At 43.4% G+C, this 143,858-nt stretch overlaps 5 protein-coding genes across 9 annotated transcripts; 1 reads left to right on the forward strand and 4 right to left on the reverse strand.

Moving 5' to 3' along the window:
- Nucleotides 1-13,189: 13,189 nt before the first annotated feature.
- On the reverse strand, nucleotides 13,190-23,425 carry LOC136645093 (protein-lysine methyltransferase METTL21E-like). The gene is made up of 4 exons (XM_066621344.1): nucleotides 23,353-23,425; nucleotides 17,963-18,120; nucleotides 15,232-15,349; nucleotides 13,190-13,611 (listed from the first exon to the last, which is right to left on the reverse strand). The coding sequence occupies exons 1-4, from the start codon at nucleotides 23,423-23,425 to the stop codon at nucleotides 13,190-13,192; spliced, it is 771 nt and encodes a 256-aa protein (XP_066477441.1).
- A 6,432-nt stretch (nucleotides 23,426-29,857) lies between these two features.
- On the reverse strand, nucleotides 29,858-56,818 carry ERCC5 (ERCC excision repair 5, endonuclease). The gene is made up of 15 exons (XM_066620247.1): nucleotides 56,705-56,818; nucleotides 55,347-55,522; nucleotides 54,414-54,529; nucleotides 54,195-54,287; nucleotides 54,003-54,063; nucleotides 52,352-52,495; nucleotides 50,952-51,159; nucleotides 47,505-48,459; nucleotides 45,012-45,270; nucleotides 44,255-44,374; nucleotides 42,332-42,545; nucleotides 40,125-40,269; nucleotides 33,353-33,553; nucleotides 32,327-32,411; nucleotides 29,858-30,693 (listed from the first exon to the last, which is right to left on the reverse strand). Exons 1-15 carry the CDS (start codon nucleotides 56,790-56,792, stop codon nucleotides 30,136-30,138), a joined length of 3,423 nt encoding a protein of 1,140 aa, XP_066476344.1. The 5' UTR covers nucleotides 56,793-56,818; the 3' UTR covers nucleotides 29,858-30,135.
- A 7,476-nt stretch (nucleotides 56,819-64,294) lies between these two features.
- Nucleotides 64,295-82,542, reverse strand: BIVM (basic, immunoglobulin-like variable motif containing). 4 transcript variants are annotated; one of them, XM_066620243.1, is made up of 10 exons: nucleotides 82,334-82,542; nucleotides 78,349-78,946; nucleotides 76,132-76,258; nucleotides 74,598-74,693; nucleotides 74,351-74,455; nucleotides 73,290-73,384; nucleotides 71,653-71,785; nucleotides 70,463-70,546; nucleotides 67,480-67,576; nucleotides 64,295-65,643 (listed from the first exon to the last, which is right to left on the reverse strand). In XM_066620243.1, the coding sequence occupies exons 2-10, from the start codon at nucleotides 78,827-78,829 to the stop codon at nucleotides 65,350-65,352; spliced, it is 1,512 nt and encodes a 503-aa protein (XP_066476340.1). In that variant the 5' UTR covers nucleotides 78,830-78,946; nucleotides 82,334-82,542; the 3' UTR covers nucleotides 64,295-65,349. The 4 variants fall into 4 exon arrangements, with proteins under 4 accessions (XP_066476340.1, XP_066476343.1, XP_066476342.1 ...); XM_066620246.1 differs by lacking the exon at nucleotides 82,334-82,542 and adding an exon at nucleotides 82,037-82,327; XM_066620245.1 differs by lacking the exon at nucleotides 82,334-82,542 and adding an exon at nucleotides 82,002-82,327.
- Nucleotides 82,543-85,756: 3,214 nt separating this feature from the next.
- POGLUT2 (protein O-glucosyltransferase 2) lies at nucleotides 85,757-101,959 on the forward strand. Of its 2 annotated transcripts, XM_066620086.1 has the most exons (10): nucleotides 85,757-86,321; nucleotides 87,286-87,491; nucleotides 89,404-89,609; nucleotides 92,216-92,293; nucleotides 95,991-96,163; nucleotides 96,589-96,826; nucleotides 97,431-97,640; nucleotides 99,094-99,183; nucleotides 100,053-100,157; nucleotides 101,691-101,959. In XM_066620086.1, the coding sequence occupies exons 1-10, from the start codon at nucleotides 86,137-86,139 to the stop codon at nucleotides 101,706-101,708; spliced, it is 1,509 nt and encodes a 502-aa protein (XP_066476183.1). In that variant the 5' UTR covers nucleotides 85,757-86,136; the 3' UTR covers nucleotides 101,709-101,959. The 2 variants fall into 2 exon arrangements, with proteins under 2 accessions (XP_066476183.1, XP_066476184.1); XM_066620087.1 differs by lacking the exon at nucleotides 97,431-97,640.
- A 2,623-nt stretch (nucleotides 101,960-104,582) lies between these two features.
- TEX30 (testis expressed 30) lies at nucleotides 104,583-110,683 on the reverse strand. Its single transcript, XM_066622173.1, has 5 exons — nucleotides 110,646-110,683; nucleotides 109,815-110,045; nucleotides 109,097-109,148; nucleotides 107,771-107,973; nucleotides 104,583-104,866 (listed from the first exon to the last, which is right to left on the reverse strand). The coding sequence occupies exons 1-5, from the start codon at nucleotides 110,661-110,663 to the stop codon at nucleotides 104,705-104,707; spliced, it is 666 nt and encodes a 221-aa protein (XP_066478270.1). The 5' UTR covers nucleotides 110,664-110,683; the 3' UTR covers nucleotides 104,583-104,704.
- Between the last annotated feature and the right edge of the window lie 33,175 nt (nucleotides 110,684-143,858).

The following is a 143,858-nucleotide window of genomic DNA, read 5'->3' on the forward strand; positions in this document are numbered from 1 at the left end:
TTACAGCACAATCCTAGAAAAGTCTACTTGGAAGAACGTCCTGTTGTACTCATTGAGGTTTACTCCCAGGAAAATGTGTAAAGGATTGCAGCCTAGGATGGAAAAGTGGGTTTTCTCTTATCCTAGACATTATGGATCATCCAAGAGGGTTTTTGTTTTTTGCTGTTGTTACCAAGGAAATTGTGTGAAGGGAATGACTTCATGACTAAGTTACCACAATATTCCTGAGAGAGTCTCCCCCTTTGAGTTCATCAACTCCTCTTATCTACAAAAGCCACTAAAGGGAGCAAAGTTCAAGAGAATCAATGATGACTCTGAGCACCGCAATGTGCAATAAAGCACTCCTGAGTGCTACCGTTTACTGGAATTTAGAAGGTCATCCCAAGAACCGCTCAAGGCCTAAGCACTTAAGTGGAGGCAATCCCTTTGATGGCACACCCAGAAACTTTTAAGAACTGTGTCAACCTGTACCACTTGCATGACATTATGGTTCTGTATTACCCTACTAGGTCTTGAAGCAGGAACATGACATAGGGCTGGGATCAGGGATGAAGTGCAAAGAGAGCTTGTGGGGGCTGCTCTGGGTCTTCTCCTGCAGCAGGAATTGTGATGTCATCAGGAGCTTTGAAAGTTATTTTCCAATGAACTTAACTGAAAAGACGACTTGGCGTCAGCAGAAGACCTAGTGTTATCAATTACTATCTATCTAGGCCAGCAGCCTGTTGTGTTCAGGAAAAGTCACCCAGGTGTGGCGCTTTTCATTCCGCACCGCAGCTGCCTTTCTCCTCGCCCAATCATCCCCCGGCCTTGGGCCAGGCAGTCACTTCTAATGCCTGTCACCCTAGATGCATCTGCACTCCAACTTCCCAGGAGCAGCAGCTGTCTGGCGTGAGTCTGGGGGATAATCAGGTGAGAAGAAAGACGGCTGTGGCACAAAACAAAAAGTGCCGTGCTTGGACAGCTTTTCCCAAACTCAAGATCTGACCATCAGGCCAGGGTTTAAGGTCCCTGATCTCTTTTACCAAGGCTGGTTGAGAGACAGTACAGCGTTCATTTTACATAAAGAGCGCAATCCTAACCCATTTTCCCGCATTGACATAAGGGCAATGCAACTTCGAGGTAAAGGAACAAACATTGCCGTACCTTGAGGAGGCCTCCATAACTGCCCCCCCAACTGCAAGATGCAGCACATGCCCCACTGGCACAGCTATGCCAGTGCTGGAAAGTTGGTTAGGATTGCGCCCTAAGGCTGAAATCCTATGCTGATTTATCTGGGAGTAACTCCCGCTTGTAAAACTTTCAAGTGTAATTCAGGCAATACTGGAGGGAGAATTCAGCACCATCTAGGAGTCAGCAGCTGGTGGCTCTTAGGCCAAATGTGGCCTCTGAAGGTCGCTATTGATTCCCTCAGTTACCAACCTAAGAGGGAAAGAGGAATATAGAGAATGATCCCTGTGGCGACAGGACATTAGCAGGCCATGGAGGGTGGAGCCTAATGGAGAGTGGCAGAATCTCCCTTCTCAAAGTGTCTCTCCTTGTTGACCAGGGCTTAGGTTCTAAACTGTGGTAGCTGCTGGTTACATTTTGTATTTACCATCACATTTTCATATTCATTATCACATCATAAAAAGTACTATTAATCAGTAACATTTATACTGATGGGATGGCATGACATGATTGCCTGGCATTCTGTTATGTTCACACATCAACAAATGCCAATACAAATAAGGGTGTGTAACCAGATTCAAGCAAAAGGTTGGCAGATTCTCCAGCACAGTGTAATGCTTCTCTACACTTCATCTATGGAATAAACCAAATTTTCAAGACCTTCTTGTACCATGCAACATCGATGATGGTGCTTCTTTTTACAAAGGAATTTCCAAATGTTTACATGAGCATTTCAGGAGTCAAGCGGGGCCTGTAAGGGACAGGCTATTTCCTGTTTCTTCGGCCCTTTAATAGTCTGACTGCTGTGCTTTATTTGTCCCACCAGTCAGTTTCAAAAGACTCCTACACAGAAAATGTGTCATTCCACCTAAATAATACCTCGCAGGCAGCTCAACCCTTTGAACAGGTAGGGAGCCTATTTCTGTAGGCTTTGCAGTACAGGGTATTTGGAAGGAAGAGAGGGGAGAAACCCTCCTATCAGATCAGTGGAAATAGAAGACAGCGTGGGCCATTTGGAAAGAGGCAGAGAGACAAAGCCCTTGTGTGTCATCACTTTGCTTTTCACAGGACAGCAAAAACCGCTCATGAAACCAAAGGGAGGGAAATTGCCCCATGGAGATTTTGAAGAAAAACCCTTGCGTTTAGTCACCCAACAAGTGAAGCAGCTGTTGATGTTAAGATCATTAATGTCTGCGATTATATGAAATGCAGATGGGGAGGTGGAAAAAATCAAGATTCCAGCAGCAAATCTCCAAGGCTGACCCTACCTATTAGAGCAAGAACACAACAGAATTCTTTTAACCTGTGTGAACCATGTTACGCTGTGTTAAAGCCCTCCGTGTGTGCGCCCAATCTATGATAGGATTGGGCCAAAAATGGGCCAAACAACCTTGGTCCTTCCTTTTCCAGTGATGGTCCTCTTTCATCGTTGGAGAGTACTATCAGGGTTTGATGAATTTTGCCCTCCTTTTTTGCCTGCCAAAGGGTTTGTTTGTTTGTTTTTTTAAAAGGTCTTGACCAAGAGATCCAGCATTAGCATGAGGTAAATTGATAACTTGCATAGGGGCATAAGTTAACATCTAGGCCACTGTCTTTCACAATTCAATATTTTTTCCATATTTCAATTTTTAGGAATTTGGTTTTAAATTATTCCAACCCTCTCCAAGAGTTTGGGATGAAGTAAGCAACATCTTTAAATGTAGTACTGAAATAGGAATAAGTGCAGGAGAAAGTGTACCCCTCATTTTCTCTGATTAGTAAATTTCAAGTTGATTTTGTGTGTTATAGTTTTAATGGGGTGCAGCTACAAAGCCATGATCAGCTCCTGTTCTTCAAACTTCACCACTACACTGCTGGTTAAGACTGAACCATACTCCATGGACTGATATTTTGCAGGTGCTCTTTCAGCTTGTAAGTTAAAAACAATGATCTGTATTCCAAGAGCACTTGTGAAACACTTTAAATAAGAAGCATGATAGACCTACGGGAAATTCAGAATTTAACAAGATGAATCACTCTTCTCAAAATGCTCCATTTCCAATAGGAAGAGCCATTGTGAAGACTATTTGAAGGAAGAAAAAACAAAAACAAAAAATTGCCTGAACAATGTATGGTTGACTCAAAGATTTTTAAAGGATTTTTAAAGATCCTTTACTCAACCCTTACTGACTAATTTCAGTGAAAGATCTGCAGCAGAAGCAAATTTAGCCCCAAGTATAGCCGCATTACTTGCAAAAGGAAGTGCCTAATAAATAAATTTTTATGTCCTCAAAATATGATGATGGCCATTGGCCTTGATGGCTTCAAATAGGCCAATTTTATCTACCTATCTATTTAAAAGATGCAGATCCTGCCTTTCCCATCTTGCAAGGGAAGTGCTGTAACACTATCGCAACAATAGAAGAATTCATGGAAGATGTTTCTCAGTGGCTACAATTCATGAAGGCTCCATGCTATATCCAGTTTCAGAGGTAAGAGGCTTCTGTCTGAATAACTGTTGTTTAAAAACAGAAGAAGAAGATGGGTATTTGCTTCCATGTCCTGCTTGTGGACTTCCCAGAGACATTGGATTCGTCATGGTGGGACACAAGATGCAGGACTAGATAGGTCTTTCAGTTGATCCAGCAGAGCTCCTTTTTTTATATTCTTTCTTATAAATGAATGGGTGAGCATTGACTTAAACAGGAGAAGATAAAAAGAAGTGCATTCAACAAAATTATTGAGTTGGAGCCAAAGATCATCCCACTTCCACTATGCAGTGGTCATCTGGGATAGAGACAAGATTTGCTCTATTTCAATCATGTGTCAAACTGAAGATCTGTTACTATCTCCCCCCCCCCCCAAAAAAAAAAATGATTTCCACTAACTTCTATGAATAAAAGTAAATACAATCCACCATAATAATAGAAACTTGACTACAATACGTATAAAGATGCCTTGTTAGACTAGCATGCTTAACCCATTTCTGCCCAGGTCAGAGGTGTACACATTTGATCCCTGTTGCATATATGCAATGTTGGGCAGAAATGGTTTATAATCAATTTTAGGAATAAGAGGCTTAAGATAGGCCCCCACATATACATAGGCACACATATTGTACTTCATCAATTGGAAAGTGCTTGTTATAGATGAGGATCACAATATCAGTATGTCAAACTTGATAAGGAAATCACTTATGTATTTTATAAACAGATGTTTACACTAACGTCATCAGCTATTAAACCAGAAATTATGAAATTTCTAAAATTAAAATGCTATAGCTGGATCAGTTGGATAATGAGAAACTGATTGCCTCAATTATCACCTAGGGAGTGAGTACGGTTGTACAGAAAGGTATAATTGAGCTGATAGTTCTCAAATAGAATATTTTATAGTACCTGGGGAGAATGGTGGTGAATACATAATGATCTAGCCCCAGAATTGATAAGGTGCACAGTCATACTGGGGTAGCCTCTAGCAGAATGCATTAGGGAGAGAAGAACATTCTGAGTGAGAACTTCTGCCCCATCTCATTAATTAATTGTGTTTCACAAAGTCTTGTCAGTTACTTTGGAAAGGTCAGGTTGATTTCCTGCTTGGCTGATTCACTGAAGGTAAGACCTGTAAAAGATCTAATTTAACACAGCAAGCAAATAGATTACGCATCCTATATGTGGTAATTTCTGGCCATACCCAGTGCTTTCCAGGAAACCTCCCCCCACAATTAAATTTATGAGGACGACCACCGGTTTTATGCCATTTCTATCTTCTCCTGCCTCTGGCCATTCTAAAGTGTAGTTATGCAACTCTGTCTTCTAGGTAAGTAGCTGACACTTAACCTTCATTCACAGAACAATGGCCTGCCTGCCTCCTGCAGACTGCAGAGTGGTGTTTCAAAGGATGTCATTGCAGGCAAGGAGTCACATGTGATAGTGCAGGGGATGTGAAAACCCTGTTGCATGAGAACCAATCCATGTGCTCATCAGAGTCCTGGCAGAATTTTAATCTGAGTCCATACATATTCCTTGTATCCGCAATTTTCAATCACTGTTCCACGGCACATTAGCGTGCCACAAATAATCTGTAGGTGTGTCGGGGAGTCTGGAGGAGGGTCATTTATTGGTACGGCTATTCGGGGATGTGAGCCACCAGCAGCAGCACAGCGTGCCTTGTCAGTCGTCAAAAAACGGATGGTGTGCCTTGACAAGTTTAGCATCTTGCCAGTGTGCCTTGAGATGAAAAAGGATGAAAATCGCTGCCTTAAATGAATGTATTCAGAATCTGCGGCAAAAATATTAACAATGTTCACATTAGATCATTTACTCTACCTTTTGCCTTAGAAGCGTTGGTGGCAAGGTGAAGAGATCAGTCCAAAGTGAACAGATCAGACCAAATTCATAGTGGCTAGAGTCTAGTTCACATGGACAAGGTGGTAAAACCAATTCTGGATTGTACCACTTCAAATCACTGCAGGGGGAAAGAGTGACGAAATGCCCTTTCAGGTTTATTTTTAAAAAAACAATTCCTGTGCATAGAAAACAAAGTGTCAGGGAAAGGAGTTCTAACCTGGACTTCTGCCCTGTATGTTAATTTCAACAGTTTCACAATCTCATCTGTGTTTGGTATGAACTAAACCGAAGGCTGCAATCCCTGAAGCAAGCTCCACAGAACACATCCAGACAGCTCCCTTATCCCCGATAAGGAAACCGTTTAAATGGGGGAATGGTTCTCCCCCCCACCCTGATAAGGAAACTGTTTAAATGGGGGAACGCTATATAGGTAATGGGCCCCTGCCCCCATTACATGTACCTTTTGTCATGTAGTAGTGCTTGCAGCATGGGTGCTTCTTGCTTAACTTTCTTCTTTAAGTGAAGAACCAAATGTGCAGGCAATCATCCTGCACACTACAAAGAGACCTCTCCTGCTTCCTGTTAGCTGCCTTCCATCACGGCAATAATTTCCACATCAGGCACTGGGGGGTGACATCAGGAGTCACAGCCCCCCGGGTGCCAGAAGGGGCCAGCTACACCAGTGAGACAATGGAAATCAGACAGAAGATTGCAATAGTCATGGATGCAAACCAGAGTTTTTGTTACAGGGAAGAGAGGAACTAAGCAGAAGCAACTGGACTTGAACATGGACTGAACTGGGGGTGGGAAGCAAAAGAGTGAATGAAATCAGACAGTCAAGACTTCATGCCTGTTTCAAGGGGTGGATGGGCAATATTAGAAATGGATAAGGACTATATATAGGGTTTTTTTTTAACCCATTTCTACCCAGTCCACAGGTGTACACATTTGATCCCTGCTGCATATATACAACATTAGGCAGAAATGGCTTAAAGAAGGAACTACTGAAAAAGGTCTAGAATTGTCATAATGAAACAGAAATGAAGCTATAAGAAAAGGTCACCTGCTGCCGGGAGGAACAGAGTCACTCAATGACCTGAGCTGGCTCCTCCAACCACCCAAACTCTGCTATCCATACTGTATTGTGCCACAAGCAGAGAACAACTGCTGGGTGAGAAGGTGCTTTAAGAGCAAAGAAGTCACACAATGACTCAAGCATGCCAACTGTTTTAAAGGAGTTGCCATCTGCATGTTATAATCAGCAACTGCAGGGCTGAGGACATGAGCACTGAATGCAAATTGTCCCAATCATGCACTTTAAAAAAATCTGACGTGACTCAGGTTTTTAACCTCACAGAACCCAGTACCTTAGTGAATCTTCTCCTGATCATTCAAATCAGTATGGGAAAAACGTGGCCTCTCTCTGTGTGTGTGTGTGTGTGTGTGTGTGTGTGTGTGTATTTCCACGCGCGTACACACACATCTATCTGATCTTTTGAAACTGTTTGGCCCATGGAATGGAACTTTGCAATGATTATGGACACAGAAAGCTTTATTTGAACTTTGCTGCAGGCAATGCTTTCCTACTGAAGCTGCCAGAATGTCTTCTGTTTGGTTTAAATTACAGTGGATGACATCAGCCTCCTTGCTTGCTGTCCTGTGACTCTCTCTTACAAAATGCCCTCCAACGTTTGTTCCACAATAAAGGGGACTTGTTCAGGTTTAAAGATAAGGTTAGTGAACCATAATTGCCCCACTGTGTGTCATCAACCCTTCAAAACTAAGTTCAAGAAGCTGCAGCATACAAAATGGCAGGCCAGGGGCTATGTCCTCTTAAACCCTATTGGGGCATTCAGTCTGCCTGGACAATATACCCACAAGGCCCATCCCAGCACTAACATGCTCCATAGCTCTGCCTCTTTGCCTTTCCCTGGTCACAGTGTCTATCCTAAGAGGCAAATGGTGCCCCCAGGAAGAGATACTCCTCTTGATGTAGAATGCTGGGCTAGGGCTCAAAAAAGAGCTGTGATTTGTCAGGGGTAGGTACTTCAGTCTGCGTCAGTCTTAATACATTCTGGTTGGCAACCTTCAGTCTCGAAAGACTATGGTATAAGCCTACAGCACCCGGTATTCCATTCTGGAACCCTAGCAAAGGCAGACAGTGAAAGGCTTAAGACTGGAAATTGCTCCAGCTTCTCATAACCCGTATATTCACAGTAACTTGAGAGAACTTTAACGCTGCTTAAAATAATCCCTCATGACAATTCCACATTACTTTAGATCATATTGTTGCCTGCTGCATTTGTTCCTTTCAGTTTTCATCGTTCTTATCCCTACTGATGTCTCTCCAGAACTCAGTTTTTTAAAAATGTTGTTGACAAAATAAATGGTCAATTGTTTTGGGAAAGAGCTCTACTGACTCCTAGTGGAGACTCCTGATCAGGACAAGCCTCTTGATTGATTAGAGAAGCTCTTTTTAGAGCGGTAACCAAACCCTGATCATTATCTAAGTGTGACATACTGGATGGGAACCAGAGACAGGAGATGCATCCATGGTATCTTGGATTTACATCAAAGCTGAAATGTTAGCTGCATTATCTCCAGACGAGAGAGACCTGACTTTAAAGCACTCGTTATGGAGCTGCTCCTCTAGCAGGTATATCTTAATTAAAATACAACTGACAATGCACCTGTCTATAAATCTTCTTAATAAAATTCATTCATGGGAAGGAAGTGGGGAAGGGTCACCACTTTCATTCCCCTCCATCAGAACTGGGAGCATTCTTTTTCAGCTGTTAGTCTTATTCAAGACTATGCATTTTGTCATTGGGACAGCATTAAATCAGAAGAGTTTGAGAAAGTTTGTGTAAGCAGATTAAGGGGGGGGGGGACACAAAAACATCAAGTAGTGCATGATCTATGGGGAAGTGGAGCTGAGGTCAAGATTCCGGCTGCTAACTGTTCCATGGCTAGAGGATGCTGATCCCCCTGGGAGAATATCCTCTTTCATTCTGCCCCACTTCTAAGGGAAGCCTGGTATATCACAGCCTTTTGTCTTCTAATCTTTTCCTGATCATTAAATGTATCCCCCATCCTGTATTCATGTACCTTCCAGAGACTCCCCCCCCTTTTCTGTTCCCCAAACAGGGAATGGCCAAGACAGGCCCAACATATTTTGCTATGTTTTTTTTCCATAAATATGTATATTACAAGATCTCTTGCAGAACCAAAACAGCTACCAGGCATAGCAAAAACAGATGCAATATTCCAATCAACATTTACAACTAGGCTTTCCTGCCAACATTTTTACTGGGCACTGCTCCTGTGCTTTTAATGGCAGCTTGATCTGTGAATATTAGTGCCTCAGATATTAGGACTCCAGTATGTTTCTCTCTGAGCTGTGGGAAAAAAAAAATTTTCTTCGGCTCAGGCTGTGGTTAAAGGCAAAGAGGCTAGGTTTTTTGTTTGCTTGCTTGCTTTCTGATCTATTGGCAACCCGAATTGCAAGAGATCCTGGGACATATTACACAGCTTGCATGCAGTTTCATTGCTGACCCTAACACATTGCCACTGCAGGCAACTCTTTCTAGTCTGCAGTTGGGTTGGTTCTGTGAATTGCACAAGGCAGGAATTGGTGGGGGAGGGGGAGGAGACTGGGTCCAACTAAACATTATTTAAAACAGGTGGTGTGCAGCTGTAGGGCTTAGGGGTACTATGGTCCCTTTTCTTCTCTAGATTGGGCTTCTGTGCCTGCTATTTGCCGGGGGGGGGGGAGAAAAACTCCCATCATTTCCTCTCTTTCTGGCCTTTTGATTTCGGGGAATTCCTGAAGTATAAGCTGGGAGAAACAGGAAGATCTCTTTGACACAACCTCTGCTGTGCTAGCAAGTGAGTTAATTGCTGAGCAAGTGCCCACCCGAGTAGTTGTAGAAGATGGAGAGGGGAAATGATGAGGTCATGACTGTGGAGGGAAAGTTTGTTGTGCTCCATTTTTTCCCCTCTTATACAAAGACCCATTTTACTTCTTTTCTTCCTGACAGGTTAATTCCCTTGGTCAACAAGGAAATATAACTTACATTTCACACTGCTCTCAATACTTTGTGTCAGGGCACACAGAAGGGGAAAGTGGCTCTCATTTAAGATAGCTGATGTAACATGCCTGAGAGTCACATTGTTTTGCTTTAAAGATTTTCTTCAGCCAGGCTCAAAAAAAAAAAAAAGATGATTTTTGCAGGACTGAGAGCGACAAATTACAATCTCCCATTTTAACCCCGAGACAAATTGCAGTTTCCGTTGATGCGTGCCTAATCTGAGGACCAGCGTCTACATTATGGTCCCTTTGTGGAGGTCACAGAAAAATACGTCCAGTGGGAACGTTGGGGCCTGGCGTGAGGATTCTCCATGAAAGGGGTCCTGCCTTCACATCGTGAAGATTCTCTCTTGGTTGGGCTGCAGCCATAACATGGGCAGCAGCCCCTTCAGCAGTGATTTTCAATATTTTTCTTCTCATGGCACGCTGACCTCTTGTGATGTCACTGCTTCTTGTGATGTCACTTCCAGCTTCCAGGAGCTCTTGCCAGAGTGCTGCGGCACACCAATTGAAAATAGCTGCCCTCTAGGAAGGTTACTCACTGCAGAAGAACTGCAACAGCCTAAGGGTGTTTTGGTTTTCAACATTACATCTGACCAACACAATTCTGACCTGTGAACACAGGATTGCATAGATGTGGGAAGGCACTGTTCCAGTTCACCCCCATGAATTTAGGAATGAGTATTATCTGTATCAGACCCCTGTCTTTCTCCTTCCACCTGATGGCAATGTGAGCTAGGATCCAATTCCTCCTTCCTTTTACTTACCCACAAGGGAGAAAATGTTTCCTTTTGGCACTGACTCTGTCCATTTTGTGGTGCCTCTCTGGAAGTCTACACAGGATGACATCATTTATGTTTTTAAAAAGCAGGATTTAGCTTAGCTTCCTCTTTTAAGAACTGAATGTGTGTTACCTGGGTCCGGAACTGTCATTATTATTTTTAAACAACAAACCAGGGTCGCCTCTTCATTCATCTACAAGTTCTCTCTCTCTCTCTCTCTCTCTCTCTCTCTCACACACACACACACACACACACACACCTCTTGCTACAATTCTTTCTGCACAGAATAGCAAAGAAATACCTGTCCATAACATTGGTTTAATGAGCTCTGCATTATTTCCCAATTTTAAAAATACATTCAGCAGCCATAGTGCAATTCATCTGTTGCTGACGGGCTGACCTGGTTAACCATAATTGGGAGGAAATGGCCCGGCCAACAGCCTTTATCTGACCTCTCCACTTGTTGATATTGCTGTTAGAGTTTGGCTCAGAAATGTCTCTTTCCAAACTGAAAGAACTGTAAACCTTTAAGGCCCACTTTAAAGGGGGATATGCTGGATGTGATGCAGTCCTAATATGCTGTACCAGTTCAGGCTGTACAAGAGGGATCATGTTTTGATAAAACAGAGGGAAACAAAAATGCAAGTTCATTAAAGCACATATGTACATGCATGGACCAGTTCATATCCTTCTTGTCAACAGGAAGTCTTGCTTTGAATCTGTCTGGAATTTCACTGAATAAAGGTTTGAAGTTTGTTTGTTTTAATGTGGAAATGTCTTTAAATATGTGTTAACCCTTCTGCAGTCTGAAGTGGTACAATCCTTGCAGGACACTGTCGTACACAAGCAAGACACGTGATTAATTAAACAGAGTGTGACATACAATGACACAACTTCATGCACAGGTCCTCTTAACACATGAAGAGTTCACAGCAGTTTGTGCCGATACCCCAATATGGGGTATCCATCCCAAACCCCAATGCTGGGAGAACAAGTAAGTTACATGTCTAATGGAAATTAAAACCAAGTCACAGATTTGTTTGTTGCAACCTGTTCAACTTCAGCTTTGACTTATTTCAGCTGCTGTTTATTGCATTGTCAAGGGATGATTTAAGCCCAGCTCCAATTTCCCAAATGTCCATGAGGTGGCAGCACAACTGAGTACAATATTTCTTTTGTAGAATTTATTGGAAGCTCATGGCAATCCAGCAAAATGTCCTTTGAAAAGAGCAAAGCGAAGGGAAATAGGGAAAGATCACATACTGCAACGCTTATTTTAATATATGACTTTACCTAATTACTGTTGTAAACCTGCTGTCCTGATCACCTGCTGCACTGGAAACAGGAGAGCCAAGAATTAGCATGTTCCAAATTTGCTCTGGCCTTCCTTGATAAATGCTGCCTAAATATCCAAAACTCTGGCTGACCCTCAATCCGTTTTTGAATCATCATGCTGCAAAGGCATTTCCAAAAGTGGACTATGGATTGCTACACTCTGTCCCTCCTTGCCCACTTGGCTGCTTTCTTAAGCAGCCAGATGAATGAGGAAGAGGAAGAGGCATCGATGACAGCAGCAGAGGCGCCGCTATCATTTTATTTCCTTTTCCTTTTCCTCCATTGGAGGAAGACATGGGCGACCACAGCCCCACTCCTTTTTCCACTTGCTTTCCTCAAGTAGGAAAAGGATCGAGGAGCAGAATGAATTGAAGCAGCTCAGTGAGTAGTGGGGCAGAGGAGGTGGCGGGCAGATGGGGGAATGGAACACCCCTTATCTGGGCACCTCCAGAGCCAAGCCAGCATTTGCCCTCCTCGTGCGTGTTCAAGCCCTGCTCCTTCCTTGCATGCCAGTTCTTTGTGTGCAAGGAATGTTTCAGTATGAAGGAATATTTTGTCAAGCGAGTCCCACCTGCACACCAATGTGGTATAGCTAGAAGCAAGAGGGTGACTTCCTAATCTGCTCTTGGTGATATCTGGGTCTAAGAAAAAGGCACCACTAGACTCCTTTGTAAGTAATATGATGGTTCCTCTCTCATCTTCCCACTTGCTGTTGCTACCACTGACAGGGATCTTTCAGACAAACCATCCAGCAAAGTACTATTGAGAACTGGGCTAGCATAGTGATGAAGTAACTGAGCTCTGAAGCAGGACTTCTCCGGCTCACATCCTTTCTCTGCCATGAACTCACCAGGTAGCCTTAAAGCAAACCTTTCAGCCTCAGGTCCCCAGCTGCAATAATATACGCAGCTAATATAATAATATTATATATAATAATATAATAATAAGTGGTAATAATAATTACCACTGCTATAAGGTAATAACTTACCTTATAGCAGTGGTTCCCAACCTTTAGAAGTCCGCAGACCACTGAGGCAAAAATTGGAATTGCTGTGGACCTCAGGAAGATAATAGATCCAGGATGGTGTGGTTTGGGAGTTGGGCTTTGGGAGGTTCCAGGTTCAAGCCCCCACTCAGCCATGAAGCTTCCTGGGTATCCTTCCTGGGCCAGTCACTACCTTTCAGCCTCACCTTCCTCACAGGGTTGTTCTGAGGACAAAAAGAGGGGAGGAACCATGCACACCACACCATGATCTCCTTGAAGGAAGGGTGGCATAAAAATGTCAGTAATGCACTTTGCGCTCTCAGAAAGCACTATACAAATTTTCAGTATTACTAATAGCAGGCAGGTTTAACCTTCTGCAGAATGCCTGGAAAGGCTTCTTTGAACCCCTGAATTCTGCTATACACAGCTTGAAAATCCTTGCATGTACCAAACTAGCATATCAGTGAGAGATTTTAAGACTGGTTAACAAGCTAGCTAGTAATCAGGATGCAGTCACTGGTGATCCTTGCACCCTGTGCCTTCTCTTGGACTTAAACAGGGTAATACTTAAACTGGGAAAATCCGATATTACTTCCAGCTTAAACAGCTTTTGGAATGTGTCCACAAACTGGTTTTCTTTCTCCTGTCGGAAGCGCATGGCCCAGATGATAGTGGTGTTCTCCTTGCACAAGTGATCAAAGGTGAGCAGGAGCTCATCCAGGTAAGGGTGGTGGTACACAACATCAGCAGCCAAGATGTAGTCAAACTGGCACTGAGACCTGGGGAAGTTCTTCTCCAAGTCGACACCCCAAGAGAGCTCTTTTGCTTGCGGCTCATGCTTGCATCTCGCCTTTGTGTTTTTGACAAGGTTGTACTGAAGGTTTCCCAGCAGTTCAGGCAGGTCTGTTGCAGTCACACGTGCACCTGTGACAGAGGGGAGTCCCAGAATGAATGTTGTCCTTGAGGAGAGGAAGCAGGACATGCTTCTATGGGAATTCTCAATAACATGATTCAAAGCCCTGATCCATTGCTTACTCACCATGACAGGTATTGTGTATGCCCCACTTCTCCAAGAACTGAGAAGACTGGGGTAGAAACCTGCTTTCTTTGCAAATATGTAAACAGAGCACAAGCAAGGACAGAAGGCATTCTGATGAAACAGTCAGAGAACATCAAGTTCCCAGAGAGAGACACTCCCAAGATGTTGGACCAAGACACTGTCGGACCAAGGTGGAACCAACCAATCTGGACAATTAACCAGCACTCTGCCTAATGCAGGAATGATTGGTCAGAATCCTTCATAATATTAATTACAGAAAACACTTCTTAATTTACATGCAGTTCATTCATATGTGTAGCAGGGACTCACCCAAAATTTGGTGGAATTCACATGTGAACTGTTGATGATTGCAAAATTTTTGAATATCTGAACATTCAGAGATCTACCAGTGAATGCTGGTCAGTTGCAGTATACTGGTATACTGCAGTATACTGGTCAGACAGTAACCCAAAAATTATAGTTAACGTTCACTGGTATGCATTGTGCAAAAGTGGGGTAATATATATTGCTTTGGGGACAGTCACAAAATTCATCTGGGATTATCAATATTAACATGTCAACATTCTCCGGGTTTTGGACATTTAATGTTTTTAATATATGTATCTAGTTAACTATTTGCATCTCTCAGATTTCCTGTTATCTCTGTTAAATACGTATTTAAAATATTTTAGCTCCCCTTGTAACCAGGACCTGCAAAGCAGCAAACAAAACCATTCAAAGCCTAAAACACAATATAAAGACAACTAAAAACACACAATAACCACAGCAAATAGCCGCCTTGGGGGAAAATGCTGGGTATACACACACTAAATAAAGGAACAGCAGCAAAATAGCGACAGAAGCAACAACTGATTAAAGACATTAAATTGAGAAAGCAATGTGAAATTTTAAAAAAGTTTTTAACCCTTGCCAGAAGGCCAACAAGAAAGGCGGAATTCTTAATTGCAGAGAGGAGGCGTTCCACAGTGGCACCACCACAGAAAAGGCCCACATTGCCGCCAGCCTAGCTTCAGTCGGTGGTGTGACACGAAAGAGGGCCCCGTCCAGATGACCTTTACAGACAGTACTAAGATTCAGGCTGCACAGGCACTTTGATATAATATTATATTGGGAAACAGCCACAGCTCATTGCATGCAGAAGGTTCCCGTTTCAATCCCTGACATCTCCAGGTAAGGCAGAAAAAAAATTCCTGTCTAAAACCCTAGAGAGCCACTGCCAGTCTGTGTTGATAACCTTGAGCTAGATGGACTGATGGTCTGATTCATACAAGGCAGCTTCTAATAACATATAAAAGTTTTAAACTGATTGCTGCCTCCTATAATTTTGATTTCACCTGAATAAATTGATATAACGAGCTGGGGAAAGGATTAACTGGCATTTTTGTCTAAATGACAGCATTCACTCTCACAGAAGTAAAACCTGCTGGGGACTTCTTATCAGCCATGTTAATTCAAAACCCAGCATAGCCATTCAAACTACTCACCAAGGAAGCTGGCTACAATAGAGACCAGACCTGTCCCAGCTCCAATTTCAATGACATTTTTGTCGGTCCAGTTATAGCGCTTGGCATTTGTTTCCAAAAAGTGGCACAGAACAAGAGCCTGCGGGGGGGGGGGGGGAATAGCAGCAGGTGGATGGGGGAAAACAGTAGCAATAAATAAAAATTGTTTTCATTAGCAGCAAGAGAAACTACAGCTGTAATTCAGCAAGGAAGCTCAATCATGAGAATGATTGACCAGATAAAGGTGGCGGAGAATTACCTCAGTGATTATATGAACAAAAATAATTTTTGACATGAGAAGTATTTGTCACATGAAAAATTAAAAACAAAACACTAGTTTCTTTTTATAGAGTATTTTTCGAAGCTGTAAAGACCCTTTTACATGATGAATTAGAGTTCTCGTTTCCCAAAAGCGCACTCCTTAGTAGACTCCTTATAGACTCCATGATGTCTGCTCTAGGGAAGAGTCATCAGCACATAGAATCCTTGAGCAGCTGCTGGGGCCCAAGAATCCTGGCAGGGTTGACCACTAATCCCTACCCTTCTTTACATGTTTTCCTCTCAAGCAGGCCTCATGGTTGGCAGACATTCTCTTTGACCATAATATCCTGGAGCTGTACTATGTTGGGAGCATGATGGAAAATTAACATGGTGGCTGCCCGTCACTAGACACTGAAAGGACGGTTATTGCTGCTGCCACTGAGTCTCCCCGGAGGGCACTTTACCAAGAGTTTCCCAAGCCTGGTTTTGCCTCATTTTAAATGTGGTGTTTAGAACATCAGAAAGATCTAGGAGTGGGGCGGTACACTACTCCCCTATGTACGCTCCCCAACCTTAAAGCCACATTCTCAGAGGAAATTGGTTTTGCGGGATTTAAATGCTGTGACTGTTTGAAATGCTGTAGGTTTCACACCAAATAATTTATAGCGCTTTGCTTCAGATAGCCAAGCTCAGCTAAAGAGAGGTGGGTGACCTAATCACTAAGCTGCTAACCTCTGTGCTGCCACGGCTGCCCTCTTAAACACCAAGTCAGTTGAGTTATGTCCCTTTCCACAAACACTCCTGACAATGAATTGTTTAGTATGATATATAGAGAGCCATGTCAAATCCGTCTTCCTTTTACCAATATTCTCTCTTCTAGTTTTCCTATCAATAAAGGAGTGAGGCAAGGTTGCATCCTTGCCCCTCTTCTTTTTAATTTATTCATAGCCGATCTTCCTGCCAGCTTAACCACCACCTCTCATTCCTTTCCTGTAATAAATAAAAAGCCAATTCCGATTCTTCTTTATGCCGATGATACAGTACTTCTCTCACTCACAAAATCCGGTCTTCGTGAGCTCATTTCCAAATTTCAAGTTTATTGTCATTCAAATGATCTTGTAATTAATGTCAACAAAACAAAAATTATGGTTTTTTCCCGCTCCTGGGCTCCTTCTATATGGTCAATCAACTCCCAATTTTACACTCAAGTTAAATCTTTTAAATATCTAGGTTTACATTTTCACCATAATTTATCATGGATTCAACATAAAAAGTCAGTTATTTCTTCAACAACTACCCACCTTTTGGCTATAACAAATTTTTATTTTAATGCAGGAAATCAATACATCCCAGCAGCGATTCAAATTTTTAAAGCAAAAATTATTTCTCATTTATTATACGGTATCCCGATATGGATACAGGCAGTTTCTAAGGATTTGGATCATATTGCTTCTTCCTTTTTTAGAAAGATATTAGGTATTCCTAATCTTATACGGTTGTCCACTATTCTGTTAGAACTTGGTTTACACCTTCCCTCCACTTATGCCTGGCTTTTTACCTTTAAGTTTTGGTTAAGGATTCATTTATCTCCTTCCCCTGACTCTTTAATTACAGAATTAATGAGTGACACGTATATCTTTATTTGGTTTAAAATAGTGGAAACTAAACTCCACTCTATTAACCTATCAGTAGAATTACTTGCTGATCTAAACTTATCTCAAGCTTATAAAATTATCAAAGACCACCTTTTTCTAGCTGAATTCAATTCTTTAAAAAATTCTCTTAATTTGACCTGTTCCCCCCTTTCCCTAGGTCTTTTTCCTCAACATGTTGTTGTCACTTCAAACTATTTTTTTCACCTCACTAATCCTAGACTGAAGAGAGCCTTCATGCTCGCTAGACTCAACATATTTCCCTCAGCTGTTCATTATGGTCGTTTCATGCGAGTTCCTCGCGAGAAACGATTATGTTTATTCTGTGGGGAGACCCCGGATACTCTTTTACACATTTTGCTTTTTTGTCCCTCTCATGATTCTCATCGTAGGATTTATCTAGAATCCTGGATTTCTAATTTTCCCCCTCAGGTATCACCCCTTCCCCAGTTGTTGGAAGACTCTATTGCTCCCTTGACGTATTCAGTGGCTAGTTTCCTGGCCTATATATTACAAAAAACGCCGGACTTTAGTTCTATAAAATCTTCTTTAAAATTTTTGTAGTCACCTTTTTCCATCTTACACCTGTTTTACTGAAAGGATAAGGTTGTCCCTTCTGGCTCCTTTTCTTTCTAGATCCTATCTCTTTTTTCTCTATTTAGTTTTCCTGAACTAGTCTAGTGGATAACGGTTGTATTGTTCCACTTTGTTGTCAGTTGTTTGCTGTAATATTTATAATGCCAATAAAGGTTAACTAACTAACTATATAGAGAGCCCATAATATTGTTTGACTACTATACCGAAGGCCAGACTACAGCTCCATAACTGTCAGTGGCTTCTGTAATCTTTATCTCTTGGCCAACAAAATGGAATCCTTCCCAGGGTCGTGTGGTTATCAGTGAAGGGCAGAAACATCTTCCCATGATTTCTGCAACTATCTCCTCATCTCCATTTTGTCCTAGTAATAAAACAAACAAACAAACAAAAAAAGCATACAATATATTGAGAAGTAGAGCTCAACTAAGATACCTTAATGATCCACAGCCCAATCCTCACTGGTCATTAACAGTGTTCTTCTGCTGGTGCTTGCCATAAAACAGTCAGCACACGTTGTCAAAGGCGCTCTGGTAGCACGCTGTTGAAGCACCAATGGGAAGGCTGGAGCCTTCCCAAGTGCTCTGGAGCAGTGTGAGGCCAACAAAGGAAATAAAGCCCAATCCTGAAGAATGCGTGCCGGCTCACCACCTGCACGCACTGTCACAAACATGCTATAAGGCACGCTTGCAGCAGTCAATGCTGGCCCAGTGCCAGAGCAGGCTCAACATGAGCCCCCTGCCACCTGGCACTCCATGAGAAGCACCAGGTGGCAGAGAGGTAAGTCGAGGCGTGGGGGAGGCGTTCCGGACTGGGGGGAGGGTGAGGAGAAGACGTGGCGGGGAAGGGAGGGGGTGGGATCCCAAGCCCTGCGTCAGACCTCTTGGACTGACACGGGACTGCTTTACTCTGAGCCGGCTAAATAGCTGACACAGAGTCAAGTAGCCCTGTTGCAGGGCCGCTTACCTTATTTGAAGGAATGGATGTCCCCTTCCCCCAAGGAGGCGTCAGGAGCTGCTAGCAGCTTTCCAGTGCAGTCAGAGTGCCATGACAGCCATATGGCGCTGCTGCAGCCCCAGGCACCAGGCAGCTCAGGATTGGGCTGCCAGTAGGTGGGGGACATGGAAGAAGGTGGGGGAGAATGGATTGGGTCCAGAATGGGTGCACTTTCGGCAGTGGCCACCACATCCTAACTTCCTCCCCAGACCCAATCCTGTGGCGCAGGTCCACATGGACCTGAGTCAGCTATTTAGCTAGCGCAGGTTCAAGTAGACCCCCCCCCCCATGACATGCAGGTTTAGCCCCAGGTAAGGCAACAATTATTTCTTAGCCAGAGGAGACTTCCTGGACCACCCTTCCACTACAAGATGCAGCAACAGGCATTTTGGTGCTGCTGCAACAACACGGGGAATCAAAAGGATTGGGCTCCCAACCACTAACCTTTATATGGTCAGGCTGCCCTCTCAAACACCAAATCATGTGAGTTATATCACTATCCACAAATGTTCCCGACAGTGAATTGCTTCGTATAATATATGTGGCTGGCAGGTACTGCTATCCATCATACTTGCCATACATAAAGCTGTGATAATAGGATTTTATTTCTTCTTCATTCCGCACCAATGAGAAACACAAACCCCAAGACAAAAGTTACAGTTCAAAACCTCACAGAGGGAAGAATGGAGGTTTAGATCGAATACTAGCAGGAAATCAGCTACCTAAATTAGCAACCTATAAAAAGAAGAAATACTTTCACCCTTGTAAGCACCTAAACAACTTTAAAGGGCGTGGGGGGGACCACAGGGGCAGCGGAGATAGGGTTGCCCCATATCAGTGGTGAGGGGGCCTGGAACTGATACCCCGCAGATACTGGGGGATGCCTATGTATCCTTTTTGAGATGTGGCGACCAGAACTGGATACAAAACCCCAGATGTGGCCTTACCATTGATTTGTACAATGGCATAATACTATTGGTTGTTTTATTCTCAATCCCTTTTTTAATTATTCCAAGCATGGAATCGATCTTCTTCACAGCTGCCACACACTGGGTCAACACTTTCATTTTGCTGTCCGCGAGCACCCCAAGATCTTTCTTCTGATCCATCACAGGCAGATCAGGGGCTCAGGCCCCCTTTCTCACTGAAGAGGAAAGTTGCCTCTTCCAAATGATGTTCCAGTGCACTGGATCAGTAGCAGTTATTTAAAAACAACCATCCATCTTAAGGTACTAACATGGTGACTTTGCCTCCAACGGGAACAGGACAGTGGAGGTCACATACCAAGGTGACAGGGCTTTAGACTGAGGAATCAATCTGAAGCACTTTCAAGCAGCTGCAATTGGCTCAACTACGGAAATCCTAGAGTGAGGCATTGTGGTCATGTAACACATGCTCAGAGAGGGTTTGGCTTTTTGACAACATAAGGGGGTTTGGCTTCCTGAGACAGAAACTACATAAAATAGTGGTGAAAGCAGTTGGGAATTGACATACAGTATATGGAGCTTTAGCAAAGCATTTCCCAAACATCCATCACTGACTTTAAGGTACCAGAAAGCCAATATGGGTCCTGCAGAACTTTGGAGCCAGACCACTGTCCAGAAAGTACTCTGTGAAAGCACACCAGCAGATTTCGTCACTATGAGAGTCTGTTGGTAAAAAAAAGGGGGAGGGGGGACAACTCCACAGCCTGCTGCTTGAAAAGCATACTAGAGGCCTTTCTCAGATGCAGGCTGGCCTCTGCAGCTCTCCCTCGCCATATGACCTTGGTTAAGCAAAGCAACAGGCTACAGCTGGACCTCGTGTGCAGGAGGCTTCATACTGGCCAAAGAGCCACTTGCTGGTCTTGCTAGCCACAGAGCCAGTTGCAGAGCTCTCGCCTGCTCGTCAAAGGGGCTAAGGTTCTACAGACCTTGGCTGTGAACCTGCGGCCCCACAAAAAATGCTTCCAGTTGGGCCCGCAACTCTGAAGCCTGGTCCCACCGGCTTGTATCATTTTCTATGACCCCTCCCAATTCCTTTAGTCTTGCACAAGGCATATCTCCTCACTCCATAGTCACACAGGCACCTTGAGGTCTGGTCTCAAATACAGTTGTCCTCAGAAGTATCTCTTGTTCACCCTCTTAAGGGGTCCTCTCAGGTCACTGAAACTCTCCCCCCCCCCCAATAGGGCTTTGCATGGGTTAGCAGCTCCTTGCCTCAGAGCTGCAATCAGGTCAAGCGAGGTCAAGACTCGAGCATTCTCCAAGATCATTGCAGGATTTCATCAAGGCATAGATATGGCTCATGTAAACCTGATTGTATATACAACACTAAATATGAACAGTCGATTAACAGGCTGGGATAGTGATGCTTGTGAATATTCCGTTTCACTCTATCAAACCCCTCCCCAAATCCTATTAACTGAATTGCCACTTCATCAAGATTTCTCACACTAACACGTTCCCCACCTTCTACTCTTTCTCGCTTCTATTTTAAGGAAAGCAAAACCTGTTAAATGCTGAGTTCACATTAACTCTATCATCCTTCGGTGGATCTTGTTCCGTTCTTATGCAAGATGCCTTTTCTTGTCACTGTTTCTCATCACATATCTGGAAAACCAAGTCTCTCTGTGTGTATATGCCTTCCCAGTAAAGATTTTAAATCATGAGATTTTTTTTCTTCACTTTCAAACACAGAAAAATGAGCCCCTTGCAAAACGTTGGGGGAAAGCAAGCATTAATCGGTCGCATTAAATAAATGATATCCTACAGCAGGGGTCTCCAAACTTTCAGAGGGTCGCATGAAATATCTGGTGCATTGCTAAGGGCCAGAAAAAAAATTTAAATATAAAATTTAAATAAATAAGAGATGGAACTTAGTTGAATGAATAAATGAATGAGTGGGCTCATTAACTCAGCCTCTCCGGCCCTCAGAACACCCTTCAGATGAAATCAGAGCACAGCTCCGGTTACGTTCAGTCAGGTGGACCAGAGGCTTTCAGGGGACAAGAGGCTGGCTGCAGGCCGGATAGAGGCTTGCTGCAGGCCACATCTGGCCCCCGGGCAAGGGTTTGGAGACCCCTGTCCTACAGGAAGAGCCACTCCTTTGCAAAGAGACTTCCCTTCATAATCACTTAAAATGCATTACAATCCTCCACCTTAATTATATTCTACACCTCTCTAAGATTAATTATAACTCCATGATGTCCATTATTAATGATATCACTATGCACATATCTGTTTCTCTTCCCCATTGCACAGCTCAGTTGGATCTGGATTGATGGATCAGTTCAAAGTCCTGTCTTTTTCCCACAGTGACCCACCAGGTGCCTCTGGGAAGTCCACAAACAGGAGAAAAAGGCACATTTCTGCCATTGCTCCTCTGAAACTGGTACACAGAGATATACTGCCACTGAACCTGGTGGTAGCACATTCTCATGATGACAAGGAACTACTGATAGATCTATTCCCTCTCTCTCTCTCTCTCTCTCTCTCACACACACACACACACACACACAGGCACCGACATCTGAAAGTGATAGAAAAGTTTCAAGTGCAGTTTCATACATTACATATTTTAGGAGTACACTTACCTAGTAGTAAGGCCCATTGATCTCAAGGGGACTTCTGAATAGACATTTATGGGTTTGGGCTGGTAATATGTACACTTTGAAATGTGAAGCATGAATGCATGTGCTTGCACACAAATGTATTATAAAGGTACGCTCACTAGGGTTGAATCAGTGGCAAACCTGCACTTGTCACTGCCTGAATTGTGAAACATCTCATAAAAGACATAGGATTGTCCCATTTTAGTCTTGCAGTGTGTAAGGTGTTTCTTCCTATGTGTGTTGGCAACCTTCAGTCTCGAAAGACTATGGTATCACGCTCTGAATGGTGGTTCTGGAACAGCGTCTAGTGTGGTTGAAAAGGCCAATTCGGGAGTGACAATCCCTTCCACACTGCGAGCAAGTGCAGTCTGTCCCTGGTCTGTCTCCCTGGCTATGGGCCTTCCTTCTTTGCCTCTTTGCCTCAGACTGTTGGCCAAGTGTCTCTTCAAACTGGGAAAGGCCATGCTGCACAGCCTGCCTCCAAGCGGGCCGCTCAGAGGCCAAGGTTTCCCACTTGTTGAGGTCCACTCCTAAGGCCTTCTGATCCTTCTTGCAGATGTCCTTGTATCGCAGCTGTGGTCTACCTGTAGGGCACTTTCCTTGCACGAGTTCTCCATAGAAGAGATCCTTTGGGATCCGGCCATCATCCATTCTCACAACATGACCTGGAACTTTGTCTTGCCAGGTGATGCCAAGAATGTGTCGGAGGCAGCGCATTCTTCCTATAAGCTGTGGGATAGTCATATAATTATTTTTAGAGGATGACACAGATTAGTACACTGCAACAGGATAAATGTTTGGAAAGTCTGCTTAGATATGAACTCACAAACATGGTCTCTGTTTTGTGTGCACTGCCAGCTTCAACTTCAACATTGGAGTTGTGGTGTTGGCACACACTGACATTTTCTATATAGTAATGGCTAATACACCACACTGAAGCAAGTGTGGGGAATGTTTTCCTGAAAACCAAGCAAGACACCAAAGAGAAGAGGAGGGAAGAGCATTTACCTTCCTTGTGGTTTGACTTCTGAAAGAATTCATTTGATACAAGGTGCTTGTGTTGTGTTGATTTTGAATCCATTTCTTTCAGCGAACTGGACAACTTAGAAACACATGTATAAAACAGAAATTAAAACAGAGCACCCAGACAGGAAAGAACTATAGTTTGTGTACAACTATAATAAAAACTAGAACTCTTGGCAATTTTTCCTTCATTGGTCATGCATTTGAATTCAGGGAAATAAAAGGAAGGGTATTATAACTACTCTCTGTTAGTCAACAGCCACTAATAATTTTTTGTGCATTGCTTATAGGTAGGCTATCATAGCAGAAGGGAAGCCTAAAATACTCACCACATTAAGCTAAAGTTTTTGTTTTGTTTTTTTTCCAGATCTTAACAAATTTATTTGGCCCCTATAGAAGAATTAATGAAGTGTACTGCCATTCCTCATCGCCACATTTCCAGTGTAATAAATCTTTCACAGGCCCACACTCGTGCATGGCCATCCCTAGAGCACTGAAGACCTGTGCCTGCTTCTTACTGCTGCCCAGCAAGTCAGAGTCCAGGGAGATGCATACTGAACAATTGTGGGGGGAACAGTGGTGATAGCAACATCAGCAGACCTTCTTCTTCCAGTGCCATTTTATAATTTCTGGATGTTCTGTCCCAACAGCACTGGGCCATTTGGGTCCTCGACCAGCTTACTGGGAGACAGAGGGTTGCTGAGGCAGGAGCAAGTTGTACTCTTGTTTCACAACACATTTTTCAAACCCTGCTGCTGTGCCCTCCTCCATCCCTAGCTAGGTCAGCTGGACGTCCAGGGCCCAATAGGGATGCTTACCATGAGGCAGCGGGAGATGGCAGACGTGAGTTCTCCTTTGTACCTGTAAATACAAATATGTGTTAATTATGGATGGGGATCCATTCTGCAAACCCCATTGTTAGGTGCTTTGGTCAGTGCCTGGACAACTGCTAATGGTTGCCACTTCTGCTCCAGAATGCCTTGTGGAAGCCCTTTAACAACCCAGAATGCTTTGCAGAGCCAGAAGGATCACAGTTATCTGCGTTCTTTCCAGAGAAAGCGCCGACGGAAAGTGCGCAGACTTTTGAGCCAGCAAGGAAGAATGGTTGAGCTGGTAAGGAAGCTAGCCCAGTGAGTTTGGTGGGCCCACCACCAGATATGTGGTCGGTCAGTCCCTGGAACTTCACTATGTGGCGCGTACCTGTACAACACTGATGGAGGACTTTCACCCACCCATTATACTGTTTGCAAGCACCATGGGGAGGAGAATAACTGGTACATATGCACACTTTCCAAAGCATGGAGGAAAATACCATTGGGGGCAGAATGGAAGCTATTCCTGGATTTTTTTTTCAATGCGATGTTATGTCAATAAGCCCTGTTAAAAACTCCAGGGTTGCTTTCAGTAGTCACCGGGTGATTGATGCAGATTCCTAGGGACTTTATATCAGGAATTCCAGAAAGTTGCAACCCTAATTAGGGTCCTCACTGGCCCTCAAGCCCCATGCCCCCCCCAAAAGAAAAACTGGAACAGCCACTGAACTGTTGGCATTCACATACAAGTTTCTCAAATATTAGAATACCTTAAGAAAAATAAGAAATATATCCATTTTTGAACATATTCAACTGAATAACCATAGTTCCAGGCACTAGCGTATTGCATCCTGGACAATTGTGTGATGGTCAAATGCATTCTGGTCAGTGGTGTCCCTGGACTTTGGCATCTGGTTTTTTGTTTCTGTGTCCCAGTTATTTGCATCCCGCTATAACTGAACAACCATTGTAGGCATCCTTCAGTCTCGGAAGACTATGGTATCGCACTCTGAATAGTGTTCTGGAACAGAGTGTCCTCTCCAGTGCGCAAAGCCTGGGTAAAGCAGATATGGAGGACAGACTGTTACCCATGCAGCAAATCCCCCCTCTCCACGTCGCTGAAATGGTCCAATGGAAAGGCAGAGGCCAATACGGTTGGTTCCAGCGACGTCGCAGGAGTTGCCAGAACGTGACTATGTTCAGCCGTGAACTGCCTCAGGGACTCCAGCTCCGGATTTTGCCTCGAGGTTGACTCCTGAAGCCTTTTTCATAACTGGATGTAGCCAGAAGGCAGTGGAGGTTTGGGATCAGAGTTTTCCTTCTCTCAGATGAGCTGCCTTCCCAGGCTATCAAGTCCCATCTACCCGGTGGCTGTTCAGTCGCCTCTTACGACAAGTACAGCCAAACTGAGGGCCTATTCTTATCCCCAGCCCTCAGGGGAAAACTGAACAACAAACCCCATGTTATATATCCTAAACCTCTTATCCCAGCTGTAACCCTAACTCTACCTTTGCATTTCAAAAATTAAAACATACATCTAATACAAATATACATATACTGGGACACAAATGTCCAGGATGAAAAAAGAAGGGATATACTAAACATTCCCACAACATGGATTTCTTTTTCTAGGCACTACATGTACTGCAATCATTTCAATTATCACCACTACAGCCATTTCTTTTAGTTAGTAATGCTTTCCTATTCTATAAGCACAGAACAATTTAACTTGATTTAATTGACATTTCCTCATAAAAACAGGACCAAAAATGCTTGTACAATCACTAAGAAACCAAAGTTCAGTTGTGTATATACATGAATTGTAGACTTCACAATATTTAATTTTGTAGAGACAGAGGGGAATAAAAGATCACCAAAGAATCTTGGTGCTCAAGTGACAGCATTGTTGAACTACACAATCATTCTGAAGCAGGGAAAGCATTCCCCTTGTGGTCTCCTCTCAAAATGTTACGCGAAGGACATCCCCATAGGGTATGATGACCTGCAGTCTAAAACAATCCACAGAACTAAGAAAGGTTAACTTTGTTAGCTGACCAATTATATTTGCATGTGCGTTATAGTATGACTGAAATGCTTCAGATAAGAACAGTTCCATTTCTAAATATGCATCCTAGGAAAGCCCTTCAGAATAATTCAAACAGTACTTTTAATTGTTTAAAAAAAACAAAAAACAACTCTATCTAGAATCTTAATAAATCCACAGCAATGCACTGCATTCAGCAACATACCAAGCACTTTTGTTTCAGATTTTCAGCATGGAAAGCTATACTCGTGCACCTCCAAAGAGTCCCCCTTACACACACATGCTGGTTTGTTCATAAATAGTCCTAGAGAGAAAAGCCGTGAAGTCATAATGCAACCAACTAGCAGCCCCCCCCCCCACTATAAGGAACTAACAGCTGCAACACAAACAAAGTGAGTCCACGCCCTGAATTTCATTGGGGTGGAAAAATATCAACAGGCTTACATAAGCTTGTGTGCGATTTCCTAGAAGAGATGCTGATCTCGTATTACACAAGGCACATACTCCTCACTAGTCTTAAATTAGCAAGAAACTGTGTAATTAAAAAAACAAAACCTACCTTAAGTGTACTGCTTTTTTCCCCATAATTTTACATTATTTGAAACAAAGAGCACAATATGCACTTTTGATTTCAGAGCGAGACATAGGCAGAGCTTAAGAGTATAAGGGGTCTGTGTGTAGCTTATTAGCAGCATTCAGTAGTGTATCTAGAGGGGGGTTAAAACAGTATATATTGCAGGTGCCACAGTGTACCATGTAAGCGCCCCTCCCACTCACCATCTGAGCCATTCCAGGCAGCTACAGCAAAGTGCAGGTGGCTTGCCAAACCAAGCAGTATCTCCTGCACATTGCCATCACTGCCTAAAATGACTGAGTGGGTGGGCCACTTACATGGGCACATTGTGCCGTCAGCAGTACTTACTGTTTTGCCCCTCCCCCTAACTACACTACTGGCATCATATCTAGTAGTAACATACTATGTTTGCATTTTTTCTCCCATCTGATTCTTTTTTTCCAGTCACCCTTCCTTCCTTCCACACACACAAGAATACCAGCATGACTCCTGGATAGACATGAACATTTCTCCCATTAGGGCCATCTCCCAACCAAGGCTATCTATGCAATTTTTCAGGAATTAGTTTTGTAACAGAGGATAGGTGCAACTGTCATACCGATCAATAATGAAGACATCGTCCTGGGGACTTAAGAAGGGATCAGTGGAATTGGGCTGTGTTCAGCAACAGAGATTAATGAACAGCACACTGGCGAGATGAGATATGCCCTATAAAATCTCATGGCTGAGACGACGGATTTGCTACTGTTATGAAATACTATACTTGGCAGACCGATGGGGCAAATCTTATGAAGGTCACTTTCAATGCTCATTCTTCTGAGACAGGTAAGGTTATTTCTTGGCATCTCACCGTTTGAATGGTTTGGGCTTTCAGAGGATAAAATATTAAGCACCAAAGGCCTTTCCATTCTGTAGGAGCATTAAAAGAAGCTTCCTGGGGAAAGATATCTACACTTCTCAAATGTACAGTGCAGTTAATCTCATTGCTTTACTTGTTCAGTTCAGTTCAGTTCAGACAACCTGTTAAAGTTCCATCTTTCTTCCAAAGGAAGCTACATTAGAGCAGGAAGGTGGTGCAGAGAGGCTTAACTCCTTCTCCTTTGCTCCACCATACTGCTCAGACAGAGCCTGTCACAGGCTACTTTAGTGTGTGCCTACATGTTTAAATCCAGTTTTGGATTTAGGTGTGGCTGCTGAAGGTCTCCTCAGCATAAAGGGAACATAAAGGGAACCGCTGCCAGAACAGCCCCTCCTGACTGAGGAATTAAGTCAGATAGAGGTTAAAAGAGAAGATGTTTCAGACCTCATTGATAAATTAAGGATCAATAAGTCACCAGGCCCTGATGGCATCCACCCAAGAGTTATTAAGGAATTGAAGAGTGAAGTTGCAGATCTCTTGACTAAGGTATGCAACTTGTCCCTCAAAACGGCCACGGTGCCAGAAGATTGGAGGATAGCAAATGTCACACCTATCTTTAAAAAGGGAAAGAGGGGGGACCCGGGAAACTATAGGCCGGTCAGCCTAACATCTATACTGGGTAAGATGGTGGAATGCCTCATCAAAGATAGGATCTCAAAACACATAGGTGAACAGGCCTTGCTGAGGGAGAATCAGCATGGCTTCTGTAAGGGTAAGTCTTGCCTCATAAACCTTATAGAATTCTTTGAAAAGGTCAACAGGCATGTGGATGCGGGAGAACCCATAGACATTATATATCTGGACTTTCAGAAGGCGTTCAACATGGTCCCTCATCAAAGGCTACTGAAAAAACTCCACAGTCAGGGAATTAGAGGACAGGTCCTCTCATGGATTGAGAACTGGTTGAAGGCCAGGAAACAGAGAGTGGGTGTCAATGGGCAATTTTCACAATGGAGAGAGGTGAAAAGCGGTGTGCCCCAAGGATCTGTCCAGGGACCGGTGCTTTTCAACCTCTTCATAAATGACCTGAAGACAGGGTTGAGACAAAAGGAAATTTTTCTTTACTCAGCATGTGGTTGGTCTGTGGAACTCCTTGCTGCAGGATGTGGTGATGGCGTCTGGCCTGGACGCCTTTAAAAGGGGATTGGACAAGTTTCTGGAGGAAAAATCCATTATGGGTTACAAGCCATGATGTGCATGTACAACCTAATTTTAGAAATGGGCTATGTCAGAATGCCAGATGCAAGGGAGGGCACCAGAATGAGGTCTCTTGTTATCAGGTGTGCTCCCTGGGGCATTTGGTGGGCCGCTGTGAGATACAAGAAGCTGGACTAGATGGGCCTATGGCCTGATCCAGTGGGGCTGTTCTTATGTATCTTCATCCCCTTACCTGGGTAAAGCCCCACAGCCTCAGTCTATGGGGCTACTCATATTCACAACAGCAGTATAGCTGGTTCAAATCCAGACTGCTACATGTTGGGATTTCAGGCTTGGGAGGGGATTGGATATGGCAGAGACCTCCACCGCTGTCCTCACCCCCTTCCTGGCTCAGATTCACCCTCCCCCCACCCCATAATGCCTCTAAAACATTCTTTGGATATGACACATGATCCATCTTAGTTAGAAACTGGTACTGAAGTGGGCATAGCTAGTTTTAACTGCAGTGTCCTGCTGCCTTCAGAGGACACAGTAGTCACCTGGCTTCCCTCTTCTTTAGGCATAAGAGTTGCTTGGGTGTAATTTGTCACAAGCTCTTGTCTTCGAATCCACAGTGGGCAACTTGATGAGAATTGACTAATAGCTACTCTTTGGCATGCTTAGCAGGGCAATTTATGTCCTATTACTTACTTGTACACCTCAGCTTTGTTATTTTTGTTGGTGTCCCCTTTCCCACAACATGCTCAAGGATATCATGTTTCCCTATCCAGTAGCTTGCACTGAAGAACCAACAATACCACCCCCTTCCTATCCATTAATGCTGCACTGAATGCCAAGCTTTATATCCAGGATGCTGGATATAGGCAAGGAACGAGGGAACTGAAGCTGCCCAAAATATTTCCTTCTAGCAGAATGCAGAAACCCTGTATGGTATGCTGCTTATCACATTTCATGAAGCATGAAGCAGAGTGACAGACTGGTGATATCACAAAATGATTTTACTTCCATTATGGAAAACACATTACAAATAAACCACTTTTATTCTAACAGAAGTTTTCCGGAAGGAAGCAGCCTCTTAAAGCAAAGGGGCTTCAAATTTTCAGTTCATGATTGCTAAAAAGGATCTTATGTAAATAGTGCTAATAAATACAAAAATGAAGATGGGGCAGGCAGGGAAGAGGGAGAGATCAGCAATCCATTTCTAGTAAAGATTTCATTGTATTATTTACAAAACAACTTTTTTTAATGTCCACGTCCATTGCTAGCACTCTTTCTTTCTTCTACCTCTTAAAGATCTGCCTCTTGCCCTTTTGCCCTCAAACACAGGCCTGGCTGTCACAAGGGGCATCTCTTCCTCTGCACTGGAGCTGCTGTGCTCTGCTTCATCCCATGGGGGCTCTTGCTCCTCAATGGCTTCATTGGCTTTCAGTGCCTTGGTGCTTTTCCCTCTTTTACACTTAGTCAAGGCTTCATTCTCCACATCTTCAACTGATGAGCCACTGGATGCTTCTGAGAGATTAACATCCCCTATGAAACCTGCCTGCAAAGAGCTGCACCCTTTAGGCAGTGGGTGCTTTTTCCTCTTGCCCTTTTGGCTCTGCGTTCTGCCTAGTCCTTGCTCTAAACCTTGCCCAGCGTCCTTTCCTTCCCTCTGCTTCAGTCCTTGCTCCATGACAGCAGTGGCCTCCAGGACTTCACTTTCCTCCTCTTCCTTCTCCTTCCTCCTCATACAAGTCACAGCCCTACGAACCCTCTGACTCCTGATGGCTTGCTTCTCTTGTTGCGCGAGTCGGAAAAATGAGTCAATACGGAGCTGACTCTGCAAAGAAACAAAATTAAAAAACCAAAACAAAATTGATCACCCACTTAAATGAATTAAGTGACAGGAATTATAAAGCACTACTGAGAGTGGGCCCATGAATCTACATTAATTACTGCTTAAATGAATTGGGGGGGGGAAACAAAATTGATCACCCACTTAAATGAATTAGGTGACAGGAATTATAAAGCACTATTGAGAATTACACAGTAAGAAAAGATTACAGCCTTATAGAGCTTGGACCCATGAATCCACAGACGCCCCTCTGCAACCCAAGATCCACAGGAATGACCCATCTCAAGGATCCCAGCCCAGGGTGCAAAGCAGAACCTTTTTGTTAGTGACACTTCAGTCACTATCTCCTTTCTAGAAGACCATCCAGAACCCAACACTACAAGATGTCAATAAGAAGACAAACAGCTAACTTTATTATCTATTCAGACCAACTTCTGACAAATAACTGTTCAATAGGGAAGCTTGTGGGTATATCATTGAAATACTACATTTTGTGGTCTGCCATTGTTTCAATGTTTGCCATTAGCCACATTGAGGTTTCTTTGTTTAAAATAAAAAGAAGGCATGCTATAAATATCATAAAGATACACCAATATCTAAAAAGACAAATAGCAAGGATTTCCAATTACAGTATAGTGGGACAAACATCTTGTTCAGAATTAATAGCCAAGGACAAATAAATCATTCAATAAAGGCAGTTACTAAGCTGTGCATTGCCTTGATACATAGTATTTGCATACAATTTACATGGATTTGATCATCTTCAGATCACCTTGATCACTTCCAGTGTCCTGCCATACAAGCAGTCTTCCATGGACCACCAAATAGGGCAGGGAATGGACTGCCCACAGCCACAACCATTGAAGTATCAGCTGTGGGCAGGCCATTCTCTCTGACAGTCCATGGGGAAGCGCTTGGGTGGACTCTACACAGTCACAAGTGGTCTACACAGTCACAAGTGGTCCACGACAATTCCAATTTTTGCCTCAGTGGTCCGCGGGCTTCTAAAGGTTGGGAACCACTGGTCTAAACATGTATTATCTGCTTTGAAAGCATTTGTGCACAAATTGATGTGCTGCCAAGTAGCCAGTTATGATCTGAAAACATGCTGGAAAAGACAAAGGGATCTCAAATTTTGCAGTCACCTATTGAGACTGATCTTGCCAGCTTAGAAATCAAGAGGCTTCAACACAAATCAAACGTGAATGCCTTTGGATGTCTCCAGGTTTCTGTATTTTTATGGCTTTACTGTTTCCCAGCCTGCAAAATCTTACATTTAAATTCTGAATACACAATTTTCAGCTGTAAATAATGTCTCTCGTGAACTAACATTCCTGTTTGAAAAGCTTAAGAACTTTGTAGATTATATTTTCTGTCTGGCCTGACTAAGGTTTTCTACAGCAACCCAATTTTAATCCAACATCTACTTTCTTGATTTGATTATATCATATCCATGTACAATAGTATAATTATATCATATCTATTTGGGGATATATACCCAGTGCCATTTTTCTCCTCAAGTTAGGTTTTTATTACACGCCTTTGGGTAGACAGCCGTGCACTGTTGCAGCAAAACTAGTTTAAATGCTTGACCTCCATTTGTGAGCTTTAGTAATACCTGCTGGGCATTCAGCTTTTTGACGACAGGCAGGAGGACTTCATCTGTTTTTGACTTGGTCCAGCCAAAGCGGTTCTGGCAAAATGTGCAAGCAGTTAAGGATCAGCAGCAGGGGAAGTGAAAGTAAGAAAACCCAAACAAGGTCCTCAAACATATTTCTCCCTCTCCCACACACACAAACACACACACAAATCAGGGTTTGAAACCTGTGTTTCACATGTCTATGGTAACAGAAGTTATATGTAGCAGCACCTGGCTCTAAAAAAAAAAATGCTATTAAAGGTTTGACATAACTTTAAGGTTTCCCCAAGTCACAAGCCACACTCTGGGAAAACAGGCCTTGCAAATTTGCAGCACTTTTCATGCGCACAAGGCTTTACCATTTGCATTGCTGTCACCCTTTCAACCACAGCAAATCAGTAATTACTGTTTTCCAAATTAATCCATGCCAAACACAATCTATTATAAATGTCACTTCTCACTATATGCACATTTAGAGCAGAAAATACATGCATCCGGTAAGCACAAAAGCAGTGACGAGACAATTAACTGCTTCGGATGGCATTTTGATGACCACGACGATGATGTATTTATATAGTTCCATTAATTTGTTGGTAGAGGCTTGCTAACTGGGCAAAGAGGCACTTTGTCAAGTGGTGCTCCTCTCACATTTAGCGGGGGGGGGGGAAGGTAACTGTCCTACTTCAACCCAGCAGTGTCTTTGCTAGTGGGTTGTTTGCTGGTGTTCTTCTGCATCTTTTTAGATTACGAGCCTTTGGAGGGGACAGGAAGCCATTCAAGACTTGTCTGTAAACCATTTTGTGAACTTTTTGTTGAAAAGCAGTATATAAATATTCTTCATAATAATATTTCTCGCTTACCACAGAACTGTTCTACTGACCACTGAACTCTTCAAAGAACAGAATGAGACTCATTGCTCGTTTGCCTATATATCATCATTTCTACTATAGCAGCAGCTTTAACTCGGGTTTATCAGGAGAAAACACAAACAGGAATAAAGGATATTCTCTGATCTGCTCCACATCAGGCCTTCCCCAAATGAAGGATCCCTTCGACTCGTCCACCACAGGATGCAGATAAGCTTCTGCTACTGCAGGGTTTGGAAAACCAGGGGTCAGCTGCAGCTGCTGCAGTTTCTTCTTCACTTTGGTATAATGTGGATTGGGTCGCATTTTCTTATTGTTTTGCGCCTCAGCCCACCATTCCCTGGCAGAAAAAGCATCTTGTTAAAAATATTTGTATCCAGGTTCTCCTATCTTGATGAGAGATGCCCAAGGTCACCAAAGTAGGATAATACAATCAATCATATAATTGTTATTCGATTATTGTTATTCGATTATTGTAATCGATTACATAACAATGATATAATTGTTATTCGATTACACTCATGGACCAGAAACAATGTAGCATCCCTAAACATCATAGTTTTTTATACAGGTGCAACCTATTTATCCACGGATTTTTTATCTGCATTTATATCTGGATTTGTCTCAACACAAATCAGGTGGGGAGAACTGAAACACACCTTTGCCTCCTTCTCACTCTCAATCCTTCTCCTTTCAAGGCAGCCCAAAACAGTGCAAAAAGGCTCTGCCTCGCACAGGCAGGGAAGTAGCCCTGGAGCCATGGAAGAGGTTCCCCTTGGGAAGAAACAGTAACACTCCTGGAGCCCCGGAGCCAGCAGAGGCTGAAGAGGGGAAGCGGGTGGCCTGAAAACCTCTGCAGCCAGAACACATGCAGCAAGGTGGAGCACTCTCTCTCTCTCTCTCTCTCTCTCTCTCTCTCTTTCTCACTCACATACACATAGGGACAGGTGCAGTAGTAACAGAGGGGACTGCTTTAAAAAACCCAGGGGGTGTTTGCTGAATTCCCCCCCCTTTCAGACTGAGATGGTGCAGGCTCTCCATGCTCCAGCCTACACAAACAAAACAGCCCAGCAAGCAAGTCTTCCCAGCAAGCCAAAGCATGAGATTTAGGCTACAATCTGATCCACACTTTCCTGGGAGTAAGCCCCATTGACTAGAATGGGACTTACTTCTGAGTAGAAATGCATAGAACTGGACTCTTATTTGTATTGGCAACCTTCAGTCTCGAAAGACTATGGTATCACGCTCTGAAAGGTGGTTCTGGCACAGCGTCTAGTGTGGCTGAAAAGGCCAATGCGGGACTGACAATCCCTTCCACAAGTGCAGTCTGTCCCTGGTCTGTCTCCCTGGCTATGGGCCTTCCTTCTTTGCCTCTTAGCCTCAGACTGTTGGCCAAGTGTCTCTTCAAACTGGGAAAGGCCATGCTGCACAGCCTGCCTCCAAGCGGACTGCTCAGAGGCCAGGGTTTCCCACTTGTTGAGGTCCATCCCTAAGGCCTTCAGATCCCTCTTGCAGATGTCCTTGTATCGCAGCTGTGGTCTACCTGTAGGGCGCTTTCCTTGCACGAGTTCACCATAGAGATCCTTTGGGATCCGGCCATCATCCATTCTCATGACATGACCGAGCCAACGCAGGCATCTCTGTTTCAGCAGTGCATACATGCTAGGGATTCCAGCACGTTCCAGGACTGTGTTGTTAGGAACTTTGTCCTGCCAGGTGATGCTGAGAATGCATCGGAGGCAGCACATGTGGAAAGCGTTCAGTTTCCTCTCCTGTTGTGAGCGGAGAGTCCATGACTCGCTGCAGTACAGAAGTGTACTCAGGACGCAAGCTCTGTAGACCTGGATCTTGGTATGTTCTGTCAGCTTCTTGTTGGACCAGACTCTCTTTGTGAATCTGGAAAATGTGGTAGCTGCTTTACCGATGCGTTTGTTTAGCTCAGTATCGAGAGAAAGAGTGTCGGAGATCATTGAGCCAAGATACACAAAGTCATGGACAACCTCCAGTTCATGCGCAGAGATTGTAATGCAGGGAGGCGAGTCCACATCCTGAACCATGACCTGTGTTTTCTTCAGGCTGATCGTCAGTCCAAAATCTTGGCAGGCCTTGCTAAAACGATCCATGAGCTGCTGGAGATCTTTGGCAGAGTGGGCAGTGACAGCTGCATCGTCGGCAAAGAGGAAGTCACGAAGACATTTCAGCTGGACTTTGGACTTTGCTCTCAGTCTGGAGAGGTTGAAGAGCTTTCCGTCTGATCTGGTCCGGAGATAGATGCCTTCTGTTGCAGTTCCAAAGGCCTGCTTCAGCAGGACAGCGAAGAAAATCCCAAACAAGGTTGGTGCAAGAACACAGCCATGCTTCACACCGCTTCAGATGTCAAAGGGGTCTGATGTGGAGCCATCGAAGACAACAGTGCCCTTCATGTCCTTGTGGAAAGATCTGATGATGCTGAGGAGCCTGGGTGGACATCCAATCTTGGGGAGAATCTTGAAGAGGCCGTCCCTGCTGACCAGGTCGAAAGCCTTCGTGAGATCTATGAAGGCTATGAAGGTGCGGGGGGAAGGGCATTGTGGGTACTTGGAAATTGGAAGAGTGATGTGTGAGTGAAATGGAAGGTGCGGGGGGGGATGGGCATTATGGGTACTGGACTCTTAAAAGCTTAGCATCCCACCTGTGAAAGAAGCGGGGACAGCTGGCAATGGGGAGGGCTGAGTACGGATAAATAGGCTCAACCTGTACTACCTACCCAGACCAGAAGCAGTGTAGCTTCTCTGCCTCTCTTTCTGAGAAAGGGGCTTACTCATCCCTAATGTACATTCACTTAGCACTTCTAGCACAGTGCAGCCCAGAAACTGAGTTGCATCCTTTTGCATCCCACCAGTATAGAAGCCCCACCTATTCCACAGGAGAGAACTAGAGGGAACTGGTTAGAGCAGGGGGTCAAGCATAAGGCCAGGGGGCTGGATGCGGCTGGGCAGAAGCTTTTTATCCAGCCCTCAGACTCTCAGCAACTAGGCAGTGCAAAAATGATGCTGCTGTAAGGGTAGCCCACATGAAAATTTGCACTCTGGTATCTTGAATAATGACATGATTTTCAGCCTAGTGACATCACTTCCCACCTCAAATGCTCAGGACCTGCCCCAAGACCCACCAGGTGGGTCGGGACTCACCCAAAATGCTCAGGTCCTGCCCGAGACCCATCTTGTGAGTCCAGACCCACCTGGTGGACCAGGACCAACTGGAAATGCTCACGGCCCGCCTGAGACCCACCAGGTGGGTCGGGACCCACCAATAATTCCTGACCTGTCTGAGGACCACCAGGTGGGTCGTGACTCACAAGAAACATGCAGGGCCCAACTAAGACCCACCAGGTGGGCTGGGTCCCAACAGAAAGGCTCAGGGTCTGCCCAGGACCCACCTGTTGGACCGGGACCCACCTGAAATGCTCAGGGCACACCCAAGAACCACCAAAGTGGGTTCGGACCCGCCAGAATTGCTCAGGGCCCATCAAGACCCACCTGGTAGGCCAGAATTCACCAGAAATACTCTGGGCCTGTACAAGACCCACCAGGTGGGTCGGAACACACCGATAATGCTCATAGCCCGCCCAAGACCCACCTTGTTATTCGGAAACCACCTGAAATGCTCAGGCCATGCCAGAGACCCACCAGGGGGGTCAGGACCCACCTCAAATGCTCAGGGCCTGCCCATGACCCACCAGGTGACCCACCAGGCCTGCCTGGGACCCACCGGAATTGATCAGGGCCCACCCAAGACCCACCAGGTGGGTCAGAACCCACCGATATGCTCAGGGCCCGCACGTGTCCCACCAGGTGGGTCGGGACCCATCAGAAACTCAGGGTCCATTCGAGACTCACCTGGTGGGCCGGGACCCACCAGAAGCACTCAGGGCCCAGCTAAGACCCACCATGTGGGTTGGGATCCACCAGAAATGCTCACGGCCTGCCTGAGACCTACCGGTTGGGCAGGACACACCAGAAATATTCAGGGCCCGCCCGAGACCCACCAGGTTGCTTGGGGCCCACCAGAAATGCTCAGGACCCACACAAAACCCACCAGGTGGGTCAGGACTCACCAGAAGTGAGCATTTGAGGCAAGCCCTGATGCACCTGTTGGTTTTTGAGCATTTCAGGTGGGTCCTGACCCACTTCAGTGGTTATGGGTGGAACCTGTGCATGAATCCGGTTCTTTGCTGCATCCATTTCTACATGAGAGATACATCCCCAAAGTATGCATCAGCAATGATCGTAGCAAACGATTCCAGCTGCCTACTTTGCCACAAACCGGAGCAGTCAGCAAGTCATGGATGAATTGAAAACTCCAGCAGTGCAGGGAAGTTTTGGGGTGGGGGGTGAAAGAGTAGAAGAGAAACAACTGCTTCAGAAGAGGGAGTAAAGGGTAGGAGCAAAGGATTGGGCAATCAGTTGGTTTTCATCAAGGCTTAACTTGGCTTTTGACTACAGTGCCAGAGTGCTGGGCCCTAGGGAAGAATTAAAAGACAGTCTAGAGTAGCCATTTTAAACCACTGTGCCGTGGCACACTGGTGTGCTGCAGATGGTCAACAGGTGTGCCTCAGGAGTCTGGGAAGGGTCATTTATTAGTATGGCCATTGGGGGATTTGAGCCCCCAACCGTGCCTTGTCAATTGTCAAAATATTGATGGTGTACAATTCTAGCATCTTGTCAGTGTGCCATGAGATGAAAAGGGTTGAAAATCACTGGTCTAGAGGTATAAAATTGAAGCAAGCCTGTGAGGGAGTCAACTCTATGAGCACAAGGGAGTCCTAATGACCAAGTAACCTAGTGGCAAATCATCAAGGTAAACAGGTGAGTTAATAGATCTGTGCAAGCTGACCAACAGGGTGAAGAGGACTGTTGGCCAATATTCCCCTCCCTCTTCAAAAAGAAGTTCCCTAAAATAAACTACAGAGATAAAATACAAAGGGAGATTAATTTCCAGCAAGTCAGAAATGCCCCTGAAAGAAAAAACAAAACAAATGGAACTAGTTAGTTATGAAGGCAAAAACTCAGCCAGGAAGGAGGGGGCAAGTTTCCCAGTGTTTTGTACAGAGTGCCACATGTTTAACTATCTGGCTGTTGAGCAGAAGTTGTGCATGTGCAACAAGCTTTTGGAGAACATTCATTCCCTTGAAGCCAATGTACCTAAGTGAGAAGCTAAGAGAGGCAAGGAGGTATGTGGCTGACACTCTCAGGAACATTAAAGGGCATCTCATTCCTGGGCCCACAGCTTTGCTGCTATCATAGGGAATGGAAGTCCCAGAGGACACCTGCCTGAGCAAGAGGGAAATGATCCCTTAGAAGGGACCCATTCCTTGATTATGACACCATATCCTCTTGTGTATAGTGGATATACTATACACTATAGTATATACCAGGGGTGTCCAAAGTTTTTGGCAGGAGGGCCACATCATCTTTCTGACACTGTGTCGGGGGCCAGGGAAAAAAAGGATTAATTTACATTTCAAATTTGAATAAATTTACATAGGTTTACATAAATTAATATACTAGAGGTGGAACTTATATGAATGAATGACAGTCTTGCAATAGCTCAAGACCTATAAAAGGCCTTGCACAAAGCAAGGCTGGCTTTTTCTTTGCTGCTGCTGCATCACAGACATGAAAGAGCAAGCAGTGGAGGGAGACTTCATCCCACAGCCAATGTGAGAGGTCAGTCGCCCTCATGCTGAGAGCAGTTGCATCAAGCCAGTGCAGGCTCCACCAAGTTACCGGAGAGCCAGAGGCTCATTGGTGACTGGCGTGTCCCTGAGGGCCGCATTGAGAGTCCTTGAGGGCCGCAAGTGGCTCCAAGGCCAGGGTTTGGGCACCCCTGGCATATACTATACTATATCCTCTTGAGGATAGTGGGTGGAGGGAGAGGGACATCTAGTGGGTGATACGATAATTAGGAATGCACAATCATTTGAAATGCAAAGAGATTGGTTTGTGAAGGACACATAGACCAAAAGGTATGAAGGTTGCAGGCATCACACGTCATTTAAGCTAGCTTGGCAGGCTGTGCTGGGGAGAAGGCCGATTGTGGTGCTTATTGAACCAACAGTACTGGGAAATGTAGGAGCTCCTGGAAGCCAAATTCAAATTGCTAGGTAAGATGCTGAAGGCTAGGACTTCCAGGCAGCATTTTCCAAACACAAACTGTTCTACACATAGGGCCAGCCAGACAGCTGAGAATCAGTGTGTGGATAAGACACAGGTGTTTGAAAGAGGAGCTTGCATTTGTTAGGCACTGGGGAATGTCTTGGTATACACTGAGCCTGTGCAAGTAGAACAGCTCTGGTCAAACTGAAATGGAACCAGACTGCTAGCGCTTATCACCACAAAGTGGTAGAGCAGCTTTTAAACCGACCTCTGGGGAAAGCCGGCAGGAGCTAAGCAGCATCTGGTGTGGACCAAAGCATTCCTAAGGGATGTGAGGGTGCAAATGCTACAGATCACTCAGAAGGGAGATGGGTACTCAGAAGGGGCACAAGGCAGGACAGCAGGTCAAAGAGAAAGAGGCTGCAACTTTGCTGGTTTTGGCACAGAAAGGGGCAGTTCACCACACACACACACACACACACACACACACACACACACGTTCTTTCAATTTCAGCCTAGGAGGAAATGTACCGAAACACAAATGGCAGTGGTAACTAGACACTCTAGGTACAGAGAAAGCAAATCCTACTGGTTATAATTATGTGGCCAGTGACAAGAATCTGCAGTAATTAACAAGAAAAACATCCAGCTCCTTGATTGTTGTTAAATTATGCCAGCATTTCTACAACTGTATGAACCAGAAGCTTGGCTCACAATGCATTAAAAGTAGACAATAAAGACGACCACTGAGATCATACAAGGCAAACTGCTTACATGAGCTTTATGAGAGGCTCCATTCCTCGTCCAGGGAATTCATTCAAAATCTCCATTGCCGTTACATAACCAACATTAGGAATGCCTTCTGTGTAGTCACTGCCCAGGAGATAGGCCAAATTAATTAACTTGCTTCGGTCTAAGCCTAAGGAAAAGGATGAGCAAACTGGGCATCATTGCTGAAACTACAAATTCTGTTCTAAAACACCAGAAATTAATTTTATCAACAAACCTGATAACAATCTTCCACCATCCTATCCTCGGTACCCAAAGCTAGCTTGAATTATTGTTGCAAAACTATGAGCTCTCAAGGCCCAACATGCAAAGTTGCGGGGTAAATTAATTTGATATTTGTCCTGACTATTTTTAGTCAGGCTCGACTAGTTTTAAGGGTACACCTGCTGTCTCAGTTTCCAGCTCCCATTACAATTCTGAATAGAAGAGATTCATTCCCCATTTCTGAAGCATAACATCAATGCTTGAACACAGCCTCAAAAAGTCTGGAGTGTTAATCCAGAGGCCAATCTCAGCAGTCATAAACCATGAAGCCATGTGATGTGGCTTGCATCAGAATGACCGGTGGAAGAAGTGGCAGATTTGAGGTGCACCCTGAATCTGCCACCATTTTCCTCTAGCCCACCACCGACACATGCTGCATCAATTTATTACCCACTTAACTAAATGTGAGTAGAAATGTGATCATCCCCTTTCCTCTCCATGTTTCATCCTCACGTGGGGTTTAAAGGGAATGCAAGGAAGTAGTGTTCTGCTATCACTTCCCCTCACTCCATACTTATGCAGCATTTATAGTTTAAAGAGATACGTTCCCTTTAAACCCAATGCAAGGATGGAGCCCAGTGAGGAAAGAGTGTTTCTTTCCTATTTGAAGAGGAAGGGGGGTGGGAGAAAGACTGCCACATTGTGCATCAGATCTCCTTACCTACTTGATGCTTTCAAAGCACCAAGTAGGCAGAAATGGGCAATATGGAGCCTGCCCTCCTCCCCTCAGTTTACTTACCAGGAGCACCATCTGCAGCCTGCCTGATCCACAATCTGCTTGATTTGAGCAGAAGCAGTGCAGACTGGGAACCCAGACTGCATCACTTTCATTTCAAACAGAAGCAGCATGGACCAGGTAAGCTGCAGATCATGCTACAGATAGGTAAAGGGATGGGAGCATGTGAACATATGCACACCCTCCCCCACATCCATGAGTGCATGCATGCATGTACAGACCCAGCCTTGGGGGGGGGGGAGTTGAGGTCACATGGGGGGGCACACTTGTCTCAAGTACCAGGAAGTCTTGGGCTAGTCCTGGATCAAGTCACAAGCTCTCTCTAGATCAGGGGTGCCCAAAACCTGGTCTGGGGGTCACTTGCAGCCCTTGGGGACTCCCAATTCGGCTCAAGGGGAGCCCCCAGTTTCCAATGAACTTCTGGCCCTCCAGAGACTTGCTAAAGCCCGTGCTGGCCCAATACAACTGCTCTTAGCGTGAGGGTGACTGTTCGACCTCTTGCATGAGCTGTGGGACAAGGGCTCCCTCCACTCCTTGCTGTTTCACGTCTGTGATACAGCAACAGCAGTGAAGGAAAGGCCAGCCTTGCTTTATGCAAGGTCTTTTATAGGCCTTAAGCTATTGCAAGACCTTCATTTATTCACATAAATTCCATCTACATTATATTCGTTTATGTAAATTTATGTAAATCTATTCAAATTTGAAATGTAAATTAATTCTTTTTTTCCCAGCCCAGGACACAGTGTCAGAGAGATGATGTGGCCCTCCTGCCAAAATGTTTGGACACCCCTGCTCTAGATCATAAAATTAAGTCATCAATGTTTTGGTATACCTATTGAGAATTACAAATAAGAAAACAGATAGTTTTAATTGAGATGAAACATTTGAAAAGACCTAGAGCAGTGGTTCCCAAACTGTGCATACCCACAGAGGAGTTACAAGGGGGCGAGGATGAACCCAGTTGTCCCTCCTGCCAGCTCCCCTGGGCACCACCATCTTAGATCTCACAAAATCTTACAAGATCCAAGATGGCGTCACTGTCATGAATCTCACAGAATTTAGATGCTGCCATCTTGGATGAGTCAGGAAGAAGAGGCTGTGGGGGCATTGTGACTCAGCTAGGATTGGGAACCACTGATGTAAAGAAATCCAAGGGCCAAAAATTCCACATAAACAAGGTTTTCAATCTTACCTAGCTGATTCTGGAAGTCCACATACTGATAATATTCCACATACTTGTTTTGACTAAAGAAGTTTTTATAGACATGGCGTGCTCCAAAAAGCCAAATATCACTGTCATCTGTGATTGTGCCAGAGGTCTGGTCAGTAAGATCCAAGATGGCACATTGGGCCTCAGCTTCCATAGGGGCCTCAATATATGGAATGCCAAAGAGGCGCAGAAGTTCCTGGAGAGAAACAGCTCAACATTTATCTCTAATAAGGTCTTCACAGGGCTGGTTCACAAGAGCACGTACACCATGTGGTATACAGTACTTCTATGAATTAGTACACTATGCCTCTTGAATACATGACTCCACTGAAATGTACTCCATTTGAGGCAACACCAAGTGGTACAAAGGGTTTAACAAGCATGAAGGGCTCATTCACACATAGAAGCAATTTCACGAAACAATCACTCTGAAAATGTTATGTACGTATTTGCTTAAACACATGCACAGTGCTGTAAAGTCAGAAAGTGGCTTGATATAGCAAAACTTTAATTTTACTTTAGGGGATCAACTCTATTTACGTATGATTGATGATTGAGTAAGCTATTCAAATCCATCTTCTGCAGACAGGTGTTTCCGATGCGCATGTTCCAAGTTTGAAACAGCTACATTTGCTGTTATGTGATATGTTACTTAACACTAGTTCTAACTTTTTTCCATCAATAGAAACCCCACAAGGTGTTCCAGTTTTCTTTCTCCATTCCAAATACACATCTCAGCAGTACATCAGATGCATACAATGACTGGAACACGGTTCATCTATTACACACACACTATTCGGAAAGTAACCTCCGTTTGGCTTTTTAAAAAAAACCAGAACTAAGGGGAAATAACTTTATGGTTCACAAAAGTTACATATCATCCCAGTACTACTTTTCCACGCAATCTCCACCTGAATTGAGGCACTTTGGTGGCCTCAATATTGTGGGACAAGCTTTTGTCCTCCTTGTCCTCCCTCATTGTGGCCTGGGAGTTCAGCTAGCTTTCATTTGTGAAAACAAAAGGCATGATTCTTCTCCATGACAATGCTCACGTAGGGACAACTTCTTGAGGAGGGGGATACAGAAGCTTGCCCCAGGATACAGCAATTGCCTCAGTTCAGATGCCGATTACAAGGAAAAGTAGTGCTGGGATGGTATGTGACTTTTGTGCACTATAGAATTGTTTTCCTTCATTCTTGTTTTTTTTTTAAAAGCCAAAATGGAGGTTACTTTCCGAATAGCCCTCGAGCAAGTGAGAGTGATGTGGTTTCATTACAGAACATGTACAATACAAACATAGAAAGTTTCCTTATACCAAGTCAGACTATCAGTTCATTTATCTCAGTATTGTTGACACTGAACAGCAGTGGCTCTCCAGGGTTTCAGGAAGGCATTTCCCAGCCCAACCTGGAGACACCAGGGATGAAGCCAGGGCCCTGCACATGCCCTAGTACTGAGCTACAGCCCTCTGTTATTAAAAAGATACCAATTAAAAACTGTATTTTCAACATGTTAGCCCTGAAACAATTCAGTGAAAATGGATTGTGCACCATCATTGCACAAATACACTAAGGTACAAAAACCACTAATAAGTTGTCAAATTCAGACTAAAAAAAAAATCCCCCCAACACTTCTTTCCTAGTTACACTGACAGCCATCATGGTCCAATAGAAGAGGAGCTGCGTATGACAAAATGGGAAGGGGTAGAGTCTGGGTCAGCCAAGACAGACAAACATCCGGCTAGGCCAACCCTGAACCTTCATAGCAGCAGTGGTCATCGGGATGGGTTAATGCAGGACTTTGCCCCAAGGCTCCCAGCAACCTGGCACCAACACTGAGGTTGGGTCTTGCTAAAGTCAAACTAAAGGGTGACTGTGATCAACAAGATGGACTGCAAACACATACCTGACTTTCCAAGAACATCTGTCCTGTCACAGTGGCAGCAATACGTTCCTGCTGTTGCTTTTGAGCCTGAAGTGTGTTTTGTTCAACAGAAAGACTGGTTTCTAAGACTTCCAATTCCTCCTGTAAACAAAAAAAAAAGCACAATTAAAGTCTTATCTAACACAAACGACTGACATATATTACCAGTCGATACCTAAACTTTTAAGCATAATTATAGTAAAAACCTATGCTCTGAACTGCAGGCAATTTCCACAAAATTACAATGATGCCCACATTCTGTCTTCAGAAAAGCAAGACAACACTGAAGCTGACCAGAAACACTAGAAAGGAAGTTTCATGGAAGATATAATTGGCTCCGTTACAAATAAGCAGAAGCCAAAGCTGAAATTTGACTCTCAGCTTTCCATTTAAAAAGTAAAAGAAAAGACCAAACTTCTAGTCCTCAAGATTGGATGCACCATTTTAAAAATATGCATTCAGCATCCTAGCACTTCCACTCATCAGACGACGGCAACTTCTTTCTTCATCTCCATCCACAGAAACATCATGGCCCCTACGCCGACTATCATCAAATCTAACCCTTTATCTTTCATCCTTTCTTCCTGTTTTCTGCACAAAATTTCCTAATTCAACCATATAATTTATGCTAATTTCATACATTCAGGAAATCTTAATTGTACATTAAGAATTTGGGCTTCCCTGGCCCACAACCCTTCCCCTTTTATTTACCTAATACAGGTGACAACAAAATAGTTACCATACTGATATCTTGCCATTCATTCACTGTATTCTCCTCATTGCCTTCAGTATCTACATTCTGCTGCGTAGCCAGCTCTGCATCTCTACCAGAATTTTCCAGTAGATTCTCTATGACACCTGCACTAGAATTTTCCAGTTGGTTCTCCATAACACCCTCATTCCCTTCTTTCATATCCGCTGTTGCCTCCTCCTGTTCATCGAAGTAAAGTGGCATTTTGAATGTTTCGTCTTGAGGTTTTCCATCCACTTCAATGAAACTACCTGCTCAGTGGAAAGAAAAAAAAAGTGGAAAACATTGGCTTCTTCTTCTTTAATATAGATACTCTCTTGCTACTTTGTTTAACAAGAGCTTTGCTAGAGTAGAGCGCTCAGTACGCCTTGCTAGTGTACCGCTACTCAGCCCAGAGGGTATCAATACTTCTTCTCTAGGTAGCAGGAGCTAGGAAAGTTCCTTCCAATATGTGATCAGTAAGTGATAACAAGCAGTTATGGCACAAAACATGTTTTTCTCTACTTGTTTTCTTCAGACATAGGTAGCCATGAACAACCAGGGCATGTGTGAAGTTGCTCCTTACTGGATAACCCCTACATGCATTTCTAGCCTTTGTCTGACTTGAATTCAGCTGCTTGCAAATCCCCAACCTATTCATATTTTCGTTTGCACAAATCAAGGTTATTCTTGGCGTAACCACAATTTCAAGCCCAGCCTTTAGCATAGTAACGGAATTCAGACAAGAGACAAAGCACTGCAGTGTCCAAATTGCTAAAGGTCAAGAAAAAACAAAGCGGGGAGACAAAACAGGTAGCAAAATATAGGTGCAACGGTAGTATTTCAGCAGGATCATAAAAGATTAAGGCAAACACTGTATATTACAGGCTGGTCATATGAAGGAGCACAAAAAAATGGAAAGGGTTGGTATTTTACCACATCACACCCACACTTTAAAGATAATAAATGTAATGCAAAGCTATGTTCCGGATGGATACTTTTCTTACATACAATATCTACTCTGTGATGCTTTAATCTAGCAATGGCCCTTGGATGCTATCATATGGATATTTATCTAAGAGCCCAATCCCATGCATGTCAACTCAGAAGTCCCATTAGAGTGAACAGGGTTTACTCCCAGATGAGTGTGGATAGAAACGCAGCCCTATACAGTAGTCCCAGAGTTACAGATATGGGATTTACCTACATCCCCACTTATGCACAGCCCTGTATGCAGTGTCATGCAAGGGTGATCTCTCTAACCTTATGCTTTAATACAAGTGTGGAATCACTGACCCGACAACAGGCAGGATAGCTGTGTCGACACTTCCGCACAGCCCTGTATGCAGTGTCACACAAGGGTGATCTCTCTAACCTTATGCTTTAATACAAGTGTGGAATCACTGACCCGACAACAGGCAGGAGGATAGCTGTGTCGACACTTCTGCACAGATGCCTGTCTGGCCTTGAGCTTTCACGCAGGTCTGGTAACCCTATTCCGACTTCTGGAGAAACATCCAGAACTTGTACACACATCAGGAACTACCTGTATTTCACTTTTTCTTACATAATGCCAATGCAGTTCACTTATCTCAAGAAAACATGCAGTCGGTTCTCTTTATACGCGAATTCACTATCTGTGAAATCGCTTACCTGCAAATGGCAGAATTGGTACCTATTTCTCGTTATCTGCCACTCTGTTCTCGTTATCCACAAATACTGTGCCAGTGCAAGTTGTCTGAATTGGGTCAATTTTCCACATCAAATGGGCATTAGTATTGGCCTATGGAAAATCAGAAATGTTTGTGTCCGCTTCCAGATTTGCCCCACCATCTTGGGAACTCCAGTTGAACCTTCACAACTTTAGGGACAATGAGAGATCTCTGGAAGGTTGCCCGAGGACTGCTCTGGGGATTGGACAAACCCAGGGAAGGAGTTAAGAGACAGGTGATGGTGGAGGAGGGGTGACACAACCTCCTCCCCCCTGTTGAATTCTGAGGCCTTGTTGTTGGGCCAGCAACCCAACAAGGGACAGCCAGCACAGAGAAAACACCATCACCACAACCTTCAACTCATCGAGGGATATTCAGCATGGAGGAGGAAGCATCAGATACTGGATATGTTGACGAGCACTTGCTATCACCCAGCCCCATAGACTTCAAGTTAAGATTCAGGTTCATAAAGTTTATAGACTGTACGATGAAGAGGTTCCTCTGGAACCCAACCCTATTTTCCCCCCATAGGCTCAATGATTCAGTATTCGCTAATTCAGTATCCACTAGGTTTTCAAGAACTAAATGTAAATCAGTAAAATTAGTATCTTCTAAAAATCTACAGTATCCAGAAACATACAATGGGAGAGAGAACAAATCTTTTTCGAATGACACCAGCCCAATCAGTCTCAAAAGATATCACCAAGGATACAGACTGCCAAGCTTCCCTGGCCAGGAAGTTTCAAAGAGGTATCACTACATTATGCCATTAAATACATTATAAACCCACCTACCATCAGAATCACTCTCTTCAGACTGTGACTGATCTTCCATTTGCTCTTTGTTAAGGTTCACTGCTTCTGGAGTCAACAAGGGTGCATATGGCACATCATTAGAGGCACTTTTTCCTGACGGGAAAATCAATCCTCCGCAAGTCTCAACTTTTGCATTTTGGGTTAACTCATCAAAATTTGAATGGGTTGGGACAGCTGACAAAGTCTGTGCTGGAGATCTTGCCGGTGACTGTAGACTGCTGTCATCTTGCACAGGACTCGCACCCATTTTGGAAGTCTGTGTTTCCAAGCCTTTGTCCTCCTTATCCATTTCAGACAAAGGTCTCTTTTCCACGAAAGGGGTGTTGGTGGTTTTGAGTACACCCTGATCCTTTTTCAAAATGACTTTCCTTTGGTCCAAATCACTCTCTTGGTTCATTACTCCATTTCCTGTTTGCCCTGCCAGAAGAAAGGAATGTTCTTTTCCACTTTCAACTTCAGCTACCGGGTCTTCCTCATCAGAGCTACTGGTGAGAAGCTCCTGCACCCGAGACCTTTCCTGTTGGCTTCTACCAGCATTGCTGCCAAAAGGTGCTCTAATATCCACCTCCTCCTCACATAAAGCCTGCTGAATAGCCCTCAGTGTTCTCGGAGACACGTTGCCTGCATCTGTACCACTGCCAGTCCCTGGTTGATTTAAATCAAGTTGGTTCTTGTTTTCGTCTTCCAGCTCCTCTTCAGAACTGCTTCCCAACATGGCAGCTTGGATCGCAAGCATGGTTCGAGGAGAAGGGGGTGTTGGGTAACTATTGCTGTTTGAGCCAGCCTTTGAAAGCTCGCACAGGGGTGGCTCTGCACTGACCTGAGACTTATTAGTATTTATGCTAGGCTTTGAATCTTTGGGAACTGTGGAAGGATGGCCAGCAGATGTTGTTGCCAGTTCTGTGGAACCACCTTCTTTGGATTGGATACCTGAAATAGAATTGCAAGAGTCATACTTTATTCACATTGTTCAAAAAAAAACACACCAGATAAAAAATGCAGAGTTAAATATCACATACAAGGCAAACATTCACAGATATTTATTGCAGTTTTTGCAGAGCAAAGGTGGGAGAACTGGAATGTCTGGTGACAAGGGAAAACACTGACATAGTGGGCATAACAGAAACCTGGTGGAATGCGGAGAATCAATGGGATACCGCAATCCCGGGCTATAAACTCTACAGGAGGGACAGGCAGGGACGTGTTGGAGGTGGGGTGGCCGTTTATGTTAAGGAAGGGATAGAATCCAGCAAAGTAGAGATTGAAGGTGGGTCCGACTCCACCGTAGAATCTCTTTGGGTTAAATTACCAGGCTTGTGCAGCGATGTAATACTGGGGGCGTTCTATCGTCCTCCAGACCAGAAATCGGATGGGGACCTTGAAATGAGGAAACAGATCAGGGAGGTGACAAGGAGGGACAGGGTTGTAATCATGGGGGACTTCAATTATCCTCATATTGACTGGGTCAATTTGTGTTCTGGTCACGATAAGGAAACCGGATTTCTTGATGTGCTAAATGACTGTGGCTTAGAGCAGCTAGTCACGGAGCCCACCAGAGGACAGGTGACTCTGGATTTAATATTGTGCAGTAATATTGTGCGGCCCTGATGGCATCCACCCAAGAGTTATTAAGGAATTGAAGAATGAAGTTGCAGATTTCTTGACTAAGGTATGCAACTTGTCCCTCAAAACGGCCACAGTGCCAGAAGATTGGAGGATAGCAAATGTCACGCCTATCTTTAAAAAGGGAAAGAGGGGGGACCCGGGAAACTATAGGCCTAACATCCATACTGGGTAAGATAGTGGAATGCCTCATCAAAGATAGGATCTCAAAACACATAGACGAACAGGCCTTGCTGAGGGAGAGTCAGCATGGCTTCTGTAAGGGTAAGTCTTGCCTCACGAACCTTATAGAATTCTTTGAAAAGGTCAACAGGCATGTGGATGCGGGAGAACCCGTGGACATTATATATCTGGACTTTCAGAAGGCGTTTGACACGGTCCCTCAGCAAAGGCTACTGAAAAAAAACTCCACAGTCAGGGAATTAGAGGACAGGTCCTCTCATGGATTGAGAACTGGTTGGAGGCCAGGAAGCAGAGAGTGGGTGTCAATGGGCAATTTTCACAATGGAGAGAGGTGAAAAGCGGTGTGCCCCAAGGATCTGTCCTGGGACCGGTGCTTTTCAACCTCTTCATAAATGACCTGGAGACAGGGTTGAGTAGTGAAGTGGCTAAGTTTGCAGATGACACCAAACTTTTCCGAGTGGTGAAGACCAGAAGTGATTGTGAGGGGCTCCAGAATGATCTCTCCAGACTGGCAGAATGGGCAGCAAAATGGCAGATGCGCTTCAGTGTCAGTAAGTGCAAAGTCATGCACATTGGGGCAAAAAATCAAAACTTTAGATATAGGCTGATGGGTTCTGAGCTGTCTGTGACAGATCAGGAGAGAGATCTTGGGGTGGTGGTGGACAGGTCGATGAAAGTATCGACCCAATGTGCGGTGGCAGTAAAGAAGGCCAATTCTATGCTTGGGATCATTAGGAAGGGTATTGAGAACAAAACGGCTAGTATTATAATGCCGTTGTACAAATCTATGGTAAGGCCACACCTGGAGTATTGTGTCCAGTTCTGGTCGCCGCATCTCAAAAAAGACATAGTGGAAATGGAAAAGGTGCAAAAGAGAGCGACTAAGATGATTACGGGGCTGGAGCACCTTCCTTATGAGGAAAGGTTACGGCGTTTGGGCCTCTTCAGCCTAGAAAAGAGACACCTGAGGGGGGACATGATTGAGACATACAAAATTATGCAGGGGATGGACAGAGTGGATAGGGAGATGCTCTTTACACTCTCACATAACACCAGAACCAGGGGACATCCACTAAAATTGAGTGTTGGGCGGGTTAGGACAGACAAAAGAAAATATTTCTTTACTCAGCGTGTGGTCGGTCTGTGGAACTCCTTGCCACAGGATGTGGTGCTGGCGTCTAGCCTAGACGCCTTTAAAAGGGGATTGGACAAGTTTCTGGAGGAAAAATCCATTATGGGGTACAAGCCATGATGTGTATGCGCAACCTCCTGATTTTAGAAATGGGTTGTGTCAGAATGCCAGATGCGGGGGGGGGGGGCACCAGGAAGAGGTCTCTTGTTATCTGGTGTGCTCCCTGGGGCATTTGGTGGGCCGCTGTGAGATACAGGAAGCTGGACTAGATGGGCCTATGGCCTGATCCAGTGGGGCTGTTCTTATGTTCTTATGTTTTACTTGTTTTAATGTTAATAGTACACTGTGCATTAAAAATTGCTCAGAACCCTGATGCAGACCACATATCTTTCCTAACATTATCTATATTTAAATTTATGCAAACTAAACAATACAGAAAGAAGCCTTGACAGGAAACACAGAGAAAGCATTGCTGCAAAGCCACCTTTTATCAGAATGTAGTGAGAAGTATCTTCAGACACAACTCTCCTAGTTTCCACTTCTTTCAAGAAGCCCCCGTCATTTTCATATTGGCTCTGGATTTGCCCCGAGTGCTGCTGATTCATCTCCTTCTGCACATTTTCTATGTGTCGATTTAAGCTGCTTTTTTTCAACAGTCCCTTTAGTTGGTAGTGGGAGAAGTCATTGGATTCCTTTAAAAAAACCAAACAAACCAACAATTAAATGCCAGTTGAAAGGAATGGCTCTTCCTGCATTTTAGGAGCAAATGCATTCGTTATTTCCTTTTCTTTGGGAATCGACCTATTCACAACTTGGTCCTTACAGCAGCGTCCTATCCCTGTAGAGAGGTGCAGCAGCAGAGAATTCAACCACTGGTATAAGTCTGAATTGCTCCATGCAGGCAGATCAGGCTACGGAAGGGGCTCAGGTTACAGTGTGCACTGCCACTGCCGATCCTGCCTCCCTCCAGGGCAGGATCCACCCTGCTCCCCAGCACTGTCACAACCCTGTTCCAGCCACCCTCTCTTCTATTATGTCCACCCTGCCCTGTTCAACTCCCTCCCCACCTCCCTCCAAACCTGTGTGGGCTTATCTGCTCTGGTGAGTGTCTACCAGTCAGCTGATACTTGAGAGGCTGCTGCAGCCTCCCCACCACTGTGCCCACTGCATTTATCAACAGAGGTTGCTTTACAACAGCTGGAAAGCAGCCTCCACTGGTGAAACGCTAAGAGGGAGAGGGATAGGATTGGGCCATCAGTGTCAAATCTCTCTCCACCATAAACCTCCAAGAACCTATTATATATTTGCCTTATTTTATGTGTATTTTAAGTAAACATGACAATGGTGTGGAAGGGATTGTCACTCCCGAATCGTGTGCAGTGTGGTGTGGAAGGGATTGTCACTCCCGAATTGGCCTTTTCAGCCACACTAGACGCTGTTCCAGAACCACCATTCAGAGCGCGATACCATTGTCTTTCGAGACTGAAGGTTGCCAACAATGGATGACAATTTTTAGTCCACAAGATAAACTGGCAGCCTATCACCTTGAAAGCTGGGGGGAGGGGGAAGCAAAACTTTGGCAAAGCTTTGCAGCTTCACTAATAGAAAAATGTCAGTGAAAACACAAAGAGATGGGAAGTGAACTTAATATAACAGTACCCTTTCTCACAAGAGCCACAAAGGCCTTGGCTCTGAAACTTTGATAGGAGAACAGTATAGAGATGCTTCAGCTGGTCCCCTGTTGAGAGGGTATACACTTGAACACATATACACCCTGCCATTTCGAGGGTAACATTATGCCTGAAAATAGAAGGGTTTCCCAATAGGCGTTCAACAGCTCTAAGAGCGGTTCTGTTTCACTGGCTTGAAAAATCTGGGCTTTACCTCAGGCATTGCCTCAAATAACGTTCTTCGCCGTTTCGTGAATTCCTTCATGTCAGTGAGGATCTCGTGCTTTACTTCAGGGGGCAGGCTCAGGAAATCTTCTGATTCAACATCCACAGAATGAGGGTTTTCAATCAATTCTTCCTACACAAGTTAGAAAAGGCAGAGCACAAAACGTGCAGCTTCAGAAGACCAGTAGCTAAAATATAAGACTGCTGATAATACAGCAGTACAATACACACAATTGCAGAGACAATTAAAATTACAGAAGGGGATCTGTTTTCTCTTCATAACAGACCACATTAAGCTGCAACTTTGGGGCACTATACTGAACAAGCAAAAGCCCAGAGCAGTAGTTCCCAAACTGTGCGCTGCCGAGACCAAGGGTGGCATGGAACACTCACAGGGGTACCACATGACCTCTTCTTACCCGTTTGCCAGACCAAGGTTGTGCAAAATTTTGCACCACAGCTCTGCCACAACAAGGCATCATGTATAAAGGGTGCCCCATCAGCAGTAAGTTTGGGAAACACTGGTTCAGAGAAATATGGGAAGCTGCCTTATACTGAGGCAAGGGTCCTTTGAGCAGCATTGGCAAGGGTTAGCCATAACTCTCCGGGATTTCAAACATGAATTTTTCTCTCCCCTACCAAGAGATGCTGCAGTATGAGCCTTTTACATCCAGTGCATATTCTCTACCACTGGGCTACTATCCATTGTGACAAGGGGGTTCCTGAGTGCAGATTTCACACTGCAGGAAGCCCCAGAGTACTGCATGTCTCTGTTTGCTCTGCACACAATCACCCTACAGCCCTCTGGAGCAAACAGACCAACCTGTGCCGGTTTTTCCCCCTCATCAGAATGGTATCCCTCCTAACTCTCCCTAATCCTTAAGTATTTTGTGGAACATTTATTTATTTTTTAGAACTCCAATATAATACAGATCAAGCCTTTTAGGTACAATGATCTAGCGCAGGGATGGCCACACCATGAGTCATGAGCCACATGTGGCTCTTTGACACAAAGTACAGATCACGAAAATATGTTGGCTGAGCTCCTCTGTGCATCACAATTAATATAAAAAGTAAATTTGCAAGCTTTATAATTATTCACTGGGTATAAACTGAGTCTCCACTGGATAAAAACCATTAAGCTTAATGGTCATGGCGAGTAAATATATTTAAGAATTTAAATGCTTCTTAAATATTGCAGCTCTCAAGCATCTAAAGTTTATCATATGTGGCTGTGACATTAACAAGTTAGGTTACCCCAGTCTAGAGTGTTCAGAGTTCTCCTGCCTTGCCCTCCCCAATCACTATGGCACTGAACCAAAACCATGGTAAGGTGACCTTTGGATAGGCCTCAAATATCAGTCTCTGCACTAGAGTCCTCTTGTAAAATTTATGAGATGGTCTGATCAGATGAAGCTACCTTATACAGAGTTCAACCATCGAGCTCAGTACAGGACTTCCAGCTAGAAGTAGTTCTCAGGGGTCACAAGTCGAGGTCACGCAACCTGCCTACTGCCTTCCAAACACAGTGCTTAGCCCAGAATCATTTTACAATGTCTCATCTCAGTACATGGGTTTTATGCCAAGCCATTTATAAAATAGTGAAGCAATACAGATGGAAAGAACCTTAAGAGAGTTACTTGTAGTATCTGTTTCTGGGTCATTCTCTCCTCCCATTCTTTTTCATCTTCCTCTTCAGAGCTACAATACAAAAGTAAAGGCAGTAATTCATTAAGCATCAACATGTTCCCCCCCCCCCGAGAAAACGCAAAGTCTAATTAAAAAAAAAAAAGTTGCATAACGATTTAAACTACTGATTTCATTTTACATACCTATTTTTTTCTTTTTCTTGCAAGGAAGGCAATACGTAGATATCATCTACTTCATCTCGTCTTACTTCTGAAAGACTGGGGAATTCTACATTGCTGCAAAAGAAAAGGATATTTACAAAAATGTTCTTGCTGTCTAAGATTGAATCACACACACAGGCACACAACAAAGTATTATTAAATACTGTTAATAATAATAATAATAATAATAAGTCTTCTTGCCTCTTGCCTGCTAGAGCTGTTTTAATAGCTTGTCTTTTCAGGAAAGTTTTCAAAAGTTTCTCTGTAGTTTTCTTGGAGTCAGTGGCTGCAATTTCTTTTCTCTGTCTTCGTTTAGCCTGCAACAATATTAGTGAAAGGATAATTTGCGTTATTGAATAGCCTGGGACCAGGATAATAGTTGTTATAATTAATGAATGATTATAGCCAATTAATAATCCTCCATTTCAACAGGTGAAACAGAGTGGTTCACTGGGTAGCATGTTAGGTTTGATCCTAAGGAAGCTGGGTTCAAATCTTTCCTCAGTCAAGGACGAACGTGTCTGCGGCACCATTTTGCTGTAGTGGGAAAAATTTATTTTTGTCAAGCTTCCATTCTTTATGATAGAACAGAATAGTAAATTACCCCATGTGCACTCCTCTAAATGTCAGTGTTCTATACTGGGGTGCCCAAACCCCAGCCCTGGGGCCACCTGCAGCCCTCTGGGACTCCCAATCCTGCCCATGGAGAACCCCAAGTATCCAATGAACCTCTGGAGACTTGCTGGAACCTGCACTGGCCTGACACAACTGCTTTCAGCGTGAGGGCGACTGTTCAACGTCTATCATGAGCTGTGGAACGAGGGCTCCCTCCACTGTTCGCTGTTTCACGTCTGTGATGCAGCAGCAGCAGCGAAGGAAAGGCCGGCCTTGCTTTGCACAAGGCCTTTTATAGGTCTTGAGCTACTGTGAGACATTCATTCATTCATATACGGTCCATCTCTTATATATTCATTTATGTAAATTTATGTAAATTTATTCAAATTTGAAATGTAAACTAATTTTTTTTCCCGGCCCCCAACACAGTGTCAGAGAGATGATGTGGCCCACCTGCCAAAAAGTTTGGACACTCCTGTTCTATACAGTTGAGGATAAAACAAAAAGTTGCAAACATACCAAAGTTTGCCTCTTCAGAAGTGGTGCTTCTCCATCAAAAACAAAGACAGGGCGGATTCGAAAAAACAGCAGCTTGCAAAGCCGATGGAACAAAGTGAGGAGATGGGCATTTTGGATGGAATTGCCATGACGGTCCCTTGCTCCTTTCACAGCTTGGTTCAACCAAATGCTGATATCTTTGAGAAGCATTCATAGGAAGACAACTTGGTAGGTTAATACACACACACACATAAACACTCAGGCATGCCAGTCACAATTGTCTGATACTTACATCACTTGCAGCTGAGGACAAATAGGCACAATCTTAAATTTGTCACCGATACTTTGTAACAGCCAACCCAGAGGTCAAACTGGCAAAGCAAAGCAGCAGAAACTCTTTACTTTCAAGTTGTTTTCTAAGCAAAACTTCTCCATCAGAAGCTGCAAAGAGTCCCTGAAGATGCCATTTGTTGCAATGGCATTTACCATCACATCTAGGTTGGCCCAAAAAGGTAAAATGGGCTCTAGTCCATAGAAGCCTGTGCTATGAGGGCTTTTACTTTTTCAGTTAGGTTTATAAGGTTCCACAAGACTCTTTGTCCTATTTACATGACAGGCACTCTTAAATTGAATAGTTTGACAGATATAAACAGAAATAGCAGCCTCCCTTCATGGGCAAGGAAAGGCAACACAGCTACTAAAGTTAATAGCACCTGTGCAAACAATACATTGGATTGCAATAATGATAGATACCAAACACACATGTAACCAAAAGATTATCCTATCAACTGTCACAGACTTTAAAAAAAATTGGGCTAGGGGAGTTTAATTCCTTTTGGAACACAATATTTTTTTAATTATTTAATTTAAAAAATTTAATAATTCTCTCATTATACAAGTGAAGAGAGGATGGCATGGTACGGGAGTTAGACTTTGGAAGTTCAAATCCCTGCTCAGTCATGATGCTTCCTGGGTGACCTTGGGCCAGCCATTATCTCTCAGCCTCACAGGGTTGTTTGTGAGGATAAAAGGAGGAAAAGAACTAGGTACATCACCCTGAGCTCCTTGGAGGAAGGGTAGCAAAAAAAAAAAAAAACGAGTTTTTTTACACAAAGACCATCAATGCTTGTGTAATCCTACAGTTTCCTGATGAACAGGTGTCTGGCAGAAGCTGGGGAGCAGAACTTGTCCAGGGAAGAAGAAGAGGACATGGGTGCTTCCCAAGCAGAGCAGCAAGTGTGTGGCCTCAGATCAGGCCGGAACTGCACCTGCAACCATAGCTAATGTGGGGAACCACCACCACCACCACCACCACAGCAGTTCTTTGAGGACACGCAGTTTGGGGGAGACAGACTCAAATTCCAGATTTTTAAGGATACCAACAGCAAGAATTTTTCCTTCCAGCGTTTCTGGGTTTATGGGTCTTCCAGAGCATTCCAGCAGCTTCCAAAGTCCTTGAACTCCCATCTTTTCTTAGTTAATTTAAAAGGAGATGAATCTATTGGGAAACAGTTCAAAAAACTGATGGATCAGTTAGGATGGCACCTTGACAGAAACATGCACACCCAAAAGAACACTATTCAACAGTAACTACTTACTACAGTTCTGCCCTTTGCTATTTCACAGTGTTTACAAGCAAGCTGAGCATCCCACAGAATATTTTGCTGTACACTAACCAGCAGAGTGAATTATCAAAGTGCAAGACAACCCGTGGAACAATGTTTGCCACAATCAAGTGCATTTTAAGGCAGACACCCTGTTCCCACGGAGCAATGGCCAATGCCATACATTATTACTAATAAGATTTATTTCTTGTTTTACAACAGGATAAAAAAAGTTCACAAAGCAGTTTACAGGCAACCTGCTCAATCTTATCCTCAATCTGCACTGCCAGAACTCATGATCCTGCAGCATTACAAGATTTGTGGTGTTCCAAAATGTGATGCATACTCTCACACAACTGGGCCACTATCGCACATCGTAAGTGGTGCCAGCTGAGCAATAGCAGCTCAACTGGCTCCCCTGCTGCTGGCAAGTTAGCTTAGGGTGCAGGCAATGGCAGAGGGGGAAAGGATTGGGGCAGCTATCAGGACTGCCAGGAGGTATATCGGGGTAGGCAGGGGGCAGTTATCAGAGGCAAAAGGCACTGCCAAAACCCCATGCACCCTGTTTAGCCATGCCACACCCGCTTGGGTTCACTCAGACTTCTGCCAGATCTGAATAGAGCCATAGGGCAACAGGGGTTTACCTGAAGATATGGGAACAAAAGTTCCCTTACTTCAAGGAGGCCTCCTGATTGGCACAGTACCATAGGATACAGTGTGTGCCTCCACAGTGCAGCTGAATCAGTGGCGAGGGACAGGATTGGGGCAAAATCAAACCATCCAAACAATCAAATAATTAAATTGATTGAATGTATTCCCTATAACAAATGCCAGAATTTTCTGCAGTGTGCTGTACATGATGCACATTGGACCTGACAATCTGCACTATTATGCAACAGAACCATATGCTGCTCTCGTTAAAGGGCAACTAAATTTTGCTGCCCACTTCAGTTGAAGGGGAAGCATGAGGGGGTAGCGGTGTGAACAGAGGACAGTATGAGAAATACTTTTAGAAGTTGCACATAGTAGTGACAACTATGTATGCCTAGGAAATGAATGGTCTGGATAAAGACAAAAATGAAACCTTGTGACCAACTACCTGAATAGGAATGTGATTACTGGAAACTGGTGGGAAAAACAAGCGTTGTTAAGTCTAACAGACTAACCAGAGAGTAGAAATGAAGTGCTCTCATTTAATATGTAGAATCTCATCTTGTCACCACTTTCAGTGGAGACATTTCTCTGTCCTCCAATCTCCAGCTCTTCACTATGTCTGACAACAGGTGTGATATTTGTAGGCAAGGGGAAAATGATCTGTTGAGCTCTAGTAAGAAATCTGCTGTCTCTGTACTCCAAGAGGGCAAGCAAGGCAAAGTCATCTCTGTTACAAGAGCGTGGGAAGTTTTATACTGCTTACCCTGGATTACTGACCTTTACTCATGATGCGTCTAATATTGCCACAATAATCAACAAATTATGAGACTGACAGTGAAAATTTGTCAAGTCAGAATAATGCACCTAATCTGCACAGGGTGGGTGGGTGTGGGTGGGTGTGTGAGAAAGAGAGAGAATCATTTTAACTGGTGTTAAATTAGTGGCTAAGTGAACTGAGAATTAGGAGTTTCCTGGGTTGAATTTTCCCTCTGCTATCTTATAAATACTCTCCTGGGAGTAAACTCCAGTGCTTTCATTGAGATGTATTTGTGAGCCTACATGTACAGGACTATGCCTTAGGAAAGCCATTCCCTCTCAGCCTCCGTTTCCAACCTGCAAAACACTAACATTTACTCATCTTACAGGCTTGTTTTAAGGGACACAGAAGCTCCCCCATTTAAGAACACTCAACTTAAGATACAAATATGATTGGCCATATCATATGCCCATAGATCGTGCTGGCATACATTCCCAAACATTTCCCCTTATTCCAGCCAGCCCCAGCAGCCAATTAAGCCTGCTTTTCAAGGCAAGACCATACCATACAGAGTACTGTAGCTATACTGCAAATACACTGTTATATTTCAAAACATGTTCACTACCCTTGCCAAAACAAAATACAAACAGAATCCCCTCTTAAGGAGGGGAGCTTCTGTACATCAAGATAATATATGTGACATGCTGCACACACTCACAAAGTACTATGATTAAAAGTTTCAAACATTCTTGTGACAAAAGCTAATGTGTGAAAATTAATTCTGCACTGATCTCACAGTGTCATTGGCTAAGTGGTAGAGTAAAAAAGAATCACTGTCACTTGCCAAAACACCTAGTCTGGAGGTGGAAAAAATGGATATTGGCCCTAGTTCAGTAACAGAGCACATACACTGCATGCAGAAGTTTTCAGGCTTAGGGCGCAAACTTTCCAGCACTGCAGTACGAGCAATGCAACTCTAAGGTAAGGGAACAAACATTCCCTTACCTTGAGGAGGCCTCTATGACTGCCACTCAGTTGCAGGATGCAGAATATGCCCCATTGGCATAGCTGTGTCAGGAAAATTGGTTAGGATTTGGGCCTTAATCTCTGCCTTTTCCAGGTAGGGCTGAGACAAACTCCTGCCTCAAACACAGGACATCTGCCAGTCAGTGTGGTAAATACTGAACTAGATGAACCAGTGGGTCTGATTCAGGATAAGGCACCTTCACTCAGGTGACGCAGCTATAATCACCATGTAGACACACCCCACGCCACTCTTGCACATTGCTTTGTTTAACCCTATTTCATTCCTGTAACAAACGTCAATGCTATTCATTGCAGTCTTATGATGCCAAGTAAAAAAATAAGCAGGTCTGATAAAGGAAGTGTGCAAAAAGGTGAAGAGAGCAACCCTTGGCAGAATCTCCAAGCGACCATCCTCTACTACACTTTGTCTCCAACAAGATAAAGAATAGGTGCCACTACAGGATTTCCTATGTGGATATTCACTGCTTTTAAAAACATTTCAAAGAATGTAGCACAGGTGAGGCACAAAGGTGACAGATGAAGTTGGCTTTCAGCTAAATTGGGAGAAGCTGCCAGACACCTCTTAACTTAAAGGGGGGGGGGGAAGTGTCAAGGCTTTTTGGAGGCTTTGTCCCTTCTGGCCCTGGCTGTCTGGGAGAAAGTCATAGGCTTCCTGGCAGCAAAGAGAACGGTATTGTACACCAGTGTTTCTCAACATTTGTCCCCCACCGTACCACTTTGCATGATGCACCTATTGGAAGTACCACCAGAAGTAACTGGTAATGATGTCATTGCTAGTTACTTCCGGGGTGGGAGACCAGATGCAACATGAGGAACACCAATTAAAGGCTCAGGGTGGACAGGACAACCTTTCTTTGCATGCTTTGGAGCTGTGCTTGCTGAGCCAAGCCTGCTGCTGCAGTTCATCATGTCATGTCACTGGTCTGGGGGTCCTGTATGTACCACCTCAAGCACCACTGGTGGCACCCATACCACTGGTTGAGAAGCACTGTTCTACACATTCTTTAAGCACAGGTGACTGAAGTGAACGTGCCTACTTTCCATCCATGTCCCCCTGTCATTCTTTAGGTATTGGGTTTTAGACTGCAAGCTCCTCGGAGCAGGGGCCTGCCCCTTTGGCACGACCCTGGCAAGCGCCACGCACGAGTGGTGTCCTGCAGGTGATAGAGTTCAAAAGCCCTGCCAGTGAAAGCAGCTCCCCAGGCCGCGTGCACTGCTGAGGCTGTGCCTGGAAGCAAAGTCCCTGCCACTCACGCCCGAACCTGTCCAGAAAGGGGGGGGGGAGGCAACAGGCAGCTATGCAAGCCGGCGACGGGTTGCCAGGAAGCTGCAGTGCCAACAAGTCTCGCCCAGACCCTACACAAGCAGGTCGCCTTACCAAACCGCTGCCATGATGTGATGTCCTCATTACACGCAGTGCTCTAGACTTCTCGTTGTGGGGGGGGGGAGTCTAGAGTAACACACTCATTGTCAACCGATGGGACTTCCCCACGCCTTCTGATGCGTTTTCCCCCCGTCCAGTACTGAAGCGATGGCTACCTATAGCAAACAAAGTCCAGCATTTTAAGATTGTTCCGATGGGGGGGCCGCATTTCCCTCTACTTCCCCCCCCCAAAAAAAATATAAGGTCGAAAGGAAACAGCAGCAGCAGCAGCAGCTCCTGCTCTGATTTAGGTCCCTTTCCACGTGTGCTTTGAGTTTTAGAACGTTCCAAAATGTCTTAGAACGTTCGAAAAGCTGCCATTGTGACGTCACTGCGGTTCGAACACAAGCGCAGCCCATTGGAGAACTCCCGCGCTCAAGGTTCGGGGTGGGGGGGTGGAGAGGCGGTGGCTGATTTTTGACAGCGGGTGGCGAGAGCCCTGCCAAGCACAGCGACCCGGCGTGGAATCCCGCCTCCCTTCGCACTTTGGGATGCTGCGGCTTGCCTCGATTTGCACGCACGGCGGTGCTGCAGCCTGGGGCGAAAGGAGCAGGCAGCCCTTTCAGTTCTCGTGATCCAGCGGGCTGGATGGTTTCAAGGGCAGCGAAAAGCCTCCCCTCTCCCAGTACAGCTCCCCACACTGACCTTCCCCGGTGGGTACGAAAGAAGCACGTGGCAGAAAATTGCTTGAGACTGGCTGGTTGTGGAGCGGTGTTTAAAAAAATGCGGCGCTGTAAGTTAGTCCTCGCCCTCCGGCAGGTTTGGACTACCAGCCAAAACACACACACACACACACACTCACTCACTCTCTCTCTCTCTCACTTACACATACACCCCCTTCCCCCTCTCTCTCTCACACACACACACCCCTTCCCCACACACACCGCTCTCACTCACACTTTCACACCGCTCTCTCACAAACACACACACAAAAGCTGCAGCAGAAGTCAGTCTCGTTCAGTTCCATCAGTGCTCCTCGCACCCATCGCCTTGCACTCAACTGCCCGCAGAATCTTCCTGGTCTTCTCTATTGCACAGCGCTTCTGCCTGGAACAAACCGTCTCCTGAGCATCCCAAGATCACTCCATGGACATCTCTCTCGTTATTTTCTACCTCCAGCTGCCTTCTTTTTTCCTCACTAGAAAACAAACGCGGAAGTGACGTTTCCCAGCTCGGCAAGGGTTGCTACTGCTTCTGCCTCCTCTGTGGTTGCAATGGGTTTGGGTGCTTTGGAGCTGGAGGTTGCTCCCCCAGTCCCGGGTACAAGGAGGGCAGGCCCTTGGGGTGCCCTCCCTGCTGGCTACCCCCTTCTCACCTCCTTCCCTCCCCAGCACCAAGAGTGTACAGGTGGGGAAAGGCTAATGTATTTGAGTTCCTCCTTCTCCTCTGCTGTGGCTGCCCCCCCCCTTTGCATTAGGAGGATATGAACACTTATCTATGACACGTGTACACATTGCCAGCCCGATCCTCCCCTTCAGGGTCAACAGGACTTTGGGACTCTTTCCTGCCACCCACAGTCTTGTTGGTGATCTCCAGCTAGTCTACTTGCCCCATATAGGTAGAAGTGAAGCACTCTGAACCCTTGAGAACTTTATCATTGCTATGTATTTGTTGGCACTCTCTTTCTTCCCTAAGTTATGGTTCTACCTCTGTCCTAGCCCCTTTACCTTCTTCTCCCCACTCTTCTGTACCTGATTTAAAAATGTGGGCAACTCTCCATTTGGCAATAGTGTAAAGAATACTGGGAAGGGTGCATCGACAGGAGTCTGTAACTGAGGCACCTCACACAGAGTAGCATACCTGGCAGTAGAATACACACTGGTGAAATGAATACTCAGGTTTTTCATCTACTGCAGTGTTTCTCAAGCAGTAGTACTTGTACCACCAGTGGTATTTGAGGTGGGCCACTGTGAGATACAGGGAGCTGGACTAGATGGGCCCTGGGCCTGATCCAGTAGGCCTCTTTTATGTTCTCATGGTGTCCGGAGGTATGTGTGGGACCCCCAGATCCCTGCCACCTGGCAGTGAGACCAGCAATGCAGCACAAGCAGCACAAGCAGCAGCAGATGCTTGGCTCAGTGGGCAGAACTCCAGCATGCTCCTTTTACATGCTCTAAAAAAGCCCTCCCATCCACCCTGAGCCTTCTACCAGTCTTTCACATTGCATCTGGCCCCCCACTCTGCAAGTAACTAATGATGACATCACCAGCTCCCCTCACTTTCAAACTGTCTTCTGAGCCCAGCAGAGACCACACATGCCTACCAGCAGCCTCTGCTGGGCTCAGAACAACTAGCAAAGATGTAAACATTACTTTAAAAAAAAAAAAAACCAGAAATGACATTTCTTGCCCCTTGACAGTCATTCTAAGGTCAGTAGAAGCCACGAGCAGACACCACACCAGCACCCTCTGCTGAGCTCAGAAGACCCTCCAGAGGCAAGGGGAGCAGAGCTCACCTTTCCTCCAGAGGGGGTGTGGCCCACCAACCTGATTTGTGAATAAGTGAAACTGCATACAGGATCCACTGATACAGCCACCACCACCCCCCACCCCCCATACTTGCAAGGAAAATTAAAATCTCATGTACTTTATTCTTGATGACTTTAGTCCTCAGACAGCAAGAAGTATCAGCATGAGTTAACTGAACAGTGAGTTTGTAGAATCTGGCTTATTGATGTTAGAAGTGCTGCACAGATTTTAAATAGCAGAGGATTCCCTTCACCTCTTAGTGTTGTGTTTATGTCAGCGGGGGTGGGAAGAGTGTGTGTGTGTCACTCCCAATCACCTCACTGTTTGCAAGCTGTGCCCATCAGCTGCTGGTCAGGCTGATAAAGCCCCTTAGGCCGAGCCAAGTTATTCCATCTGCTCTGAGTGTGGGAGGATGGAGGCCAGAATGTGAAACCAGATCAGAAAGAAACATCTGAATGTTGTGGTTCTTGAAAGATAGAACCTTCTTTCAATTGTAAAAATCCCTACAGGGATTTAAATCGCCTGCCTATGTAAACCGCCTTGAATAAAGTCTTGAATAAAGACCAAGAAAGGCGGTATATAAATACCTGTATTAATTATTATTAGGCTTTGTCACCAACATACACAGCAATTTTCCTTAACCCAAGTATCAGCCTGTATCTCTTACGATCCATTCTTTACTATCCAGCCACCTGACTCTATACTGGTAGAGCAGTAACTGCTAACTGCAGCATTCATATCACCACAATACAACAGAAGTGCCATTGTGACAGAAGCCTTTGGTGAGCACAATCACAGTGATTCCAAACTATGGACACTGGCTACTTTTGCCTTTCGTCTACTAAGCAATGCTCCTGTATATCTGGGCGAAAGAAAAGTGTCCTTTTAAAACGTCTGCATTTGATACGAGACTCTTCTTGGTGAAGTAAATACATTAAGACCACCCTCATGAGCACTTAAGCTTTTGGGGACATACACAAGAGACCGATTTATAACATGTTTATTAAATGAGGAAGAAAAAGCTTTGAGAGTCTCCTGTTATCAGGACTGTAAATCTACAAAACAAGAAAAAGATTACCTTTTATCCCACTGATATTTTTATTCAAATGTTTTTTTCATGAGAACAAAATATACTTCCAAATAAAGCTAACCAACATGATTATTTGAAAAAATACAAACAGTGTGCTGGCCAGAGAGGTATATCACTGAGGCTGCCAGTGTGTTTCGGCACTTAAAGCATCTCCCTTCCTAAACTAAGGGAGTGATGTGAAAAGAATACAGAAAGCACAAGAGGAACAAAAGGTAGGTACAGCAGAAGATTGTAAGTGTGGCTACTCAGATCAGCAGCCTTCAGAGGGGAGGTTTAAAAGCAGCCCATCAACTGTGAAGAAGTGAATTCAGTTTACACAAAAAGGTGCTGGAGTACACCACACCAGGCAGTGAAAGTTTTTTCTGCCTCTCCTCAAAGGAGGACCAAGCAGATACTTCATCTTTCCAGGGCTTATCACAGGCTTAATGCCTATGACCAACGATCCCCAATTAAAGTAAACAAACTCAAGTCATACAGAACAATGTTCCAATGGACACTGAACTGAGACCACCCAATAACTGTATAGGTCGGACAAATATTTGGTGTTCTTAGTTTTGAACTGGACCATAATGTCCTTATTGCATTTGTGTAAGTGTTTAAAAACTAAAGCACTCTATGTATTTACCACCATTATACAATGTGTGTAATAAAATCGTTTTGGAAAAGAATTCTCATGCTTTGAATATTATCTATTTCATCTAATAACAGGTTTTCCCCAAATTGCCTTGATCTAGTTTTGTTCAGTTTTCACAATTGTGAAACACAAGTCAGCTGCTTATATTGGATTGTAAGTGTACAATATTCTGTGCTTATCTTTGAGCTAACAATTCCCATTTTCCCAAACATACTTTTATGCAACAAACATTGCTAAGACTTCTTTCTGTACTGCAACTTCTATCCATTTCCTACTCTGTACAGAATAAATCTTGCCAGCTGTTAGCAATATTTTATCATATAGCATTTGAACACATCATTCCTTTTTTAGTCATGCCCATCATAGTCTGTGTAACTCTGAAAGCCGCTGTGGCGCCTTTCATGAAGGTGAGAGAACTTCTTCCAGACAGATTCATGGTGGAAACTAGCACTGAAAGATCTACCCATACGCCCATGTTGCCTTTTGGAGATATTGTCCTCACTCTCAGATTTGGCTATAATTGGTGCCTGCGACTGGGGTTGCAAATCTTGCCTAGCATTTCCAAATGGGAAGTTCCAGGGACCAAATCTTTGCCAGTTAAGCCTCTGAAGAGCAATGATGCAATGCAGGTTTCCTCCTATCTAAAAGACAAAAAGAGTGTCACACACAAAAAAGTGCCACATATCTGCTTAGGGCGCAATCCAAACCTGCACTAGAGCAGGCAAGCCAGGAGGCTTGTGCTACAACCAATGCAGGTTCATTGGCTGCAGTGGCTCAGCCAGAGGCAAGGCGAAGCTCTTCCCCTTACCCCTGGGTAAGGGCTGCTGGCCCCAATGGGTCTCCTCGGACTTGCGCCACCTCTGGAGGTAGTGCAAGCCTGAGGAGAGCGGAACAGCTTGAAACCGCCCAACCCCGCCCCCGGCTCCCCGCATGCTCGCCCCTTGGGCTGCCCATCGCCCACCCTTCCCCCACCCAGAAACATCCCCTCCCGCCTCCTCCCTGCCTACTGTTGCTGCTTGTGTTGGCGCAGGTGCACTGACACAAGCGGTGGCAAGGAAGCCACCGCAGAGGCTTCTGTCAGCATCTGCGCATCGGCACATCTACATGCGCCGACGCGGCTTCCTCCCACCGAGGCATAAACATGCTTTACAGCACGTTTGCAACCCTCCCAGGGGACTCATGCCAGTGTATGTGCCAGTTAGGATTGCACCCTTACAAACCAATTCACTCTTAGCAAATTAACTTAATGAGCATTTCCAGCCTTGGAACTAAGTTCCTTTACCATGTTGTCTTTTCCCTCCATTTAAAGACTCCCTTGCTAGGGCATTAGGTCCACACAGAATGGCTTCTGCTTATCAGATCCCCACAATGCCGATTAATCAAAAAGTTACTGAAAACAAAGTGAAGCCATCCCCAATATTCTAGCTTTTTAGAGTAATTAGATGCAATACTACTTTCTAGTTGCTGTATGTTTTCTGTTTGCTCAAGCAGTTTCATAGTATACACAATGCTATAAATACATTTATATAATTGAATATATAATATATATGCAATGCTATAAATAAAATACACAGTTTATATTATAAACTGTAATACAGGAACAGCTATTACCACGGATTGGCTTCAAAGCAAATTTGTGGCTAACGACAATCTAATTGAAAATCATTAATTCTGAGGGGAAAAGAACAGAGAGGTTGCTAAAGATGGATTCTGGGATGGCCAATTATATTTTTTCGTTTGTCACAACTGGTATACTGAAGCAAATTGTTCAGAAGCAGAGTATAGCTTCTGCAACCGCAGAAAAAAAAAGCAGTGAATATCCCAGCTTCAACACAGAACAGTTTATCCAAACATCCGCCTTTTAATAAAAAGTGGAAGGAATACACAGGTCATGCCTCGTTATCCACGGGGGTTCCGTTCCAGAACCACCATCGGATTAAAAAAAAAACAGTGGATACCAAATCAGTAGAAAAATAGCTTTAAAGACCCACTTCCAGGTTTCTTGCTCCTCTATTGTCACCCCAGAATGTATTAGTATATACTGCATTCAGCCACTAGATGGGGTGAATCCATCATGGAATCCATCATTATTTAACAGCACCAAGGTAGGAAATTTTATTTGGTGCTTTTATTCCTTGTTACAAGGCATTTAAAGGTGGACCTCAGTAGCAAGTCAAAGCAGTGGACACTAAGGTCCCACCTGTAGTAAAAACAAAATTGATGCAAAGGAGTAATTCTTTTAATTTATTTGCACTAGCTGTTCTAGTTTTCATAGTAGAAATAATGGAAGGCGCATCAGAGATAAATGCAATATTGTACATTATTGACCTACATGTATGTTTTCCTTACTTTCTAAGCACACTGGTAAACGTTTTCAGTTTCCAAACCAGTTATGTCTCCCACAAGCCCTAAAGCAAAATAGGTCTAAGATTTCTTTCAAACTCAGGACATACTGAATTAATATAAAGCAATCTTACCTTCTTTGTCTTCCGAAACTGAAGGCCCCTTTCTAAGTGCCGAATATCTAAATATTCTGGATTTTGAGTGTTTAGGTCAGTTACAATATCTGCCCACCTACACAATAAGTTTAAAAAAAAAAATCACAACTTTTTTTTAATAAACAGCTAGAATGTTTAATGCGATGCAATAACTCAACACATAGTTTTATAGTCTGAAACTGTTTCGTGATTCAGAGCACACTACAAAGAAAATCTTCTGCAACCCATGAAAAACAAAGTTCTTTCCTTGCAATCAACAGCGAAGCTATAGATGGCCAGGTTTAAGCTCAAGCCAGGTCTACAGATTTTTAAAAAAAAAATGAATCAAGTTAAAATTATTATCATTATTTATATACCGCATTTCAACAAAAAATTCACAAAGCAGTTTAAAGACAAAGTCAAATAAATATCCTTCACACACACACACAACCGCCATCCCAGGTCGAAGAAAACTGATACTTATTTTCTATCCCTTTACTACTGTCCTCCATCTTCTAATGCTTTTCTCACCAATTTCTGACCTTTTTATTTAGTTAAAGAATTTAAACCTTGCCTTTCTTTGCCAAAGTAAATGCCCAAGGCAGTTTACAAAATGCTGACAAAACACAACTCAATAACAAAATAGCAGAACTCTGGCTACTGCTGGTCTCCAGGGGTTATAGGTTCCCTCTGGTCTAGGCACCTCTTCTTTCTTCCCTCAGGGCATGCAAATTTTAAGCAGCAGTTTTAAATATTCTCATCCAATTATCGAGAAGCTGCACAACTTGGGACACCACCCAATGCCGCAGCTGCCATCTTTGCCATGGAACTTGGGTGGAGGAGCCTTTACAGTGCTCCTTGCAGTTTTGACAAACCCAGAAGTGCAGGACTTCCAACTTTATTTAAAGGGACCGTGTATGCAAAGCTTTATGAAAAAAATTAGAAGTCCTGGGTTTGAAAACAAACATGACGAGGATGGTAAGGAGGTGGGAAGTGACACAGGAGTGAGCAGGAAGTGGATCAATAAGGCTCTTGTCCATGTTGAGTTGGAGGGAGTTGTTGCAGTTAAGGGCACCCAAATCTGCCATCCATTCATCCCCGTCACCAATGCAAGCCAGATCAGGTAACCTCACAGCTGGGTAAGCAGCCCCATCATCTCTCATCCCTCAAATTCACCTAGTTAACTCTTCCTCCAAACCAAACTACTTCATAATAAGGCAAGAGAAATAAATACATGTCTTTCTTCAAGTATTATTTTGTTTTGGATCGGAAACTTTTTTCAAACAGCTAAAATTTTATAGACTCCATCGTTTTCATTCTCTAGAATCCAAAACTACTCTTAGTAGATACAGTGCTAAGGAAAATTAAAAACACACACAGGAAAACAATAAGAAGTAGATTTATGGGGTTTCTTGATTTCTGGACAAAATAGTATTTCCACAGAAAAAGGCTCACAAGTTGTACAGCGATCATGTTTAGAATTCTACCTTAAAATCAACGCCTCTTCTGGACAGGAACTTTTTTATTAACATCTTAGACCAGGGGTGTCAAAGATCCGGCCCATGGGCCGGATTTGGCCCACAGAGCCAATTCCGGCGGCCCCCGTGATCTGGGGGAGCTTTGGGGCTGCCCCACCCCTGCTCACTCCGACCACGACCGGAGCTCTACTCCGACCGCGGCTGGAGGAAAATTCTAAGGGCTGGGAATGTGGCACGCAGTATCCCCAACCCACAGAGTTACGTTCTGAAGCCCCATAATGCCTTCAAAGGTCACTTCTGGGTTTTCAAACACCCGGAAATGACTTTTCATGGCCTTATGGGTCCCCAGAATGTCATTCTGAGGGCCGGAGGCGCTGTGCGCTGCATCCCCGGCCCTGCAATTCCCTCTGGCCGCGGCCGGAGCTCGCCCGGGCTCCGGTTGCGGCCAGAGGGGGTCTGAGGGCCGGAGGCGCCATGGGGTGGGGGCTGAAGGCAGGGGATGCTTTGTGATAGAATGGTGTGGGGGGTGGGGGCTGGAGGCAGGGGATGCTTTGTGGTAGAATGGTGTGGGGGGGGGATGCTTTGTGGTAGAATGGTGTGTGGGGTGGGGGTTGGAGGCAGGGGATGCTTTGTGGTAGAATGGTGTGTGGGGTGGGGGAGGCAGGGGATGCTTTGTGGTAGAATGGTGTGTGGGGTGGGGGCTGGAGGCAGGGGATGCTTTGTGGTAGAATGGTGTGAGGGTTGGGGGCTGGAGGCAGGGGATGCTTTGTGGTAGAATGGTGTGTGGGGTGGGGGTTGGAGGCAGGGGATGCTTTGTGGTAGAATGGTGTGTGGGATGAGGGAGGCAGGGGATGCTTTGTGGTAGAATGGTGTGTGGGGTGGGGGTTGGAGGCAGGGGATGCTTTGTGGTAGAATGGTGTGTGGGTGGGGGTTGGAGGCAGGGGATGCTTTGTGGTAGAATGGTGTGGGGGGTGGGGCTGGAGGCAGGGAATGCTTTGTGGTAGAATGGTGTGTGGGGTGGGGGTTGGAGGCAGGGGATGCTTTGTGGTAGAATGGTGTGGGGGGAGGTAGCAGAGCGAGGGGGAAGCCTCAGCTTTTTAAAGAAGCAGGAAATAATGTCACAAGTGACATCACTTCCTGCGTTCAGGTCACTTCCGGGTGCCACATTTGGAGTTCGACCCTCAGTAGGTGCTATAAATCCAGTGTGGCCCCCAGGATGAAATGAGTTTGACACCCCGGCCTTGACACTAATTCCTTTTTCTAATGTGGCAGGAGAAGCAGGTTAGATCCAAACTACGTGCTTAAATTTTGGGCAAAAGCAAAAATAGTAATAACAATAATATCCAAAACTTCATACACCAAAATGTCATAAGTATTCTAAACATTCAAAACATCATTGGAATTGTGTTCTTATACCATTACACACACACCACAGCAGCAGCTCTACAGAGATGCTGACATTTCTAAATGTAAACCTAGTAACTCACTACAGTGTGCTCACTTACTTTTTACAGTGAATAGTTGGGTGTTTTCTGCTTGGCTCTCCAATCAATATCCAGTGTTCCACTTCTTGTTGCAAGAGACGACCCCTAGCGCATACCAAATGATACCGATGAGAAGTCTTATGAAAACATTTTAAGGCTATCTGAACAAGCAGTATTTGCATACCAACAACGCCAGTTACCTGCTTCATTGCTACATAATACAGTACTATCAATTCTCAATTTAGGAAGATTTGAACGTTTTGAGCCAGAGAACCTGCTTCATACTCCAACATCCAAAAGATGCTTCAAAAATGCTTCAAATCGCAATATTCAGTAATGTGTACAGTCTTTACCCTTAGCAAGCTCAATACATGGTTCTGCATTCAAAAGGGCCCTGCATATAACTAATATCATGCATGTTACTTTGAGAAAGGTATGAATTCAGAAAGACAATTTTTTCCACCACCACCCTTAAAATTTCTCCCACTTTGCTATAAAATGCTAAAAGAATTTGATTTGGCACCATTTGATAATCTCAAACCAGACAGGTTTACTGCAATATAAAAAAGAAGGCAAAGCGAGAAAGATAAAATATTTCTAGAGTATGCGAAAGGGAAAAGATGTTATCTTCCCTCCCCTCTCCCCTGAAGCTTCCCCATAGTGCTGGTATGTTTTTAAACCTCCCAACATTTATTGGCTCCAAGTATCTCTCACCTGTAGGCTACTATAAGTAGGCCCACACCATCACCCTGTGTTCCCACCATTTTCTCATCCCAACTGACAATTGAGCATAGGGTCTTGTCAGACTTTTTAATTTAATTTTTGTATAGTTTTCAAATATTTGTACTGTATGTATTTCTATGCACTTTGGGAGGCCTCCAGGAATTCAGAAGTCACTCCCTATTTTTGGCAGGCTCCATTTTGGTGTCCTTCAAAGGTACCAGACTGCCAAAGTTTGGAAACAGAAGAATTGGTTGCTGCTGTGGCACCATTCCTAATGGTTTGCATCAGATGAAATGGCAAAATCTTTACCCACAGAATGAACTTTGAATTGACTTTTTCATTCTTTTCCAGAAGTCTCATTCAGTTCCCTGTGGTTAAATACTCTTATCCCCTGAAGCCCAGTCACTACTTCACCAAAGGCTTAGCCTAAATTTAAACTATTTTACTCAAGGACTCTCACAGCATCAGATAGGTCATGAAACTCTTACTTGTATGCTTTCCCAGGTTTTATTGCGGTTGCTTCAAATCCAATAGGACAAAAATAATGATTTTGACAATGATAAATGTAAGCCATCGACTCATCTCGCAGTCCTTGTGTTAGCTTTGTCAGAGCTCCAGAAGCTGCAAATTAAAATAAATGAATGTTATTTTATGTTTTTAACCTATAGATTTCATGAAGGACTTTTAAATTACCAAAACATACAAAGATAAAAGCCATGGCTTCTAAGGTCTTCATAGTTTATAAACACATCCTTAAAATAGAGCCATTAAACGGCTGCCCAGCTGGAAACATTCTGTATAGTCACAAGATGTGGCTCAAGAAAAAGAAAGTTCCATAGCTGGGGACTGACCACTAGCAGTGTTTCTTAAATGTCACTGATTTCTCAACATGTAATATGAGGCTCAAGAGGCTGTTCCTAGTTTATCTTACAGGATATAGCTCAACAGAGAGGTAATTAAAATCTAAAAACAGTATCTTCAGCTTCACCCTGGAAGACTTTACATCAAAAGTGCCTTCTTAATGTGAAATGTGAAAGCAATGTGAAATGTGGCAATGTGCAAGCCAATACCATAACGCAGTGGAGTTCCACAGTTTATCTATGCATTATATCAATTAGAAATAATTTGCATTTGTTTGAAATCTTATGCCATTCATAGAAGACAAGCACTGTTACAAAAAAAGATAGTTTCCCCTCTATTATCCCAAGTTATAACTACAGCTACTCAATATCCAAAATTATGTTTGACTGAAACTCAAGAGAAGACCGCCATGGATGCAACAAAGTTCCAGAACCTTCTTTCCAAGGTGGCGAGCCTTAACACCTCCTGCATTAACTCTCACAACAATATGAAGATCTTCCTCTTTCGGCAGGCTTCTAACCTGCAAAATAGCTAATTTTTATTATTCAGCTTTTTTTGTTTGTTACTGAACTGTTTTACCTGCTGTTTCTACTCTTTGATACAGTACAATATATTTTTATCTTGCCTGCTTGTTTTATTTTTTTATTGGTAGCCCTCTTGGGCATTTTATTATGGCAGGATAGGTGAAAAGCTTTCGTAATAAATAAAATCTATGTTAAGAGTAAAGCCAATTAAACCTTATACTTCTTCCCTGTAACTTAACAATTGATAGCTTTTAAACAAACATATAAAAGGACAGAGCAAGGGAGTGGGGCTGCTCTCTTTTTTACGAACATGAGTTTCACACTAATTTTTTGTGTAAGCGGGAGAAGAGGCAACTGCAGCTCCCTCTGCCCATTTCCTCCACAGTATTGCCAGCCTCTTCATCTTCATGAAACACATCTGAAGACCTGTTCACCACAACAAATGGGGTCTGGCTGACAGAACTGTGGAGGAATTGCAGAAGCAATCCCAGTGGCCTCTTCTGCACTAAAGAAAGTTAGAAGGAAACAGCTGGTGTCCAGAGAAAGTTACGGCAACCCCACAGGAAATTTTTCTAAAAAGTGAATAGAGTAGGATGCTACAAAATCATGCAATTGCTTATTGTATGCCCTGTACTGTTTTTTCATTCCTTCTTTCTTCTTGTTTCCTACTATCCAGTCTGTTTTTTGACCACTGCAGAGTATTTACATTTTGAAAAGTACCTCTAAAATTAGTGACTTACCTGTCTCTCCTGCTGTCTTGTTCTTCCCTTGAGGTTTATACAGAAAATATGAACATCCTTTTACATGGAAATGATCATTAATTTGTCTAAACCACCTGAAAACAAAATAGTGTAGAATGCTGTATTCTAAATGCAAGAAATGCGATAAAGCTCACAGTAAGACAATTATTTCTCTCTTTATTGTCCTTAGTATATCACACACAATACAAAATGGCCATGTTCGCTGTTTATTACCAATGCCTTGGCAATAAATGAATGGGTTACTACAAGTTTGCACCATGGTTTCCTATAAGCTGCGCAGCTCCAAGCTGAGCCCCATGCAGCACAGAGCTTGCCAATGACATCATAGCCGTGCATTACGCCACTACCACACACAAGAAGAAGAGGTCGACACTCTAGCATGGACCCCTTAGAAATAATATAGGTCTGCAGCCAAAGATTTAGCTATTACTCAAGCCCCTATTTTACCCTTTTTACTAGTATGAGTGGGGGGAACCACATTCTGGAGCATTTGTTGAGCCCCTCACACATCAGATCAGGACCATTCTAGTGGTCTTGTGTTCTCCTTCACCTGGCCTTCAATAAGAGCCAAGGCACATTTTCCTACTTGCAAGTAAACGCACAATTGCAGCTCAGTTTCACTTCCCATAGGGCTCAATGCATTTTCCTTGTCAGTTATCAGTTTGTCAGCTTCAGTTTCAAGACCCACTAACAATGAGGTTGCAACCCACAGTTTGGGAAACACTGCTTCAGACTTTTCCCTTTTCTGTCCCCTCCAAAGACCATTTTGTCTATCCTTCCCACTGTAACATAACAGCAAGCAAACATTGCCAGAGGCCTTACTACCATGCTGTAATGTATGTAGTAATCCATTACAATAAAATTGTGGCATGGTTGAAAGTCTTTGTACGCAGCTGAATGCAAATCAGTACAGTACACTGATTCACCCATGTAATCTACTTCTGCAGAACAGTAGTAATCTGAATTTTTAAATATTAAATATGTTTTTATATACAAAATCTGTGCAAAAGTATACAAGATATTTCAGGACACAATTTTACCTCATTAGTGTAGTATTTCCAGTAAATGGGCCAAATCGAATTTCTTCAAAAGGTGGCTGAAAACCCAAAATATGCAAAGCCTCTTCTTGAGTAATGGGTGATAAGCTGATAAAACAATGAGAACAAAAAGGAAACACACACACAAATTAGGCTGTGTCTTAATCACACTGACTAGGAGGCATCCTACTGAACTCAAATGGACCTCAGCCCAAGCAAGCATATAAATAACTATTACAAAATGACTTACTTTCCAGCTCCCATTGTGCTATATAGAAAATTCCAGCAAGAAACTAAAGAGGAAATTCCACAGGAAGTCTTATATTGGGGTCGACTTATACAGTACCTGAAAAACACACAATGTTAACACAGCCATGCCAAACCTGCATTTGTTATAATTTACAGTTGCAGAAAACAATGAGTTTCACTTTAATTTTTGTTCCCAAATTAAAAACATTTGGGAAGCATGTTCATCAATATCCATATAAGGAGATTTACTGTACACTGCCATGCAAAAATAATGGCTGCTTTCTAAAGAACCAATACCCTAATTCAAAGTAACTTTTTTGCTTAGGCAACAAATGGATATACCTAGAAGTACTTCACTTGGCCTTCAGAACCAAAGAGACAGTAGTCTAGCTGGACAGAACACAGATCAGATGCATTTTTATAAAACAAATGTGGAGACTCCCAAAAATGATTTAGGTCTGGTTTTACTAATTCAAAAATTGGCCAATACTAAAAACCTCTATGACACAACTACTCTGCTCCTATGACACAACTAAAAGTGGTTCCTTTTACTGGTTATTACAGGGCAGTTTCAGTGCTGTAATGTATTTTGAAGTTTGCAGAACTAGCATATAGACTGTTCCCTGTTTTAGGAGTTCTCCATCTTTGTCTGAGCAAGCTTAACTATTGAGTCATAGTTAAACTGACACTGGACATGAAGAGTAAGGGTGCTTACCTCTGGTTTTTTTTAAATCCATTGCTGTTACCACTGCCACCTCCTCTGATGATGGGAATGACTGGAACCCAGAATTTTCCCATGACCATCAGATGAAGTGGTAGAGGTGCTGGATTCCAAGCTCAAGAGGTAAGCACCCCCTCCCAACCTTGCCTTAGCAGTGAAACCCCACCTGTCACCTCTCTCCCTTGGCATCCAGTGCCACCACTGCTTCCAAGAGCCACAGGGGGAATGCTGGGTTCCTAGCATATCCTTAACCAACCATAAGAGAAGGCGGCAGAAGAAGTAGTACTGTACATGAAGAGAGAGAGGTAGGCCTTCCCCATCTTTTTCTCACATATTACAACACAAGTTGAGGATGGAGCAAGTCTGGACTCCATGAAGGTGGTGGATAGGTGCAGTGTACCCCTCGTCAACTTGATGCATCCTCCAATTCTCTGCCTGACATGAAGTTGCATCATGCACGGGTTGCCCCTAAAGGGGGAATGCTGTTTATAGTACAATGTATGTGTTCAGGACTACATTCTACAGTACCTATTCCTACTTTATTCTATTATTTCTTATGGCATAAAATTCCCTTCGAAGTTCCAATGGAGGGCATAGTGTACTTTTGGTCCCCATTAACTCCCACTTATTTATTTCTTATAGAACAAAATTCTCCTTTATAGAGCATTTCATTCTAAGTTCAAGCCTCTCCTGTCCCTAACCACAACTTATAAAGGAGGCCCCATGTACTGTAATCAAAATGACAGGTATTCAATATGGATTTTTTTTTTTTTGGTGTTCAGCACTTAGGAGCATAACAAGTTGTAAATATTACCATCTTCGGAGGTCTAACACTTTTCGTTGCTTTATGTCTTCAGGGGTGTAATGCTGAGGACATTCTCTATACTGCTTACTTTTTTTTTCAACCAGTATTTTCTTGGTTCCTTGCTTCTTCATATTGCCTGTAAATTATGAATATTTATTAAGATTAATATGAAATACGTTTAATACCTAATTTCTACATATCTAGTACATGAAAGAGAATACCATTTTTTGTAGAACATTGCTTTTCCAGCAAAGAAGGACTGTACTTCTAAAGAGATTGTCATACAATAAAGGAATTTATGTTTCAAGAGTGCACACATTCCAATGAGCATACACTACTGCCCAACACCCCAAAATCTGAGGCATATGTTCTGTATATTGTTTGGTTTAATTTGGTTTAATGACTTTCACTAAAGAAATTAATTTGGTTTAATTTAATCTTGGATGAAATATTTTGATTTGGACATCTTTAGCAGAGCAAAAACTAAGGTGCAGTATGAGGGTACAGGAGCGATGTACAGAAAGCAGAAGTAGGAAGACAGGAGTCATAAGGAGATATAAGCTAAATAAGCCATGTAAACCAAGGTAAAGCAAGCACACCAATGATTTTGAAGCTGTCCAGGTTTTGAATACAATGTGCATCTTCCCACAACTAGGACAAATGAGTTTTGAATTCCACTGATGTAAATAACAGCTCGCACGCTCTGTGTGTGTTTTCTATTACTTTTCCTTAAAAATGTAAAGAATCTCCAAATTTCACATGACGCAACATAAACAAATATACAATGCACAATTAATATTAAAGGTAAATAAGAAATGTTCAAGTTTTATAATTATTTACGATAAGCTGAGAATCAACTAGACTAAAACAAGTGTAATGTTTTTGGTCAGTAAATAAATTTAAGAATTTAAATGCTTTTTTAAATATTGCAACTCTCAAACATCTGGAGTTTATCATACATGGCTCTTACTTTAAGCAAGAAAAAGAAAAAAGGCCACCACCACTTTATGGTTTCACACAGGAAACTTTCTCAGCTCTACAAAGAGAAGACTGGGGCCTTCTGCATACAAAGTAGGTACTCTACTGAGCTGCAGCTCCCAAAATGAGTTTCAGTTGTCAGATGTTTGGAGAATACTATTGGAGTAGTGCTTTCCAATTCCTACAAGGGAGTTGGGAGCACTGTAAGAGCCAAATCCTATCCAATTTTCCAGCACCAGTGCAGCCATGCCAATGGGGCATGCGCTGCATCCTGCAGTGACGGTGCAATCATGGAGGCCTCCTCGAGATAAGGGAGCATTTGTTCCCTTTCCCCACGGCTGCATTGCGGCTGCACCGGCACTGGAAAGTTGGATAGGATTGGGCCCTAAGTTGTTACAGGGGAAGGAGGAAGGCAACAACATGATCTCCAGGAACATGCTGCTGCCTGGGATGGGAGGGGGGTTTTCTACTTACCTGCAGCCAGCGCTGCAGTCTTGGGGGGTGCAGGGAGCCTTCCACAGAGCTCCCTATGCCTGCAAAACTATAGAAGGGGGGGAGGGCACTTCTGGTTTTTGCACGGAAACTGGAAGTGTCCCTTTTTTTCTTTCTTTACAATTTTTCAGGCATGGGGAGCCCTGTGGAAGGCACCCTGCATCCCCCAAGACTGTAGCACTGTCTGCAGGTAAGTGTAACACCCACCCCCTGGCAGCAGCGTAATCCTGGGGATTGCACTGCTGCCTTCCCCCCAACCTGCCCCTTAAAGGGGCACTGGTAAGTGCTTCCAAGGCTGGTGGGTCAAAACCCACCAGTCTGGTAACCATTGTACTAGAGGGAAATTACTGCTTTATACCCTTGAACCATCCAGGTAAGCATTGTCAACACTGGCTAACAGTGGTTCTCCAGGGTTTCCAAACATGGATCTAGTCCAATCTAGGGATACTATGAGTTGAACCTGGGATCTTCTACATAAAAAACACTTTCCGCAGTACAGCCTCTTCCTTTGGAGAGGGTCTCTCTTTCCAGAGAACATGGGCTTGCACAAGGGCATTTGCATGCATACATCCAATTATATTTGCCTCTCCTTGTCTTCCTCTATCAACAGAAGAATACCACCTCTTTAGCTTGTGTGCATGTGCGCATATATGTATTAGGTATAGCAAACAGAATATTCATATGTATTAAGACAGATTTAAAATATTTCATTAATTAGGATAAAAGAAAACTTGGTCATCTGAATGGACACTGTACCTGCTCGATTCTTCAAATCTGGAGTTCTTTCATTGAATTCAGACTTATCAATTTCCCATGCCAGGGGGAGCTTTCCAAGGCTACTGGACAAACTTTCCAAGTTAGTATCTTCATTATAACCTATGTCTGATGTATCAGTTCGAATGCCAATAAAACCAGGAGAATTATTTCCAACAGTTAAGGCAGGATTGTCTTGCAGGCAGGCACTAACTGTAGCACTTGGGCTTTTGCGAATAGATGGAACCTGGTTTAAAAAAGCATAGTCTGAACAGATTGTGTAAAACTTTTCTCGGGTGTGAGTCACAGGACATCCCCACGGATAATGCCTGTCCTCACTAGATCTCAGAGAGGCAACCGAGGCTCCTGCAGCACAAAATGGTTTTACAGTACCATGATAATTAACTTCTGAAACCTTTCTTCCAGGTCCGTGCTCATTTTCTCCAGAACCATTCTCTAGTTGAGAGTCCGCAATGTTAGGCATTGAATGAATGTGCAACACTTTTTCACAACAGTAAGAGGACAGCGGGCCACTCCTCCTTTAAGTCTCAGAGAGTGTCTACATTGCTGCTTCCAGATTTATAAAATGGTTTTGAAGTTTCTGAAATAAGAAGAATGTATGTTATTCTTTAAGCTAATAATCAATGTCAGAATTTTATGCAGAAATTCTTAGGGTTCATTTACATCAGGGGAGCCCAAACCCCGGCCCTGGGGTCACATGTGGCCCTCGAGGCCTCTCAATGCGACCCTCAGGGAGCTGCCAGTCTCCAATGAGCCTCTGGCCCTCTGGACATTTGTTGAAGCCTGCACTGGCCTGACGCAACTGCTCTCAGCATGAAGGCAACTGTTTGACCTCTTGCATGAGCTGCGGGATGAGGGCTTCCTCCACTGCTTGCTGTTTCACATCTGTAATGCAGTTGAGACAGCAAAGGAAAGGCCAGCCTTGCTTTGTGCAAGACCTTTTGTAGGTCTTGAGCTATTGCAAGACCTTCATTCATTCATATAAGTTCATCTTTAATATATTCATTTATGAAAACCTATGTAAATTTATTCAAATTTTAAATGTAAATTAATTCTTTTTTCCCCTGGCCCCTGACACAGTGTCAGAGAGATGATGTGGCCCTCCTGCCAAAAACTTTGGACACCCCTGATTTACATAATCAGTTTTGTTGCTGTGTAATACCCCTGAGTGGTGCATTCAGGAGAAGAAAATAATGTATAAAGCAAGTTTTCCATGGATAGAGTCATGACATAAAATGTGATACAGTGATTGTAGAAATTACTAATGAAGTGTGGTACCTATATTCCTGGGAAATCCACTTGATTTGATTCTGTAAGACAGGGATCTCCAAATCCCAGCCAGAGGACCAGATGCGGCAAGCCTCTATCCAGCCCGCGGCCAGCCTCTTGTCCCCTGAAAGACCCTGGCCCACTTTGCTGAACATGACAGGAACTATGCTCTGGTTGTGTCTGGAGGGTGTTCTAAGAGCCAGAGAGGTTGAATGAATGAGCCCATTCATTCATTTATTCACACATCCAAGTTCCATCTCTAATTTATTTATATAAATTTTATATTTAAATTTTTTTTTGCCCTCAAAACCATGCCAGACATTTGATGCGGCCCTTTGGTCAAAAAGTTTGGAGACCCCTGCTCTAAGATACCGTCTGCTGGGAATACTTAGATGCATCACACAGATAAGAAACTGACCACATGAACTAGATCTAAAGTTTAAAAACTCCAACTAGGACATTGCACTAGTACCGTTGCAAAAGGGTGGCACAGGCCAAGAGAAAGCTCAGACAGTATCAGCCTAGCATTTGTTTCCATTATGAAGTAGCAGCCGGACTTTTCTCCAGACAGGAACTGGTCTACCCACACAAGCCCCATCTACTTTAATAAAAGGCCCACAGGACAATATCATTTTATAGCACAGGAAGATCAACAATAGAACTGAGCAACACTACCCATATTGTGTCTGTCATGCTGGATTGTTCCCAGAGCCTGGAAGATGAGTCAAACAAAGCTGACCATGGGCCCAATCCTACCCAACTTTCCAGCACCAATGCAGCTGCGATGCAGCCCCAAGGGAAGGAAACAAAGTTCCCTTACCTGGAGGAGGCCTCCATGACTGCCCCCACAACCTTTGTTGGACAGTAAGTAACCAGACCTGGGTGTAACAAATTTATATATACAGGCACGCAATGCTTAACAACCTTCTGCTAAATGACAGACTGCATATATGACATGGTGCATATATGACATACGACACATATATGACATATATATGGCATAATGCATATATGACATTGTGGCCAAAGCACACAACAAAGAGGCCCTTAATGAGGCAGTCAGATCTCCCATAGCCTGTAGCAGAATGTCTGTTTACAGTAAATAGGCTCTTAATGCAAAGAAGAGGCAATCTATCTTCAGAACCCTGTGCAGTCAGCTAGCATCTGGCAGAGAGAATCTGTTTGCACAACAAAGGCACTAGATTGGGCTGAATGCTTGCTTAACAACCGAATCACACCACAACAGGGATCAGAGAACATATCCCCATTGTTAAGTGGTGCACATCTGTATATAAACAGATATAGATATAGATATAAGAATTATAACCATATATATAATACACGCACACATCTAAAGCATTTATATAAATTGTAAGCATATATATGCTTATAGTTTTATATACTTGTTGGCATCCTTCAGTCTCGGACGACTATGGTATCGTGCTCTGAATAGTGTTCTGGAACAGAGTGTCCTCCCCAGTGCACAAAGCCTGGGTAAAGTAGATATGGAGGATAGACTGTTACCCATGCAACAAATCCCCCCTCTCCACGTAGCTGAAATGGTCCAATGGAAAGGCAGAAGCCAATACGGTTGGTTCCAGCGGCATCGGCATCGCAGGAGTTGCCAGAACGTGACTGTGTTCAGCCATGAACTGCCTCAGGGACTCCGGCTCCAGATTTTGCCTCGAGGTTGACTCCTGCAGCCTTTTCCATAACTGGATGTAGCCACAAGGCAGTGGAGGTTTGGGATCAGAGTTTTCCTTCTAGCTGCCTTCCAGGCTAACGAGTCCCATCTACCCGGTGGCTGTTTAGTCACCTCTTACGACAAGTACAGCCAGACGGAGGGCCTATTCTTATCCCCAGACCCCAGGGGATATATAGTTTTATATACGCACACATATATCAGTAGTTCTCAAACATTTAGCACTAGGACCAACTTTTAAGAATGAGAATCTGTCAGGACCCACCAGAAGTGATATCATCAAGCAGGAAAATTTTTAACTATCGTAGGCTGCAATCCTACCCACATTTACCCAGGAGTAAGTCCCATTGACTATCACTGTTAAAAGCATATATATTGTAGCCTATTAAAAGTACAGGTCTGTAACATTTCCCCATAGGCAGTCACATCCCATGGGAGCATCCAGTCTAATATATTAAAAACTAAATATTGAAATGAATGGGGACCCACCTGAAATTGGCTCACAACCCAGTTTGAGAAAGACTGCTGTAATGCACAGTACAAGTGCCTGCGTTAAAAGACAGTTTGAGAAACACTGATATATATAATTATTAGCATATATATGCTTACAATTTAAACATATACGCTTTAGACATGGGTCTGCCAGACAGACCAAGCCCCCCACCTTGCATTTCCCTGCAGCTTTTCTAGCAGCCCCACCTGAGGCTGCTCACAGACAAGGGGGGTAAGGAAAAGTGCTTGCACTGCCCCTGCTGCACTGCCTTCAGCAGCTCGCCTTGAAGGGTAGACTGCCCCTGAACGTGGAGGCTCCACTGAGCACCTCAAGGAAGCCCCCGCGTCCTCCCGTGCATGCTGAGCCCCCTCCAGCACCACGAGCGCCTCCTGCATGCCGGGCTCCCGCAGGCGCAAGGGGAGGCAGAGGGGTCCTTCCCCCGCCGCCTTGCACCGAGGAAGCCCCGACCGAGGGCCGCCCCGGGGGCCTGCGAGGCCTACTACCTGCGCGGCGACGGCCGTGACTCAGAGGGAGGAGGAGGCGGAGGCGGCGGCGGCGGCGCCACTTGCGAAGCGAAGCGCTCCAGCCGCTGCCAGCAGACCTGCGCGCGCGGCTCACGCAGGCCACGCCCGCCTCGCAGGGCATCTTCCTGCCGCTCCCGACAGCGCCTCGGCCGCCCCACAGAGCGCTGTCAGGTCCGGCGGCGGCGGCGCCGACAGGCAGAGACCCCTCCAGGGCGACGCTGCGCGGTCTCTCGTCCCCGCCTCCAGCTGGGAAGACTGACAGCCCCATCCTAGCCACACTTTCCTGGGAGTAAGCCCCAATGACTCTAATGGGACTTACTTCTGAGTAGACATGCATAGGATGGGGCTTTGGGAAGCCTGCCCTGACTGGGGTCAGTGGCAAGGGCAGAAGGACAGCCGAGCACTGAGCTTGGACACGATGGGAAGGCCTGATGGCCTGTCCTGAGCAGCACAGCCTTTCCCTTGTGTGTCCAGGTGCTGTCCCTGGACCCAGCTTGCCTCTTTCGGTGCCCTTGCCTAGCTTTGGTTGGCTATCATTACTTAGCACTGGCAACACCAAGGTTGCTTTACTGTGGTTTTCAAACTTTTACCACCGGGACCCACTTTTTATAATCTCAGGACCCACCAGAAGTGATGGCATGACCGGAAGTGATACCATCAAGCAGGAACATTTTTAACAATCCTAGGCTACTATCCTACCCACACTTACCCAGGAGTAAGGGCCCAATCCAGCGCCAATGCAGACCTGAGGCAAAGGAACCAATGTTCCCTTACCTTGTGGAGGTCTCCGTAAGTACCCTCCCACCATAGGATGTAGCACACACCCCATTGGCACGGCTACACCAGGGCTGCAAAGTTGGATGGGATTTGGCCGTAAGTCCCTTTCACTCTCACTGTTAAAAGAATATACTGTACATAGTAGTTAAAAGTACAGGTCTGTAACATTTCCCCAAATGCAGTCGCATCCCATGGGAGCGTCAAGTCTAATATATTAAAAATAAAATATTGAAATGAATGGGAACCCACCTGAAATGGGCTCGCGACCCACCTAGGGGTCCCGACCCACAGTTTGAGAAATACTGCTGTAATGCACACTACAAGTGCCTGCTTTAAAAGACGGGAAATGCCAAATGGTGCAGAATGCAGCTGCCAGGTTTTTAACTGGTGCCACAGGTTATGACTGGGCCCAATCCTATCCAACTTTTGAGTGCCAGTGCAGCTGCAATGCATCCCCAAGGCAAGGAAACAAACATTCCCTTACCTTGTGGAGGCCTCTGTAACTACCCTCCAGAATGCAGTGCACACCCCAATGGCATGGCTACACTAGGGCTGGAAAGTTGAATAAGATTTGGCCCTAAGTCATGCTCCTTGTTATATTATCTTTATATGTTTCAGTCACAGTTCAAAATGCTGACTGACAGCCCAATCCTATCCAACTTTCCAGCACAGGTGCAACTGCAATGCAGCCCCAGGGTGAGAGAACAAATGTTCATTCATTCATATAAGTTCATTTTTAATATATTAATTTATGTAAACTTATGTAAATGTATTCAAATTTTAAATGCAAATTAATTCTTTTTTCCCCCAGGCCCCGACACAGTGTCAGAGAGATGATGTGGCCCTCCTGCCAAAAACTTTGGACACCCCTGCACTAGACCAGCGGTGTCCAAAGTTTTTGGCAGGAGGGCCACATCATCTCTCTGACACTGTGTCGGGGGCCAAATTAATTTACATTTCAAATTTGAATAAATGTATATAAATGAATATATTAAAGATGAACTTATATGAATGAATGAAGGTCTTGCAATAACTCAAGGCCTATAAAAGGCCTTGCACAAAGAAGGTTGGCCTTTCCTTTGCTGCCACTACTGCATCACAGATGTGAAACAACAAGCAGTGGAGGGAGCCCTCATCCCACAGCTCACTCGAGAGGCCAAACGGTTGACCTCATGCTGAGAGCAGTTGCATCTGGCCAGTGTGGGCTCCAACAAAATTCCAGAGGGCCAGAGGCTCATTGGATACTAGGGGCTCCCTGAGGGCCTCATTGAGAGGCCTTGAGGGCCGCAAGTGGCCCCAGGGCCGGGGTTTGGGCACCCCTGCATTACACCCTTGAATGTCTCTATACTCACCACAACCCAGGTCCACTTGGTTACTTTCACCTCTGCAAGAAGTCTGGGCCAAAGACAAGAACTTAAAAATAAAACACTGCTTACATTTCCCAAAGTTTGCTGCTAGAAAGTGATGCCCTGTCCGAAAGTCCATTTCTGTACATAGCACAATCAAGACAGAATGTCTCTGTTCCTGATGTTTGGAAGAAAGAAGTGAAATCCAGATTAAGCAAATTGGTTGGATGTCTGACAATGGAGTGAGAGAGCTCTGCTGGAGCAGCATCACAGGCAAAGAGTGAGAATGAAAAAAAAACACGTTAAAATTTATGTCACCAGCTAGATCTAAGGTGTTATTCATGGACCAATTACTAGAGAGAATTTTGTCCTTTTGGGTGCTTCTTGTCTCATCAAATGCTAAGCATGTTTACTCAGAAAGACATTTATTGAGTTGTTCCCAAGTGACAGCCCAGTCCTATGCATGTCTACTCAGAAGTAAGTCCCATTAGTATCAATGGGGCTTATTCCCAGGAATGTGTGGCTAGGATTGGGCTGTCAGTCTGCATAGGATTCCAGACTCAATTGATTCACTCATTGGTTAGACAACTCAAGAAAACATTTCTATCAACATAAAAGGTGCTTCCAATTAACAGGTCTGTAGATTTTTAATACAAGTGCTCATAAAAACTGAATATCCAAGCACCTCTTTAGAAAAGGATTTTCCTCCTGAGTAAAAAGGGGAATGCATTCAAGAATGCCTCCTTCAATGTAGCCATTCACCATCTAAAAATAAAATAAATTTGCTTTTTTCTCTAGAACTATTGGTTTTTTTTTCCTTATATGTACATGTGTGCAGGTTTCATTAATTGATGTGATGAAAACCCATACATTTAATTTACATAAGAGTTATTTAATCATGTGAAAGTCCCATCTTTTAACTTCACACTCCTTGTTGAACTTTACCCAACTGGTTACTGTGTAACCAATATTAAATCCTTTAGTCACAACTTCACTATCCTTCTACCCCCCTGCCCAGTTCCACCCTATGCTTCATTCCTAACTGCTTGCAAAGCATAAGGGTTCTTCCTTAGAGCATCTTGAATATGATTTTCCTTTGCTCCAACAATTTAGAGTGTTTGTTAAAATAACTGTTCCAAACTACCAGGATATTGTTGGACTACATATCCCAGCATTACTGTTGAACCTGGGAAGTAAATCATTATGACTGGAAGAAGTTTACTGGACCAATGATCCCATTCCCTTCCTTTCTCCACCCCTCTGCTTTCAGCAGAAGGGCTCAAGCAAAGATGCTGCTGGAGAGACAAGGGTAGAGGCAGAACCAAAGCGATGCACGAAAGACAAAGAAACTAGATGTGGTGACAGCTTCTGATGTGTTTTTTTTAATTCGCTCTGTCCTCATGAATTGTATAGAAGAGCAAGGCAGCCTTTTCCTTTCACATTTTCAGAAGAAGTGGAATTCTTTTTAACAAAAGCACCAGGCAACGTAGATGCTGTGCAACTGAGCTCACAGCACTTGGGCTACAATTGGGGTTGTCAAACATTGCACTTATTTTAGTACAGTACTGTAAACCTTCTACCTCTGACGGTGCAATATTTTTTGCCTTTATTCTCCTGCAGCATTTGTTCTGCTTTGTTTCTGACAAGGAAATTCTGTAAATGTTTAACATTTGGCTGACCTGTTATTTGCCTTTGGGGACAATTGTTCTTGTGCTTTCTGAATCAGCTGGAGGAAGCCAGCTCAGTCCTGAGAACAGTTTAGTATGGGGACCTGGCCTGAGAGCAGATGTGGTCCTTCCCGCTCGATATTTTTATGTCCAGGCCGTGGACACTGAAGGGAAGAGGTAAGCACAACTGTTTTAGATATCAGCATTAAAAATTGAGGGGGGGGGGGGAGATGGCAAACAGGCGCCACTTTGCAGGTCTGAAAACAGATTTCTATGGCCCCCAGAATCTGGAAGGGACCCAAACTTCAGAATTTTAAAACTAGAAAACTGTGTGGATGTTCTCGCCTTTCCCATTTTGCACTTTAGGCAGTGGCAAACCTGAGTCATGTGTACGCTCAGTCAGGAATGATAACCCATCACTTTCCAGCACTGACATAAGGGCAGTGCAGCTCTGCGGTAAGGGAACAAACATTCCCTCACTTTGAAGAGGCTTCCGTGAGTGACACCCAACTGCAGGATGCAGCACATACCCAATTGGCACTTCTGTGTCAGTGCTGGAAAGCTCTGACATAAGGGCCTAGGATTGTGCCCTAAAGTGTGTGAAAATTAAAGCTACAAAATTCCACCTTTGCTTTCTGAACGCATTTTGCTACTTTTGTTGAAGTTTTTTAATCCTCCAGGTCTATGTGGAACTTCAGTAGCTTATTAGGGTCCCTCACTGAGAACATCAGCAGACAAGTTTCTTTGAACAACGGGTTGCCCACCACTAACTATTGCCCCTTCAATCTGCGGCTCATATGGAGTATTGCATGTATTCTAGGGTGCATCCCCAGTTAGTGCAGAGGCCCAACAGACACAGGAATGTGTCTCATTAAATTGAGTAGTCTGGTATGTCTCATTCAATTGAGTAGACACCCTTTAAGAAGCCCCAATATTGCTTGCAATTTGGAAGAGTTTATTAGCAGACAAGACAGTGTGGAAAGGCTTCTCTCTGGCAACCATTTCAACTGCCCAAGTGATTCATGCACTTTAGACAAAATCTGTTTTTTTTAAATTTTACCACCCTTTTATCTAGAATCATAGCCCCAAGAAAACTTGTTTTGATTTCCTCATTGCCATTGCCTTTGTTCCCTGCACATAGGTTTACTGCCTCTCCAGGTGAAAATGCATTTCAAGTGAAGATCACGGCTCCCGAGGAGCAGTTCACACGAGTCGGAGTGCAAATATTGGACAGGAAAGATGGTTCCTTCATTGTGAGGTACAGAATGTATGCAAGCTACAAAAATCTGAAGATTGAGGTTCAAGCCAAAGATAAACACATTGACAAATCTCCATATTTTTTAAAAGGTACAAACATGGCAACATATGATAACATTAATTTGAAACTGAGTGATTCCTAAAACAGTAACTGTCAATGCTTATATACAGCTAGTCAAAAATTGCTGGGGCACTTTAGTGTTCTGCAAGAGGGACTGAAGTGTGCCTTCAAAAAGGGGAAAGTGGGACTCTAGGATGCAGAATTAAGTGTATTGTTCCATAGTTGCAAGGAAGATGCTTGCCCGTTGTTCTGGGAGTTGAAGGAGAAAATAGCTGTATATATAAATGTTATGTCTTAGTGAAGCATGTCTCTGATTTTAATCCAAGAAAAACATGTATCCTAGGTAACAAAATTTTGGAAAACGCAATGTTACACCCTTCTGTCTTGGACAGTGCTAAGAATGCAGGTATCCTACAAAGTATTGGTTCTTTGTACATTCTGGAATGTACTGGACATGTATCAGAATCTTGCCTCAATTCAATGTTATGTAAATATTGCCAAAATAGCAGGCACACCCATCTGCAAAAATAATGATGTCAGTATGAACTATACTGAATTCTTTAAAACACGTTATTCAAATTTTTGGCCTCTAGGTATACTGGTAAATTAAACTTTTAATTTTTTTGTTTGTTTGCTTTAAATTTGTGTCCTGTGCTACTCCAAAGACCCAGGTTCAGTAACACCAATGGATAACAAAATACTGAAGATTCACCACTTGTCATGGAAGGTGGAATATATTTGTTAATATCATGTAGTAAAATTCAGATGCAGATAGTGATTTTGATGCAGAGCAGACCTTAATGGAGTTGGGTCAGCAGCACTTTCCCTCAGAGGTTCTGCAGACCTCAAGCTGGCCTGAACTTCAGACTGAGGAAGGAAGAACTCTGTAGAAAGGGAGAATGAATGTTAACAGGAAGCAGGATGTTAACGTTTCCTTTCTAGCCTGCCTACTTGCTTGTCTGTTAAAGCAGGAGACTTATGAGTACAATAAATGCAAGAGGCTGCGTGCCTGCTTGTTGGTTAAAGCAGCGATGTCAAACTTGTTTCATACAGAGGGCCAAAGTTAGCATTCATTTTGCCTGCTAAGGGCCAGAAGTGACATCATTAAGCAGAAAATGACATCATTAAGCAGAGGATGGTCTGAAATAAGCACTTTGTTCTCACATAGAAATTAATTGCAAAAGACAAGAGAAAATGTGCAAATCTTGTTCATATTTTTAAGATACGAGAGAGCTCAGTTAACATGCTGGGACAGTTATAACAGGGGTCAGATAAATTGCTTCTGGGGGCCACATTCAGCCCGCAGGCCTTATGTTTAACACACCTGGGTTAAAGCAAGAGACATTTCGCACAACAAAAATGAACATAACCATTTATTTTATGTGAATGTATAGGGGACACAGGGAGCCACTCATAAGCAAATCTGCTGATATCAGGGGACGCCTGTATAGAAACTACACTATACAGTTCACTGTTCACTACTGTTCACTACTGAAAATGCTCAGGCTTGACGTTAGTGATATTGTAGGGAACCAACTGAAAATGCTGTGTATGCCTTTGCAATTCAAATCAGTGTATAAGTGAGAATAGCATTGATTATTTCTTCAGTGGTATTCTGTTTAGGTGATCTCAGATAAACATAGGTGGTAATAGAAATGCGATTTTATACCATCTCAGAATAGACCAAGCAAAAATGTAAATCATACTGACTTGTTTTATTGTATTTTACTGTATCAATTATTATTATTATTATTATTATTATTATTATTATTATTATTATTATGCAATTATTTTTATGTTGTATTTTACTATAATTAATCACATGTTGTAAGCCACCTTGGGCACCTCATTGTGGAGGGAAAGGCAGAATAGAAATTGCTAATAATTAAATTTGGTCCAGATAATATATGTCTCTCATGCACATTTTAAACCAATGTACAGGTCCTGTCTACCATGAGAACTGTGATTGCCCTCAAGAAGACAGCAGTGCTTGGATGGAAGAGATGAGCTGCCCTCAAGCCATTCCACAGATTCAAAGAGATTTGTCACATTTTCCTATGGTCGATCCTGATAAAATTGCCAAAGAAATTCCACAGAGGTTTGGGCAGAGACAGAGCTTGTGCCATTACACCATAAATGATAACAAGGTATGTTCTGTGGATAAAGCCTGTGTAAAAGTAGCTAAAATAGCTATTTTGTTAAAATATTTTGCAAGAAAATAGTGTATTGCAACTACGAAATAATACTTGATTTGCCAAGTAATCAAGCTCCAATTCTCACTTTGCCTTATCTTCGGGTCAATCAGAGGGCAGAGTCTTTCAACTCTGAACAGTTCCCTTTCTCTGCTAAGCTTAGGCAGGCAGCTGGTTAGTTGCTATAGTTACTTTCCTGGGATGTTCCAGCCAAAGTTAACCTTTTATTCCCCTCCGTTCCCTTTTGCTGCTGCAACCTGATTCCCTTTTGCAAAGGCTTTGCATTTGGCAGAGGTCTTTTTTTTCAACACCAGGATGGGATCCCCTTTCCATTTGAAGCAACAATTCCCAGGCTACAATTCAATGCAGTATTACTTAAAAATAACACCCATGGAGAGCAGTGGGTCTACTTCTGAGTAGAAAGGATTGCAAATATATGCAGCTGCATCTCTCTGCTGTGAATTGAATTGCACACTCTCAGTTATGTGTTATGGGTTGTATGTTGTATGTAGAGCTTCTGGCTTAACACACCAGACACCTTAAAGGTGGATTTGATTCATGGTTCTCCTGCAGTGGTTCCCAACCTTTTTCACTTGCATATCCCTTGGCAATAATAAATTGTACCCTTCATATTAGCAAAATGTTTGTAATAATACAAGTCCTCATCTCCTCTCTATGAAAACCCAGACTTCATGTATTCATCACAGTGTTTTCTCTTTTTATCTGTTTGAGGAACAGAAGACTCTGCCTTTGCACTGTTTTGCACCAGAAGTGTGCTGAGAAATTCTGGGTGATTGATCACTTTCCATATTATGTTTCAGCTTTTTTACTGTGCTGGTTTTCAATCACTGGTTAATGCCTGAACTGATGACCAAAAACCAGCTGTTGGTGGGGCTTTCAAAGCCAACTAGCTACCTCCCTTCCTGCCTTGCTGGTCCTTGCAAGGTATTCTGGAGCATGACCTGCCTTTTTCTACCATTATTCCATTCTTTTTCAAGTACCCCTAAAGGTCCTGTTGAGTGTCCCTGGGAGTACATGAATACCAGGTTGGGAACCACTGATTTACTGGTATGCTGTTTACTGGATAGTGTTTACAAAAAGGTGGTGAAGACCAGAATTTAAAAAGAATAAAAATGTATCTTATGATCTTTTACTATGTTTTTAATAAATTAGAGGCTACAGTTCTTAGGTAACAGTTAGTGGTAGGTTATTTTTCAGGATCTGGCCTGGGGTAAAATCAGACAAAACTATAGTCAGACACCCCTCTAAGTTTAACCTCCGACTTATCTGAGGGTCATAGAAAATTCCATGATTGTTAGCTCGAGACCTGCCCTTGACTTATCTGTTGGGTTGACTTATAGGCGAGTATCTGCAGTGATTGAAATGCTTTCGCAAGTAAGTGGGTGGCAGGCTACCTGGAAAGCTGTGGAAGGTACTACCATACTGTATAGGTTTAGCTTGCAGTTATTCTAGGGCTCAAGTAAGGTAGAACATGCCAGCTGGTGCCCATATACAAGAGCTTGACAGTTAGGTAGGAGGAACAATGAAAAAGCTAAGAGTGAGTGAGACAGGAAGAGAACTAGAGATTACCATAACACAGGGGTTCCCAAGCCTTGCAGCATCATGACTCATCTTGTCCCCTGCAGTGGGTTGCGACACTCCTGATGGGGCTTGAGGCCAGTTCCAACTTAGAAACCCACTCTGCAGGCCTCGGAAAGCCCATTACTTTCCAGAGCCTCTCCTGGCCTGGTGAACCACTCTACAGGCCTCAGAATTGCCCTCTAAAGCCTCCATAAGCCACTTCTAGTTTTCAGAACCAAATAGGAAGTGGCTTCAGAGGGTCATTCTGAGGCCTGTAGAGTGGGTCACCAGGCCAGGAGAGGCTCTGGTAAGTAATAGGCTTTCTGAATGGCTCCTATTTTAAGACAAACCAGTGCAAGGTTGGGCAGGAGAGCCCAGATTGTGACCCACTGTGCTTGGGCTTGTGACCCACCAGTGGGTCACAACCCATACTTTGGGAAGTGCTGCCACTGCTTATCTCAGTGGAACCTTCTTCTGATGTAGGCAATCTGAGGCTAAAGATGTGGGCCCAAGAACCCCTGAAACAGATCCAACAAAGTCAGGAACTGCTTTGTTGGATCAGCCCACAGTTCATCTAGTCCAGCATTATGATTCCATTCTAGAAGCAGCCAACTGAAGCAGCTGGCACTGTTTTGAAAAAGTCTGCTTGTTAATTTGCTTTTTTTTTTTTAACTGATATTGTCTTTTTCATTAATTCCATCTAATGCTACAAAACATGCCAGTTCTGGATTACAAACCTTTTCTGAACATTTCTAACAAGAACTTGATAAACTGTTGTTGTTGCCCTGACACAATTTTAAATAGTAGGAGGGGCAGCAGCAGGATTAATGGCAGCCATAAAAGATCCATAGCCTTGAGGCTTAGAAAGTGAAGCCGGGCTGTCTAATTTATTTGTGTTAGAATATGGAAATGCTTTGAAGGCCATTTCATTTTGAAAAGAAGAAAAAAAAACTAATTCAGCAATTCTTGAATTATTTTAGGTTTATATAAAGACCCATGGTGAACATGTAGGATTTAGGATTTTCATGGATGCCATCCTACTTTCTTTGAGTAGAAAAGTGAGTATGTCTTAAATACATTCTAATTACTGACCATTCAACTGTTTTATTTTGTTTTAGTTAAGATCAATATATTGCATTCATTTCCATGAACATTGCACCTGAAGCTAAATACCACACTGTAAAAACAAATATAAACAATACAGTATTTTAAAAGCTAAAAACATAAATTAGAACTAAGGCATACCAGATAAGTGTTCAATATTTATTAATGGCAGCATAATTCCTGCCAAAATGACTTCAGCATGGAGCTGGTACAGCTGCCGTTAAGCAGCAGAAAAGTCATTCTATAAATTATAGTACATGTTTTTACCAAACACCAAGGAAACAACACAGATTGGAACAGCTGAGCTTCAGTTGACTGAACATCCCACAGATTTATAATATTCGGAGTCATGCTAAATTACTATACAGTGGGCCCTCAGTATCCACAGGGGATCTGCTCCCATACCCCCATGATTTCCACAGGTAATTGAATCTGCTGGGAGGGCCTCAAGGACCTCCTGGATGCAACCAGAAGTGACTTTCTATTGTGTCCGGGAGGGGGTGTGGTTCTGAGACGAAGGGAGGCCTCAGATTTTTGGGTTGTCACCAAAAACTGGAAGTGCCTTTTGGTTGTGTCCAGGAGGTAATTGAGGCCCTCCAGACATGGGGTTGGCACCTGCATTGAGTCAAATCCAGGGGGTGCCAAACCCTCAGATAAACTATACTGTGCCCACTGTAGTTTTATTTTCTTTATTGGTACACAATTTTGTCTTTATTTTTCTTTCCAACCCATTCTGAACCTCCTGGAGCAGAATTTGTCACTGTCATTAGTTGCATATGCACTAAGGCCAGGATTCAGGGAGTTATTTGCATGTGTTTAAGCTCCTTCTGAGTACACAGGGAGAGGGTATCAACTTTCTCCTTCTGGTGACAACTCCTTGTGCCGCACTAAAAGCGGGGTCTTAGCATTCCAGAATGTTTCTCAGGGGCTGTGAGGGGCTGCACAGGTCCTGAGAGATCTGCAGGCCCTGGTGCGTGCACAGAACACTGTGATCCTTTTGAATCTTGGCCTATATAAATATTAGATGCTTGCAGGATGTGTCATAAGCAAAAGAAAAAACCAAATCCAGATGACTTGCGAAAGCGAACAGCACTCATGTTCTTGGGTAAAGGAAAACTCTCCAGGGTCTCTAGCGTAATAATTTCAGCTTGACACCAGGCCAAAAAAGAGAGTCTTCTGTAGCCACATGGAAGTTGGGAATGTTGCAGGCACAACTTCTCTAGCAGTGCTGCTCTGATAAGGGAATTTATGACCTGCTGAACTGCCACATAGTTAGAATCATTAAGGCGAAGTGTCAGTTACCCTGTCCTTACTCCATAAAACTCAAGAGATTATATATGCTTCATTTTTCCACCCAAAATATTCCTTAGAAAACCCAATTGCTTAAGTATGTTCAGTATTCCATGTCTAAATGTTGCCAACTCTGTCTGTTTAGGTGAGCTTTCCATCTTTCAGTCTTGCAGGAAGTATTTTTATGAATTCTTGCAAATCTCCACAAACTCAGTCCCATCCCCGCCTGGGCAGGGCCAGGGCTCTTGAGCCTCAGGCTTCCAATTGACACACATGAATTGGAAGCAGGGTCTGATAACATACTCGCACTCTCCTCCAGTTTCAAGTTGCAGTGAAAGATTGGTAAACTGTCTTTCATGGAAACATACCTGACATTACTGAACTTCTAAGTGAGCAACCTTCCATGCACTTCTAAAGGGTATTGAAGAGTTTCTTGAACCACTGGAGTGCAAATACTGCTCACTGGATTATAAAGACTTCCCTCCCACAAAAGTTGAAGAAAATTGTCAAGACGCCTAAGAAACCTGTTGCAAAAATTTGTGAAGAAATATAGCATTAAATTTGTGGGTTAGAAAACATGTCATTGTAAGTTGTATAAGGAGTAGACCAACAGATGGCATTGTGCTCTTAAAGATTTGAGATTACCCGTTTGAAGTATATATTCCCTTTTCCCTCAGGGAGGAAAGAGAAAACCATCTCTGTCCCTCTAGAGCAGGGGTGTCCAAAGTTTTTGGCAGGAGGGCCACATCATCTCTCTGACACTGCGTCAGGGGCTGGGGAAAAAAAGAATTAATTTACATTTAAAATTTGAATAAATTTACATAAGTTTACATAAATGAATATATTAAAAATGAACTTATATGAATGAATGAAGGTCTTGCAATAGCTCAAGGTCTATAAAAGGCCTTGCACAAAGCAAGGTCAGCCTTTCCTTTGCTGCCACTGCTGCATCACAGACATGAAACAGCAAGCGGTGGAGGAAGCCCTCATCCCACAGCTCATGAGAGAGGTCAAACAGTTGCCCTCATGCTGAGAGCAGTTGCGTTGGGCCAGTGTGGGCTCCAACAAATCTCCAGAGGCTCATTGGAGACTGGGTGCTCTCTGAGGGCCACATTGAGAGGCCTTGAGGGTTGCAAGTGGCCCCAGAGCCGGGGTTTGGGCATCCCTGCCCTAGAGGACAGAGTTTACACTAGTGAAACACTAGTTCACACCGTGGTCACCTCTTTGCTACTGCAACCTTCTACTCTCTGGTCTTTCATTGCCGAACCTCAGTCCCCTCACTTCCATCCAGCATTCTGCTACCAAAATCATTTATCTCTCTTACCACTATTGAAATCCCTGAACTGGCTTCCTGTCTGCTTCCGGATCCAACACGAGCTCTTTACAGTCAAAGCCTTTCATGTCCTTGCCTCTCCTTACCCCTCTGCTCCCCTATCCCACTACGCTGCTATCCATGACCTTTGCTGCTTCGGTACCACTACAGCTGCCTGAAGACTCCTTCTCCCTTGCTACTCTTGAACTCCCTTCCTGATCACTTGGGGGATTCATCCTCTTTTATTTCCTTCAAATCCTTCCTCAAAACCCTCCTTTTCCATCAAGTCTTTGACTTTATGCTAATCCTTCAAGCTTACTGGAAATGAGCCTAAGTATGTGGACATAGTCAAGTATTTTCCCTGGCACCACTCCACTCCCTTTCTTCTCCTCTGTCATTTCCTTTGTTTGTTTTAGACAGGGACCTGGTTTCTATTTTACTGAAAAGCGCAGTGCACGTTGATGGTGCTACACCAATAATTAATTAATTTATAAAAACTAAAACAACCTTCTTATCAGCCTTTCAAAACAAAACAAAACCCGCCTTTCAAAGGCCAATCCAAACTGTTTCATAGGAAAGCTCAGGAGATGCGGCTGATGTAAGGAAATGATTAAGAAAATGAGCTATGAGCAAGTCATTGGTTTCAGCAAACCATGGAGGTAAAAGTGTTGCCTACTTTACAGGCTTGTTCTAAGTGTAATGTATGCAGTATTCTGATCTAAGTGTAGAATAGGCAGAATACCTATGCAAATGTTGTAGCTGTGCTGAGCATAATTATTGGATATTAGGTATTTAGAACCATTTTCAAACATCAGATTGTTCCCAGAAGCCTATAGGAAGTGAGCGGAGACCCTGGAGCTCTAGTGTAATATACTCTTGGTAGTTCACTGCTGTCTGGAAGCGACCTGGCATTTACAGTAGCATCTTCCAGGCATTAATTCAAAGGCTAGAATCCCTTTCAATAATGAGTGTAGAGGTTCAGGAGAGTGTTTTACCATGTGGTCCATTTCAGCAGTGTATTATGACTGCTTTACTTCAATGTGTCTCAGGTGAAAATGCCAGACGTCGAGTTTTTCGTCAATTTGGGAGACTGGCCACTGGAAAAAAAGAAATCTTCTCAGGACATCCATCCCATATTTTCATGGTGTGGATCCAACGATTCAAAAGATATTGTAATGCCAACCTATGACCTGACAGATTCCGTTTTAGAAACAATGGGCCGGTAAGAATTTCTTTGCAATTTTTAAGAGTTGCTTAAGGTTCAATGAATAATCTTAAGATTATAATTATAATTAATGAATAATCTTGGGATTATTCAGTATTGATTTAAATTTTCAAAACCGTGTATATATTTGTGGATCTCCTATGTCCACTTCACAAGTGTTTCATAAAAGTATCTTGTTTTCTTAAGATGCTTGTTGCAATGGAATTTAATAACATACTATTTTTTCCAGAAGATTAATTATACCAAGCTAGATACACATTTCTTTGTTAATTTCCTTCAGAAGTGCTATAACTATACCCTCGCACTAATGTGATAGGAGACAGGCCCAGGACGTTTTATTTTTATCACATTTTCAAAGAATGATTCGAAATAAAGTAACAGCAGCTCTTAGACTAAGACATCTGTTCCATCTCTTTGTCCAGAGTAAGTTTGGATATGATGTCTGTTCAAGCAAATACTGGGCCACCATGGGAGGAGAAGAACTCTACTGCAATATGGAGGGGCCGAGACAGTCGTAAAGAAAGGCTTGAACTTGTGAAGATGAGCAGAAAACACCCAGAAATAATTGACGCAGCTTTTACAAATTTCTTCTTTTTCAAGCACGATGAAAGTCTATATGGTCCTATTGTGAAGCATATTTCCTTTTTTGATTTCTTCAAGGTAGGATATAAATGGACAACAGTTACTAGTTTGCTAGAATTGAGGGTCAAATTGCAAAGTATAATGGTTGGCAACCTTCAGTCTCAAAAGACTATGGTATAAACCTACAGCACCTGGTATTCCCGGGTGGTCTCCCATCCAAGTACTAACCAGGCCTGACCCTGCTTAGCTTCCAAAATCAGATGAGATCGGGCATATGTAGTTTGGTTTTGTATGTGTGCTCTTTCTTTACAAGTAGCTGCCACATGGTGAGGGCATGATCCAAGTGGAAGAATCATGATCAGGAGTCTTGGCAGGGAGGGATTCTTTCTATTCCCACCCAGGCTCAAAGAAACCAATCTCCTTGAAGCTATGTTAGTCCTGGGAGGGAAGCCGTACTCATGGGAGAACCAAAATTAACTGCAGCTCCCTGTTGAGAGTACATTTGGTGGCAAACCCAGATTTGTTGCTCAGTAATATGTGGAATGGCCCTGTGGCTGTTAAATCCTGTACCTGAATATTGTGCTGGTGTTTGCTCATCTGCTTTTGGTGTCTGGGTGGAGGTGGAGGGATTTCCACACATACAGGCAGAGTACCTATTAATTACTTATTGTATGTTTTGCAGTATAAATACCAAATTAATATCGATGGCACAGTGGCTGCATACAGGCTACCTTATCTGCTAGCAGGAAACAGCATAGTGCTGAAGCAGGACTCCATCTATTATGAGCATTTCTATAATGAGCTACAACCCTGGAAACACTACATTCCATTTAAAAATGACCTGAGTGACCTCTTGGAGAAACTGCAGTGGGCAAAAGAGCATGATGCAGAGGTAGAAACTATCCTTTGTTTTGTCTTTAAACACACTGCAAACAAGTTCTGCACCTTAGGCCTGAATTTGTGATTCATAGAAAGGGAGGGAGATTTTATTTGGGATGTATGTCCAATTGACAACATTGCAGAAGGGGGGATGTGGCTACTTCCACTGCTCTTTACCCCCAAAGCGAATATTTACTGCAACAGTCCCTATAGGGGCAGATAGCCCCATTGGCAGGAAGGGAGGCAGTTTGGGGCAGAAGAGCTCTGAGAAAAGATTAACCTCTGCCCCATGTGCTTTTGTAAAAGAAAAAGTGGTTCCTGTTGGTAGCATGCCTCTTAACTGCATATTGTCAGGACTCTCTAATTTGGTTCTAAGATGCTACAGGCTGGGATTCCACCATCAACCTCTACCAAGACTCCCCCTTTTTTTCTTTGTAATGGCTAATCAGTGGAAGAGTAGTATAACATTCAACAGCTGTATTGCTGTTTTGTGATTTGATGTTGGTTCCATTAAACTTTAATAGTTCAACTTTTATAGGACCTATTAAACTTTAAAAATTAAAGATACTGTCCACTGCCTCTGTTTATATTCATTAGATTGAGTTACTGGTGGATTCATGTGTTTAAGAATCCCTTCTCTCAGCAAGGTCTGCCCAGCCACGTAACTAACTCAAGTGGCTATTTTGAGGGACAAGTTATGGGGAGAGCTGTGAAGTGATAAGAGGTGTGGAAAGAGGATCAGGGCAGTGGAACCCATATCTTCTTCAATGCTACCAGAGAAAAGGTGGCGGGGAGGTGAAGTGGAGTACTCTTTCAGCTTCAGCATTGCCTCCTTCCTCTTACACCCATCTGATCCTATTTGAAATAAACATGCTCCACTCATCCTATTTCAGCCAGGGCAGGCAGGTCTAAAAAGAAGGAGGCAGCACCAGAGCTGCAGGTAAAGGGGCTGGCTCTATCTCACTTCACCCCCACCTGGCTGCTCTCCTAAGTAACTGCATAGGCCAGGAGGAGGTTCCTGCAGAGTGTGCTATTGCATGCCTAAGGTTTTTAATTTTGTTTTTGAGGTGCTGTATACTAGCCAGGGTGACAGATCTACTCCAGTTAAGATGGCAGATTCACTTGGACTGCTCCTATCTGTTATCTACAGGAACACTAAGAATAATATTTAACATTAAAAAGTGCCAAGTGCAAAGCACTGTTATATTGATCTTCTAACAACCCTGTAAGATAAGGAAGTATTCTTAGCCTCACCTGCAATAGGGAGATAAGTAGCTTACCTAGGGCCACATCATGAGTTCATGGCAGGGACATTATTCAAACTGGGAATAATTGAAGCACAAGATAGTTGTAAATTTGTTTGATTTGAGTGGAAGGGAAATTCAGCATTGCATATACTTTTGATTTTTTCCAAACAGAATTTAAATACAACTTTTTAAACATTTTCTTCCTTTTCTCTCTGGCAGGCCAAGAATATTGCAAAAGAAGGACAAACATTTGCAAGGAACAACCTTATGGGAGACCATATATTTTGCTATTACTTCAAACTTTTTCAGGTCAGTTTATGTCTGACTACTTGAATGAAATTTAAGTACAGTATTATACTTTAGTTGTCTATGAAGAAAGTTAGTCATCACTAAGCACAATTGAAATCAGTGATACAACCTAATATAGACTAACTTATGTACCATTACTTACAGTGGGACTTAGGCTGCAATCCTATGCACACTTACCTGGAAGTAAATCCAACTGAACACAGTGGGAGTTACTTCTGAGTAGACATGCATAGGATTATGCTATTAGTCACAACTCTGTAGATACAATCCAGTGTCATGAGGTGTGTTTCAATTCTGCAGAAAAAACACAAGATTGTTCTGTTAGGGTTTTTCCCCATACCTTCACATGGGTTAAAATGTTTTCCTAACATGAAAACCCTAGGCAGATTTTCTGCCTTGAATATGCAAATTGTAATACAAATACAACTTGTTCAACTACATCTTAAAGAACCACTAGTTCAGATTAAAGGGCAGCTTTTAATGAAATACCATAAATGAAGCAAAATAATCACGGTCTGCAAGTAGATTGTAAGCTATGTCCTAAAAATCAGCTTGGCATTTGCTAAAAATGCATTCCAGCTTCCATGAATCCCATTCTAATATAGAGGGATACAGATCAAAGAACCCAGACATAGAAAGCCCTTCCCAAAACACAGCTGAAAATGTCTGTGCATTAACACGGAGATACTGATATTTCAGCAAGTCACCAGATGGGGCCTGGTATCAGCTTTCTGTCTCTGAGATACTGAATCTTGTGTTCTTGAGGATGTTTCTTGGAGCAGCGGGTAATTGCTGGCTGCCGATGTTATCAACATGAGGTTACCAATTTGAGTTTGCAAGATAAAAAGTACCGCTTTATTTTCAATTAGGAATATGCCAAACTGCAAGTGAATGAGCCAAAAGTTAGAGATGGCATGGAAAAAGTGGAGCAACCTGATGATGACCTTTTCCCTTGTAGCTGCCATAGAAAAAAGGTACAGTGTGTGCACATTAACATTTAAGGAACTGGCTCAATTCAGTCCATAGAGCATCATGAACTACTGTTTAGTTTAATGGGAACATTGTAAGCCTCACACAGTGTGATTCTATGTTGGGGGACCTCAATTCCACTATGGGTGCCACAACTGATTTCTGCTTTTCTGTATATTGAGGAGGGAAGGAATTCTCATAGCAGTGATGCCAGTGGTATAATAGAACACTGATAATGTGTAATAGAAAACTGCTAATGTTTGGAAATGTCTTGAATCCTGCCAAGCCATGAAGGCAGCAAGAGAAGCCATGAGGTATAGCATCAGAAAAGCTAAGACTGTGAAGGTACTGTATTTTTTTTTTTTAAAAAAAAGGAAGTTATGGGTTTGGCAAATTCTGTCCCCAAAAAAGCTGGATTCTTCTGTATAAAAATCATGCAAACTGAAAAAAAAACTGCATATTTATAATTATAAGGAGAATTATATCTATATCTATAATTCTCTGATTTTTAAAAAAGTTACAGTACTTCGCCTATTTTCTTCTGCTCCTGCTTGTCATGGGGAAGGTTAAGGAGATATACAAAATGTATACTATAGTCTTGTCTCCAGTGAATGGAAATCTTATCCAGATTCTTTGCTGGGTTCTGAACTTTCAGCGGGCATCTTCTCAGCTTCAGGGATTAGCAACTTGCTTTATAAAAAAAAATATAATAAAGCTGAGAATCCTAGGGGGCTGAGTTATGTAGCTAGTACTAAATTCTGCAACCTAAGTGCCACTTCTGGCTCAGAAAAGTAGGCCTACCACTTTCTTCATTCATGGGCATAGCCCCAAAGAACAGCTGAAGAATGGGAATGTATAGTGAAGCAATTCAGGCTAGGTATCACACCAGGCCTAAAGATGGGCTCAGTGGGCCTTAAACATCCATGGGCAGGTGCTAACATTGTCTATAGAGAAAGGAGAGAAGCTGCATACAATATTTTTAGGGTGATCTCTTTCTTTACGCTTTTACAGACTGAGCAGTGGCCCGTAGGCGGCAGTAGCCTGAAAGCAACATCATTCCTGCTGCAAGAGCAGAATCTCTAATGACCCAATCCTATCCAACTTTCCAGCTCCAATGCAGCCACAATGGAGTCCTGAGAAAAGGGAACAAACATTCCCTTACCTTGAGGAGGCATCTGTGACTGTCCCCCACTGATGGATGCAGCACATATCCCATTGCCCTGGCTGCATCAGCATTGGAAAGTTGGTTAGGATTGGACCTTGAGACTCCTCCTCTCAGACTAAAAATTTAGAACTGTCTTTGCTCTCTTTCGATAAATCAAATTCACTGATAGATCCAGAGTGAGTGAGATGTATTTTTGGAGAGTAGAATGGCCCAGGCCATTGTAACTTTATAATCATTACTATACTGTTCATCGCAATCATGTCCACGTGCCCCATAGAAAGAAAAGATGAATTTGCATAACAGAATACCACAGCTAGAGCACTTCTGGATTGTCTCAAAAGCATCAACAGCTGAGTTTTGTTTTTATCTACAGGTCAAAGAAGAACTTTAACAAGAAAAATGCTGTTTTTAATATTTGGATGTCACATGTCTTTGAAGGAACTATAAAGATAAGGGCTGAAATCCTATACTCACTTTCCTGGGAGTGAGCCCTATTGAACACAGTGGAATTTACATCTGATTAAACATCCATAGGATTGTGCTGGAAGTGTTAAATAGTTGGAATGCATTGTGAAGTATTGCTATAACTTTTTTATATTTTTTAAAAAATAAATACTTTCAATAAAAGTGTGGGCATATTTATTTAAAGACCACTTCTCCAAATCTTTGTTTTTTCTGCCTGCCTAGAGAACCAAAATACCCAATATTTTGGACCAAAATATGTGGATCCAATAATCCTCTGACTTGTATTTGCACACTGGTGTGCTGCGAGTAGTCCACAGGTGTGCCCCCCGGGGTTTGGGGAAGATCATTTATTGGTAGAGCCATTAGGTGATGTCAGCCCCCTGCCAGCAGCAAGGTGTGCCTTGACCATTTTAGCACCTTTTCAGTATGCCGCAAGATGAAAGAGGTTGAAAATCACTGCTTGGTATACACAGAATACAAGCTGCTTCAGGCATAACATTCTTGGGAAAACTGTCAGTCTGGTACAAGACTTGGTCCCTTGCACAGCCCACTACTCCCTCCTATGAAAAGGAAAAACATAAAACAGTATGGGGTTTAAATGTCACAAGAAACAGTAACTAAAGAAGTCAAAGTTACCTTTATAGTATTATGGAAACTGTTTTGTTTCTGTTAAACGAAAGCAATGCCATTCACACCTTTCTCCTGATCCAGGGAACCCGGAATACAGCAAAAATCTGTGTGTCCACAGAACCCGTCTTCCCTTTCCTCCTCTACTGCACAAGTTTCAGAATTGTCCTAGGGAAGAATTAACTTCCTGTTAGAGAAAGATTGGGAAAAGAGGGGAGGGAAAGGCATACCTCAAACTTCCATCACTCCCTGCCAAATAGACTGTAAATAAAAGTCCATTGCCTATTTGGGCATAGGTAATTTGTGGTGTTTCCCCCCCCCCCTTCTGCAGCTAGGTTTTGCATACAGGCTGCAGCAGATTTGCAGGGATTGTTGTTAGTGGTAAAGCCAATACGCAGAACCCCACTAAAATCATTTGGAGAGGGAAAGTATGGACTGAAACAGATTTCAGTACCTAGTAATCTATAAGGCTCCAACAACAACAAAAATTGCAAGTGGAAGCCCTTTTAAAATAGGACTGTTAACATAATTGGCTACAGTGTGATTAAATTGTGCCAGCTTCTCTTAAGCAAGCTGGTTAGCAGGGTTTATAATAAGCTTATTTAATTCGGTATTCTCTTTTGTCTAACAGCTGTGCCAAAAGAGGCTCTTTCATATGGATGGCAGACAAGCTTCCAATTACCGAAAAGTACTGAAATCTTACCAAGTTGAATTTTTTTTTTTAAACCAAACATTTAATTTTTTTTTAAATCAAATAAAGTCGTGCTTTTTATTTATAGATTTGCACTGAAGCTGTATTTTGTATGCTTTTTCCATGCAGAGTTCCTTGTACATAAGAGTTTATTCCAAGCCTGGGAAGGGTAGACTAATTCCAGTACAAGCCCATGACCATTAACTGCCAAAAGTTGAGGATTAAATGGTACCCCAGTTTTCCCCTATTAAAATCATACCCTCAGTTCTTTTCTTTTTTCAATCTCTCCTCCTTTTCTTTAGGAAGGGAAGAAAAAAGCAAGAGGATAGACTTTGCCTTCCTTCCTCCACAGGCCATCCATGGCAGGGGTGAGTAGGCTGCTTCAGAACTGACCTGAAGTAGCCCGCTTCACATTGCTTCACAGTATGACCTAGATGTAAAAACTGCTAGACAAGCTTATGTGGATGGATAGAGACAGATAAATGAAAAAGGAAAAACACACTGACTGGAATTTAATTTTTTAAAATGCAGTTTATTAAGAGAGTGGCTTGACATACCAGCAAAGTTTTAGAAAGTCATTTGCTCCTTAGTTAAGCACTACACAAGAATCCATTATATCCCGATGCAATTGTGCATCTTTTTAACTTTATAGATGAGAAGTACAAGCAATAGTATTGTATAGTTTTAATATTTTACTTGCAGGTATACAAAAAGTCTTAACAGAATTAGCTTGTGAAATGTAACCTTAACTAATTTTTTCCTGCACTGAAATTGCTATACATTCAATAAATGTACAAGATATTAAGTAATCTTGAGTAAAAACAGGAGTGTTTCAGTTACATGACTATGTCATAGAAAAGAATGAGTAAAGTAAAGGACAACACATACTCTTTCTATAATGAAATTATAAATTTGTCAATGCATTACTCCTGAGTAGAAGGAAATGTTTTACTTCTATTATTAGTCCAGCCAACAAGCAAAATTTAAGTCAACCATTTAGACAAGAAACCTAAGAACTGTGGGATGTTTATTTGATAGCTGTGATAAACATACCAAAAGTCCCCCAAAAAATCCAACTTGAGGGAAAGGCGACATTTTGGAAAGTTTCTCTCTCTTTAGCCTGTCTCTGCAACTGATGAATCTGAACCAATCCACTGAATTAAACACTAAATGGCCAGAAGATCTCCATAATTCTGGATAAGATTGTTTTTTGGACTTTTTTGGATATTTATCATAGCTATTTAATGAACATACCCTGCACCTGTGCTTTATTCTAAGTGTCCAGGTAAATTATAATATTACTAGACAATACAAGTATCTTTGCTATGAAAAGTACTTCGTGAAAGGTACCGTTTTTCATTTCAAGCCTCCATAAGTGAACAGTAAGAACAAATTTCCAAAACAGCTGCTCCCCCACCCCAAGTTGGATTTTTAAGACTTTGGATATGTTTATCACAGTTATCAATGAACATACCCTGCAACTGCCAGCTTTTTATTCCAAATGCTCAGCTCTAATGCTAATTTCACTGGCCTATATACAAAGCAGTAACTAATAAGAGAACAACATTGAAGTAGAAACTATATAGTAGTTAGTAATTGCATTTTTATACTATTATGTCTTTAATCCAAGACAAAACATGCATGTTTATTTCCAAAAGGATATCATCTGTAGTTCGTCCTCTTACTGCCATACTGTGGTTTGCATTCTCAATCCAATGGATTTTTTTAGGTGCTTTCATTTTGATTGCAACACTCTCCAACAATTGCTAGCAAAAACAATGAAGGGACAGAATATGAACAAAAGCAGGCTCCTGCTGGATCAGGCCAAAGGTTCATCTAGTCCAGCTTCCTGTATGTCCCAGTGGTCCACCAGATGTCCATGGGACCACTCAAGACAGCATGATTCCTGTATCTTTTTGCCTCTCCCTTGCATCTGGCATTCAGAGATAGGCTACCTCTAAAACCTGGAGGTTACATACAGTCATCATGGCTTGTAACAGACTTTTCCTCCATAAATGTGTCCAATTGCCTTTTAAAGGCATTTTAGACCAAGTGCCATAACCACATCCTGTACGAATAGGGTTATTAGTCTTCTCTACCAAGAACTAAACTTCAACAAGAACTAATCCAACTTGTATTAATTAGGCAGTCAATAGTTTTGAGCATAATAGAAAAACCCTCCCTCCACGCTGGCTCCACATCCACAGCACAACACTGTTCAGAACAGCGGTTGCCAAACTTGTGACCACTGTGCATAGAAAAAGCAGTCCCTGTTCAAACTGGCGCTTACTGTTCCAGCGCAACACTAAAAAAACCCCATCCGACTGCTGCAATGTAACGGTCTAGGCCAGCCATTTTCAACCACTGTGCCGTGGCACACTGGTGTGCCGTGAGTGGTCCACAGGTGTGCCACAGGAATTTGGGGGAAGGTCATTTATTAATAGGGCCTATGGGAGATGTGAGCCCCCACTGGCAGCATGGTGTATTTTGTCAATTGTCAAAAACTTGGTGGTGTGCCTTGACCATTTTAGTGCCTTGTCAGTGTGCCATGAGATGAAAAAGGTTGAAAATCACTGGTCTAAGCAGTCATGCCTGTAGCCCACTTTCCCAGCAGGCTTTGTGCCCACATTTTCAGGCAGGCATAACTGCCTAGAGCAGGGGTGCCCAAACCCCAGCCCTGGGGCCACATGTGGCCCTCAAGGCCTCTCAATGCGGCCCTCAGGAAGCCCCCAGTCTCCAATGAGCATCTGGCCCTCCAGAGGTTTGTTGGAGCCCGCACTGGCCTGACGCAACTGCTCTCAGCATGAGGGCGATTGTTTGACCTCTCACATGAGCTGTGGAAAGAGTGCTTCCTCCACTGCTTGCTGTTTCACGTCTGTGATGCAGTAGCGGCAGCAAAGGAAAGGCCAACCTTGCTTTGTGCAAGGCCTTTTATAGGCCATGAGCTATTGCAAGACCTTCATTCATTCATATAAGTTCATCTTTAATATATTCATTTGTGTATACTTATGTAAATGTATTCCAATTTTAAATGTAAATTAATTCTTTTTTCCCCCCGGCCCCCGATACAATGTCAGAGATGATGTGGCCCTCCTGCCAAAAACTTTGGACACCCCTGGCCCAGAGCAAGGCCACTCAAACCCCAGCCCAGAGGCTGAATCTAGGGTTCAGACCTTTTCATTCCACCTCCGCACAGCTCCTCTTCTGGGTAGACCTGGGCACCAGGATGCTCAGGGCAGTCATATCTGCCCAGGTCCTGTTGCGCAGCCTTCCAGGACACCAGGCAACAGATGCGGCTGCCCACAGCATCCCAGTGCCCAGAGCTACCCAGAAGAGGAGCCACAAGGTGGTGGAAGAAAAAGCTGGGGTCTGAACAGGAACTGCATTTGTGTCGGACAGCAGTCACAACTTTGAGTGCCACTGGCCTAGAACAGGGGTGTCCAAAGCTTTTGGCAGGAGGGCCACATAAACTCTCTGACACTGTTTTGGGGGCTGGGGAAAAAAAGAATTAATTCACATTTAAAATTTGAATAAAACAGAGGTCAAACAGTTGCATCGGGCCAGTGCGGGCTCCAGCAAGTTTCTGGAGAGCCAGAGGCTCATTGGAGACTGGGGGCTCCCTGAGGGCCACATTGGGAGTCCTCGAGGGCCGCAAGTGGCCCCACGGCCGGGGTTTGGGCACCCCAGGCCTAGAGTGTTGCATTGCAGCAATCAGGTGGGCTTCTTTTGAGCATCATGCCAGAACGATAAGTGCTGCTCACAGTGGGAAAAGCTTCAGTGTTGCACCGGATGCAGCCCATGGGCCACAGTTTAAGGAACACCAGAATATAACAGACATGTTAAGGAATGACTTTAGGACAAAGAAAACTCTAAATGTTAACACGATTAAAAGACAGATTAAAAGAGTGCAATAATATCATTCTTGCATTTTAGTGGATAATATGAGAAAAAATTTCAGGATGATGTGGTGTTTCTTAGAACTGGAAGAGCCAGGTTCAAATTCCTATGCGGCCATGAAGTTTCCTGGGTGACTTTGGGCCAGTCACTATCTCACAACCTCATCTACCTCACAGGGTTGTTGTGAGGTCAAAAGGAGGGAAGGAACCATATACACCACACCCTTAGAGGAATATATACCACCCTCGGAGGAAGAGCAGTATAAAAATGTGAAAAATAATTTTTAAAAACTGTTTTCCCCTAGGAAAATACATGAAGCACATCATTAACAATAATTTATATAGCATTTAGTGGGAAACCAGTGAAAAGACAAGTTCTCTAAACAAACGTTCTTAAATAAAACAATACAGCTTGCTTTTAGTGCAAAGTGGTCAGTTCCAAAGGAAAAAAACACAATTCCTAAGGATGAATCAGGACTGGGAAGTAACAACTATGAAAAGGGGGAAGAGAAGGCTCTGCTAAAGAAAATCAAGGTAGTGATCTAGTAATGAAAACCTCTTGCCTAAAGCTCCCTTTCATTCAAAGTGTTTGAAAAACAGATTCTAGTCATCATTATTGTACATTTAGGGCACAATCCTAACCAGGTCTACTCAGAAGTAAGTCCTATTTTATTCAATAGGGTTTACTCTCAGGAAATTGTGGTTAGGATTGCAGCCTTAGTTAAGCAAAGCTGTTACCTCTCCCTTTCAACTTTGATGCAAATAGGCACTCACTTTATCACACATCTCATCTGCTGTTCCAGACACAAATAGCACAGGAGACTTAACGGAAAATAAATCTTCATCCCGAAGTTTGGTGTGAAGCTTTGGTCGATGCAGTGGATAAGATAAACATATCAAACCTCTAATGAAACTATCATTATCCTGGTCAGCTTGACATGTCACAGAGGCAGCGGCACGTGAACCCATTGAGCGGCCTACATTTAATTAGAAATCAAAGGAAAAAAGCTTACCCACTATTCCATTGATGCATTCTACCTAGCATCAAAAAAGCCCAAGGACTTCTAATCCACAGTCAACTGATGCCTAGCGGCAGAGTTCAGAAGCTCAAGGTTCTCGCACTCAGTACACTTTGACAATACCCAGGGATTCAGTTACATAGAGAACAATGTGAACTTTTACAGCTACCTGGAACATTTTATGTTATAGTGCTGAATAATGTGCAGCTATGATCATGGAAATCACTGCCAGGAAGCTGGAGGGGTACACAAGAAGAAGAGCTCTTCTGGTTGAGGTCATGAGACTGCCTAGTATTTTATTTTCAGCATTGGCCAACAAGATGCCTCTGTAAAACTCACACAGAGGCTGACAATGATAATATCCCTTCCCTGTGCCTCCAGCATCTGGTACAGTATTCAGAGGTACAAACTGCCACTAAACAAGGTCAATGTAGTTAACATGGCTAAAAGTCATTGATAGACCCATCCTGCATTAAACTGTCCAAACCTTTCTAAAACTGATCAATGGACAGTCACACCTGTCTGGGATGCTTCTATAATTTATAGGAATCATTTGCAATATAACTGGAATTGCTACTGCCTCCCATTCTTGGTCCAAAGGCTTACACTTAAGCATAAAAGCACTCAATCCTCAAATGCCATGTCTCAACAGAGTAATGTTTATATTTCACTGATGGTAACAGGTTGCTGGGGGTCATGGGACAAAGTCCTGCATTGGGTTCTCCCTGAGGTTGCACTGAGTGTTACCACTGTTTCTGAGGGTCAACTTGACATGGCTCAGTTTCACCACTGCTCTATCTGAGAACAGACTGCTAATTTAAGCACAAATGCGACAAAGAAATGGATAGCTACTGCACAAGCAGGGGGTTGAAGAGCAGGTGGACTGAGTTTGGAAGGTATATATTTTTTGGCATTATCCTCAATCCACAGCTTAAAACAATGTATATATTAAACAAAGACCCTGGAATGCAAAACTCCAATCAAATATATTTCTCCATTTCTGATTTTGTGCATCAGCACAATGAGCATGGTAATTTTAATTTCAAATCAATAGAAGTTATCCAAGACTTAAATTTCTTACCTCCAAGAAAAATGCCAGAAAGATTATAATCACCAGAAGATCTTAAATATTCCTAAAAAAAAAGTTAAGGGTCATTTGTCTATAAAATACATTATTGAATAGTAAACTATTCTAAGATTTTCAGTAATTAAGAATGCAAGCAAGCTATATCCTATTAGGCATTCAGGTAAACATCTCTCTCTTACAGTTCAATCCTAAGCTGTGCTGGCAGAGCCAGGCTGCATGGCCTGTGTGGCAACCAAAGTAGCTTAGGAGGTGGCTGGAGGTGACCTCAGGGTAAGGGGATCTTTTTCCCAGCCATCCCCATGGGGCTTCTCAGATCCACACCAGCTATACAGCTGGCACAAATCTGGGAAGCTCATGTAGGGCTGACCAGGCCAGGGGTTAGGGCCGCCAATTCCATCCCCGTCCCAGGCCCAATCCTTATATCAAAATTCAGATGACTAGCTTCTGAACCATCTGACAAAGATCTGTCATTTTGTTGTTACAACTTACATCAGTAGTACCATATAAATTATTATGTTTGCAAAATCATGAAGGAGTCTTTTTTATTATTTGGTACATGTCAAGTTTGTATTATGTATAAATATGATCATGACAATGTTTATTGGTTGACATGACATATGGGCCAAATGACTCTCTGAACCACTTATGGCTCCCAGAATGCACTGAAACTTCTGTGCTTCTTAAATAGAAAATCAGATTTGATCTTTCATACCACAACTGCCTTATATGCTTTTGCTCTATAGATGACATTAAGACTTTTGCAGGTAAATCGCAGACACAGAAATCCATGAGGAGCAAGGTAGTTTGCCAAAGAAGTTAGATGAAAGAAATTCATATCGCCGGATGCTCCATGAGTAAGAACCACAGCATATGGTAGGATCTTGTCAGGGATGGAGAAAACGGCATCTAAGTATTTTGTTCCAAAAGGTATTTTCACCTTAGCCTAGAAATAAAAACACAACAAATATAAATTCCATCCTGCATAGTAAAAACGTAATGCCGAAGATGAACTGCCATGTTTTGAAATAGATGAAATAATACATTCTAAAATGTAATGAAAGCTATTTTTATCATTAAATCCCATTATGGTTATTCAGGATATCTACCACAATTTTTTCTGTTCCTATTAACCACATACTTCAGCATCTCCACATGTACATCAACTCATTGTTTCCATGTTCATTTATTTAACAGGAATCTTCCTATATAGGAAGTTAAAAGGCTTAAAAATCGTTTTAAGGCATCCTGCCAAATTGTTATCTACTCATACCATTAACACTGTAGAGCAGGTTTGTAAATAGCAACTAGCCTGGTCACCTATGATGAGTAAGAATGGCCTCCAGCAACCTGGCCAGGTGAACTTGGTTCTTTTGTTCCTTTCAGGCTATAGGTGGTTAATATAATCATGGGCAGACACATAAACTTGTAAGTATTTCTGTGTGCTAGTAACTTTTGTGAATTAACACAACTGTCTTACATAGAAGAACATTTAAAGTTTGGATTATTTACAAAGTACCATAATATGCTTGCAGTTGTAACATACCTCTGTATAATCACCCATTCTTCTTTCATAATCTTGCAGATTTGGATTTCAGAAAGTCCCACTACTCGTCACTGTAATAAGATAAACAAAAAATTAAAAGTAGATGCAAGGCAGCCTACGCGCACAGGGTTACCAAATACGAAGGGGGACAATGTGCCTATACCTTTAACCATAGTATAGAAGACGGAATTTTGGCAGGTGCAGCTTTTTAAATCCTTCCATGTTGAGCTGCACCTGCCAAAATTCCGTCTTCTATACTATGGTTAAAGATACAATACAGGCACTCTGTATTTGGTAACCCTTTACAATACATGCATAACTTGTTTGCTATTAAAGAGTACAGCGCCAGTGTAACTCCCCAGTACCTACTATTATAGATATTGCCCATGATGAACAAGGAATGATTACAGCTGACAGTTACAATGGTTCTTCGTCCATTCTGTAACCAGTAGCACAAATTACTCCAATTCCCTGTAGGCTAAAGGAGTGCATGTCAACTGGGCAATATTGGTAAAGCATTTGCCTTCATATTAAAAGATGTTACCATTCTGGAATTGTTCCTCTCTAGGACCATATCAAGGTTATTGAAACAAAGTCTGTGTATTTAAAAAATGCAAGACAGGTACACAGTAACTCTTGCTACAAGTTGAAAACTTAGCACACCTACTTGCAATCCTAAGTAAAAATGTCTCTCAAATTGAGATGAGCAGCATGTAGCCTGTTAGGTGACTTGACCAGGGACATGCAGTGGGTGGGGAGGAACAGCCTCCTGAAGTCCTTCAAAAAGCACCACTGTGTGAGTCGTACAAATACTCACAACCCACGCATAGGCAGACTTTGTGGGGGGGGGGCTCTGCCTAACCTGCCTCCCCACCCACCGCGCATCCCTGTACTTGACCCACCTTAGGTGTCAGATTGGGGGGGGGGTACCATTAAAGACCAAGAAATTGTGAAAAACCATAACAAACTAAATGATCACAGGAGATTTAGCAGTGCTCCATTTGGATTGTCCTTCTCAGGTACCAAAGTGTGTGTGGATTGCCCTTCTCAAAAGTGAGTGTGTGCGTGTTGTTTCCCCTCCCCAGTACACTGATGCCTCTATATGTATTGGCAACCTTCAGTCTCGAAAGACTATGGTATCGCGCTCTGAAAGGTGGTTCTGGCACAGCGTCTAGTGTGGCTGAAAAGGCCAATCCGGGAGTGACAATCCCTTCCACACCAGGAGCAAGTGCAGTCTGTCCCTGGTCTGTCTCCCTGGCTATGGGCCTTCCTTCTTTGCCTCTTAGCCTCAGACTGTTGGCAAAGTGTCTCTTCAAACTGGGAAAGGCCATGCTGCACAGCCTGCCTCCAAGCGGGCCGCTCAGAGGCCAGGGTTTCCCACTTGTTGAGGTCCATCCCTAAGGCCTTCAGATCCCTCTTGCAGATGTCCTTGTATCGCAGCTGTGGTCTACCTGTAGGGCGCTTTCCTTGCACGAGTTCTCCATAGAGGAGATCCTTTGGGATCCGGCCATCATCCATTCTCACGACATGACCAAGCCAACGCAGACGTCTCTGTTTCAGCAGTGAATACGTGCTAGGGATTCCAGCACGTTCCAGGACTGTGTTGTTTGGAACTTTGTCCTGCCAGGTGATGCCGAGGATGCGTCGGAGGCAGCGCATGTGGAAAGCGCTCAGTTTCCTCTCCTGTTGTGAGCGAAGAGTCCATGACTCGCTGCAGTACAGAAGTGTACTCAGGACGCAAGCTCTGTAGACCTGGATCTTGGTATGTTCCGTCAGCTTCTTGTTGGACCAGACTCTCTTTGTGAGTCTGGAAAACGTGGTAGCTGCTTTACCGATGCGCTTGTTTAGCTCGGTATCGAGAGAATGAGTGTCGGAGATCGTTGAGCCAAGATACACAAAGTCATGGACAACCTCCAGTTCATGCTCAGAGATTGTAATGCAGGGAGGTGAGTCCACATCCTGAACCATGACCTGTGTTTTCTTCAGGCTGATTGTCAGTCCAAAATCTTGGCAGGCCTTGCTAAAACGATCCATGAGCTGCTGGAGATCTTTGGCAGAGTGGGTAGTGACAGCTGCATCGTCGGCAAAGAGGAAGTCACGCAGACATTTCAGCTGGACTTTGGATTTTGCTCTCAGTCTGGAGAGGTTGAAGAGCTTTCCGTCTGATCTGGTCCGGAGATAGATGCCTTCTGTTGCAGTTCCAAAGGCCTGCTTCAGCAGGACAGCGAAGAAAATCCCAAACAAGGTTGGTGCAAGAACACAACCCTGCTTCACTCCGCTTCGGATGTCAAAAGGGTCTGATGTGGAGCCATCGAAGACAACAGTGCCCTTCATGTCCTTGTGGAAAGATCTGATGATGCTGAGGAGCCTGGGTGGACATCCAATCTTGGGGAGAATCTTGAAGAGGCCGTCTCTGCTGACCAGGTCGAAAGCCTTTGTGAGATCTATGAAGGCTATAAAGAGTGGCTGTCGTTGTTCCCTGCATTTCTCCTGCAGTTGTCTAAGGGAGAATACCATATCAGTGGTGGACCTGTTGGCTCGGAATCCACACTGCGATTCTGGATAGACGCTCTCTGCAAGTACCTGGAGCCTCTTTAGTACAACTCGGGCAAACAGCTTTCCTACAACGCTAAGGAGAGAGATGCCGCGGTAGTTGTTGCAGTCACCCCTGTCACCTTTGTTCTTGTACAGCGTGATGATGTTTGCATCCCTCATGTCTTGAGGTACTCCACCTTCTCTCCAGCAGAGACAGAGGATTTCATGCAGCTCAGTGACGATGATCTCTTTGCAGCATTTTAGGACTTCGGCAGAGATGCTGTCTTTTCCAGGTGCCTTGCCAAAGGCAAGGGAGTCCAGGGCCACGTGAAGTTCTTCTAGGGTTGGTTCACTGTCAAGCTCTTCCAGCACAGGCAGGCACTCAATGTTGTTCAGTGCTTCTTCGGTGACTACATTTTCTCTGGAATATAGCTCAGAGTAGTGCTGCACCCAGCGTTCCATCTGCTGCGCCCGATCCTGGATGACCTCGCCTGTGGCAGACTTCAGAGGGGCAATTTTCTTCTGTGTTGGACCTAGGGCCTGCTTGATACCATCATATATCCCCTTGATGTTGCCCGTGTCAGCTGCTATCTGTATCTCGGAACAGAGCTGGAGCCAGTAGTCGTTAGCACATCTCCTGGCAGTCTGTTGGACTGATGCCTCTAGCTCAGTGATTTTCAACCTTTTTCATCTTGCGACACACTGGCAAGGCACTAAAATGGTCAAGGCACACCATCAGCTCTTTGACAATTGACAGGGCACACTGTGCTGTCAGTGGGGGCTCACATCCCCCAATGGTCCTATTGATAAATGACCCTCTCCCAAATTCCCACGGCACACCTGGGGACCATTCGCAGCACACCAGTTGAAAATGGCTGCTCTATCTGCTAACGCTACTGAAGTTAACCTTTGACGCCTGTGGTGAAGTGGGCTGCAGTCCACGCAAACTTGCCTGTCCACCTTCAAGCTGCTTTGCTGTTTTTGCTGCAACTCCTCTGCAACATATGCTGGACACCAGCTGCTACTTTCTGGCTGCCTCATGACCAGCTCCGCCGCCCCCGCCCTTTTCTAAACCAGCCCCTCTTCTCTGCGCTTAGACTGAACCTTTACACGCGCATGCAAGCCTCTTGCTCTCCCCATTCACTTTTCCCGCCCCGCCTCCCCTTCCTTCCTAGGACGCCAAGCTGCAGCATGCCAGGCCACCAAGTGCATGCCGGGAGTTGTAGTACAAAGTCAACCGCAAGGTTGGGGCTTGTATTGCCAGCCTCCATCTCTCTGCCCGGGGAAGCACTGCAGGAGGAGGGTGAACCTCCAAAGAGCAGCACGTGACTTCATACATGGGCAAGCTTTTTTCTCAACCAGCAGCTCTCTAAGGCTGCAATCCTATGCACACTTTCCTGGAAGCAAGCCCCATTGACCACAATGGGACTTACTTCTGAGTAGACCCACTTAGGATTGTGCTGTTAACAGCTGCTTTACCTGCTCCAGACCTGCCATTCCATCCTGCTGTGCTTATTCAGGATGACCAGACATCCTCTTTTTCCAGGACATGTCCTCTTGTTTAGTTTCATGTCCTGGAAAAGAACTTAAGCCCACCTTTTCCCTGCAGGCAGCACATAGTTTTCTTTTGCAATGAATAAATTTTATGTAATAAATTAGATGCAATATAGTTTTAAATTTAATAATAAGTAAATTAACTTAACCATATGAAATCAATCTACAAGTGTTTTAACTTTCATTTTGTCATGTCCTACATTTTTCTTGGATGTCCTACATTTTGGGGGGCTTTGTCCTCTTTTGCAGTTATGACATCCGCTCACCCTTATTTCACCGGCTACTTTATTACTAGCTCTGTTTTCTGCGCTCATGGCAGAAGATTCAGGATTGATTGAGACAGTGTTGAAATGCTGTATCATTATCGTTCTTCAAGTCGTGAGATTTGTGAGTCACCCTAGCAGCCGGCATGATGACTTAAGGAAAGAAAAATATCCCACAGAGATCAGTACACAACCGTCTGCCCACTTACACTATAACAAAGTTCAGCATAAGTAAACACACAATGAAGTGGAGCCCTTTCCTCTTCACTCAATAGTGTAAACTATACAGACAATATCTATTTTTTTAGTTGTAAGGTATTAAAAAATTTCCATGATCTACAAAAAATAAATAACACAGATGAAAGAGAACTATAACTAAAGGAAAAATAAACTTTTGTGTGGTAGCTTATAAAGGACCAGATTACCAGACTACAATTGTGATTTTTGGAGAGAATTTTTTCTGCTGTGGTAAACTAGCTGATTGAGAGCCCAGTCCTGAGCTTGTTGCACCAGCTTTACGCCAGCACTGGGTGTCACAAACGTGCTGTAACGCACGCATGTGACATTCAGCACTGGGTCAGTACTGGCACCGGCCCAGTGCTAGTCCATGCTGAGCCGAGCACCAACCGCAAGCCAGCTGCACGCCACCCAGAGCAAGGGTGAGCTCCTGGCAGTGGAGAGGTTTGCCAGTGCAGGAGGGAGTCATTCCAGGGTAAGGGAGGGCAGGGGAGGAAGCAGGGCGGGAGGGGGTAGGACCAGCAGAGCTCTACTCCACCAGATCCAGACCTCCATGTCAGACCTTCCGGCTCAACACAGAGTCTTTCAATTCTGCACTGGCCAAACAGTTGACGTAAACTTGAGAAGCCCCATTGCCAGGCTTGGGACTTTCCCCTGGGGAAAAGGACGAAAGTCATTTTGGTGTCACTGCTGCAGTGGGCGCCAGGAAGCTTAGGATTGGGCTGTGAGACAGTAGAGGTTACTGCATTCTAAATAAAACAGCCATGAAATAATAATAATAATAATAATAATAATAATAATAATAATAATAATAATAATAATAATAATAATAATAATAGTACAGGCATTTATATACTGCCTTTCTTGGTCATCAGATTTCTCCTCAGACTTTAATTCAAGGCAGTTTACATGGGGCAGGCTATTCTAAATCCCTGTAGGGATTTTTACAATTGAAGAAAGGTTCTATCTTTCAAGAACCACAACATTTCTGATGGATCTTTTACGGTCTGTTATCACTTTCTGGCATCCAGAATCCTCCCACGCAGGCTGACAAGCAACTCCTTCATCTCTCCAAGAGCAGGTGGAATAACTCAGCTGGGTTTGTCAGCTGCTTCAAGGTCTCGCCAATTCACGGTGGCCTCGAACTGGTGACCTTCGGATGTTATCTTCAGGCAAATGGAGGCTCAACCCTCAGATTGTTGTAGCCATTCCACGAAAGGAGAATGCTGACAGTGATTTCAAGGGAATGCATATTGAGAAAATAGATGTAAATTGTAGGGTTAACTTGAAACTTGCTTTCTTTTTGCTAGCAATTTTCAAGAAATACATATTCCCTATACTAGGAGGAGTCATTTTCCCTACATAGCTTCATTAAAGAATAAATTTAAGAAACATTTCAGAATGGAGAGGTTTGCCAACAAATAACTAAGCTCCACTTCCCTCCCCCACACACACCCCCCCCCACAATCTTTATTAACTATGTAAGAAACAAGAATGCATAAAGATAGGAAAGATTTCTGTGATTCCTACAACATATACATATCAAGACGGGAAGACACATAAAAAGAGCCCTCCGCAGATTAAATGTGCGATATCTAATTAAACATTTCAGAAAGTTTTCTTTGTCAACGTTTAAAAGGTAATTGGCCAGGTGACTACCCAGCTATTTTGGGATGTGATCACCAGTTGGAATTTTGCTTGCATCATAGCTTAATACCTGCTGGGAAATAAATGTGTCCAAAGACCTTAATGTCAACTGACTTCATACTCATGGAATTTGTTCGGACTGAGAATCAAATCCTCAAGGCCTGTGAGAAGCTCATCCAAGATATCAATTGTGCTGCTGTGAATAACTTCAAGATGATCCTTGCTAAAGTACCAAAAAGAAAAACTTTCCCAGGGAAAAAAAATTATTAGAGCAAATGTTACATCATTTGTTCTAGGGGAGATTTATTGATTTTGTTATAAAAGAAGGGATTAAACAGGGATCAATAGAAGACCAATAGAAGAGTGAATTGATTACTACTTTGTTCAGGCCTTTACAGAGGAGTTGCACTGAGAAATTTAATAAACTTGACAATTACAGGAAGGGAAAGAGAAATGGCACAGACAAAAAAAATCAAAGCAACAACTGAAAAATAATTTGATCCTATAAAAGAATTTGGTTGGTAGCATTTAATGACATTCATCCAAGAATTGTGAAGGAGTTGGATGAACCTCAAAACTACTTACTCTCATATTTAAGAACTCAGGGAATCACTGTTGTGATTTCACCAGAGAAGAGCAATTATAATGCATATTGTTCCAGCCAATTACATAGTTCCACATCTGGAAAGTCTTTAGAGCGAATAATACAATTATTTTGTAAACTTCTAGAGGAACAGGGATTCAGGACTAGCAGCTGACATGGCTTTATTGATTGACACAGTTGTGCAAAGGATCGTAGAGCAGTGGGTCTATCTGCACAGATCACCGAAAGTTCTGGAATTGTTCCACATGCCCTTATTTATGACTTGGATAAATTAACGTTTAATTCACCTTAAACAGTTACAAGTAATACAAAACTTTCCAAACCCTTTAGGATAGACTAGATAATTCAGATTTATACAGTAAATTGGTCAGACTGGCATGATGACATTTACAAGGACAAATGTAAAGTCATGCACAATGGAAGAAAAAGCTCACACGTAAACCTAGGATTATGCTGATGGTATTACACAGCAGCACACCAGGAAAAATGTAGGTTTAAAGTATGAGAATAAAACATAAATCTGAAGTATGATTTATGCAGTATGATGTTCTGTCATAAAAGACAAATGCCAATGACTGATTGTTCTAAAAAGGAATATCATTTCTGAGATGTAAGGGGGGGAATGCCATTGCTCTATCCAGACCGCAGTAGAACTCTGTAATTACTGAACATAATAGCATTAGAAAATATGCTAACAAACTGGAAATAATTCAAGGAGCTACAATGGTAAGAGCCTAGTAGTCCAACTATGAGAAATCACTGAACAAGCTGGACTGCTGAGCTAGAGAACAAAAGGGTGCTATGCTGATAATTTTTCCTTAATTTAGGCTGCAGTCCTAACCACACTTTCCAGAGAGTAAGCCCCATTGAACAAAATAGGACTTACTTCTGAGTAGATCTGGTTAGGATTGTACCCTAAGACTGTAAGGCAAATGTAAAACCTAGATTAGTCAAAATGCACATTTGATTCAAAACATCTCACGTCACAGTGGTGTGATGTGGTGTGATATTGAGGAGTGCTCAATATCCAGCACAAAGACATGGTATACAGTAGTGTGAATGAGTGTATGAAGTGACTGAACCCAGGAGTTCATGCTCCAGTTCTTACCTCAGCCACAAACTGTCTAGGTCAGTTCTTCCTAAACTTTCCGTGAACCACCTCATCCTCCATGGTGGATCACAACCTAATGCTCAATGTTCCGCTGCAAAGCACTTTTGAGAGCCTCTGGAGGCCACATCCAGGTTGTGCTGGGCCCATGACCAACTCCACTGGCCTCCACAGGCTCCAGAATGACTTGTGGAAGCATCCGGAAGCAACTTCCAGTTTGTACGTAGAAACAAACCAGAAGTTGCGTCTGCAAACCAGAGGTTGCTTCCATGAGGCATTCTGGCACCCACGGAGGCCAATGGAGTGGGTCCTGGGCCTGGTGCAACATGGAAGTGCCCTCCAGAGGCTTCCAAAACATTGTGCATCAGGTTGTGACACACTGTACATTGGGTCACAACCCACCAGTAGATCTCAACCCACAGTTTGAGAAACTGTTATACCATCTCTCAGCATCAGCCCCTGCCCTTCTGCCCTTCTGCAGCCGCCTTGGGTGCCCTTCGGGGAGAAAGGCGGAATGCAAATCCAATAAATAAATATGACCTACCTGACAAGCTGTTGTAAGGCTTGCTGCAATAATGTATTTGAAATGTACGCACACATGCGCACTTGTGACTGAAGGCCAGAATAAAAGTCCATTACTACTAAAATGAGACACAAAAAATAAATTTGAGACACTTTTAGTATTGTGTGAGAACATCTTTAGCCTTTGCAGGGTAGTCCCACAAATCTCAGTTCAAAGAAAATAGCATATCAATCCACATACAATGGGAGCATAATATATTGGGGAATAATCTTGCAGCATGTTTGCTGCTTTTTATACCGAGAAATGTAAGTTTTAGTACTGAAGAAGAGTACAAGCCCTTCTTATGTTACATTTAAAAAGTGTTCATATAATTGTGGACTATTGCTGTGGTGGTGGTGGTGAATTATTGCTCTAATTGCAAGAGTCTTTTTTAAGACCTATACAAGTGCACCTACCTCTTTTTAATTCAGGTTTTACATATTTGGTATCAACAAACGGCACAATCATACTTGTCTATTCAGAAGTAAGTCCCATTTATTTCAATGTTATTATTCCCAGTGCGTACAGGATAGAAACCAAATATATTTTGTGAGAAAATGCCCTACAATGAGTTTAGGAACACTTTGATTGTCAATCAGAGTGATTGTTGTGTTGTCATAACACACATAAAGCTGTGAGGAAAAGAAGTAACAAAGATTTTCTTGCCAGATCAGTGAGGGATCATGCTCAGTTATTACAGAAATGATATATCACCAATCTGGGCCATATGTTGCATCAGCTCAGACATGCTTTCAGTAAGAACTCCTCCAAGAAGCCTTAAACAGTAAGCACACTATCTATTTTGATCAAAGATGTGTAAACTGCTTCCACGGTTATATTTAGTTCTGATCATTTATAAAACTTCCAGGGAGGTTACAGGCATGCTCTAGTCATAAAGTAATATACATTCCAATCTTTAAAGGAGTATAATGCAAGTACTAATGCACAGAACAAGACAGAAAAATAAATGGGAGAGAGAGAGAGCAGCATCATATGTATGTTTATTCCAAAGTTTCACTTTAGGCCAGTGGTTCAAGATGTCTCCCCAGCCGTCTTGGCTCAGCTGGGCGCTACCATACTGAATCTTGCAAAATCTTGCAAGATCCAAGATGGTGACATCCAGATTCCATGAAATTTCATGAGATCCAAGAGGGTAAGTGTCCAGATCTTGTGAGATTTGGGCTCTGCCGTCTTGGATCTTGTGAGATTTTGCAAGATCCAAGCTAGAGGTAGCTGGGGGAACAGGTAGGAGGGGCCACTGGAGACATCCTGCCAAGCTCCCATAAGTGCACCACAATGCCCTAAGTTGGCACTATTCACACTTTTGGAATCCCTGCTTTAGGCAACGAGGCTTGCTCCCGGGTAAGTGTGTACAGAATTAGCTTAAACCATTTCTGCCCAATGTTGCATATACACAACACGAATCAAATGTGTACACCTGCAGGCTGGGCAGAAATGGGTTAAAGGCAGGAGCTGAAAATGTTTCATTAGAATATTCCATTGCTCTCTGTAAAAGGGACTGAATATGTAAGATGATTTTATGATGCATATATACCATACCAGGGGAAAAGACCTCAATTACCAAGAATATTATGTATCATCACTTACAGGCTACAAGTATACCTGAAGGAAGGTATTTAAAATTTAAACTCTTTTTTTTTTTTTTAAGTAATGATGTTGCATAGCATATCATCATTCACCTAGGGCAGAATTAAGCATTCTCCACACTGATTGCAGCAGGTTTGAATAGGAGCTGTGAATTTCAACACACACTTGCAGGAATTACACTTGCTCGTAATTCATTCCTTCCCCAGGAACAATAATTCAAAACTCTTTAAGCAGGATCCAGAAAATCTGGGATGAACAGTCAATAAATAATAAAATGAGATGCTTCTGATGTTCCAAAGTAGTAGCAAGGGTGAATTCATGAGTGACTCGCTCTTCCTTTTTCCATATTTTCATGTCCCATCCAAAAAGGAGGTGAGAGATTCATACCCCATTCCTATGTATGTCTACTCAGCCGTGTCCCATTAGAGTCAATGGGGCTTACTCCCAGGAAAGTGTGGATAGGTTTGGGCTGTCATTCTCCCAGTGTGGTAACAGAATGCTTACCTCCCTTGTTTCAGATCAAACCTAGAAGCCTGGGGGGAAGAAGTACCAATCATGCTTCCGCTCCTGTTTCTTGTTTGGAATATCCAAAATCGTTTTCAGAAGAATCATCTTTCAGATACGGCCACTTCATGGACTGATGGTTTTAGGATGTGATCCTGTATGATCTGGGAGTAAGTCTCACTGAACTTGATGGGACCTGCATCTGAGTAAATATGCCTAAACTTGCACTACCATTCATCTCCCAATCAACAGAGATTTTTTTTTCTCTCAGAAATACCATTTCTTTTCATGAAAGCCAAGATAAAAGAACTATTGTTAAAATTATTGCAGAAACTTGATCGCAGATTAGATTATATACTGTGGGCCCAATCCTATCCAAATTTCCAGCACTTGTGCAGCCACAATGCAGCCCTGAGGTAAGAGAGCACATGATCCCATACCTTGAGGAAGCCTCTGTGATTGCCTCCCCACCACAGGATGCAGTGTACACCTCATGAGCACAGCTACACCAGCACTGGAAAATTGGATAGGATTTGGCCCTGTGTCATTTGATCTGCTTACGCCATATTGTTCCCTCGATATAATGGAGATGCTTTCTGCTGCTATTCCGAATTATATTATCTAAAAAAAAATTAAAAAGATAATTAGTACTAAGTATTTTTATTTAGATTGGGGGTGAACTTTGATCTGTGACAATAACAGAACTTGGGATAATTTGACTATGGCAATCTTCAACTAGACATTCTTTCAACAGAACAATTTCAAATAAAGTCATCACATGCTTGCAAGATTGGCAGTGTTGTTCAGAATTTGTCAACACCTAAGCAGCTGAGTTGGGCTTACTTTGGCAAGAGACAAAGATCTTTCTCTGCAAATCAGTTGACTTAATCCAATGTCTTCATGCATGCTGTCTGCTTAGGGGTGTTTCCAGACTGGTAGCTTCCCAAACATCATTCTTCCCTTGTAAGCCACATGCAGAATTACAAATGACTCTCAATACTACACTTTTAATTCTACACTTTAAAAAACCAAATCTATCAATGTTTAAATAATTATTTTTCTGTGAGCTAAAGCACTTTTTTATTGAGGTGCTTTTTCACAATTACCTCAACATTTTTTTTTAAAGGAGACTAAACAGTGTTTTAGTGTTAATTAAAAGATCAGGGGAAAAAGTAAAGATCGGGGTACAAGATAAATAATTGAGAACTCAGCAGCATAAAATGTCATAAAACCATAATTTTTTTATTTTAAAAAAGGTGGCACCCACCAAATCCTAACCCCCTTCCTGGGCCCAATCTGCCTTCACTAGTCAATGCAGTTCTGCACCACAATATCACTGTCACAGGTCCAAGTTGACCCATGGCGGCAGTAGGGGCTTACCCCCAGGGCAAGGGAATAAATATTCCCTTACCTTGAGAAGGATTCAAGTTGCCAACCTCCTCCCTCCATGGGATACAGTGGAAGCCGCGTTGGCACCACTGCATTGCTACAAAGGAGTTAAGTAGGACTGGGATGTAATATAAACAAGATTTTCCCCACTTGTCCTAATTACCCAAAAGCCAAGTGAAACAAAAAGCTTCTATCTTTTCACTTTCCCTTCCAGTTCCTTGATCTACAATAATATTTAGGTGGTTTCAGGAGGGTATTATTCATTGGGCTGTCTAAGCTGAAGCCTATAAGGCCTCACAGGGACAAGGGGCCCATCAATTTACTTGCCCCGCTGTTGGGGCACAAGGCCTGAGCAGGGGCCTGTCACTCACAGCAGATAGAATGAGCAGTCCACACCAGTTGAAGGGAGCCAAGCTGCGGTGATGTGAAGCACCCGACCCTCAACACCAGGGGCAGCTGGCAAGCCCTGCTTCTGCGGGTGGGCAGAGTGGACGTCATAAGGCCAAGCATGTTCAGTGTGCCGGGGCTGAACAGTGCCTGCACACTCAGCTGCCCGCCAGCCCAGCTCCCAGTGGCAGGCAGTGCAACCTTCCCAGTTGACCAGGGCTCCCTGCAGTGCCAGCTGAACCAGTGGCACGAGCTGTCCGCTGGCACACCCCTTTCTCCCTGGCCAACCAGGGCACCCCACAGCACCAGCCTAAGGGCCTGGGCTGGCCCTAGGGGCCCAAAAGCCTAGGGGCCTGGCCTTGGTCAATACAGCTCTGGGTGGTGTGTAACCATTTGCTAAGCCGTGCAGAGAAACTGGAAGAATAAGAGGGGCAAAATACCATGATTTTAACTTTCATACAGATACATCTCATCTGCAGAACTTGGTCATTCTGTTTTATCTTTGAAGGTAAGAGGCAACGTACATAAAGCCAGTTGCCCCACGGCACGTTTTGTCATAGTCCAGCATTTCCAGCTTTGACACAAGCCATGTCCCTGTCCCTACACACACCCAGTTGCGCCCAGACCTGACAAAAAGCAGAAAAGCAAATACAGCCTCCTTGCAAACTTGTTATGCGCAAACACCACAAGTAGAAGTGAAGTTCACCTGGAGCACAGTTTTGTTTTTCTTCATTACATATCAGTAAGGCAAGTAAACAGGGCTAGTATTTTTGTTTAACTAGACTGGATGATGGATGTGCCTTTATGCATGTACTATGAGAGAGATCCTTTCTCACAGCCATAAATTTGTCACTCCCCTATTTAAGGGTACTGCATTCCTGTCATGGTATTATGTGACACGATGCACTCACTGGTGTGCAAGCTGCAGCTGTTACAATTCACTGATACCTTGCACTGGAAAGAGGTGAGAGCTGGTAGTGTGTAGCATTTTGTGGCTGTTCTGTCTCTCTCTCTCTCTCTCGTGCTCTTACAGCCCAATCCTATGCATGTCTACTCAGAAGTAAGTTCCATTAGAGTCAATGGGACTCCATTAGGAAAGTGTGGATAGGATTGGGCTGTTAGTGAGTTAATCAGAGTAAATGCCGGTAAACAAACCTCTCTGGGCATTGACTTATGTGAGGCAAGTCAGGAAGGCTTAGGCACTTCCTCATTCTTCCAGAATTGACCATCTGCCACATAACATTTTTTAACTTGTTGTCTCAGTGCATCAGCAGCACAAACAGCTTAGTGTGGAAACTTTCTCCTCATAGCATGAATAGCCTGGAACAGGGGGTGTCACCATTCATGTTGTCCTTATTTGAATGAAGTACCTCATGAACCCGAAGTACAAAACCTTTAACATTTAACTGTTGGACCCAGAAGCATGATTACATCCATAGCATGCAATGCACCCACTCATAGTAGGGTGAGATCTGCCAGAGATGACTGCTATTTATAATGGGAAGTAAATATCACCTCAGAGCTGCTAATATATGAAAGCAAAGAGCATGGCTTATATGGGGTAGAAATTCCTTGGTCAATCTTCATTAAAATCAATAGTTGGCTTCACAGCAAAAGATATGAGGTTGTCTAAACTAAGTGTGGAACTGACACAAATCCTTCACTTACAATGTTGGGCATTGTCATCTGAGATTGTTTTGACAAAGTGGCTCATAAAACGAGAAAGGAAGCTAGGAGTATTAGCATGCAGCTTTGCACCAAAATTGGCTCTATCCACTATCTAAGCTTGAGCTGCTAATTGATTCTCTTTGGCTAATAATCCATAGGATTAGGCTTCTCAGGAAATATCCCATTTACACTGCCAAAGTATCACTGAAACAAGCATTAGAATTTTGTTAATCACTTTTTGTGTGACTGACTTTACATTAGTTGGTTGGAACAGAAATGGCACTGTCGGTTTTGCAAATAACACCTTTCTCGCTATAGCAGGGGTCTCCAAACTTTTAGGCTAGAGGGCCACATCAAATATCTAGCATGGTGCTGAGGGCTGGAAAAAATAAATTTTAAATATAAAATTTAAATAAATACATGAGAAAACCTCAGAAAGCCTAAAGCCTTCAGACGGCCCAAAAAGTCACTTCTGGTTTTTCAGGAAAACCAGAAAGTGATGTTTTTAGGCCTTTAGAAGGCATTCTGAGGGGAGGCGCATGGACTCGCAGGCCCTCAGAACACCCTTGAGTCACAACTGGAGCACAGCAATGGTCACATTCGGTTGAGTAGGCAGAGGTTTGCAGGGAACCAGGAGCTTGCTGTGGGCTGGATAGAGGATTATAACGAGCCACATCTGGCCCCCAGGCCAGGATTTGGAGACCCCTGTACTATAGAAAAGAAAGGCAGAATTCAAAATGAATAATAATTCTGTTTATCCATGTTGCATAGAATGATAGTGCTGCAGTACATTTTTAATATACTTCAGTGGCAATATGGTTATTCTTTAGAGACTGTTTCATTACCTTTCTTCCTGTTTCCAATCTTTTCTTTGTATTCCTTTGCTCAGGGCCTCAGAGAAGAATTTTATCAGGAGGTACAAAGTTTCTTTTCGGTCCCTTCCCAAAGGGGAAGGGGGCAAAACAGGATGGGGGAGGAGGGTGGAAACAGCTGGAATAGTCTTTGAAGCCCATGTCTTCTGGGTTTCCCAATGCAGAGCCCACGTCTACCCATCTGTGCAACATTGGCAGCTAAAAGGGAAAACCAAACACACTCTTAAAGTCTCTCTAAAGTCTTTTAAGTATAGAAAATCATTGCGGAAAATTAGCATAATTGTATTTAGGCTCACACTAGAATGGAAAATGTCCTGTGTGTACCAAAACGTACTTCTGCAGCAGCTGCAGTCCTGCAACTGTGTCTCTGAGCTTCTATCCACTCCTTTACAGTAGATGGATGTACAAGCCAGAATTACTGTAGTAGGTCAGTTTCCTCCCAGGCTTGACACTGTGCTAAGGAGTGTCATGTATGCATTCCTCTGCCCTGTGCTTATGGTTTATGGCAGTCCCCAGCATATCATGTGGGAAGCAAGTCCAGGTAAGGTTGAAAAATGTAAGATTGCAGGAAATTTCTGGGCCCCCTCCTATGGCTCCCCTTTTTGACCCTGGGCCTGTGTACAAACCACCCCCTTTACCCCTTTCTCATGGGCCCTGACTTTGCTTGACTGTAATGCTGTTCTTATTTATAAGCCCTTGCATCACGCACTTTGATGTTTCAAAGTTCTACAGGGCAGCGTACACCTGCTGAATGAGCTCTAAGTCGGGATACAATATTAAGAGTTGAAGTTTTGGCTCGATGATGTGTGGTGGGTTTTTGTTTTAGTGTTTATGTTATGTTTTAGTGTTTAATGTTAAAATTAATGTTGTGTTTTGATGTATTTTACTTATTGTTGCATTACAATGTACATTTATTATGAGCTTTGTAAGCTGCCTTCAGCATTTGCTTCAGCATGGGAAAGGTGGGATATAATGTTTTAAAAAATAAATAAAATGTCTAAATGTGTGGCTGCTCCCTATTTTAAATAAACTCTCCTTTCTGGAAAAGACTACCTTTTATTCCAGATTATCCAAGTTCCACAAGGAATAGTGGGTTCAGTATTCAGAATATCCCAACTCCACAAACGGTAATGATGTCCATTGCACACTGTGTTGATGTCTCCCTAAATTTTGCCATTTTGATCTGACAATGTTAGGCCTTTCATCCACAGCTTCGTGCTACTGACCATGAATGTGATTCTGTGTGCTTAATCCAAAATAGCAGAGGTCCAGTTTGCTGTGAGTAAAGCTCAGTGCCACTGTTGTCTCCATTGCTTAGCATTACCGTATACATTTTCAAACGGTGGTGTCAGCTTCCAGAGGGTACCTATGTTAATGTGTTGCAGCAATATTAACAGAGCCCCTTATAGCACTTGAAGGACTAAAAACTGAATCCACAGTTATGTGGGAGAAAGTTCCACTGGATTGAGTGGGCTTTCCTTCTGAGTAATCATATATAGGACTGCACTGTAAACAAGTTATTTCAGCATCAGCTTTTCTGGTCTAAAGTCCATTCCATTGGTTGTGTGCTGGACTAGTTAGTTAGTATAGCAGCATCATGGCTAAGAAATGGGCAGCCCAATCCTGAGCTGCTCGGAGTGTGGGGCTGCCATGGTGGCAAAATGACCACTGTGGCATCCACTGCGCCCTGGGCAGCCTGTGGCAGCTCCTCGCAGGAAGGGACTTTTGGCCCCTTCCCCCAGGAAAGGGAAGCAGCCCTGCAATGGGGCTACTCAATTCTACAGCAGCTCTGGAGCTGTCATAGAATCGTAGAGTCCCATGTCAGACCACATGGTCCAAAATGGGCTCAGGATCCAGTGAAGCAGAGCTCACCATGCCGCCCCCTCCTTCCCTGCTCACTCCATGCGTCCTCCCCCTCTCCTTCCCTTCCCCCCTCCTCCCCACACCCTGGAACGTCTCCTCCCCACCTTCCCCCTTTCTCCTCTCCGCCACCAGGCGGTCTGGGCAACCACCTACCAGTGGAACTCAAGCCCAGTGCCAGGGCTGGCCCAGTGCAAACTTGTACTGGGCCCACGGCTAGGTCTGGTACTAGGCAAGGCTCACAAATGTGCCCAGGGTAATGTGCCTTATGGTGGTAAGCCAGCATGCAAGGGCTCTGGATCAGGACAGACTTGGTTCAGATCAAGCCTTTGCTATGAAGTTACTTGTGGCCTTCAGCAAGTCATGACTTCTCAGCCCCAGTTTCCCATTCGCAATACGGGATTGTAGTAAAGAATACAGCAAGGTAATACATGTGAAATGTTTTGAACTGCCTGAAGCCTGCCCACATCGCACTATAAGCTTTTGGTAAACATTGGCTTATAAACCAATGTTTTGGCTTTTCCTTTTCATTCACCTTCTTTTCTATTTTTTTTTTCCATCCTTGTACAATTTACAAATTGTACAAAGTTGTGCTTACACATATCAGGTTTTGTAAGGCTGAGAAATTTGACTCTGCCTAGCCTCAATCAGCCTGATTTGTTAAACACCCTCTACCTAGTTTCTTTGCTAAGTAGGAGTGCTGTCAGGTGATCAGGCCTTCTTCTTAAATTAGGGGCTGTGTGTTACAAAATCTCTCCTCATTTACAAGAGTTTGTTTCATGCCAAACTGAAACCTGTCTCAAGATGCCGCATGGACAGCACATTTTTGGAAGCCACATGACAGGCCAGAGCACCAGACGTGTTTGGCATGCCTTTTCCAGCCTTTATAAATCAGGAGTCTATGACAAGCACATGTTCATATGAAAGTTGAAACAGGCCTTTCTCCAAAGTGGTATGCAACTCCAAATGGCTCACTATCCAACCACTTTTTATTTATGGGAGATCAAACATGTCCATTTTTAGCCTCTGGCTTTTCTTGACCATCCGTGGTCTTTCCTAGATCACCTAGTTGATCTTATGTTTGAAGCCTTGGGACATTCTTTGGATTTCAGAGAGTAACTCATATGTCTTTGATTGGCATCTGGAGCAATTCAGCTGGGAAACTGAAAAGGAAAAAAAAAAAAAAAAAGACCTACCCCTTGCTGTTCTGGACCACTGCCGTCTAAATGCTCACCCCAGAAAACAGAAGAAGCCATTTCTAATAGTGTCCAGTCTGACCACGAAATTGTCTAAGGATCTCCATAGTGAAGTGCATCTCAGCTTGATGTTAATGTCAGAGGGTGATAAACTTGGCAAACTTTCTTATGTGTGTTCCAGCTCCAAAGTTCTTTGGCTTTAAGGAATGAGGTTTGGCCCAATACTTTATGCATGATGGACAGGAACAGCACTGGGAAGGTGGCCAGTATCTCTCAAGGAAAAGCTGCTGTTTGTGAATGGATGATTTCACCATGATTGGGTTTACTGGTTGCTACTCTAGAGATTCTTTAGATTGAATCTCAAAGGGAGTATCTTTCATTGGAATATTCTTTTATGTGTTCTTTTATATTGCTGTTCCTGGTCTGTGCACCTTATCACAAGGATGATGTAAAAATATTCTAATACTGTAGTAGATTTTTTTTTACTCCATACAGAACACAAACTACTATGATTAAAAGCATAACTGTCACATTTTAATTCAACCCTTCCGCCAAGGATTTCATGGTAGTATATATATGGGGTTATCCCATTCTACTTTCACAGCAACAGACTGAGGTAGTTAAACTGAGAGATTGTGACTAGCCTAGAGTCACCCATTGAGTTTCATGACAGAGGACCCAATACTATTCAACTTTCCAGTGCAAATGCAGCCACTGTGCCATCTGAGTTAAGGGAGCAAATATTCCCTTGAAGAGGTATCTTTGACTGCCCCCCACCTGCAATGCATGTTACATTGGCACTATTGCATTAGTGCTGGAAAGTTGGGTAGGAATGGGTGCCAGGTGTGATCTGAACTTGGGTCACCTTGATCCAATTCTAACGCAGCATGTAGCATACAATGTTGGGGTTGGGGTTTTCCATTTTGCCATTCCTTAAATTCATAGGGTATACTAGACCAGGGGTCTCCAAACCCCGGCCCAGGGCCATATGTGGCCCACGGCCAGCCTCTATCTAGCCTGCAGCCAGCCTCTGTTCCCCTGAGAGCCTCTGGCCCACTTGACCATACACAACCTGAGTTGTGCTTGTGGGATGGAGAATGGGGGTCCATTTAAGTGTGTGCTTTATTTCTTGGACTGTGTTGGTGCTTGGAGAAGTCCTGGACATTTGAGCCCATTCATTTATTTATTCATCTAAGTTCCATTTCTAATGTATTATTTAAATTTTATATTTAATTTTTTTTCCAGCCCTCATCATTGTGCTAGATATTTGATGCAGCCCTTTAGCTGAAAAGTTTAGAGACCCTTGTGTTGGAAGGTATCAAGGACTGTTAGTTATGGTATAGAATGCTTACCTGAAATGTAAACAGCATGGTTTTTGATCTCTCTCTCTCTCTCTGAATGTCCAAGCAAGTTCAACTTGAATCTCACAAGCATTTGCTGAGACTGGGCAGCTTGCCACAAGATGTTTTCTTAGAACAATGTTGATACATTTGAATGAAGTCTTTGTCTTCAGAGGACAGAAAAAAAAAATCTAGCAGTTTGAAGTCGGCTTGAAGTTTTAACATTGCTTTAACGTCCAGTTTGAAGACTTTCAGAGCACTAGGCTGTGCACACATGCTAGAAAGCAAATATTCACACCAGCTCTCATAGAAGAACACTAGTAAGCTTAGCTTTCTTATATTTCCTTGTTCTTCATTCAGAACCAGTTTGGTGCATTAACACATCAGTGTGACTAACAAATAGTAATATTTTAACTGAGTTTTAGTGGACTAACTGCATTCTAGAGTTTAAAGAGACATGATATCAAAGCACTTCCGGATTAACACATTGCAAAGATCAACTTCCCACAGAAAATGCAGAAGGTAGCAGTTTCGTTGTTTTAGCAGAGCTCGCAACCTTTTAGCAACAATTTTGTTGCATTTCACGGGCTGCACATGAAGACCACAGTGGATCATGCGATGGTTATAGGTGAGGTCATTTTAAGCGAAATTGAAGTGCAGTGCCATTGGCTAACTGCTGGGGGTATATTGTATATGATGGATATATGAGATGGCCTATTATAAAACAACGGATGTTTTGAACCCACCAATGAATTGTCACCAAATGTGTTTCAAGGAGGGAACCCCAGATTGTAATAAAAGTCAGCTAAAGGAAGCGTTACACGCTTCTCTTCTCCCCACTTCTGGTGCAAGCAGTCTCTTTTGAGGCTTCTCCCCGCTTCTGGTGCAAACAGTCTCCTTCGGGGTTTCTCTTCTCCCCGTTTCTGATGCACACAGTCTCCCTTGGAGATGTGGATGGATTTACAATCTTTTGCTGATGGATTTACAATAAAAGCCTGGATTTGATCACCACTGTCTACTGAGTTTGCTTTGGTACCTGGGATTACAGTGCAACATCTGAGATCTCTTGTAACATCTAGGATCCCTTGTAACATCGTGGTTTTTGCACCTTGCAACACATTGCACTAGACCAAAATAAGTGAAAAAATACAGGGACTCTATTCCCTGCATGAAAACCCTTGTCGCAGGTGTTCCCAAACTGAGGTGTTGTGATACCCCAGCCAGCAGAAACCTGTCATTAACTCCCTTCAGGGGCATGGAAACATCACTATGGTGGTGACAGCGCTCCCAGGATCATACTGCTGCTACTGCTGCAAAAAAGAGGTTTTTTTAACACATAACTGGGGGTAGTGCAGGCCCTCCAGAGAGTGCAGGGGGCATAGCCCCTCTGCAGGCATCCCCGCACCCCAGAACCGCTCCCTAATGTGATCATGACCCACTTTCAGTTTTTGGCCTTCCTACTACTCTCCTCCACTCTGCCCTTCTTCTGAGCCAATCTTGTCTTTCAGGATCTCAGCAGCTGCCCCAGAGGGCTGTATTCCACCTGGGGTGTCCTCCACCTGAGCTGATCTCATGAGCCTTCCCAAAGCTCAGCAGCCTAAATACTCCCCAGTTGGAGACCATTCTCCTCATTGGCCCTGTTCAAGTGTTTATATTCCCTGGGGCTCATGGTTAGCTCTGCCCATTCCTGTCCCTTCCCCCTTCTTAATAGTCCTCCCACACTTGCTCCTCCTTTTCCACTTGCAGGGAGGTAGTTAGGCTGACCCCCTCCCCCTCTCCTTCCTGATATGCTTTTTTTCCTGATAGTAACCATGAAGTGTGTTTAGATTTCAAGAACAGGGAGCTCACGTAAGCAAAGGAAGATCAAAGTTTAAAATCTCCTACACCTGTACTTAGGGTTGAGTCCAATTCAGGTGCACTTTAAATGAATAGAATAAACAGGGTATAGTTTGGCAAACGGAGACTACGTAAGTTTGTCCGAGTTGGGAGTTGGAGGCACTGTTTTGCGGTGGTTCCGCTCCTACTTGGAAGGTCGGTCCCAGATGGTGGTGCTGGGGGATGCCTGTTCGACACCCTGGCCATTGAGGTGCTGATGACACCCAGCTTTATCTCTCCTTTCCTCCAGACTCCAGGGTGGCGGTTGAGGGCCTGGAGCGCTGTCTGGAAGCAGTGAGGATCTGGATGGGGGCTAACAAGCTGAAATTAAATCCGGATAAGACAGAGGCTCTCCTGGTTCGGAAATCCTCGATGCAGGTGCTGGATTATCAGCTTGCTCTGAATGGGGTTGCACTCCCTCTGAAGGAGCAGGTCCTCAGCTTGGGGGTCCACCTGGACTCGCAACTGCTCCTGGATTCCCAGGTGGCGGCTGTGGCTAGGGGGGCCTTTGCTCAGCTTCGGCTGGTGCGCCAGCTGCGTCCATACTTGGATCGTGCAGACCTGGCCACGGTGATCCATGCTACAGTGACATCGAGGTTAGATTATTGTAACGCGCTTTATGTGGGGCTGCCCTTGAAGACGGTTCGGAAACTGCAATTAGTGCAGAATGCGGCGGCCCGTGTGGTCACTGGAGCTAGGCGGTTTGACTCTGTCGGCCCACTTCTCCGGGGGCTACATTGGCTGCCCATTCGTTTCCGGGCCCAATTCAAGGTGCTGGTTTTGACCTTTAAAGCCCTATACTGCTCTGGGCCAGGTTATTTTAGAGATCGCCTACTCCCGTACAATCCGGCTCGTCCTCTCAGGTCATCAGAGAAGGCCTTTTTACAAGTGCCGCCGCCTAAGGAGGTACGTGGGGCGGCAGCAAGAAATAGGGCCTTCTCAGTAGTGGCACCAACGTTGTGGAACTCCCTTCCCCTTGACTTGAGAATGGCTCCCTCTCTTGAGTCCTTTTGGCGAGGCCTGAAGACCTTGTTGTTTAACCAAGCCTTCTGACGTTATGGCCTTTTTAACATCTTTTATATATCTTTTAGTTGCTTTTTTACAGGCCCGATTCCTCTAAGAACTGCTGTTTTATGCTCTTTTATTCTGACTCTTCTGACTACTGTTTTTATGGGTTCTGCTAATGTGTTTTTTAATATGTTTTTATCTGTTTGTGAAATTATGTTTAATTTGTTTTATATGTTGTTAGCCGCCCTGGGTCCCTTTTTGGGAGAAGGGCGGGATAAAAATAAAGTTTTATTATTATTATTATTATTATTATTAAGTTGAAAATGTGGGTAAGCATCTTTGTGTCCTTGACTAAGAGATGGGGTAAGAGATATATGAATGAATACATTGGGCTCCAGTCAAATTGGAAACATTTTCCTGGCCTATGAGTGCAACATATTGTATTATAAAAAGAATTGCAACTCCATGCCCCATTACCAGAATACACAGGTTTACAGGAGATGGCACAGGAAAATATGCTCACCTCCAACTACAGCCCCCTGATCACTTGCTCCTTGGTCTGCAGGATTTATTTTAACAACTACTGAGAAGTATGATATATGACATATCCTGGCACCCAATCCATAGTGTGGACTATAGTAGCATTACAATCTGATCTGAAATCTGGTTTCAGTTTTCAGCAGAAACAACAAGTCAAGGAGTTTTCCTGTTTCTGAGAGTGTGGAAACTCAGAAATGTGTTGTTCAAATCTTTAATGCTAGGGTCTTCAGCTAAAATGCCTCACGATGCAGACCTCAAAGTACTTCCAAATGCTGAGGATATTTATTTATTTATTTAAGTAGTTTATATCTTGTCTTTTCCGTAGAAGTACACCTAAGGGCCAGCTTATGCAGTCAGAAGTTACCTCCATTAGATCAGAGACTCAGGTTCACTTGTTTTCAGACAAAGTTGTTGTGGAGGCATGGCTGGCCCAACCATGAGATGAGCTGATGAGGCTTGCATCAATAGTAGGTGGTAGGGGAAAGAAACAGCAGATATGGTGTGCCCTTCATATTGAATTTGCCAACAGCGCGTTTCAGTCCAACAGACATGATTGGCATAAATCCACTTAGTGCTCACCTGAGCAGGAAATAAATTATCCACTTCCTTAGCATGCTCTGTCATGCAATTTTTTTCAAACCAGAAAGAGTGGAACTTCTGGGTTCTGAAAACCATGGAATAGAGCATGGTGAGGACTTTTATTTTCTTAGTGCGCTACATAAGCAGCAGCAGCAGCAGATGATTGTGTCAGACTGCATTCCCAGTTGCACCACCCCCGTGTAAGGGTATTATGTGCACTCTGAATTCCCATACTGCTCTCAAGCATGCAGTACAATCATGCTCTTATTAGTGCATATCAAGGTAGCTTCACGTTCTTATTCAGTCATGCATGCATGTAACACCATCCATGCACATGGAACATTACGAAGAGTGAGAACACAGATCCCTGCCCCAGTGGATTCACAATCTAAAATAAACACAAGGGTTACAATTAAGGGGAAAGAAGGGGAAGACATGCACCTGTATGTACACCTAAGTGAAGTATAGTATGACAACTGGAGGGTTCAATAGCTTTATATACGTATATATTTCAAATTCTGCAGATAGTGACAAACCTCCCCTCGAGGCACCCTGGGGCAAAGCTCCATGAAGTCGCCCCCTGCATGAAGCCCCCTCCCCACTCATCTGGACCCACACAGAGCCTTGTGCGACTCCGGGACCAACGGCAGAAGCTGTCTGACGCTTTCCTGCGGTCTTAACCTCTGCTTCTGGAAAACCAGAAGCACAGTTTCCACCCATGTCAGAAGCCTCATTAAGGCTTTCCGCACCGTCCTGGACTCACACAGGTTCTGCTTCCAGGGCATTTGCCTTGTTAATCCAATGGGAGATCTGCTGCTGACTGTAGAGTCAATGTTGAAAAACTTGAGATAAGGTTTTAATACCTTCAGTTTTTTTTTAGGTAATCCTCCATTTTTAAAATATTTTCTAGTTACGTCAGCTTATCGTATACTGGTTAGTAACTACTTTTGGTTTTAATCAAAACTGGGGAGAATCAAACCATTTTTGCTTGGCTGCAACCTAGAGAATTAGTATTATTTACCTTTAAATGAATAGATAAAACAAAAGATGAGGCAACTGTGGCTACATCCACTCATTCTGCTCAAGGGGTTATTGTCTCCCTCCCTCCTTTGCCTGCAGTACAGCAGACATTAATGAATGTAAATGGAGGAAGGGAAAGGAATAAAAGAATCGGGAGAGGAACAGGCCATGACTTCACCTCCTATTTGATTAATATGTTTAAAGGCATTAGGACCCAATCCTAACCAGGTGTGCCAGCTTACTGCCAGCACACACTGTTGCAAATGCACCATAAAAGCACATTTGTGTGCCCTTAGCACCAGCCAAGTGCACTGCTGGGCCAGCACCAGTGGAACACCAGTGCTCCACTGCTCTGCAGTCATCTGAACCTCCAGATGGCAGAGAGACAGGTGGGGGTATGGGGGGAGGCAGGGAGGTGGCGTTGTTGAGGTGGGGAGGCGGCAGGTCGGGAGAGGGAGCAGGGCGGAAGAGAGGTGGGATGGTTGGAACTCAGTTCCACCAGATCCTGAGCCCCATGTCGGGCTGTGCTGCTCAACATGGTGGCTCTTGATTCTATGGCAGCCTAAGGGCTGCCACAGAATCGAGTAGCCCCATTGCAGGGCTACTTCCCTTACCCTGGGGAAGGGTTCAAAAGGAGCCACCGGCAGCTGTCCTGTTGCGCACAGGATGCTGTGGCAGCCATTTCAGCGCTGTGGCAGTCCCAGGGCAATGGGCAGCTTAGGACTGGACTGCCTATCTCTGGGATGCAACCTGGTGGCACCTGTAAGACCAACTATGATATGTCATGAGAACTTATGACAGTGGGTACTGGGAGAGGACAGATAGCATTTTGTCCTAGGCATTGTACAGACTTGGATTACTTTTTTAAATGCAAGCAAAGTAAGCAAGCTTTCTGTAGGCAAAGTGATCTACAGTCACTATGACATTCATCTATACCAGGGGTGCCCAAACCCCAGCCTTGGGGCCACTTGAGGCCCTCAAGGCCTCTCAATGTGGCCCTCGGGGAGCCCCTAGTCTAAAATGAGCCTCTGGCACTCTGGAGATTTATTGGAGCCCACACTGGCCCGATGCAACTGCTCTCAGTGTGAGGGCGACTGTTTGACCTCTCGCGTGAGCTGTGGGATGAGGGCTCCCTCCACTGCTTGCCGTTTCACATCTGTGATACAGTAGGGGCAGCAAAGGAAAGGCCAGCCTTGCTTTGTGCAAGGCCTTTTATAGGCCTTGAGCTATTGCAAGACCTTCATTCGTTCATATAACTTCATCTTTAATATATTCATTTATGTAAACTTATGTAAATATATTCAAATTTTAAATGTAAATTAATTATTTTTTCCCCAGCCCCCGACACAGTGTCTGAGAGACAATGTGGCCCTCCCGCCAAAAACTTTGGACACCCCTGATCTATACAATAACTGAGTGAAGTAGGTGCCTTCTGTTATCAGATAGATGGGAACCTGGGTTGACAGTAAGACAATTATCATATCTGAGATTTAAGTTGATCTCTGCTTTTCCAAATCCAGGTTTATTCTCAGCACTTACTAACACTGCCCAAGAGACACAGAATATCCAGATAAGCAGAATCTTGAATGAATCTTGGTTATATACTTTTTTTTTTTTAAAGTGGACACAGTACATTTTTACCATGAGGAACTCTGGCACAGATAATTGTGCTTCCTTACAGCTACCAATCAATTAAATATATTTTAGTCTATTAATCAGTTAATCTACTAATTAATGTAATTTAATATACATCATAATGCTGGAGTGATGGGAGGGGCACTGGGCTTTGTAGAATATTCTTTTTTCTGCAATTCTCATATTACAAGAGCCCTCTCAGGTTAAATCCAGCAACCCCTAAGTGGAATTCAAACACTTCTCAACATGTGACCAGATCGAGCCCAATAAAAGAGGTCAGCTGGAATCATTCTGGATATCGTTCTATGATACTTTCTTCCCTTTCAGCGTATTACATTTGCTCATGGGAAAATTTCATTGCAAACTTGGCAAAGTTTATATTCCACAGTAAATGGGATCCACTATGTTGTGATCCGTCTAGGATTTAAATAGATGGTCAATGCAGTGATTGATGGAGAAGGCGGAGGAGAGGTCACCCTTTTGATGTTGGGGGGTGAAGAGTGGGAGAATAACACTTGTGATCTTCCTGCAGCTGCTGCCATATAGAGACAGCAGAGCAACCAGGTTAGTTTGCAGAAGCTGCTTAGTCCGAGGAATAGGCAGGGGTTTCACTTTCCAGACATAAGCACACAGCTGCTAGTCTTGCCTGCTGAAGAAGTACTTGAGGGCCGTGCCAGGGAAAAGGAGGAGAAATGAACAGGTAGGCCTCTCCTCTCGTGGTGATGTTTTGCTTTCACAGTATAGATTTCCATCTCCTCTCGTGGTGATGTTTTGCTTTCACAGTATAGATTTCTTGTATGCCAAACCTACTATATTAAACACAAGTCCTTAGCAAAATGTTAATCACAGAAGAGTCAGAAACTATCTTTGTTAAGATCTTCGTACGCATTATTGGACCATGCTGGGCTAGACAAGTTGCTGTTTAGGTGTTTGGTTTTTTTTTAGAAAGCAGTGTGCATGTACCTTTTAACACAAAACCAATTAGCACAGAATTTTTACTGTTACTCTGACTAACTTCTGCATGAACTAGCTTATGTTTGTGTGCCATATGTATGTTACAGTTCATTACACAAGTCTGTTATCTGAATTTCCTTCCAGGTCTTTCCTAACCACACTGGAGAGCCATCCCATAATTCCCTGTGATTTGTTTTGTCAGTGCAGTTAGAGACAAATGGATACTCTAGATGTGTGCTTCCGTCCAAGGGCTGGGGTGGGAAGGGAAAGGGGAGATATAAATTGGGTGGGCCATTTACTGTTGCTCTGCCTTGTACAGAAGTAGTGGGGCTGGGGAGAAGAGACACCTGTAACTGCATCAAGTGCATATGCAAATACTGGCTTAATATTATTTCGGTGTACTGTGAAAAGAATCAAGTCATATATCACATTTTGTTTCAAATCCTTGCTTTGACAGGAGGTTTTCTGGGTAGGAAGTATCTTCCTTTACCTCCCTGTAAGCCTCCTGATTGCTAATGCATCTCCTTGGACCTGCAACAGCTGTTTAGTTGGCCTGGGTCTGAGGAAACAAGGGAGTGTGGTGTCTGCTACTGGAGGGTATAGCATCTGGAGGGGAAGTCACCCACATGGGGTGCTGGCCCCTCCCGCCTCCAACATGCCTTCCACCCTCCCCCCATTCTGCCCTCCCTTCAGCCCAGTCTGCGTCCACCGCCTTTATCAACGGGGGATTGTTTCCTGCCACTACAGGCTAGGTTTCTGTGGCCTCTCCAGCAGCAGTTCAGAAGCAAGCTACACATGCTTCTAGATTGCCATTTACAACAACTGGAAAGCATGCTTCACCACCAGAACACTTGTTCTGGCAGTGACCCACAAAATCGGATTGGGCCATAAGTGGCCTTAGGCAAACTACTACTTTTTCTTAATTTCTCCTTACCAGACTGTTGTAAGGATTACTGGGCTAAGACACATGAAGTGCTTTGAATAGTGCTATATAAATTACCAATCCAGTCCACTGCTGTATCCAGCCTCCCATACCTATCTAAGCTGGTCCTTGCATGGGAATATCTTGCCACCTCTCCACCATTTCCAGCCTTGCTTCCCTGATGACAGCTATCCTGAAACAATGAGGAACATCAGCAGCTGTTTCTAACTTGAGGCAGAGAATAGCAGTGATCATAATATATGCGTAAGTTCTATTAAGGAAGGCAAAACATGGAACAATTAGAGTTTGTCTGCATGTTGTAACAGAAACAATAAACAAACGCTCATTTTAAAGATTTAAATAAGTCAAATTTCCCCTCCCACATACAGAATTTAAGATGTTGCTGTTTCTTTATGGATTTTCAGCACACTTCATCTAACAGAAAGTTTTGGGTTTTGTGGGCCTTGTACTCTCTCCAATTTGGAAAGTGTTGTTTTCATAATTTTTTTTTACAAAGTTGATATTGTCAATATGCATGCTCAACAATAGTCAGGATAAATCTGGGAGAAAATTTTGGTTTTCCAGAAGTATGTCTTCCAACTCAAGGAAATATTTGCTTTGAAGGGTCATTTACCCCCACCCTTGCATACATGAACACTTATGTGAAAGAGAACTTTGGATAGTCCAAAAATGGGATACTTAACCTTCAAAAATTCCCAACATCTTTTCAAATTAGTTTTGAATGCTTAGATTTGGAGGAGAAAAACAGGGTTACCTGCTGACATAAAATAACTAATTAAGGGTGCAATCCTAACCCCTTATGTCAGTGCTTTATAGTACTGGCATAGCGGTGCCAATGGGACATGTGCTGCATCCTGCAGTTGGGTGTCACTCACGGAGACCTCCTCAAAGTAAGGGAATGTTTGTTCCCTTACATCAGAGCTGCATTGCTCTTATGTCAGTGCTGGAAAGCACTAACATAAGGGGTTAGGATTGCGCCCTAAAATTAATAAAATCTAGGATGCATGTAGATTAATCAGCTAAGCCCTCTGGGAAAAAATTAAATTTGGACACTAGGTAGGGTTGCCAGTATTTTACTGGCCGTGCTCCTATGCCTTGAACTGCAGCCTGAAATTTAGCAAGTGATGTTTTTCAAAATATGGCCATAAAATAAAGGGGAAAAATTGGCTTAATTTTTACAGGTCAGGGCAGGGTGCTATTCTAGGCAAAGAAGAACGACTAGTTAAAAAAAACACCTGGAATCAGAACAATATGACATTTACTTGAAGTTTCCTTACAAAGAAATTCTTCACTGAGAATTACAATGCACATAAAGTTAGATCAGGGGTATCAAACGTAAGGCTCGGGGGCTGGCTGTGGCCCGCGGAAGCTTTTTATCCGGCCCTCAGGCTCTCAGCTGCTCAGCAGTGCTGTGGTGTTACTGCTGAAAGGGCAGCCCATGTGAAAACTGGGCTCTCTCATATCTTGAAATATGATCAAGATTTGTGTATTTTCTCTTCTGTTGTTTGCAGCTAATGAGTTCCTAAGTAAGAAAAAGTGCTTCCATGGTTACCCCCCCCCCCCACCTGCAGGATGCTGTTGGATAGGATTCGGCCCTGTCTGCTTTCTCCCAAGTTATCATGCAACCAAGTTATCTTTGCAATTTCTAACTTGGCCTCTCCACTGAAATGAAAAACCAGTCCTCACTTTGTAAATATGCTATCACACTGTTTATATGAAATGGCGTAGTGCTGGATTGGGCTCCCAAGACTGTAATTTGAGTTGCTGATCATAAACTGTCTAAGCCATCTTCCTTTCTTGGTATTTACTTGCCCTGAACTTGAAGATAGACTTACAGTCTGCTATGTGGTCAAGGATACATAGGACAGATTAGAAGAATAATTAGTACACTTTGGCTAATAATATGGAAAATAATACCATAACTTATATGTGGAATGGAAAAAAGTTTATTTATAGTTATTTAAATCTAGGGTACCAAATACAATATTATTAATAGTTTGATCTGCCACTTCAAAAGTGCTGTCACTCTGAATAGAGTATGAGAATACTAGTTTTATTCTGGATTTTGAAATACATCTCTTTGATTGCCCTTGCATGGGATTTCTGTCCAGTGAAACTTAAAATCCAAACTTGCTATTATATACAATAGCAAAAACAAGGACTGTTCTCTGGCTTGCATTCCTCAACTGGGAATTATTATGATTTCTGTAATGTATCTTATTGTATACAGATTAATTTATATTATTGAGGTTTGAATGAGCCCAGGTATAAAGCCTAGGTTAGCCATAGATTAATGGGATGTTTTGGAGCAATCACAGGTACAGATTTCTATCTGTGCAGTAGAAATAGTAATGGCCAATCTTATGGCATTATAGGATGTTAATCCAGCAATTTTCAATCTTTTTCATCTTGTGGCACACTGACAAGGCGCTAAAATTGTCAAAGGACACCATCAGATTTTTGACAATTGACAAGTCACACCATGCTGCTGCTGGTGGGGCTCACATCCCCCCACTGTAGTAGCCCTACTAAAAAACGACCTCCCCAAACTCCTGCGGCACACATGCAGATAATTCATGGCACGTCAATGTTCCACGTCACAGTGGTTGAAAATCGTGGGCAGTCCAATCCAACCCCCCTTGAGCTGATGCAGGCCTTCCTGCACTAGCTGCGAATATCACAAACATGCTATTAAAACTTTTGCACTTATTTGGGAGCTGGCTTGGCTAGCATGGAGGCCTTAGCCAACTCAGCCGGGCTGCATACTTTCTCTGGATCAACTGGCACGGATAAGTGTATGCCAGGCAGCGCAGGTGTGGGAGTGGGTGGTGAGAGGTCGGAGGCAGGGAGGAAGCATTTTCGAATGAGGGAAGGACAGAATGGGAGAGGATTGGGTCTGGGGTGGGTGGGATTGGCAACGACAGTGCACACCATATCCTAACCCCCCTCCCAGCTAGCTGGGCATTACATCAGGCTGCTCTGATTTGCCCCACCTAAATAGCTGGCACACATCCATAGGGCAGGCTGGGGTATTACTTGGAGTAAGGGGGAAATATCACCTTACCCCAAGGTGACCTCCAGCCTGCTCCTAACCTGCATAGCATACAGCACAGGCCATAAAGCCTGGCTGAACTGGCACAGGTTAGGTTTGCACTGTGAGTTAATCATTCAGCTCCATTCAGTTTTATTTTTTTAGCCAACTAGCATAGCAGTATACAATACAGCTGCAATGTGTATCATATTGCATATCAGCAATCAGTTATCAGCCTATCAGTTATTTGAAACCGGAAAACATTAAATCTCCACAGCATAATTCAGTAGCATAGCTAGAGTGGGTGCAAAGCACCATGACATGCAAATAGCTCCCCTCCCCTTCTGAGCCATTCCAGGTCACTAGAGCAAAACAGAGGCATATCTTTCATTTTGCTAAGAATGGCTCCAAGGGAGAGGGTCTGCTTGCACACCATAGTAACGTGCTGTGAAAAACTTAGTGCTTTGCACCCCCTCTAGCTACAGTAATGACACAATTGATAACAAGATGGTGAACAAATTCAGCTTAGGATTTTGCTCGAACCATTAAAAATTATAGTCACTTTACGAGAAACATATAATTCTTATATGACACTCTAAAACAGAAGAGAGCGATTTTTAAAAGAAATGTGCATTCCAAACTGTATCACTCTTCATTCAATTTACAGGCATGAGAAATGAAAAAATCAATATAAAGCATCTCCTATAAATGGGGCTTGTTGCCCATATTTTGTGGAAAACCATTGTGTTCACATGAATATATTCCACCATCTTTTGTTTACTTTGTTCATGAACATCCCTGGTGTACAAAAATGCTGAAGGAGGCTTTAGGTATGTGTGATACAGTCCTAGACAATATTAACCAATTACCCTAGATACTCAGGTATAGTACCTGAAATTTTTGCCAAGTAATCAGGCTCCAATTCTCACATCGCCTGATCTCCGGGTCAATCAGAGGGCAGAGCCTTTCAACTCTGAACAGTTTCCTTTCTCTGCTCAGCTCAGCAAAGCTCAGGCAGGCACCTCCTTAGTTACTATAGTGATTTTCCAGGGACATTCCAGCCAAAGTCAACCTTTTATTCTCCTTCCTTCTGCTGCATCTGGAGCAAGGCCTGCCCTTTTCTGCCATTATTCCATTATTTTTCAAGTACCCCTAAAGATCCTGTTGAGAGTCCCTGGGAGTACTTGAATACCAGGTTGGGAACCACTGTTTTACTGGTATGTAGTTTACAATGCACTTACTCTGATAGTGTTTACGAAAAGGTGGTGAAGACCAGAATTTAAAAAGAATAAAAATGTATCTTATGATCTTTTACTATGTTTTTAATAAATTAGAGACTACAGTTCTTAGGTAACACTGGTAGGTCATTTTTCAGGATCTGGCTTTGGGTAAAATCAGACAAAACTCTAGTCAGACACCCGCCTAAGTTCAAGCCCTGACTTATCTGAGGGTCATAGAAAATTCCATAATTGTTGGTTCAAAACCTGCCCTTGACTTATCTGTGGTGTCAACTTATAGACGAGTGCCTGCAGTAGTTATCTCTATTATATGACTTTGTTCTGGTACGACGCATTAGTGATTTGTGTCTGAAGGATATTTTTCTACCACCCTGTTATATACAGTGACAACTCTGACAAACTTTTCCATAGCTAGTATAGCAGCTTCTATGAAGTTCTCATGCTCTAACTCTAAAGCTTTCTGGGAATGTGAATCACAAAAAGGCAGATCTAACCTGTGAGGTCTTTACAACTATCTTAAGAAGGGCTTTGCACATTGCCTTTATATAATTTTGCTGCCTTTGCAACACATGCCACGCAGGAGGATCTTATTTTTAAAAGCAGTTCCCTGGCTAAACAGGGTTTAGGGGGCATGTGCGAGTGTGCCAAAATGACAGAAAACCCTTGAGTGGAGATGGGGAGCTGACATACAAGAGGGTGAGGCAACCTAACACCTGATTAGCATGATGAATTTTACGCTGCATTTCAAGAATGTCTCATGTTTCTGGTTCGTACTCTGGGAATCATTGCAGCCATGTGAAACTTGATTGGCTGTGGCTCAGTTTATCCAGAGAACATTCCAAGTATGAGGAAAAGCTTCAGTTCTGGTCTGGCCTCCCATTATATTTATTACTGCAGCAAATAAATGACCCAAGAGGCTTCTCTGTAGAACATGCATGTGATCAAAAACCATAAGGTCAGGTTTTTGATTACGAGGGATAAGATACAAAATACACACTTTCTGGTTTAGAAAGAGATTATCTTTTTAGAATGCAAATTGGGCAACCACCACCACCA

This window comes from Tiliqua scincoides, chromosome 3 (genome assembly GCF_035046505.1).
Source record: "Tiliqua scincoides isolate rTilSci1 chromosome 3, rTilSci1.hap2, whole genome shotgun sequence".
NCBI lineage: Eukaryota > Metazoa > Chordata > Lepidosauria > Squamata > Scincidae > Tiliqua > Tiliqua scincoides.

What these genes read in the sequence shown, in the direction of transcription:
- LOC136645093 (XM_066621344.1), bottom strand. Translation starts at nt 23,425, where the DNA reads ATGGATTCAAAATCAACACAACACAAGCACCTTGTATCAAATGAATTC. An exon ending in GAAGTCAAACCACAAGGAAG is followed by an intron (nt 18,121 to 23,352) that starts GTAAATGCTCTT and finishes TTTTATTACTAG; the next exon opens with GACAAAATGGAGATGAGGAG. An exon ending in GAGCTGTAGTCTGGCCTTCG is followed by an intron (nt 15,350 to 17,962) that starts GTATAGTAGTCA and finishes CCCCCCCCGCAG; the next exon opens with GCTCTTGTTCTGTGCCACTT.
- ERCC5 (XM_066620247.1), bottom strand. Translation starts at nt 56,792, where the DNA reads ATGGGAGTTCAAGGACTTTGGAAGCTGCTGGAATGCTCTGGAAGACCC. An exon ending in AGATGTTCTTGGAAAGTCAG is followed by an intron (nt 42,546 to 44,254) that starts GTATGTGTTTGC and finishes GTTTCTCTCCAG; the next exon opens with GAACTTCTGCGCCTCTTTGG. An exon ending in GAGCCTCTCATAAAGCTCAT is followed by an intron (nt 33,554 to 40,124) that starts GTAAGCAGTTTG and finishes TTTTTCTGCCAG; the next exon opens with GGAATGGTGGGCTGAGGCGC.
- BIVM (XM_066620243.1), bottom strand. Translation starts at nt 78,829, where the DNA reads ATGCCTAACATTGCGGACTCTCAACTAGAGAATGGTTCTGGAGAAAAT. An exon ending in AGCACAATGGGAGCTGGAAA is followed by an intron (nt 74,456 to 74,597) that starts GTAAGTCATTTT and finishes TTGTTTTATCAG; the next exon opens with CTTATCACCCATTACTCAAG. An exon ending in AGTTTCGGAAGACAAAGAAG is followed by an intron (nt 65,644 to 67,479) that starts GTAAGATTGCTT and finishes TTTGTCTTTTAG; the next exon opens with ATAGGAGGAAACCTGCATTG.
- POGLUT2 (XM_066620086.1), top strand. Translation starts at nt 86,137, where the DNA reads ATGTTTAACATTTGGCTGACCTGTTATTTGCCTTTGGGGACAATTGTT. An exon ending in GTTTTAGAAACAATGGGCCG is followed by an intron (nt 96,164 to 96,588) that starts GTAAGAATTTCT and finishes CTCTTTGTCCAG; the next exon opens with AGTAAGTTTGGATATGATGT. An exon ending in CAAAAGAGCATGATGCAGAG is followed by an intron (nt 97,641 to 99,093) that starts GTAGAAACTATC and finishes TCTCTCTGGCAG; the next exon opens with GCCAAGAATATTGCAAAAGA.
- TEX30 (XM_066622173.1), bottom strand. An exon ending in TTCTGGCATTTTTCTTGGAG is followed by an intron (nt 107,974 to 109,096) that starts GTAAGAAATTTA and finishes AATTAAATGTAG; the next exon opens with GCCGCTCAATGGGTTCACGT. An exon ending in CAGATGAGATGTGTGATAAA is followed by an intron (nt 104,867 to 107,770) that starts GTGAGTGCCTAT and finishes TGTTTTTGCTAG; the next exon opens with CAATTGTTGGAGAGTGTTGC.